Genomic DNA, 144,179 nt, shown 5'->3' on the forward strand with positions numbered 1-144,179 from the left:
CGTATTGTGTGAAGTCGTGTTCATTGTTTCATATAACGTATTGTGTGAAGTCATGTTCATTGTTTCATGTAACGTATTGTGTGAAGGCATGTTCATTGTTTTATATAACGTATTGTGTGAAGTCATGTTCATTGTTTCATATAACGTATTGTGTGAAGTCATGTTCATTGTTTTATATAACGCATTGTGTAAAGTCATGTTCATTGTTTCATATAACGTATTGTGTGAAGTCATGTTCATTGTTTCATATAACGTATTGTGTGAAGTCATGTTCATTGTTTCATATAACGTATTGTGTGAAGTCATGTTCATTGTTTCATATAACGTATTGTGTGAAGTCATGTTCATTGTTTTATATAACGTATTGTGTGAAGTCATGTTCATTGTTTTATATAACGTATTGTGTGAAGTCATGTTCATTGTTTCATATAACGTATTGTGTGAAGTCATGTTCATTGTTTTATATAACGTATTGTGTGAAGTCATGTTCATTGTTTCATATAACGTATTGTGTGAAGTCATGCTCATTGTTTTATATAACGTACTGTGTGAAGTCATGTTCATTGTTTTATATAACGTATTGTGTGAAGTCATGTTCATTGTTTTATATCAACAGATTATTTACGCGAACATTACGCTCATTATGATTGGACCCAAATGTTCTGCTTTATATTATTTCTTTATGCTGTTTTAACTATGTACAAAGCCTATTTCTATTTACTTACATTAAACGTAAAGTCGATTTTATATAAATCAAACTTTACAAGTTGTCTGTCGTATTTTAATCGGTTTCAATGCCGAAAATCGTCCTTCAGTTGGTTGCTAGGTGCGTCTAGTTTGAAGATTATTATTTCCTTATGAGGTTTTCAGGCTATTCTTCCTTCTCACTCAGTGTAATTTAATTTAAATGCATCAAAAATGTCATGAGTTCGTCCATAAAAGGATGCTTGGCTTTCGTCTAAGAATAAAAGTGCGCCAATTTTTTTCAAGGGTTCGCATCTGACCTTTAGTTTTCGAAATCCATTTCTATCGTAATGATAATTTATTTGATGCATGAGAAATGAAACAAGAGTCTAAACAAAAACTCATTACACCGATCGTTTATTCTTGAGAAAAAAAAAAATTATGGCTCATGGTTTTCGTTTTCCAAAGTCAGTTATTTTGGAATCGTAAGTGAAACATACGTTGAGTATTTGTAACAAAGTTTGTTTGTTTGTTATGAATTTCGTGCAAAACTTTATGAGGACTATCTCTGTTAGCCGTTCCTAATTTGGCATCCAAGTCACACCAAACATGCTTGCTCTTTCAGGCGTGGGGGCGTTATAAAATTACAGTCAATCCCACTATTCGTCAATAAAAGAGTAGCCCAATAGTTGGAGGTGGGAGATGATGACTAGCTGCCTTCCTCCTAGTCTTACACTGCAAAATTAGGGGCACCCAGCGCAGATAGCTCAAGTGTAGCTTTGCGCGAAATTAAAGAAAATCAAACAAACCCTATTTTATCAGTGTAAGTCTAGATAGAGGGAAGGCAGCTAACCATCACCACAAAGAGATTTAATCTGTATTATTCCTATATCGTAAGACATACAGGGTGATGTGGTTTTTTTTTCTCACGTCAGTTGCTTTTCTAGAAAGTCCAGCTCTACACATTAATGTTCAAGAAATACAAACATTACTTTGGATTATGTTACAAGGTTATATGATCCAACGTGTTATTTTGTAATATCTTGAGGTTAGTTTCTATATCTTTAAAATTTCTATTACAGAAATAAGAAATATAATGGACAATTATTTAGCCTGACGTTTTACTTTTTTAAAATACTTTTTCGAATGTGTCCTTGCACTCGCGAATAAATTTGTTAGGTATTTTATCATAGGTGGCAGCACCAAGCAGAAAGCATGTGAATAGTGCGTGCGCAAATCTGTCACTTAGAGACGTGCACGTTCTATATACGGCAGTGACGTTTGTGTTCGAGAAACCTCGTGAGATATAAATATTTACTAATTTTTGAGATTAACGATCCGAATTCTCGGTTGGTTGTGATTTTTCGTCCGTTACTTTTCTTACTTACAACACTTTAACACTGATATGCTGTTGTGAAAGCCTTAAGGACACTCATAAAGGTAGACACACATACGTACAAGGCCAAACCTACATTATATGTACAACTCCTCAGCGCGCAGATGCGGGAACGCCACACGAGTGAGTCAACCGAGCTAGAAGTTGCTTGAAGACTTCAACCTTGTAGGCTAGATTAGAACTAGAAGACTAGCTTTCTGCTGTGTATGAGGTAGTGGCGGGCTTAGTACCTTTATCGAGCGAAGTGAAGAGAATTACTTTGTGTTGAAATAAGCTTTACCTTTACGTGCAGACTTGGCGCTAAAACGTTCAGACATGCTTGTTTGAATGAATTGTCGTGGAAGATTACAAATGTGTTTAGAAATACGTGCGTTTGTTTTCGTGCCATTTTTAAGGTAAAATTCGTATACCTCGTGAAAAGCGAAAGTTTCTGACAGGTCTACAGAACGTTCTGTGATTGTGGATGTGCAAACGCAGTTTAAATTAGTTGGTTTCTAGGTAGCTGAAGTGAAATGAATTGTTTACGTCTGACAGAAATGACTTCATATTCGCCGGTAGGCACGATAATATTTTCGCCAACTCTTTGCAGTAGCTTGAAGTTTCTCGAATTAAAGAGAATGCTCACTGATATACGTTTTGTATCTAGTGGAATTCATCTTGTGAAAGCCACATTCCTCGTGACATTGCTGTTTTACTTTAGTAGTGGATGCCACGCTTTGGGTAAGTATGTCACAAAAACTTATTAAGGAAAGTAAAACACACTATAATAATGTGTCAACAATGTATGTTATCTCCAGTCCAGTATTAGGCCTTGTTGTTAATACCAGCTCTCAGCAGACCTGTTGGGATATGGCAGATGTAATAGTGGTTTAGGCGGAAATTTTTACAATAAGACAGTGATATGCACACTATATTAGAGATATTTCTTCTTATTAAAATTTTTTAATTTGCACTTGAAATGCGTCATTACAGGACAACGTCAGGTTAAGGCCAACAAGTGATACATCACGTGATTTAGACCTCATTGTGGCGTCTTGTTTTTCAGAAGTAACGTCGTTTTTTTCTAATTTTTGTTTATTGATTAAAACACAATGAAGCTGAACGCTTTCCTTGTAGGAATATGATAGGAATTTCAACGCTTTAAACACACTTACTAATGTAAGTAATTTAAAACGGTTTCAGAGTTAAATTCAACAAAATAGACACAGAGTAATATAATTTATTAACTTACAGTTTAATTAAATGTTTTGACACACCATTGAAGTCTGTTTAATTAGCCCTCTAGTGGCTCAGCGGTATGTCTGCGGACTTACAACGCTAAAAACCGGGTTTCGATACCCGTGTGGGCATCGCACAGATAGCTTATTGTGCAGCTTTGTGCTTAATTCAAAACAACTGTTTGATTATATTTGTATAACATTATCATTGTATTATAATTTTCTTTGTATTTGTTTATAATTTTATGGAATAACTCAAGTTCACTTATACAAATTTCTGAAAATAGAAAAACAATCAGCATATATATGGCCATTTTTTATAACCTATCAACATAAAGCAGGAAACTTAATAAACGTATTTGGTATATCCGACTAATACTATGTTTTTCTTAATGTATTTAGAATTGGAATTTTTTAAAGTTTTAATACACCCGAGACAACAGGTAAAGACCGCAATTATAGAGAAATATTGGGTAAAAGCAATAGTCATATAGATAGTTACCTCTTTATAGTAATGTAGTTTCTATATTGAAGATTAATTTGTTTTTGTTTTTCGTTCAAATTAAGCGCAAAGCTGCACAATGGGCTAGCTGTGCTCTGCCCACCATTATTAGTTATCAGTAATTATTTTTATTGGCTATTTCCAAGTAATTGCGCATGAAATAATTACCACTTATTTAATTCAGTCGTTATTGAGGTATGAAAGAAATATTATCCTAGTTTATTATGCAAAAAACATAAAATTTAATAAAGTTAACTTGTAACAAAATTCAAAAATAAATGTATGTTTACAGTACTAATATACATGCATATATCTACATTTATATGTTTATGAGGTAACGAATTTCAGTATTACATATATATGTATGAGATATAGACTTAAAAATATTGTAGTAGATATAGTTACAATTTCGTTTTTGTAAAACAAGTTCTTTCTGATGATGTCTTCCAGTAATTGTTGTTCACTCTTCATTTTGATATAGGGTGCCGAATGGCCAGGTGGGTTAAGTCTTGGGGGCATTGTAATGTTACGGTCAATCCCACTATTTGTTGATAAAAGAGTAGCCCAAGAGTTGGCAGTGGGTGGTGATGACTAGCTGCCTTCCCTCCAGTCTTACATTGCTAAATTAGGGACGGCTAGCGCATATAGCCCTCGTGTAGCTTTGCACGAAATTCAGAAACAAACATTTTGATGTGTGTGTGTGTTGTTTTTGTTTTTACTTTCTTGTTAGGAATAAATTATGGTTCTGAGAAAAGTGAATCGAACAGGTAAGACAGCTCACGATTATCTGATGTGTTTGTTCATAAGCTTTAAACAAAACACGTAAATGTGGCCTTGCCCTGGGTTATTTGTATTTCTGTTTAAACCCATTATACTTGTCTGAGAAACTGTTTCAACTTAGGCTTACTTAATCCACTATTTACTAGAGATAGTCTTCGATGGTATAGTGGTAATTCTACTTACAGAACTAAAATCCGGGACTGGATTCCCCAACTGACAGAGAACAGAGAATCCATTTTTTTTTTGGCACGCGCACACATATTACTAGAGATATATCTTAAACGAATGAAATTTCTTAAAGTCGTTAACAAGATATACTTTTCATCATTGTTTTATATTGTATTTCCTTCTTCTGCACTTTGATTAATAACATGTTTGGAGTTCGAGTAGTTGGACTGACACTTATTAATAACGAGGTGATTATATTAAATCAAAAGATAAATCTTTTTACATTAGAAATTTGCTGAAGAATTAATAATGTTTTCTTTTTTTTATCGAAGAAACGACGAAAGTTAATTTTGTTACGTTCTATAATTCTACACTAGGATGCTTTCACGTGTCTCAGATACAATGTGGATATCATAATCTGGTTACGAAGAGAAATGAGTTCTTTGAAAAGTTAAACCTAATTATTGAAGTCATTTTAAGTCACAAATGAACTGTTTTTCTCTCTCTCGCTTTCGTTAGAGATGCAGCCGAAGTGCCCTCATTTGTAGGAAATGTGTATTAATTTATAAAATAAATTTCAACAAATATCTGTATTTTGAAATACGTATGAAAAAAACACTCGTAACGTTTCAGGATTTTTTTTTCCGTCCTGTAACGTAACAATCAAATATAAAATCACAACCAGAACCCAGATGCAAACGAATTGAAACGAGAATGATTAATACTTTATTTCAAAAAACAATTAAAAAACAGCATTTCAAGACAATATCTACTAACTTGAGAGGTTGGAACAGTGCATTTCTCATTGCTCTCAGTTGTAATTCATGAACAAAAGAATGTTAAACGAAACAATAAATTTGTTTATATTAAATAAGTCTTTCACATTTCACGGTATTTGGTTACCTGGTGCGCATATTCTTGTAAAGAATCGGTGCGGAAGGTTTTTGACAAGTTATGTTGGCGTCTGACAAATCTGAGCAAGCGAACAATGAATATCCATGATTTAATGTACTGTTAATGCATATCAGGCCTGGCATGGCCAAGTGCGTAAGGCGTGTGACTCGTAATCCGAGGGTCGCGGGTTCGCGCCCGCGTCGCGCTAAACATGCTCGCCCTCCCAGCCGTGGGGGCGTATAATGTTACGGTCAATCCCACTATTCGTTGATAAAAGATTAGCCCAAGAGTTGACGGTGGGCGGTGATGACTAGCTGCCTTTCCTCTAGTCTTACACTACTAAATTAGGGACGGCTAGCACAGATAGCCCTCGAGTAGCTTTGTGCGAAATTCCAAAACAAACAAACAAACACTAATGCATATGACGTAATGGTGCGCGTGATATCAGGATGCAGTTATTGTTTCGTTAGGTGCAAAACAGCAAAGGTACACAATGGGTAATTTGTACTATGTCAGCCACAGGTATCGAAACTCGGTGTGTAGAAGTATATGTCCCCGGAGTTACCGCTCAGCCACTTTTAGTAGAGTCCAATTTCATAAACATTAGCAGTGTACGTTCACGTCTCTTTTAAAGTTTGTATGAATATATGTTAAGAAGATATTGGGAAATTTCTAGAGGAATACTTTGAGGTCCGTAAGATAGCTAATACCTGCCTGGAAAAATACTTATTATACTTGTGTAGGTTTTGTAGAATTTCTAAGTAATATAGAAAACCGTTCCCTTGGAAAAATAGGAAATCTTTGTTTTCCTGGTTTTAATGCTTGCATACACACACACATGTGGATTCTTTTATTGTATGCGCTTGCATAATTATATTAATAAGGTACAATATTTTATATACCATGTTTTAGTTCTAGTATCATCCGGGTTATTCTAGAGTATTGTGTTTGTGAATGGATCTCAGTTTAATGGTATGTGAGAAAGGATATAAAAAGTAATAGTTTGACAACCAAATAACATATTCTGCGCTCAGTGTTTACTTACCCTTCACACCAAAAATGCTTGCCCTTTCAGCCGTTGCGACATTATAATGTTGCAGTCAATTCTACTATTTGTTGGTGAAAGAGTAGCTCAAGAGTTGGCGGTGGGGGGGGGGTGATGACTAACGGCCTTCCCTCTAGTCTTACATTACTAAATTAAGGACGACTAGTGCAGATAGCCCTCGAGTAGCTTTGCGCGAAATTCAAAAAACAAAAAACAAACAATTCTTTTTTTGTCGTAGTGTACCTACTCATATGGTCTGACGTGGCCAGGTGGTTAAGGCACTGGACTCATAATCCGAAGATCGCGGGTTCGAATCCCCGTTACACCAAACATGCTCGCCCTTTCAGCCGGGGTGACGTTATAATGTTACAGTCAATTCTACTACTCGTTGGTAAAAGAGTAGCCCAAGAGTTGGCGGTGGGTGGTGATGACTAGCTGCCTTCCCTCTGGTCTTACATTAATAACTAAATTAGGGACAGCTAGCACAGATAGTCTTCGTGTAGCTCTGCGCGAAATTAAACAAACAAACAGAGTTCACTGTCGTAAATTACCTTAACTGGCTCACTTACAACAGTCGCTGTGGGGAACTGCTGTGTATTATTTTGATCTGTTTGCATTTAGCGAGATGTTTTTAAAGAATTTCTAGTTTAGAACAACTTTTACATAAAGCTGTCTTTTAGGGACAAACATCATTTTTCAGTATACATTACAATTTGATATTACTGCCGTTACGACTCTAACGATCGATTTGTCGGCCATTTTGCGAATTATTACTTTGCCGAAGACTATTTTCCTTGCCTAAGAGACGGGATATAATAGTAAGAAAGATATTATTACAGATTACCAAACTGTAATATACATTACTAACGTAAATGCGCTACATAATTTTGACTCTTACACAAACACGAATATCTTCGAATATCTCTACTTAGGCCTTCCGATCTTGTAGAATATATTCAACTCACATTCATTCAGAAGAACTCAACGGTTTGTTAAAACTTATCCTTTCTTCGCTTTTGTTTTAATTTGACATTTATAGAACTATTTCGAATATAATCATGTTAGTTTACTTAAAAGTAATTGGGACTCAATAATATTGATTTCTGTATCTTGGCAATGTTTCAATTTAGTCAGAATTGAAGAAAAAAAATATGATAAAAAAAAACCAGACGATTTATCCGCACTACCACAGACTCAGTATAAAAAGAGCCGTAGAAAAGTATTTCAATATAAGGGCTGAAATCCAAAACCCATGGCTACCTAGAGCAGTGGTTCCCAACATCTTTTTATCTGAGGCTCCCTTGATGTGTTTAAAAAGGGTTTCAGCTACCCCCCCCCTTCTCCACAACTTACAATTTTAGTATGATGATTGAAAAACATCTTTTGACACGTTGTATCATTTAAACAATTAAACATAATTTTTTATCTGTTTTATTGTTTACCTGTGATTACAATTAATTCATCAACTCTGATTTTGACCCACTTTTAATGAGTACCCGGAAAACACTTCACGGCACCCAAGGGATATGCGATTCTCACTTTGGGAAGACACTGAACTAGACTACATTTGTTTTAGGAAATAATGTGTGAACTAACTAAGAAAAACTGTTAATCGCTGCATATTTTTATCTAAAATTTCTTTGAGCTTCTAATTTTTTTCTTTCTCAGAAACTTTTGAAGATGTTTGTTTGTTTTTGAATTTCGCGCAAAGCGAGGGCTATCTGCGCTAGCCGTCCCTAATTTAGCAGTGTAAGACCACCCACCGCCAACTCTTGGGCTAATATTTTACCAACGAATAGTGGGATTGACCGTAACATTATAATGCCCTCACGGCTAAAAGGGCGAGCATGTTTAGTGCGACGGGGATTCGAACCCGCGATCCTCGGATTACGGCTCGAACGTATTAATCAACCTTGTCACGCCGGGCCCTTTTGAAAATAAAATATTATTTAAAAAAATCAAAATTACTTGGAACCTCCCAGTGCTTACATCAGTGTGAAGAGCAAAGCGTTTTTAATTATTATACTTGTAAATGTGTATAATGTTATTCTCTGTTGCTCCTTTTGGCTCAGCAGAAATTATTTGCGATACTAAAGCTAAAAGTTGGGTTTCGATACCTACAGCAATCAGAACACGGGTATTCTCTTGTTCAGCTTTCTGCTTAACAGAAGGAAAAAAAGCAAAGAAATTCGCCATATTTGTTTACGGATATTCGCGCGTTGCTACCAAACATTATCTGCGCTAGTTGCTTCTACTATTGGTTTGATAGGTTAGAGGAATGACAATTAGTTAATAGCACACACCGCCAACTCTTGAGCTACTCAACTCTGATTGTATTGTGAGATTTTACTGTTACTTTTATGACGCGCCCAAGTCCCTTCTTCCCAGTGGCATAGCAGTATATTTGCGGGCTTAAAACGCTAAAAACTGGGTTTCGATACCTAGTGGGCAGAGCAGAAATAGCACATTCTATAGCTTAGTGCCTAACCTCGAACAAATGACGCATCGAAGGATCTTAACTATGGAGCACGATTTATTTTTTATTTGCTAAATGGACTCTTCTGTACATAGGCCAGGATGCTAACTAGTAGTCCACGCTTGGAACTGTTCCTTTGTTTTGTAATACAGGCCAGGATGTTAACTAGTAGTCCACTCTTGGAACTGTTCCTTTGTTTTGTAATACAGACCAGGATGTCAACTAGTAGTCCACTCTTGGAACTGTTCCTTAGTTTTGTAATAAAACGATTTCATTAATATTCACAAAATTCGTTGGAATGAAAAAAATATTTAAAAAAGAAATATTATTGTAGCTAGAATATGAAAATGTTTTTAAGATTTCAACACCAATAAACTATAATTTTGTTCTGACAGTTTTAAAACAGTTCGTAGATCGAGGCCCGGCATGACCAGGTGGTTGAAGCACTCGACTCGTAATCCGAGAGTCAGGGGTTCAAATCCCCGTCACACCAAACATGCTCCCCTTTCAACCGTGGGGACGTTATAACGTGACGGTCAATCCCACTATTCGTTGGTAAAAGAGTAACCCAAGAGTTGGCGGTGGGTGGTGATGACTAGCTGCCTTTCCTCTTGATAAATTAGGGACGGCTAGTGCAGATAGCCCTTGAGTAGCTTTGCGAGAAATTCAAAACCAAATAAAATCGTAGATCGAATCGCATGATGGTAGGAAGTGTTATTTGTCAGTGGGTATCTTACTGAGAAAAGACGCTATTCAGCTATGTATAATAAAAAGGAAGTATCATTTAGCGCCATGTTTATTAAAAGGAAATTACGTTGTCTTCTACCACAGGTAGGTTTCTACAACGTTCACATCTTTATCAATTTATCTGTATCAATTTCTGATTATAGTATCTTGTAAAATGCATCGAGTGCCAGAAAGCACGAGAAATCTTCGTAATAAATACTCAAATTTTAATATTTTATTACATGCCTTAGTAAACAAGAAAGAAGTTTCGTTATAAAGAAAGAAAGAAAAAAACTGATTCGAAGCAAGTACCGCTGTTTAACTGCGTACAGCTTAAGACTGTACATATACAGTGAAGATCCAATACGGAACAGATGATTGGATTTGTTTTGAATTTCGCGCAAGGCTACATGAGGGCTATCTACCCTAGTCGTCCCTAATTTAGCAGTGTAAGCCAACTCTTGGGCTACTTACTCTTTTACCAACGAATAGTGGGATTGACCGTACCAGTATAACATTCTCACAGCTAAGAGGGCAAGCATGTTTGATGTATCGGGGTTTCGAACCCAAGACCTTCAGATCACGAGTCGAGTGCCTTAACCACCTGGTCATGCCTGGCTATTTATATAGACGAATAACTTAACTCTACATGACCCAAATGTTTGCAAGTTTTGTCACCGCAACTTAGTTCCCCTATAATATTTCATACAAGTCACGTTTCAAGTGATATAATTTAGGTTTATAGACTTTCATAAGCGCTTTTTTGAATTTTGTTGTGTGTTTTTTTTTTTTTTTTTTAGAGGGGGCGAAGGTTCGCTAACCTTAGTAACACTGGTTCTCATATGCAAGACATAAACAACAAGAAAACATATCCTTGTGGTGCGTCACGCTATACATTCCTAAGATAAGCATGCTAGACATCTTGAATCATTGTAGGTTCGTTAATGATTCGAAAATTACTCTTGTTGCCGGTCTGCCTCTGTTAAGTCAAGCGATTAGACTATCGACTTCCAAACAACGGTGGTTAAGTGATATATCCCATTATTGCCGATCCCATACCACGATGTTAATTAAGTCTTACAAGAGACTGTTCTCATTCTTACTTATTTGTTAAGACTGAGGCATCTTTCACAAGATCTAAACCGGTTGATATAAGAGCACCTGTGTAAACGCAACGTTACAAAATTACTTCGATAAACTCTTGTTAAAACGACCTTGCATAAATCAGGAGTTGGATGGAAGAAAAATGATGTTAGGTTTGGTCTATAAAGATGTAATTAGGGAATCTGATAGACCAAGCACTGATAGGTAATGGCATCTGTGCTTGTTATGTCTGGATAATTTTCTGAAAGATTAAGCTATCATGTTCATGTTATATACTTACGCTTCTGTTTTACATAAAATACGTTTACACGTCATCCATTTTAAAACCAGCTTTTGAATCCTGTGTATTGTATTATACGTGTCAGCGTGATAAATTATAGGCTTTCTTGCAAAAGACGCTCTGGATGTACCTGTGTAATTAGCTCGGACGTTCTTAGCCTAAATCTTTGTTTCAGTTAGTGATGTGTCGGTTGTTACAGAAAACAGACCCGTGCACATGTGCGTAAGGATCTGTAATACCTTGAGCACTGAAATACGAAACGCGGATGAGATCACGCAGCCAACCTCAGGTTTTGCTGGAATATTCTTGCCACCTATAGATTGTGATAATGACGTGATATTACTATGGAAACAGCTAACATTTCAGCGATTGTTATAATGTTGTCATGAGCATTATGACCGAACACTGACAGCAGATAAAAACTTAGGCTTGAGCGCGCACTTTTTTATTGTGTCATTTTTATACACTCATTTGTATGTCTATATAGGCTTATGAACGAACTTTATCGTTTAAGCACAAAAATCAGTTCCCAAATGTACAAAAGACGGTTTAGAAGAGTAACAAGTAGTAATATCTATTTCTTGTGAAAAAAACAAAATAAAATAAACTCATAAACAATTTATTTCTAACCTCTACTACAATTATTGAAGGTTCATTTAGGATCGGCGCCGTTAGGGGTCCAGAGGCGTTAGGCTTAGTGAAATGTCTCCGGAACACCAAACTAAGCCAAAAATTAATCTAATTTCAGATATATTTTAGAGTTGGCCCCGTTATAAGTTTCATTATCTTCCCCGTTTAAGAAAAGCTAGGACTAGAATCATGTAACGTTTATTACATGATTATTTTGAAGGATCAAGTTTAAGTTGTATACACGTCTTTGCCCTATTGGTCGTTACTAGTTTTCCAAATAGATTAAAAACTATAAATTCCAAATTAGGAAGTATTCCTTCCATTTTTATAAACGAAAGTTTCCGTTCTTTAGACGTGACATGTAACGTTAAAAGAATAAGGTCTGTTTTATACGGTCTTGTGAAACTTGCTTTAATAACTCGTATAACTTGTTTTGTCTCAATACTCTTCGCGAACAAAGAAAGAACAATACAATTCTTTAGCGTTATTTAAACCAATTATTTCACTGTTTAACATGAGTAGCGATAGCAGTTCAAAGAATAGGTTAAAACGTAGAAGAAAAAAAAGTGGATTTACAGTTTGTAACCAGTCTTCAAATACCACCTCCTACACACAGTACTATATAATTTATTCCAGATGGTTCTAAAAAACCTCAAACGTAGTTTAGCATCCTTATTACAGTTTTAAAAGGGACGTTTAGAAACGTTAACCCTATTACACGATATTTTGAGAGAGACTTTATAGCAATACATTATAATGGAAGAGCTTCAAACTCTTAGTTCATTCATAACATATTATTAGAGTTCAGACCCCACCCCCGATGGAACACCAGTAAGTGTATGGACTTACAATGCTAAAATACGGAGTTCGATTTTCCCCAATGGACACAACAGATAGCACAATGATGCTTTGCTCTTTAAATGCAAAGTTTAAAATACAACATGATCTGTTTTGAAAATTCAGAGTTCTTGCTTTACCATCAGACTATCTTAAGAATATTTCCTGATTCGTGTCAGATCGATAATGCACATCATGTGGCTATTCAGCGTTAGAAGAACCTTAGGAAACTTTTGTTCATGCAGTAATTAATAATTAGTTCCTTTTATTTACAGCTAGATGCTCAACGTTGTTTTCTTATGGAAGCTGTGAGAATTGTTACAAGACTTCATTTGATTTCAAACGGAACTCTTTAGTTTATTCGAGTTCTTATAATCCTGAGCTAGTGAGCCTAGAAGCACGCATTGTTATCGTTCAGTGACGTGTCCGAATTAATTTACCACGCAAGGCTACTTGTCTAGTCTCTGCCAATTTCTCTATATAGTTTTTTTTTCTTTTTTTGCAGTAAGTTAACTGTATCGAAGTAAGCAAGACTATCGAGTCTTCTTTCTCAGTATTGGATTTATATAGTTGCAGACTCGCACGGTGTAGGGTCAGACGTCTCGATTTAACGCTTCGAGCTATAGACTCTCGAACCCCTTACCGCTTCATAGCGCAGAACTTGTATGTGAAAAACCTCGTTGTTGTCGAATACTGCTAGCATTATCATTAGGTGCAGTAGACTATGTAACTACACCACCATTGATCATTCGAGACAGATGGAGAGTAGGACTCGTGGTTCTGGGGCAACTTTAAGTCCCCTCTGTGCGTTTCATATACTGTTTAACCCAAGAAAGGTAATGTTTTTTTCTGTCTCACTGTCATTTCGTGAACGCACATATGCGTTTTTTTTAAACCATATGGAGGAAAAAAAAGTGTCTTTGCTTTCACCCTTCTGTTCACTGATCCGATTTACGCCCGTTCACATTATTTGCAGCCGTAGTTAATGCCTATAGAAGGTTCAAGAAAGTATATACGTCGTTAGTATATGTTTTGTTCACTTGTTTTAGTTTGGTATTTTCAGTACCTATTTTTTTCCCCACAGAAATCGCCTACTTTTACTTGTTAGTTTGTGGTCAAGAACAAAGCTACACAATGGGTTGTCTGTGCTTTTTATTGAAACCCGATTTCTAGTGTTAAGAGTCCGCAGACGTACAGCTGTGCTCCTGGGAGAGGTTCTCTTACATTCTTTATAAAAGGAAATAAGCATAAGGTTCATATAAAAAAAAAACATGATAGATTTTCCAGAGTTTTTCAGTATGTTATAAGTTTTTGCTCTTTATGTTCACAGATGAACTTAAAATACGAAGATTACTCCAAAAGTGAGTAAAGATTAAACTCTTATGAATTTCAGTAGAATATGGTTACAGATATTTCTTGTCCGTTATGATAATTAGACACAATAATAACAAATGTAAAATAAAGAGAGAAAAACCAAAAGAGAGTTCAGTGGAATCGTCGAGGAAAATCTATTAATTTTTGAACAACTTTGGTCAGCACTTTTTGTAAAATTTTAATAGTACTCAGAATACATAGTGTACCACATGACAACTGCTGAGATGGCTTACTGTGAAAAAATACCTATGTCTATTAGTTGGATGTTTGTAGGTCTGTATGTACGACTTTAGTAAATTATACATTTATGAGTTAAGTTATTATGACTACCTCCAGACACACACACACATATGTTTATACAATATTATCCATTGATATTAGTAGAACAGATTGATGTGTCATGGTATTGCTTCAGCCATATAAATGCAGAAACTTAGTGATGTCATTGCTACTTTGCATAACACAGCATCAAACCGTGATCTATCTCACCTTCATAATACTTGATTCCTGTCTAGCAGGAACACCAATGACTAGTTTGTATAATCGTCTGTTCAAGGATATCTCTCATCAGGGGCTGTCAGCAGTACCAATTGAAAGGGAATGCATCTGCTTCTAGAAAGAACAAAAACTGTTGACGCCAACCTCTGGCGAATGACCGATGGTAAAGATTGTTTGTTTGTTATAACTTTCGCGCAAAACTACACGACGGCTATCTGCGCTAGCCCTCCCTAATATAGCAGTGTAAGACTAGAGGGGAGGCAGCTAGTCATCACCACCCACCGCCAACTCTTGAACTACACTTTTATCACAGAATAGTGCCGTGGGTCCGTCACATAATAACCTCCTCACGCTGAAAGGACAAGCCTTAACCACCTGCCCATACCGGGTCAGTGGTAAGACTGTTAAACAGATTTTTAGAGTGCAAAAATTATTAAGAGTTCAAATTGTGGACAACTGATGATTGTAAACATGACTTGACCTATAAATTCCAGTTTCATTCTATTCAGTATTAAAGTGGTTAACAATATGAAGCACTTTGATATGTTGTTCCAATAATTCAAGCTGTTAGAAGTGACGTAATGGTGTGTGAAACATTACTGTATAGAAGTCGAGTCATTTGATTGCTTCAAAAGAGCACATTATATCCTGAATGATCTTAACTTTGTTGCCAATCGTTCCCAAACCTCATAATGTTGTTTTTCAACCATTTCGGACCAGGGTTCTTCAATACAATAATAGAACACCTCACTGCACTTTAGTTCTTTTGGCTCAGAATTGCCAAATGGTTAGGGCGCTTCACTCGCAATGTGAGGGTCTCGGGTTCGAATCCCCGTGACACCAAACATAGTCGCACTTACAGGCGTTGGAACGTTATACTATTACGGTCAATCCCACTATTCGTTGGTAAAAGAGTAGCCCAAGAGTTGGCGGTTGGTGGTGATGACTAGCTGCCTTACCTTTAGTCTTACAGTGCTAAATTAGGGACGGCTAGCGCAGATAGCCCTCCTGTAGCTTTGCGTGAAATTCAAACAAACAAACAAAAAAATTTGATTTTCGAAATTCGGATAGAAAAGTATGACACCAATTTCAATCGTCTTTCTTGTCAGCACAGTCTCTGAATCGTAATCCAAATGATCCAGTACTATGCTTTATTCAGACTGTCATGGCGGATCCAAATGATCCAGTACTATGCTCTATTCAGACTGTCATGGCGGATCCAAATGATTCAGTACTATGCTCTGTTCAGACTGTCATGGCGGATCCAAATGATTCAGTACTATTCTCTGTTCAGACTGTCATGGCGGATCCAAATGATCCAGTACTATGCTCTATTCAGACTGTCATGGCGGATCCAAATGATCCAGTACTATGCTCTATTTAGACTGTCATGGCGGATCCAAATGATCCAGTACTATGCTCTATTCAGACTGTCATGGCGGATCCAAATGATCCAGTACTATGCTCTATTCAGACTGTCATGGCGGATCCAAATGATTCAGTACTATGCTCTGTTCAGACTGTCATGGCGAATCCAAATGATCCAGTACTATGCTCTATTCAGACTTCATGGCGGATCCAAATGATCCAGTACTATGCTCTATTCAGACTGTCATGGCGGATCCAAATGATTCAGTACTATGCTCTGTTCAGACTGTCATGGCGGATCCAAATGATCCAGTACTATGCTCTATTTAGACTTCATGGCGGATCCAAATGATCCAGTACTATGCTCTATTTAGCCTTCATGGCGGAGATAAATGGTCCAACCCTTCTACTGGGCGAAGATACAAATATTTGTTTATTTTTGTCTCGTTCTTTGATGTAATAAGAAACATCGTATATCGGTTTTATCGATTCATACACGGTTCCGAAAATAAAAAGTTTTGTTACAATTGTAACTCAATTTCGCTATGCTTTGTGTGAGTTATTTGTTCTAGGTTATGATTTGATAGCATATTTTCATATCTTTTTAAAAAAAACGTATCACGAATACAGCCGCACGTGTTGTTCAGTTTTATTGTATAATTTCACTTTACTAAGGATTTCATTTTCAGTATTCCCGCTCTAATTGTGGAAAACATTCGACGTTTTTTTGTCATTTATAAATCACAAATCTGAATGTAATTCGTGATCGTTTCGAAACGTTTTCTTTAGCAAACGTGGCATTATATTTGGTTTTTAATGCAACGCGTCAATGTAATGTGGGTAGATCTACAAATTATACAATACGGCGGTAACAGTTCCCGTTACTACACTAAAACAAAAGTTATGTACGATTTCACTAGAGATCTACAAGTTATACAGGGTGTTTGGAAAGTCACTTTGCAGTTTTGAAAGCAGCGATAACAGCATTTATTCAGTCTATTTCAAGCCAGCAACTGATAGCGGTGTTTAGAAACAAAATAAGTAGGATCCAAGCTTGTAATGATGACAACGGGGGTCACTTTCAACATTGTTTATTATTGTTATTCATATTTACCTCCTGTATTCTATATTGAAACATGTCTGTTAATAAATATATAAGTGCACAGTGGCTTTCCGAATACCCAGTATAATACGGCAATAACTGTCCTCATTCCTACAATAAGACAGAAGTTATGCTAATCTACGATTTCATTAGGCTTAATTAATTGCATGAAAGAATCATGTTTTTTTTGTACTTGCTTCTTTGTTATAATAATAAAATATTGCTTGAAAGCTAGAAAGTTTCAGAATTTAATGTACAACGTATACTCTATACATAAGTATTTGGTGTGTGGTATTTATGCAGCGTATTTCAGTTTTTGTGTTTGTATCTACAGATAATTATAAAGAGCAACGAATTCTGATTATCTGTCATTTATATACTTTTGTAATAAACAAATGCACAACAATAGTTTGTTCGAACTCTTTGGTTGACAATATTTCATTCGTAAACTTGGATTATTCATTCGTTAAGTACATTTCTGGGAAGTTGTGTAATAAAGATGCACATATTTACACAATCCTGTGTGTCTCAAGGAATAGCAGCGTCAAGTGTTATCTTCCAGTGTAACCTGGTTTACACGTACAGACTTCAATACTTATCGCAGTCTCGTAACCTTTAACCTCCGCGATCTCTTCAGACCACAAATCATTTCTACATTATCTGCATTTTTTCCCCAGTAATATTAGTTTATTTCTAAACGCTTTTGTGTTTTACCTTTCTCACTCAACACAGGAAAATATTTTACTCCAGAAAAAAATGTATCTGTGAACATATTGACCTAAGCCTTTGCAAGAAGTATTGTTACATCTGAAGCCAGTTTAATTCGTGATTATAATAATTAGGACTTGTATTTCTCATTGTAGTTGACGCATGCAAATAGTCTCAAACAGCAACTACTAACAGAACTAAAGCTGGCAACGTGTAAGCACATATAAACAGCAATTGTATGTGTTTGTGTTCTTTTATAGCAAAGCTACATCGGGCTATCTGCTGAGCTCACCGAGGGGAATCGAACCCCTGAGTTTAGCGTTGTAAATCCTTAGACGTAGCGCTATACTAGCGGGGACATAAAGCAGCAATCAGAGCGAAAGTTTCTTTGGTTTGTTTGGAATTTCGCGCAAAGCTACACGAGGGCTATCTGCGCTAGCCGTCCCTAATTTAGCAATGTAAGACTAGAGGAAAGGCAGCTAGTCAACACCACCCACCGCCACCTCTTGAGCTACCCTTTTACCAACGATTGACCGTCACATTATAAAGCCCTCCACTGCTGAAAGGGCGAACATGTTTGGTGTAGCAGGAGTTCGAACCCGCGACCCTCAGATTACGAGTCGAAAGCCTTAACCACTTGGCCATGTCGTACTGCGAGAGTGAAAACTGTTTAACTGCTAGAGCACACGTTTAATGTGGTTACACATGCTAATAACTGCTGACTTGTAAATATGCATATATATGTGAACGTTTGAAATATATTTCCCAGTACTGAACGTACAAAAAACTTGCATATATAAGACACCTCAATCAATACTGCTAACATCTGTTTTGCCAGAAACATACACATGTAATATGCCTTAACAGATCACCTGTAATAACTGCCTTGCTAAAAAGGATACACAATCATGTGAAGGTCCTTAATGCTCACCAGCGAAAACAGGTATCAAATAACATGCGTATTGGAATATCCTTGTCCACTCGTTTCTCCTCAACAAAATAACAGACTTCCCTTTAAAATTATAGCTTTTTAACAGCTTATTGATCGTTGAATTTAGTAGAAACGGAAATCTTAGAAAATTGTACTCGAACTTTAATTCGCAGTTGCTCAATATATACAGAACCAGATTAACGCTAAAGCTATTTAGGGGCCTAGCCATACAGAGTCCCGCCCACCACACAAATTATTAAAAAAAAAAAAAAAAAAGGGGGTTGTACAACTAGCAGAATAGAAGCAAGAGTGAATTATTATTATTATCAACATTATTATTTTTATTATTATTCCCAATCATTCCCTAGGTCTAGGTTTCCACTAGACCCAAAATCCGCCTTGCAAAATAGTATGTGAATATTTTATTGAAATGAACAAATGAAAATGTTTAAGTTGTTTCTCTTTATTTTGTTCGCCTACGTTGTGTATTTGTGCGTTTTCGTGTAGCAAAGTCACATCGAGCTGTCTGCTGAGTCCACCAAGGGGAATCGGACCTTTGATTTTAGCGACGTAAATCTGTATACTTTCCAGGGGTCGCTTACGTTGAAGAAGCTATGCATATAAAATAGAATAAAAAATATATTATAGTTTGTTTTTTTATATTACAGTTAAAGAGTCTTGAGTTTTATTTTCCTGGAACTATCGCTCTCCATCGAACGTCATCAATTTCAAGTTTTTTTTTTCCGTATGTAAACCGATTAAAAGCACGTGGAAATAGACGAGTAATTGTTTGGTAATTTAGTGATTTTTCTTTTTTCACAAGGTAGGAAATCGTAAAATTCGAAGAAAATTTGGCGGCAGCTGCAGGTTGACGTTAATTCTACTGAAAAAAAAAACGTGTTCACGTCGTTTGAGACTGAAACGTTGAAGTCAACACGTATTATAATAGTCAATCTAGTTTAGGGCAATGAGTTTATGATAGTAACTTTTGCATTTGACACTAATTGAAGCAATTAGTTTTACAAGTGCGTGTGTTGATACAGAATGGAATGAAGTGTGTTACGTGTAAACATCTACTTTTGGATGGTTTGGCAAATGTTAATAATCACTAAGTTTAAATAAGATGGAGAAGTGTTGTCTGATGGTTTACGCTTTGGACTCGTAGTCGAAAGGTTGGAGATCGTGGCTTGTTCGGGACATGTCATGTTTATTTGTTTATTGTTAAGCACCGAGCTATAAACTGGGCTGTGTTGCGCTCATCGTAGGTTTAGAAACCAGCGTTATAAGCTGTCAAGCTTACCGCTGCAGTTAGATGTTAAGTTATTAATTAGTATAAGTTTACACTCTCGTCTCTAAGACATGCGCCCGGCAACGGTCAATTGCAAGCTCTCTCTTTGTTAACGTGAAGATGGCCCAAGAAGGTCGAAACGTTGTCCTCTACTTTATTTTGGTAAAAGCTTTAATACCCATACCAGCCGTTCCGAGTTACACTTTACCTCTTTGATTTAGTCCTACTATATAATGGGTATCAGTTATTAGCCAGGGCTTAACCCGCGATGGACTGCCATTAAAGTAATGCGTCACCATAGTCATCCGCTTGTGTCACAAGAAACCCGAGTTTAGCATCGGGTTTATACGAGGGACCGAAAAAAATTAATTTAATCAAAAACAATAATTTAAGACGTAAACATGTGAAATGTATCTCACAAATACTAATACTACGTTTTGTATGGAAAGGCATGTTAATGTGAAAACATTTTGCAAAGTTCACTACAAGCAATCTTTTCTTAAAAAAATAGTTCATATCTGTACTATTTTTAGGTATAATTGCACTACTAAGAAATGTACGTATACTAAAATAGCTACAACCATACCTGTACTAGTTTCTTTTCCAATTTACGTACGTAACAGAAATAATAATAATACATTGACTAGCACAAGCTTACTTTGCAAGATTCATGTAATTCAAATATTTTAGTCTTTCCACTACCAGCTACTTTGCCAACTAACATATTACAATTACAAAGCAGGTACCAGTTTATAAGATCTGTATTCTTTCAAAAGGTAGGGATGAGGTGGCATATAAGAAAAATAGTTCATAGGGAGTATTATTACACTGTAATTAATACCAAAACAAAAAACAATGAAAGAGACGTTTTAGCGAAAATCTCCCAAAACATTTGATGTTCAGTTGGATCGTATATACGTGTGACAATAAACCTTTGTGTGGCTTGGCTTGACCGCTTTCCCACGCCACCTAGAAACAACACAAACACTACAAACAATAAGCGTTCTCATGGGGAAATGTAACAGTAATTTTAGTTTACAGTAAAGCAAATCAGTGCTTGTAAAAATATAGACTTATTTTAATCTCATCTAGTGCAGTGATTTAGATTCAGAACGATTAGGTTATCAGTTACAAAGGATGAGTTACATACGTTAGGTATTCAGAAGAAGTCTTCTGGTCTGAAGAAGTTTCAGTGGAAATGTTCATTTTTGAGTATCAAACGAAATCAGCCGTACGTTACTTAAACCCAGCTACAAGTTACAAAATTCCGTATAACGGTTTCACTCTAATTTCAACGGAATCTTCATACCCAAAACTCTGAAGTGGAGAAAGTTTACCTATAGCTCAAGACCGCTCTATTCTTAACGTCTTATAAACTTCTTAAGACTTAAAATTATTCCAAATTTATACGCTTGAGACTCAACTGTTTGTTTGAATAACTGTTATTGCCACGTGGAACATTTACCTCGTGGTACTTCCGTAATATATTCCATGATGTTTTCCCTTTTCCTACTTTACTGAATATCTAAGTAAATTATTGATTAACGATAATACGTCATTAGTTAACAAATATCTATGTTAATTATGGATTCATAAGAGGAATACTTAGTTATTTAAACACAAATCGTATTTCGAAATGGAGATCTAATACTTGAAACTAAATCACGTGACCATGTACTAAGATGTCATGGGTTCTATAAAGGGTTAGTGAATCTGACTTCTTGTGAGTTTAATTTGACCCGTAACTAATAATTTCTCTTTTCTGTATATAAATAATAGTCTACGCATTTTTTTTATTTCTTGTTTACATATCACTTGTTTCGGAAGTCAACAATATATATAACAAGTTATGAGATAATACATTCAGTAATATTAGAAAGACAACTTCCAACAGTCCAAACAAAGTAACATTGTCACAGTAGGTTTAAATAATGTTGAACATGAATAGAAAAATGCTCAAAATTGCTGTTTTATATTTTTGGTACATTCAACTTGTTTGTTTTAGAACAAACCCATTTTGAACTATTCGGGAATCAAAGTTTGGATTTTCGCGTTGAACGTCCGTAAATTTATATATATATATAAAGTTCAAACAAATCTATTTAGAATTGCTGAAGCAATCTGTCATGACAACAATAGTTACTCTTAGCCGAATAATGTGTTTGAGTTTCATAAGTATATAACGCCCCACAACTGAAAGGTGGGGGGGATCGTTTTATGTATCATATTGTGACTCAACCACTGAAGATCTGTCATTGCGTAGTTGAAACGCTCGACTCGCAATCTGAGGGTCGTGGGTTTGAATCCCGTCACCGAACATCCCTTTCAGCAACGAGCGCGTTATGAAAGGATATTTAATTCCATATTATTTGGTAAAAAAAGTGGCTCAAGAGTTGGTGTTGGGTGGGATTTACCAGTTGTCTTCCCTTTAGTCTATCATATCTAAATTAGGGACGGTCAGCGAAGATAGCCCTCGAGTAGCCTCGTGCGAAAACTCATAACAAATAAAATTTCCATCCTAGTGGTTTAATCATTAGGTTCAGCCAGCTTTGCTCTACACGTTTATTTTGTACTTTAGTGTCAACATAGATTTTAATTAAAGTCGCATTTGTTTCCTAAATAAATGGATATTTTTATTTGTTTGTTTTTCTTGTCAGATATAAACCGCCAGAATAAATGATTTCAAGTTTTAGTGCCTTAGAAGTAGGTTTGTGCATACACCAGGAAGAAACAAGCGCGTTCGTATACGTGAAAATAAACACGTGGCCGTTTACGTTATTTAGTAATTTTTAGAACAAAACAATTAATCTCATAAGTTAAAGAAATCTGAGAAAAAAAATGTTCCAGACTGCTGTGTACAGGAATTGCGGAAGTGATAGCCCATCATTAGAGGCTTTCATTTTCCCCTGGCGTTCTGCCCGTTACTGCTTCGTACAAGAAAATAGTTCTTAAACGAAAGAATGAAGTGTTATGTGTGAGGTACTTTTAGGCTTTTTGACAGTCAGAAATACTTCCCGTAATGGAAGATTTGGATACACGAATTTTTAATCATAATTGTAGTTTTATTGTAAACCGTGATCTTGAATATGTTGTGTTCTGATACTGACTTATTTTTCGGCCTAAAGGTGTTTATTGTTTAGAATGCTTTCCAAAGTTAACCTTTTTATGACTAGATTCTTCACTTTGTCAGAAACGTTTAATAAGCTAATATTTCAACCAAACATTAACAACATATTTTATTGTACAAACGTATGTAGACGTCAGAATGTTGTGTTTGAGGAACCGCCTGGATTGTTTGTTGTAGTTAAACACAAAGTGATATAATTTAGCTAAGCTGTCAGACGTTATCACTATGAAAGAAGTCCGAGATCAAAATCGCTGTAATCAAATGTTAAACATTTTTCGATAGAACGTTAGCAAAACTATTATTTCGCTTCTAGCAATATCGTATCATAATGGAGCTTGTAATATATACGTCCAACACTCGGATCTCTGAAACTACCGCGCCAAGCATAACTGGGTAATATTTTTACAACTTGGCAGTGTTTTTGTAGCTGAGCAATAAATAAAACAGTTGAAAGAAATGGATGTTTTTTAAAATAAATGCCAAATCCATTATATTTTTTGTTTTCAACTGTATACTTTAAGAGTCAATATGTATTTTTGTTATCTATATTTTGTACTCATTGCAAAGCTACTAAGGTTATCTAATGCTGTGTTTAATGTTAAATTACTCAACATAGGGAATATATCCAACTCAACAGCACAATGCTCTCACCCTGACGCTAGGGGATTGATTTTTATTCTTATGAAGTACCCAATGATGAAAATGCGGGAAATATGTTGCGGTGTCTCATGGATGTGAATTAGGGTCTTTTTAAGTAAATATAAAATCCGTTATATTACGTTATTTTCAATTATTCACTGTATATTTCAAAGTGGACATTTGTTGCACAAATATCTAGATTGTTTGTTTGTTTTTTTTGGAATTTCGCACAAAGCTACTCGAGGGCTATCTGTGCTAGCCGTCCCTAATTTAGCAGTGTAATACTAGAGGGAAGGCAGCTAGTCATCACCACCCACCGCCAACTCTTGCGCTACTCTTTTACCAACGAATAGTGAGATTGACCGTCACATTATAACGCCCCCACGGCTGGGAGGGCGAGCATGTTTGTCGCGACTCGGGCGCGAACCCGCGACCCTCAGATTACGAAGTGCACGCCTTAACGCGCTAGGCCATGCCGGGCCCTAAATATCTAGATCATTATATTACACGATATTCAGCAACTCTTTTACTATATATAATAAAAGCAATTGTCTGTTTGTCACGCTATATATCTCCTGAACGATTAATCTTCTAAAATGTTGTATCACAAATGCCTTTTTTCAAAAGTACACCATAATAAAATTATTTTGTTTTGTGTGTGTGTGTGATTCTTAAAAATTATATCTATATTAACATTTGCCAGACTTCTTATGTGTTTAGGCCTGGCATGGCCAGGTGGCTTTAGGCGTTTGAATCGTACTCTGAGGGTCGCGGGTTCGAATCACCGTCGCACCAAAAATGCTCGCCCTTTCAGCCTTGGGAGCGTTATAAAGTGAAGGTCAATCCCACTATTCGCTGGTAAAAGAGTAGCCCAAGAGTTGGCGGTGGGTGTGTGATGACTAGCTGCCTTCCCTCTAGTCTTACACTGCTAAATTAGAGACGGCTAGCACAGATAGCCCTTGAGTAGCTTTACGCGAAATTCAAACTAAACGAAATCTTATGTGCTTAACAACGATTAATCTTAAGAGATACTTAATAATAAGAAAAACGAGTATTTATGTGAGGGAATTTCACGAAACAAACAGAAGTTCTTCTATTGACTGATTGAAAGAAATATTTCAAAGACAGAAGCTTGAACGGAAGAAACCCATAAAGGGATGAAAATGTTTGAATAGTATTTGTTGTTGTTCGATTTATATTTATATACCCGTGGTGGGCAGAGCACAGATAGCCCATTGTGTTGCTTTGTGCTTAATTCAAAACAACAACAACAACATCGATTTATATATATATATATATTTTTATATAATGCCGATATCATAAACATACATGATTTTACTGTATCATGTCGAATAAATTGACACTTATAGACATAACAAGTATCAAAAAAGCTCTCACATCCGTAGCATTCTTTTCTGACGTTCAGTATAACGACCAGGAATGGTGGCATCCAACAACAAAAAATCCTCGCGACAGTGAATTTGAGCACTTGGTTGTGATGGATGCTCCTACTGCATCGAAGCTAAAATGTTTTTGCAAACAATCTCATTTGCTAGACAGTCCAAGGGATCATGATGGTTTCGAGTCTCATATTTAGTCACCATTATCTTTTGGAAAAAAAATACCGTTGAGTTGTTTCCACTGGCATCTGCTAGTTATTATATAAGATTCACTCATAATATTCTGTAAGCGACCAAATACTAATTTCATTCAAATAAATTGAAAGGCGCTATTTTTAGCTATGGAATATGTTAAATACAGTTTATGATTTTGACAGATTGGTGTATCTTTTCATAAAAGTGTATTCAAGTGATAACCGAATGAATAGAATATGCAAAGGAAGGAAGCCTCTAGCCATTACTGAAAGAACCGACTGCGGAAATTAGGACATACTGAATGCCTCTTTGTGTTTGACATTGTATGGTGATTGAACGTGACAAGATCATCAGAAAATAGCTCAACTACAGCTCTTCGTGGGATTCTTCAAACGGGAGACAACATTCTTTTCACACACCGCAATGCAAGTTGACAATAGGCTAGTTTTAACTTTGTCTGCAGCTCATTAAACCACAAAACCCGGACTGGGTGTAATGTAAAGAACAATCCATTTGTTCGAAAGTATTAATATGGTAATTTGTCAGGGTAAAGGAACAATTCGTTTACTTTCTTAACCAGAGATCTAAATTTCACATATTTTAATTAATGAAACTTTGTAATTATACAACATGAATAAATGCACAGATAATTATTTTGTGGGTTTAATTGACTCAAAATGCTGTTGGTTTTAACCATAGCAACAAGAACAATAACTATGACCTCCATTAACAACAACAACAAAATAAATATATGAGTTATTGTTTAAAGACAAAACAAATGAAATGTATAATTTTTTTTTTCGGGGGGTGTAATAGTTTATGTAATGTAGGATATTGCAATTGTTTTCGAATTTATTTTCTTAAGGTGGAAATAATCTTCTGGTCCATGGTATTATTACTTTGTAGACTTCCCTATATCAAAACGAAACTAACTTTGAACGTAATTTTACTGATTTTAAGATGTAGGTTTTATTATTACAATGAATTATTATATCAATTTAAGGGGCTCGGCATGGCCAAGCGTGTTAAGGCGTGCGACTCGTAGTCTGATGGTCGCGGGTTCGCATCCCCGTCGCTAATAAGAAAGAGGGCCTGGCATGGTCAGGTGGTTAAGACACTCGACTCGTAATCTGAGGGTTGAGGGTTCAAATCTCCGTTACACAAAACATGCTCGCCCTTTCAGCCATGGGGGCGTTATAATGTGACGGTCAGTCCCACTATTCGTTGGTAAAAGAGCAGCCCAAGAGTTGGCGGTGGGTGATGATGACTAGCTGCCTTTCCTCTAGTTTTACACTGCTAAATTAGGAACGGCTAGCACAGATAGCCCTCGAGTAGCTATGTGCGAAGTTCAAAAACAAACAAACAAACAAACCAATTTAAGAACTTATTCCAGTGACCTGAAGATAAGCTAAACGGCTCATGCGCTAAAATCGAAGTTTCGCTTTTTTTTTTTTTTTTTACGGTATTCTTGTTTCCAGTGATGAGCATTTTACTTCGTGCGTGTTTTTCATGTAATGTATAAATACGCAGTTTGTTTGTTGTTCAGAAGTCCTATAGTTTCTTTCGTTTCAGAGTTTTATAATGTCGAAGTTTTGTTACTTTTTGTATTCTTCAGTCTATGATGTTTATTGTTGATATTGAAAAGAAACCAACTCCGATAATGTTATCGATGCTTATCGAAATAAAGTAGCTCAAAACGTCAGTGTTTTATAATAGAAATGGAAAAATTAGACCAAAATTTGTGAAAGCAACGTATGAAATAGACAACTGTGTTGACCTGAATACGAGGAATCCTTCAATGAATAATTCACCCAAGAAGAAACGGAGGGCAATATACAGAGTTTCTGGGCACTTGCCGAACACAGTGTTCTCAATAATCCATCATCCTTCCAAACATTGACTGCGTCACCCTTGGTGGGAAGAAACCGAAGCACAGTCATTTATTGATTGCTTTTCTTCTAAGCAGTTTCAACATCGGGTAGACAGACACGAGCTAACAAATGGACGTTTTGGGTAAACGAAATAAATATTTAAGGAACATCAAAAAGGTAGTTGAGGTTTAAAACGTTTCCAAAGGGGAATAAATAAACTATTATTTTCAAATGTAATGAACGCAATATAATAACTCCTGTGAATAATGGCTTTTATAAAATATTCACTGTTCTTGGGTCCGCTTCAACCAGCTTCTCTTATTTCTCTCGAGCGTATCTGTAAATGGACTTTTTTAGTTTCTCTGGGGCAAAGAACGTGCCGAGAATACTTGCATATTTCAAAAAGCACATTTAGTTGAGATAAAACGCAAAGACGTATTTAAAGCCACTTTCAATAATAGAATATTATCTAGAAGGCCAAACATATTATTCCCTTTTATGACTTCTAAACAATTTTTATACTGTCTTATAAACTAACGCCTTTTGCTCGATTCTCAAAATCTTAAGAATAGAACAGTACAATTTACGTTCGTCAGCAACACCCAATTTGGGTTCATCCACATTCTTGTGATGTATTTTTTTATCGCAATATACTTTACATTTTTTATGTATGGGTACATCGAGTTCCTCGTGCATTAGAGTCATTCTTTGTTACGTGCAGAATTTCTAAATCGCACCTTATGCAGAGTAAGTAAATTAGGCAATCCAATAAAGTAGCCTTATGTGGATTCAGCGCTCTTCATATATGGCGTTACAGCAATTCTATAGGCAGTTTGTTTGGCTTGATACTGTGGAAAGCTAAACATCAGAAAGTACGTATTTTGGGATCTGAACCATTCAGCTTATGTCCATTAAATCCTTATAACCTACTAATATTCCAGACGAAACTTCAGTGTAATGTTAGCGCGTAATTAGGAACTACAGTAGTCATGAAGTGTCTTCATGACGTGTTTGAGTACTTACAAACATAAACCCCTAATCCTATGGTTGTTGTGACCCATTATGAATATGACAGGAAGGATTAGACGGAGATTACAACTTGGCAGGATTCAAACAGAGATCTTGTTCTTAGTTTATGAGATGGGATTAGGTGTAAACCTTTCGCTGGGTGAGTTACACAGTATGGTGTACTTTCACCATTTAACTACTCTTAGTGTCATGTTTACAGATAAGCAACCAGGTTTATTATTCATGTCACAAAGATACACAGAATTTGTTATTTCACGACTTATCCGAAACTTTAAAAGGGTAAACGTACGGATGTTTGATTTTGTTTCTTTTTTAATTTTGCACAAAACTACACGAGGACCATCTGCGCTAGCCGTCCCTAATTTAGCAGTGTAAGACTAGAGGAAACTCAGCTAGTCATCACCGCTAACTGCCAACTCTTGGGCTACTCTATTACCAACGAATAGCGGGATTGACCATTACTTTTTAACACCTCCACGGCTGAAAGGGCGAGCATGTCTGGTGCGATGGGGATTTGAACCCACGACCCTCAGATCACGAGTCGAGTGCCCTAACCACCTGGCCATGCCGGACCGAGCATTCTACTTCCATTATGTAACAAATGTCAAAATACTTAACAGTTGTTTTGAATTAATTAGAAAGCACAAAGTATAATACGTATTTGTAATACTTATAAATTCATATAATCAAATATGTTAATATGCTAATTATACATATTCTACTAATTGTATAGAATATACTCATTACATAAACATTTCGTTGACAGTACAAAAGCTTTAATGATAGGTGTAAAAACAATTTACTCTAATAAACCGAATGGATGTGATCTAGCCGTTAGCGTTTTATGTTGTAGACCTGAGAGTTCAAGTATAGAGAGGTAGTGCTCCTAAATAAGGCATGAAATTCAAACTTTGGTCACGTAATAAGAGCAATAGTCAACACATTTCCATTATTCGGTTTATAGAGTTGAAAACCCCTTGTTGTCAGCGGCTGCTATGTCTCTGCTCAGGTGCTAAAAGTTGGGAACAACTATATCTGAACCATATAGAACTCTTACTTGGCCGTTTACCTCACTTGTACATGATATAAAGTTCAGGTTGAACATTTTAGTTCTTTAATAAGAATACATCCAGTAAAGAAAATATGTTTTTATGTACCAATCACAGAATTAGGATTTGTTTGTTTGTTTTTTGAGTTTTGCGCAAAGCTACTCAAGGGCTATCTGCGCTAGCCGTCCATAATTTAGCCAAGTGTAAGACTAGAGGGAAGGCAGCTAGTCATCACCACCGACCGCCAACTCTTAGGCTACTCTTTTACCGACGAATAGTGGGATTTTTAACGCCCCCACGGCTGAAAGGGCGAGCATGTTTGGTGCGACCGGGCAGAATTAGATACGGATAGCCCTCGCGTAGCTTTGAACGAAATTAAAAACGAACAAACAAGTAAAATAAACAGGGATTGTCTGAACCTGTTGTCCCCTATTATTACTGTAATAACAAATTACGTATTTCAGATAGTTTAAGACATATAACAGATAAAAAAGTGAAAATATGAAAGCGTTTCATATGTATTGATATGCCTTTTTATTTTCGCACTACTCTGTTAAACAGACGCCTTAAATGTTTGCCTGTGAATCAGTTAAAAATACAATTTTTAACATCTGTTTTTCTTTTTTAACACTATACGCATATTACTTCTTATTCTCTAAGAACATGCAAAATCTGAGCATCCAGGTGGACTGACAAAATTCCGTCTCTCACAAGGAAATAAGTGCAATAACATATAACAATTCTCAGACTATGAAATATTATATATCACGTCGTCTGTTTTTATTCTTTTAATTTTGCAGCCTAGGGAATGTTTTGAGTTCGTTCTAATTCTTTCAGATTGTCTGTGATCCACACAAGTCTTCGTAGACAATGGTGAATGTTCCGACAAAAATCAAGTGGCATGCCTTACTTATTTTACTTATAAGATATCGTAATTCCTCTTTCAAACGAAAGGTTTCAGGTGGCGCACCCTTCGTCGTCGTTAGCGCCCATTAAGCAGCTATTGTGGGTGATAGAAGTCAAAGAGTTATTTTCCCATTGCGCAAGTTGTAGTCAGTTAAGTGCTATCGTGGCTTGTTTTTGTGAATTGCCTCTCTTGTGAATTGCCGTGGTCTTAAATTCTAGGTTCAAACACTTGTTCACGCCAGATAAACAACAAAATAATGTGTCCCTCCCCAAACAAAAGGGATGAACTAAATACGTGAAGAAAAGTAAACAAAATATTGTGTACTCTATATAAGTTAGGTGCTTTTATGGGATATTATTCTTTGATTTTTAAATAGTTTCTGGAAGTTGTATGAAACCTTTGTGAGTGTGCATGTTTCGTTTGTTTTTGAATGAAGTTTCGGTTTATTTTTCAAGCATTTTTGTTTACAAGTCTGAGAAGCTGAGGTGTACGTAGATATTTGCCAAATAATTCTTCCAGCCTCGTACTGTCCGTAAAGTTAATATTTTATATTATATATATATATATATATTTCAAGCGTCAAAGTTTTAAGTTTTCTTTTTTTCCGTGTTGTAATATATCAAAAGCATTTTGTTTTTTGCTGCTTTTACGCTTAGATTAAACCATGTCGATGCCAAGTTAAATATTTTCGTGAATAGAAATAAATTTAAATGTTCTTTTGGTGTTTAAATAACTAAAACTAAAATCAAAATTATTGTTGGCTTCATCAAAAGTTCATTTTTTCACTCTATTGGTTCTCTGTCAAAATTGTGACAGGTCCTCAGTCTGTTCATGTTTTACATGGTTTACACACGCTGTTTGTAATTAAACTTTTTGTATGGGGTTCGGTGTTGTGTATTTGGCAGCTAAATTATGGCTCAAAGATCAAAAGATGGAATGAAAAATAAAATAACATATGGTGATTGAACAGTATGTACGATAAAAAAATTAAATCCTTTAGACCTAACTTATTATTTCTCTATCGGAGATTCACGTGTTTGTCTAACTCCATCTTCGTCCCTCGCTAGTACAACGGTAAGTCTACGGATTTATAACGCTAAACTCAGGGGTTCGATTCCCCTCGGTGGACTCAGCGGATAACTTGCTGTGGCTTTGCTATAAGGAAAAGCACACACAATTCCGCATTTGCAGTAGTGCAATCATGTTTTTTTGAACACATTTTTTGAAGGGAGGACAGAGGTAACCATGTAATTGACATATATGAAGTCACCAAACATAATTTTCGTTAAATTTAGCCACATTCTGCTGTAAGTTGAAAAGAAAAGTATGATATAAATAATATCGTAAAAAAATTAGAATATCAATAAACGCTAGCTCTGAAATTTGACATTACAAATATTTGGGTGTGGCACAATTTGGATTCCGGAACTAACTCTACAGGGAGAAACTCGATTTCACATCATGTTTCTGCTCCTATAACGAATCTTCTTTCTTTTTAAGGTTTAGCTAAGTGATTTATTTGCACAGTGTTTTATGGTTTTGGTCCAGTGCGTACCGGTTACCGATACTCAAAATAATGACATGTATTTTCATCTCCTCTGAACTTAAATTAAAACCCACATCGTAAAGTGATGAAAATACATACCCGTAAGGGTTCGAATTAAAAAAACAAAAACGTCCCCTACAGGTACAACGGTAAGTCTACAGATTTACAACATTAAAATCAGGGGTTCGATTCCCCTCGGTGGATTCAGTAGATAGTTTGATATGGCTTTGCAATAATAAAACACACATACACACACTCGAATAAAAAATAATTAAGGTACAGATGTGTGAAATGTGGAATTTTAAGATCACTTCCTCTATTAATTGTTGTTGTTTTTAATTTCGTGCAAAACTACTCGATGGCTATCTGTGCTAGCCATCCTTAATTTAGCAGTGTAAGACTAGAGGAAAGGTAGCTAGTCATCACCACCCACCGCCTACTCTTGGACTACTCTTTTACCAAATAATAGTGGGATTGACCTTCACGTTATAACGCCCCCATGGCTGAAAGGGCGAGCATATTTGGTGAGACGGTGATTCGAACCCGCGCTCCTCAGATTACGAGTCGAACGCCTTGATCCACCTGGCCATGCTGGTCCGTTCTGTATTAATACAACCCAAGCAAGGTGTATTGTTATGAAACAATGGCTCTGTTATTGACAATTAAAATTACTACCAGTTTCTTTGAATGATCACAGTTATATCCACAGGCAAGATAATGCTAATTCTAAATTAGCTTTATTAATTAATTAATTTAATAAATGTATCAATGTTTCAGTTCAACATAACTGATAACACGGATCCAGGTAGCCATCTGTAATAAAACTACTTGTTAAATGGATGAGTTACCTAATGTAAGACTGTATTTTGCATATCTGAATAAAATGGAATTACGAGTGGCGCCCACTAGCGGTGCAATTTTTTCTGTGATTTTTAAACATCTGATTGTGCAAACCCAGACTTTTTTGTTTTGTCTTTTTACCATCACGTTTTATTTTAGTGGTTACTGCGTTTACAAAACAAAACGCTATTAATAGGAACGCTTAATAAACTTTGTTGTTGTTTTTTTTTACAATTAGGTCTGTATAAATCAGGGGTTCCCAACCTTTTGGCACTCGCGACCCCTTACCTAAACGTTTGAAACCCATGTGACCCCCTACTTTGGGCTTACTATCAGCAGCTTAATTTTTCTTTTATTTTCTGTGAAGGAGAGGGAAAGAAACATCTAAAAAAATATTTAAAAATTCTGTAATTATTTATTAGCAAATTAAATCACATTGGTCCAACCTGAATTCACAAAAAGAATATATATTTCTTAAATTTTAAGAACGTGAGATGCCTGATGTTGCATTTCAGCAGCAAGCTTTGAAATTCGTGGCCGAGCGTTTGTTAGAGCCAGTCTCATGACATCTCCAACATCCAATCTGTTCCTATTATTTGTTTTTATATTGACAAGAGTGGAAAATCCTGCCTCACACAAGTAGGTAGAAGCAAATGAAACAAGGACACGTAAAGCTATCATGCTGACTTTGGAATATATCTGATACATAGCGCACCAGAACTGAGTCACGGATTTCACCTTGAAGAGATCACGAGCTGAAGAGTCGTTCCTTAGATCCAGAAATTCATCTTGGATATCATCTGGGATGCTGGATACATCAAGTTCAGTACAAAATGGGTTCCTTACCAGGGCCTCCTGTTCCTGTGAAAGCTCAGGGAAATAACGCTCGACTTCCTTTTCTAGAGACTGAAGATGTTCGGTAATCTCATCCTTGAGGAACTGATCCAGTTGGATCTGAGACTCATCCGTCACTCCACAAAGTTTTTCAAACATAGCGATGTTTCCAAGATTGGTTTTCCGACGCTAGTTCTGCAGTTTGGAAACAAAGGCTCGAAGACTATCTTGAAAAAGGAGAACATGTGTTTCCCTTCCTTGAAGCTTCAAATTGAACTTGTTCAGCTGGTCAAAAATGTCGGCTAGGTACGCAACCCTTTTATTCCATGCTTCATCTTCGAAGTGAGCTACAAGATCTTTCCTTTCTTGAGTCTCCAGGAATAGCTTTATTTCATCTTTCATTTCAAAGACACGATTAATAACGTTTCCTTTCGACAACCAACGTACTGCTGTGTAGAAGAGAAGGACTTTGTGGTCAGCATTCATGTCTTTTCATAGTTCTTTGAATAGGCGAGTGTTGAGTGCTTGAGTTTTCACATAATTTACAATTTTGATTACAGATTCAAGAACTTCCTGCAGAGAGGCAGGGAGAGTCTTACTGGCGAGAGCATATCGGTGAATCATGCAGTGGATGCCCTTTGCTTGAGATACTAGCTTCTTCACTCTCGACTGGAATCCTGATTTTGATCCCAGCATAGCCGGTGCCCCATCCGTACAAACTCCACACACGTTTTCCCATTGAAGATCTTCGTCTTGAAAAAAAGTTGAAACTTTTTCCATGACATCATCAGCTTTTGTTGTGGTTTCAAGTGCATTGCAGAATAAGAATTCGTCTTTGATGTCACCTGAATTAATGTATCTCACGAAGACAAGCAACTGAGAACATGAACTTACATCTGTTGACTCGTCGAGCTGAAAGGAGAACAAAGGAAAACCCTTGATTTCAGTCAAAACCTGTTCCTTCACATCCATAGACATTTTAGAAATGCGCCTCTGTATAGTATTATTTGACAGGGATACTTGCTGCATCTTTTTTGCACTGGCTTCTCCAAGAATAAGATTTACTGCTCTCATCATGCAGGGTTTAAGAAGTGTTTCTCCAATCGTGTTAGGCTTTTTTTGTTTAGCAATTTCGAATGCAATCTCATATGAAGCTTCCACTACGGCTGCTGAAACGACCCACTTCTATCGATTCTTTGGCTTTTAAGACACCGTTCATGCCGTTTGAGGAAATCCAAACCCTTCTTTGCGTGTTCTGGATGTTTCGTCTCGAGATGACGCTTGAGTTTTGATGGTTTCGTTGACTCTGCACTCAGGACAGCATGGCACAAAACACACTGTGGTTTCTCGATGCCGTCGTTGGCGAGCACAGTGGTGAAACCAATGTTGAGGTAGCATTCCGAGTATCTGCGCCGTTTAGCCATGGACACAACTCACCTCTACTGCTTACTTATCTCCTTGTTAAAATAAAGTAAAAATGTTGAATAATGAACGCTTTGGCAACTGTAGTTCTTACACTGACTACTTGTGGGGGGTGCAGGTAGAGTAATGATGGGGTAAGTATTGGGAGGGAAGTGAGCGTGGCCAGTCGCGCGATTCGTCATCCACCAATCAGCAACGGACATGTGACTCACGTGTCGACAGCGAGCACACACACACTTAATCACAGCTAAACAGACACACAAGTATACGTACATGCGTGTGCACTCACATACTTGCTATTTACTAGTACACACATACATACAGTTGCAGACACATACACATTTACTCACAGGCACGCATACATACACCCATAATATCACCTATGACATTGAACTAACGTAGCACACGTTTTGCTTTGCACCGAAACAAAAAAATGTAAGAGCATGAAAATGTAATTGATGAAATAAAATTAATGTTATCCCAAGCTACTTCTAACAAGGCTACGCGACTCCCCTGCCGAGGCTTTGCGACCCCCCTGCCAAGGCTTCACGATCCCCAAGGGGGGTCGCGACCCACCGGTTGGGAACCCCTGGTATAAATCATGTCATATGTAATGCGATACCTTGTTCTGTATCCACTGATGGCCAAGCGCGTTAAGGCGTGCGACTCGTAATCCGAGGGTCGCGGGTTCGCATCCCAGTCGCGCCAAACATGCTCGTCCTTTCAGCCGTGGGGCGTTATAATGTGACGGTCAATCCCACTATTCCTTGGTAAAAGAGTAGCCCAAGAGTTGGCGGTGGGTGGTGATGACTAGCTGCCTTCCCTCTTGTCTTACACTGCAGAATTAGGGACGGCTAGCACAGATAGCCCTCGAGTAGCTTTGTGCGAAATTCCAAAACAAACAAACTGTATCCACTGTTTGCCTAAACAGGCAAAAACATATTCGCCACTAAAGAATGCATTCCAAACGAGAGAGACCCGGCATGGCCAGGCGGTTAAGTTACTCGACTCTTAATATGAGGGTCGAGGGTTCAAATCCCCATCATACCAATTATGCTCGCCCTTTCAGCCGTGTGGGCGTTATAATTTGACGGTCAATTCTACTATTCGTTGGTAAAAGAGTAGCCCAAGAGTTGGCGGTGGGAGGTGATTAATAACTGCCTTCCTTCTAGACTGATACTGCAAAATTAGGGACGGCCAGTACAGATATCCCTCGTGTGGCTTTGCACGAAATTCGAAAACAAACCAAATGAAAGCGTTTCTCATCCCACTGGTCAACGGTAAATATGAGGGCTTATTACGTTAAAAACTGGGTTTCAATACCTGCAATGGTCAATATCCCAGACATCCTTTGAGTCGCTTTGCGCTTACCAACAAACAAACTAAAATTATTTTTTTATATATAGCTACAAAAACAGAGATTACAAATACACCAAACATAGCAGGTAGAAACATCAAGTGGACTTCTAAGCTCAGCCCTTAGATTCGAAGCTGCATATTTTAAAGTATTTAACACTCCTACGAAAAGACGTTTCTAGTCCTGATTTCTCCAAGCCCGTTCCCCTGGCTGTGGTTTCGCTAGATAGTGGATAGGGACAGTGGGAATCTCGTTAATCCATTCATTAATGGATTTAAATGGCAATTTCATTTAAATACAAAATTATTAGCCTAATATTAATAACCTTTCAAGTTGCTCTGGGGCCTATTAGGCCCCACTTTTCGTAGGAGTGTTAATAAACTAAAGATTCAACAGAAATTATTTAACCTGAAGACAGTAATCGTTCTTAACGATATAAAAACACTTGTAATTTTTCGCCATTTCTTTAGGTGGCATTAAGTGAATACGCTAAAATAAAAGTCATTATATTTAAAAAAAGAAGTAAAGACTTAAAGTTTTCTGGTCCTTACAATAAACGAGCTGACACATGAAGTGTCAAGGTTGCCATGTTGTTGTTTTTGTTTTTTTTCTTCTACTTCAGTCTTCCTGTTGGAAAGTTGACAAATTTAGTTCTTCAAATGTTAGCATGCTAAGCAGTAGATCGAAAGGTTTTAGGCTCCAGCCACGATATATATCTGAGAACGATCTATACTTTCAGTTGTGAGGGTGCTACAACCACAATAGCTAGTCATTAAGATCAACCAGCCATGTTAGCAACGGTGGCTACTAAGATGACGTTCTCCCTGTCGTTAACTGTCCTACACTGGAGAACGGTTACACCTGGGTATATCTGGATTGGATATTCAACCATTGTGTTCCATAAGGTACCGTCCACGTTATAAAGTCCATTTTATAGAAATGGAGCAAAAGTTATAACATCGTTATCTCTTCGCTTTACCTGTTAGTGTCTTTCCAACAGTAACTTCATTTGAACAAAATTAATTGTTTAATGTTCATAAAGTTTATAGTTGTTTCCGTAATTGTTTGTTTGTTCGTTTTTGCATTTCGCGCAAAGCTACACAGGAGCTATCTGCGCTAGCCGTTCCTAATTTAGCAGTATAAGACTAGAGGGAAGGCAGCTAGTCATCACCACCCACCGCCAATTCTTGGGCTACTCTTTTACCAACGAATAGTGGTATTGACCGTCACGTTATAACGCCTCCACGGCTGAAAGGACGAGCATGTTTGGTGTGAGGGGGATTCGAAGCCGCGACCCTCTAAAAAAAAAAAAAGGTACAAGAACCCCTAATTCTAAACACATGATAAAGTCACAATAAACTGCATGAAAAATTTCAACCCATTAAATGTGAATAATTATGTAAAAGCTGAATGTTTACTCTCTTGTGATTAATTTTATCAGTAGGTAGACACACAAGCGCACACAAAATATTTCATGAACACTATTTTTCTTTTTTTACAAAACGAATTTTTAACCCTAAAATATACCAATGATTTAAGGGCAGAAATGAAATTACTGTTAGGAAAGTTTACAATGCGTATTGCTAGTTTTTCGTCCTTATGATTGGTTTGTCAAACATTATTATTCCTAATCTGAGGGTCCCCTGCTAGTACAGCGGTATGTCTCCGGTTTTACAACACTAAAATCAGGGGTTCGATTCCCATCGGTGGGCTGAGCAGATAGCCCGATGTGGCTTTGCTATAAGAAAAACACACAAACAAACCCAATCTGAGGCATCAAATAATTTTGAAGTGTTAACTGTTTTATGACATTTCATTAAATAACACATTTTCGATATCTAAGAAAAAAATGAATAACCGCTACATTTCAGTTATGTTCATTAAATTCAGGCAAATACAATAACTACATGTCTTAATTACGTTAATTTGTTTTCGTGATAACACATCATCTAAGAGGTCCACGATCCACGGTTATTGTCCTGTTGGTTGCTCTTATGACTAGCTGCTTTTCTCTAATGTATCAGTTCTAAAATTAGGGACGGATATGTACAGATAGCACTTATTGTGGCCTCGTGCGAAAATTCTGAAATAAAACAGTGCACCGCTCTTTGTAAATACATGCAGAGTATGTGTCACTGAGATTTAAATGTATGTGTAGGAACTCAACAAACTTATCACAGATTTTCCAACGTATATTTATAAAATCCACGTAGGCTTTTAAGGTCACGTTTAGACAAACGAAAGATGTGTCCATGTCTATTGAAGTTGGTCGAGACGGAACCTGATAGGAATGGGATATCAGCTATCTTTTTTTTTCTTCATAAAAATCAGTCGTTGATTTCAAAGTGTAGCTGGAAATTCATGACCCTTTGGCTTTTGAGCTTTCGTCGACTTTAGAGCGTTGATTATTCTTTTGTTAACTGTACCTTCAGTGCAGTGAATTTTTGGGTCCGAAGGGTCTTTATCGAAACCGTAACTGCCGCTTTGCGAATGACATTCATGGTCAAGATTGGCTGTAGCGAGCGTCATCACTTCCATGGAAATCACTCAAAGCTCGATTTTAGACACTGTTGTTTCGTTTTATTGTCTACATCATTTAACATTCATGTAGCATATATATAAATATTTCTGTCTGGAGTACACTGTGACACATTAGAAAATTAAATGCTGAAAAATGTGTCACGACGGTTAGTTGGAAGTTTATGAAAGACGAATACATTGGTGATAAACATAGCGATTAATTATCAAGTCTGTAATAATAACTTGAAGGCTGTATTAAGATTAAGTTTGAGTATATCTATTTCTTGTGAGAAATCTCTACACCAGATGTTCAAATCCACCAATGCTTCTGATTTAGAATGTGCGTTGAAACCATATTTGATAAGTATGTATAGTGAACACAGTTTCTTACAGTTTAAGTCTAACATTTTTTTCTTTTTACAGTACACTACTTTGCTTACATTTTTGTAACAATCGGAAAATCTACTATTGATATTTTGCTGTTGGCTCATTGGCTTCCGTATAAGCTGGACTTCTTGGCTAACTGATTGCTGTATAAACTGAGCCTGTTGGCTTACCAGCCTGATTGTTATTTGTCTCTATGTCTTTGACTGGCGTGCAAAGGCCGTTTTACTTTTAGGGTCGAAATAGTAAGTTTCAGGGTTAAATTTAAATCTTCGAAATGTTGATGTATCGACTTCATCAAGGGTTGCTTGATGCTGTTTTGTTTAGTCCATTCTAACAAGAGAAAATGTACAGTTTGAAAAACAGTCATTACTCGGTCTAATTGTTTTCCAATAAGTGCATTGAGTAGCGGATTTCTTTACTTCAGTTTTATTAATATTAGTTTTATTTTCATTTTGTATTTTCTTGCAATAAAGAAAGGGTTGCTTTCCTTCACTGTCATCTTTTTTTCAGTAGTATTAATGCTTGCATGGGCGCTCAGTTCGTATTTTGAAGGTCGTGGGTTCGAATCCCCATCCCACCAACCATAATCGCCCATTCAGCCGTGGGGGCGTTATAACGTGACGGTCAATCCCACTGTTCGTTGGTAAAAGAGTAGCCCAAGAGTTGGCGGTGGGTAGTGATTACTAGCTGCCGTCCCTCTAATCTTACAATGCTAAATTATGGACGGCTAGCGCAGATAGCCCTCGTGTAGCTTTGCGCGAAATTTAAAACAAACAAGTTCTGTATTATCTTTTTAGCGAAAATATACACTTAAACTATAAATACGAGAATCAAGCAAGTTCATATGGACGTTTAGATAACTAAACATGGCTTTTACTCTAAAACAAACAAATAAAATCCTTGCAAAGTGTATCGGTGGGTCAGAAGTGAGTATATGAAATTATAACGCCAAAATTAGGAGTTCGAGTCCCCGCGATGGTCATAGCAGATAGCCCAAGGTGGCTTTGCTGTAAACCAATCAACCAAACAGTTCAAGAATTCTCTGAACGAAATAATAAGTAATGTAATAGTTATGGAATGAACAACAGATATGTACGTTGCAACTTACATAACTTGATTTTTCACAAAGATACGGCCCGGCATGGCCAGCTGATTAAGACACTCAACTCGTAATCGAGGGTCGCGGGTTCGAATCCCCGTCACACCAAACATGTTCGCCTATTCAGCCGTGGGGCGTTATAACGTGACGGTCAATCCCACTGTTCTTTGTTAAAAGAGTAGCCCAAGAGTTGGCGGTGGGTGGTGATTACTAGCTGCCTTCCCTCTAGTTTTACACTGCTAAATTAGGGATAGCTAGCGTAGATAGCCCTCGTGCAGCTTTGCGCGAAACCCAAAAACAAACATAAAGATACTCAATCTAATCGTTCCTAATTTTGAAGTGATACTCTAGAGGGAAGACACTGCTCACTGCTAGCTCGTGAGCTATTCTAAACGAGTAATGTGATTTGACCACTTCTCTTATACCGCACGGACGGCCCTAAAGTGCAGAGCGTGATTTATTTTTCCGACAGCAAAGAGACAAAAACCATGGAATCTCTGGTTCGCAGTACGACATTTTAACCACTAGGATATTCTTGGCTCGATATTCTTAGAACCTTTGTATTTTATTTACGGCGCTTTCTTATCTATTTGACAGTAAAATGTTCCTTTATAACAAATATATCAATGAAATTGTAAATAACAACCCTTAAAGAAAGTATACTTGTATAGCAAAATAGTTAGAAGGTTCAGAATCTAAGGTCACAATATTTACAACAAAACAATTCAGTATTTTCCATGGAACTGTAAGAACTACCACAGAATAGCATTTGAAACCTAAGGTCACGATACTTAAAAAAAAGAAACTTTCAATATTTTCCATGGAAGTGTGAGAACTACCACACAAGAGCATCTGGAACCCAAGGTCAGAATATGTAGAAAAAGGACGTTTCAGTATTTTCCATGAAAGTGCGAAAACTACCATGGAAAAATATTTAGAACACTATCGAGCTTCGAAACCACATCAATTTTAACCCACAGCAATTTCTTCATCACAAAACGAAGCAGGTAAAGTACGAAAAAGAACCATATGTCCCAAGAATCAAGCTGGACGCATCTCGTGGTACTGTTAGCAAGATTGTAAACAAATATTTTAATTTCCTTGGCGAAGACTCGAAAGTCAGAAGGGTATATTTTCACAACAATTTCGAAATGAACATTTTGTATTCATGAAGGAAAAAAATGGCCGAAAAAACAAGGAAGTACAGCGAGTGATGTTACTCGATCAATAACTTCCAGGTACTTCAGTGCAGCTCTGTTAGGCGTGTCTGTGTCGTTTGCCTGATTCAACATTGTATTGGGAACCAATGTCCATGCTGCAATGAAGTTTGCCAAGATGAATGATCTGACTTCACAAAATCTTGTTACAATGTCTTCCGCGATATGCGAGGCAATACTGCACAAACACGAACACGACGCTGTTCACAGTTCGTGATGGAAGAAGTAGCGCCGAGTGTGTTATTATAACATTTATTTTTCCGCCTGAAAAGTCGATGGTTTATCTCGGATAATATCTTAAAAGTTTCATTTTCCTTCCTTCGAAAGGGTGTTTCTCGTTACGTCACATAAAACAAAAATGGAGGCACGATTGAAAGTAAAAATGAATTAAAAAACACTGCGAAGGAAAAGAAATCTGAAAGGCACTCGATACATTTGAATGAGGAGAGTTTCCTTTCATTGCACTTCTTAGTGCCCTTTACCGGTATCGATAAAGTGCTGAGCTATTACAGAAAATATACAGTATCAGCAATAGGCTCCGCTAGAGAATGCCAGTCTTCAAAAGATATATCTGTAAATCAATTTCATTTAATAGTTTCCGCATCTCTGTATTTTTTTCTAAGTACGAAATATGTTCGCTTAGACATTGTATAAACATACGCACACATATACGTTGATAAATTCGTCTTAGCTTCATTTTTTTTCGTTATTTTTTCATATAAAGAGCCATTAATTCTCTGCACATCTTATCGTATTTTCAAGTTGTTGTTTTTTAACTACAATGTCATAAGCACACATTGAACATACTAGCAGTCATCACTATTAACGTTATCCTATTATAATGCCGTTAAGAACATGAACAAGGCCTGGCATGGCCTAGCGCGTTAAGGCGTGCGCTTCGCAATCTGAAGGTCGCGGGTTCGCGCCCGAGTCACGCCAAACATGCTCGCCCTCCCAGCCGTGGGGACGTTATAATGTTACGGTCAATCCCACTATTCGTTGGTAAAAGTGTAGCCCAAGAGTTGGCGGTGGGTGGTGATGACTAGCTGCCTTCCCTTTAGTCTTACACTGCTAAATTAGGGACGGCTAGCACAGATAGCCCTCGAGTAGCTTTGTGCGAAATTCCAAACAACAACAAAGAACATGAACTAGTTCGTTATTACGTTTAGCTCCCCCTCTAACTCCACCCCCGTGTGTATCGATACATTTATCATTATGTTTATATTTCTCATTGGAGGAATTAATAAGTTACCAACAGAACGATAGAAGAAGCTGTTAGGACTACTTGAAAAAAAAAGTGAACGGTTGCAGTTGCACTTGGTCTGCGAATTAACAAAATGTTATAGTCAGAGTTGAAGCAGTTTGGATTTTGCTATACGGATTGTATTTTGATTAAATGTATTAAGAAAACGTCAGTAATGTAATTTTACATTTAAAAAAAATTACTCTTTTTTTTGTAAACAAATGTTATATTTTTATACTGTAGTGAAATGAAGTAATAAGTTTGTTTTTGTTGTTTGTTTTGAATTTCGCTCAAACCTAAACGAGGGCTATCTGCGCTAGCCGTCCCTAATTTTGCAGTGTAAGACTAGAGGAAAGGCAGCTAGTCATCACCACTCACCGCCAACTTTTAGACTACTCTTTTTACCACGAATAGTGGGATGGATCGTAACATTATAACACCCCCGTGGCTGAAATGCCGAGCAGGTTTGGTGTGACGATGATTCGAATCCTCGACCCTCAGATTTTGTTTGACGACGTCATATTTTGACCATTTTATTCTTTAAGTCGATTAATCCTGATGTTTCGAGTTTGGGTGCGACACACCAATAGTGTTCTTTTTTAAAGATAATTATAACACATTTGAATAGATTTATAATATAGAAAATAACGTTATTATTCTTTAAAAACAATTTTCAATAAGCTACTAAGATATATAAAAACATTATTTAGCATTAAAATGTCTTTATCACAAATCTGTTTTTAATTACATAAAGAAGCTTTCTCTAGTGGCACAGCGGTATGTCTGCGGTCTCACACTACTAAAAGCCCAGTTTCGATACCCGGAGTGGGCAGAGCACAAATAGTCCATTATGTAACTTTCTGCTTAATTCTAAGCAAATGAAGTAAAGAAATAACCCCAGGGATCGATATTTTTAGCAAAATCAATTTAAAACATTGATTCCTGATGTAACATCTTTATTATAATAAAGAACTGTTAACCTAATTGTTTGATGGCGAGTATATAGTTCTAAGTTTATAATATTTGGTGGTTGTGTGTTCCACTGTTCAGGTCTGATTATTTTGAATGGTGGTTTTCATCCTCAGAAATGTAAATTAAGTTTTCTAATTAGCTTTCTACATGTTCTTATATGATGAAATATCGATTGTTAGTACAAGCTTGTCTTTCGAGAATTCTTATCGAGTCAGCAATGTGTTCTCGAACTTATTACTATTTTAAAAAAAATAAATCGGGAAATAAATGAAATTGTTCAAACTAATAAATATGTTATTATTGTATTCCTTTTTGTTTGGAAGGTTTATTAGTCGTGTTCAAAAGTAAGTGTATTTTTACATGTAGATGTTTCTGTTTACAGAAACAGTTATAATGTAAAATCTATGATAACCTAAAGTAAATTCTGTGAAACTAAAACTTCAGTTGGCGTTGTAAGGCTTAACTTAATAATCCGAACTTTGAAGACACAATATACTTGGTGAGGCTGGCATTGGTTCATTTTTATCAGTATGATACATTAGTGCAACCTAAAATATAACTATATATATAAAGTAGTCCTAAGTTCTGTACTAAATCAAAACGTGTTTACGGTAATAGCATTCCAGAGACACCATGTAGAAACCAAATATAAATTATTAATTTATAAGTGAGAGTAGAAAAGAATTTCTGAACTTTTAGCCCCATACAAAGAGAAGGAATATTTTGCGCATTCACAAATTATTTTAGTTAGTTGTTTATGATATTTGTGTAAATATTGCAACACAAAATAAGTTGAAAATGTATAAGAATCCGAAGAGAACCTCGTAACGAATAATAACTTTGCTTTAAAGAAATGCTAAGTTTATTGTCTCTTCAAAGTTCGAATTATTAAGTTAAGCCTAACAGTCTTCATAACGATTAATGTATGCGTGCAAAATATAATCCAGTGACTTATGCTTTAACGAAACGCTAATTATATTGTGTTAACGAAACGTTACGTATGTTGTGTTAACGAAACGCTAAGTATATTGTGTCTTCAAAGTTTTAGTTTCACAGAATTTATTTTAGGTTATCATAGGTTTTAAATTGCAGCTGTTTCTGTATATACATCTACGTGTATTTTTACATGTAACAAAGAAAAGTATATTGTGTGCGCGTGTAGGTACATACGTGTGTGATTTAACCCTTCTTACGTCACAGAAATAATACTGTATTTTGCAAAGCGACATAAATAGTAAATTGAACAAAGAAGCTCCGTTAGTTGGAATATTTGAAATATTGTGTATATTTTATTTGAAATATTGTGTATATTTTATTTGAAATATTGTGTATATTTTATTTGAAATATTGTGTATATTTTATTTGAAATATTGTGTATATTTTATTTGAAATATTGTGTATATTTTATTTGAAATATTGTGTATATTTTATTTGAAATATTGTGTATATTTTATTTGAAATATATTTTTATTTGAAATGTATATTTTATTTGAAATATTGTGATATTTTATTTGAAATATTTTTATTTGAAATATATATTATTTGAAATATTGTGTATATTTTATTTGAAATATTGTGTATATTTTTTTGATTTGAAATTTGAAATATTGTGTATATTTTATTTGAAATATTGTGTATATTTTATTTGAAATATTGTGTATATTTTATTTGAATATTGTTTTTTATATTGAAATATTGTGTATATTTTATTATGAAATATTGTGCATATCTTTATTTGATTGTGTATATTTTATTTGAAATATTGTGTATATTTTATTTGAAATATTGTGTATATTTTATTTGAAATATTGTGTATATTTTATTTGAAATATTGTGTATATTTTATTTGAAAATATTGTGCATATTTTATTTGAAATATTGTGTATATTTATATATTGAAATATATTGTGTATATTTTATTTGAAATATATTGTGTATATTTTATTTGAAATATTGTGTATATTTTGAAATATTGTGTATATTTTATTTGAAATATTGTGTATATTTTATTTGAAATATTGTGTATATTTTATTTGAAATATTGTGTATATTTTATTTGAAATATTGTGTATATTTTATTTGAAATATTGTGTATATTTTATTTGAAATATTGTGTATATTTTATTTGAAATATTGTGTATATTTTATTTGAAATATTGTGTATATTTTATTTGAAATATTGTGTATATTTTATTTGAAATATTGTGTATATTTTTATTTGAAATATTGTGTATATTTTATTTGAAATATTGTTATATTTTATTTGAAATATTGTGTATATTTTATTTGAAATATTGTGTATATTTTATTTGAAATATTGTGTATATTTTATTTGAAATATTGTGTATATTTTATTTGAAATATTGGCATATTTTATTTGAAAATATTGTGTATATTTTATTTGAAATATTGTGTATATTTTATATTGTGTATATTTTATTTGAAATATGTATATTTTTTATTTGAAATATTGTGTATATTTTATTTGAAATATTGTGTATATTTTTATTTGAAATATTGTGTATATTTTTTATTTGAAATATTGTGTATATTTTATTTGAAAATATTGTGTATATTTTATTTGAAATATTGTGTATATTTTATTTGAAATATTGTGTATATTTTATTTGAAATATTGTGTATATTTTATTTGAAATATTATTGTATTTTATTTGAAATATTTTATTTGAAATATTGTGTATATTTTATTTGAAATATTGTGTATATTTTATTTGAAATATTATTGTGTATATTTTATTTGAAATATTGTGTATATTTTATTTGATAATTTGATTTGTGTATATTTTATATTGAAATATATGTGTATATTTTATTTGAAATATTGTGTATATATTTTATTTGAAATATTGTGTATATTTTATTTGAAATATTGTGTATATTTTATTTGAAATATTGTGTATATTTTATTTGAAATATTGTGTATATTTTATTATTTTATTTGAAATATTGTGTATATTTTATTTGAAATATTGATATTTTATTTGAAATATTGTGTATATTTTATTTGAAATATTGTGTATATTTTATTTGAAATATTGTGTATATTTTATTTGAAATATTGTGTATATTTTTATTTGAAATATTGTGTATATTTTTTATTTGAAATATTGTGTATATTTTATTTGAAATATTGTGTATATTTTATTTGATATTGTTTTATTTGTATTGTGTATATTTTATTTGAAATATTGTGTATATTTTATTTGAAATATTGTGTATATTTTATTTGAAATATTGTTGTATATTTTATTTGAAATATTGTGTATATTTTATTTGAAATATTGTGTATATTTTATTTATTTTATATTTGAAATATTGTGTATATTTTATTTGAAATATTGTGTATATTTTATTTGAAATATTGTGTATATTTTATTTGAAATATTGTGTATATTTTATTTGAAATATTGTGTATATTTTATTTGAAATATTGTGTATATTTTATTTGAAATATTGTGTATATTTTATTTGAAATATTGTGTATATTTTATTTGAAATATTGTGTATATTTATAGCTAATGTAATGACTTGCAACTAATATACTTGACAATAGAATGATTGCTACCTTTAAGAAAATAATACATCTGACTTTCGGTGCATGACGTCATTTCCAGATTTCACTTTGTTATTTCAATCTTTATAGTTTAGGACGTACATATCAAAATACTTTTCCTTTCAGTTTTAGGCTATAAGTACCTCGTAACAATGGTCCCTTCTTGTTTTTTTAAGACCCCTTAGATCCTACCGAGTGGTAATAATAATATTATCTTATTGCTGTACTTGTGACTATCCTGGTCAAAGCTGTTATTTTATGTTTCTTAGAGAAACATGATAAGTATATAGTGGTTAATTTTTAAACACATATAAAGAGTGGGTTTCTTTATAATGATAATATATATACGTGTACTTCATGTGTCGTAACGTATCTTCTAAATACTCTCATTATTAAGTAGTCTATAGGGGAAAACTGGAGTGCAATACTTGTAGTGGGAACCACATGGCGTTTGCTAGTGCGTAGAGTGGTGAGACTATGCAGCATACACTAATAACACGAACATTAGAGACGTGTAGATAACGAAATAGATTGAAAGAGTGATCAGATAAAGAGACAAGAAGAGAGATCTATCATGGAGCTAAAAACACGGGCGGACGGACTAACGCAATATGCTGATAAGATAAAACAGAATAAAACAAGCAGTGAACTGGCTGACTGATGTAAAGATTACAATGTAAGATAAAATATATGATTAGCACTGATGTAACAGATAAACTGCGACATTGACGCTTTAGAATCGTAGTTGCAAAAGCGCCCCCTTTTGTGTTAAATTGTCAGTAATGAACTGATTAGAAATATCTTGAGGAGTCTACACTCTCACTTATTAACAAGTATACATACGTACACAGGCATCTATAAACACACATATATGCGTACATATATGTATAGATACACATCCTGTTACGTGTTACCATTTCCAATAGCTTGAAACTGAGTTAAATTATAATTTCGATTTAGACGTTAATTGAATACCGGTATGTATCCAATTTATGATATTTGCCGATAAAGTTGATACACGTACTTTACTTCGTTAACACAAATATATTTTAATATACGATCGACAATACGATTTAGAACAACGGTTATTACAAATAAACGATTTATATATAAAAGTTACAAACTTACAAACAATATTGAGTCTCCTATCGGGTCTGGAACAGACTATTTTATCGACGGTGTATAATGAGCGGATTAATTTCTGTTTTAGATATAAAAAATTAATTCTAAAACACAAAGAATTGAATAATAAACACTTACTTTATAATAGGTCCTCCACTTGCATTAATATCTTGACAGATCAATCCAACATGGACTGTAGCAGTTTGAGGAGCATTTCCTTCCATATTAGTTCCACCGTCTTAAAAACAATGCTGTAAATTAGGTGACAACGTTTTTGCAACGTTACTTGTCGATCGGTTCTACAAACTTTCAATTACATTAGTTTCAGGACTTTAAACAGGCCATTTAGTGACTATCGTGTCAAGGAATCTCTTTCAGTTTTTCTCTAAATGTATGTTATCCATCAAGACAATATGTTTTTGGATCATTATCTTGGTTAAGTTCAAAGCCAGGGACAATAAAATGTTCGTCAGTGGTTACTGTGTGAAGAAACAGGATGCTGTGACAATACTCTTCTTTATAATATCAATTATATTAATTATCATCATTAAATATCATAAAGGTTCTCACTGTTATATCCGTTTAGTGCTTGGTTGTTGTTGTTAATGTCCGTTGAACTTTATCTCCATTATTGTTGCAATGCTCTGCAAGGTTTAAAGGCTTAACCATAATAACATGTTAGATGTTAGGAATTTCGCTGAGCTTTTGTAAGAACCCTCTTGTAATCCACTTCCAACATTCTTCTCGTTGATTCTGATTCCATACCTAACATGTGTGTATGCATATATTTATTGTCTTTTCGTCTGTAAAGTTTAATAAGAAGCTTAGAAAAAAACAAACTTTACGTTTGTTTGTTTGATTTTGCCCAAAACTACACGAGGGTATCTCACTAGCCGTCCCTAATTTAGCAATATAAGACGAGCGGGAAGGCAGTTACTCATCACCACCCACCGCCAACTCTTGGGCTACTCTTTTAATTAAGAAGAGTAGGATTGACCGTTCCTTTATAACACATCCATGGCTGAAAGGGCGAGCATGTTTGATGTGATGGGAATATGAACCCTCAACCCTCAGATTACGAGTCAAGCGCCCTAACAATCTTGCTATGCTAGGCCTACATCTTTATCTTATACATACACACAAGAATGTTTTATATTTCAACAAACGTCTCACCTTTGCGGTTTACTGAGGATTAATATACACAAGGATCGGCTTGACCAGGTGGTTAAGGCGCTCGACTAGTAATCCGAGTGTCACGGGTTCGAATCCCCGTCACACCAAACATGCTTGCTCTTTCAGCCGTGTGAGCGTTATAATGTGACGATCAATCACATTATTCATTGGTGAAAAGTAGCCCAAGAGTTGGCGGTTGGTGTTGATTACTAGCTGCCTTCTCACTAGTCTTACACTGCTAAATTAGTGTCGGCTAGCGCAGATAGCCCTCTTGTAGCTTTGCACGAATTTCAAAAACATACAAAAACAATATTGTGAGAAAGAGAGAAAGACCTCAAGAGATGCTCCGTTAGTGTTTTACTAACAATAGTTTCCATTTTTGCAGATTATTATAACATACTCTAGGTGGATAGACATTAAGTCTATGAGCTTATAACGATTAAAATCGGGTTTCAATACCCGAGGTAGGCAGAGCACAGAAAATCTTTGTGCTTCATAACAGTTATATCTTATAGTAACATTAAAGCTATAGGTAGCACGTCTATGTTGATATTATAATCATATGTACAAATATATATTAATACCTGCTTCTCTATGTTTACTTCTTGGTCTTACATATAATAGTATTGGGCAGGAATTGGAAATTCAAACACGATTTCCTTGTTCGATTTTGGTCTCGTATGGAAATTGACTGTAAGATTATTCCAGCTGCAAATTTGCATCAGTGCCACCATGCTATCGATTAATTTAAATACAAACGTATACACACATACACGTACACGTTTCTGTTGCCTCCGGATTAAACTGGACCAAACAAACTGCAGAAACAAAAAGTACATCATCAAAGTTCTGCCTTTCTCAAGTCTGAAGAAAATATATCGTGTTTAAGTACCACAAAATCCTGAACGTAACCACGCAATTAGGTAGATATTTCATTGAAAACATACATAAGGACATATTATTATACATATATAGCTTTTGTAAACAGGCAGTAATTACATCTTCGGGGAACTGTGTAACATAACAAGGGAAACGTCTTTAATTAATTGCAATGTTCTGTACGTTAAGAAATTATGTTTATTGAATTAGCGATTCTAAAAAATACAACTAACGAATAACAACAGTTCGTCTTTATTATCATTCCCATTAAACTGTCTAGTGCTTCTTTGTTTTGACAGTGGTCAGTAACAACGGTTTCTTATATATATATATACATACATGTATATACGCTTTTAAAGTGTATAATGCACGTGGTCACATGACTTATACGTACTTCGTAAAGTCCACAATTCCTATGGTCATGCCTCCACATCCTCCAGTGGCACAGCGGGATGTCTGCGGACTTCGACTGCTAGAAACCGGGTTTCGATATCCGTGGTGGGAATAGTACAGATAGCCCATTGTGTTGTTTTGTGCTTAATGACAAAAACAAACAAACAAACACGTGGTCACATGACTCATACGTGATTTCGAAAGCGTATAATGCACGTGATAACATGATTCAGACGTGCTTGAGAAAGTGTTTGATGCACGTGGTCACATGACTCAAACATGATTTCGAAGGTGTATAATGCATTGCAAGACATGAATCAAACACGCTTTCACAAGTGTATCATGTATCTAGTCGTTTGACCAATTTTTAACCATATACCTTACAATTAGTGGCTGTGTCATATATAATACCTGCTTATATGTAACAGTACATAATTAATCTTGCTTCTTATTTCGGCTTTTAAAATTAACTCTAACCAGCTTCAGATTGGCGCCATCTTTAACTCTCTGGAACAACATATATAATAGTAAGTTGAGCGTGAGTTTAGGACAGTCTTGTAATGATTTAAGGAAAAATATTCATAGAGTGAAACGTTGCAATATTTGATGTAATTACAATGGTTATATGATGAGCAACAAAGATTTGGGAAGTTTTCCAGGATGAAACTGACTGTTTTAGTTTATTTGATATGATATTTTACAGACACTCAGATGACACTTATGTGTTTAGTTATAGATGGAAAAGTTGGTTAACAAAAAAGACAAAGCCTATCAAAGTTAAGCATTGGAAATGTGAAACAAATTACGGAAGCCAAATAATTATATCGTGTTGTAAGTTTAACCTGTTCTAGTCTTCAGAGATGAAACCTTCTTTTACTAACAAGATCTAAGGAGAGCGTGTTTTATTAATTTAGACCCAAAGTCACACAATGCGCTGTCTGCGATTTATCTACTGCAGGAACTCGAACTCCGGATTTTAGTGTTGTAATTCCCTAAACTTAGTTGTTAACGTACCGGAAGACTCCCAGAAGAGAGACAAAATAACTTAGTGTAGACAAAATGTCACGACTGACTTCAAAACATGTAAAGTTTCCATAGGGTCTACAAAGTATGAATACAGTGAAAACAACTTATATCACCAACATTAAAACAGTGTTCGCAGAAATCCCACACCCCAAGAAAATGAAAACTACGACTAGAAAATGCTGACTAAAATAAAATATAATATTTTGACTTTTTTTTTAATTTTTACGCAAAGCTTCACGCTACTCGTCTCTAATTCAGCAGTGTTAAGACTGGAGGGAAGGCAGCTAGTCATCACCACCCACCGCCAACTCTTGGATACCCTAAGTATCCAAGTAAGTTATTATAACTGTTAATTCTGCATTTTTATTTTGAAGCTATTATCATGAATAATTTTAAACTGTCTTAAAATGGCTTGTAAATTTTTCCTTTTTGTTTTACATTGGAGTTCCGTTATCTCTATTTCGTTTATTTAGCAGGTAGTCTATGTGGCTGTGCTATATAAAGGAAACAAACAAACAAAAAACACTCATTTATTTTTAAAGTATTATTACTGTGCTGTACCTATATGTTAGAAAAAATATGTATGTATGTGTATATCGAATTGAAAATATGAGTCAGTGCAAGAAACACACGTTTATACAGAAGTTAATTATGTGATAGCAGAGCGATTTTGGAGCTTCGCCAAACGTTACAGTTCATGTCGTTATGTCTGGTTATGGTCTAACGACAGCGCTTTTTGACAATAACTCTGTAATGTGGCATCCTTTTCAAAAGACTTAAAGTCGTAAAGCTGTCATGTCTAGATCACACACTTCTTTTCTGCTGCTTTCCATAATCTATCTAGGTAGGAGGACGACAGTTTGCTTGTTTATTTTTTAATTTCGCGCAAAGCTGCGTTAGCCGCCCCTAATTTAGCAGCTCAAGACTCGAGGAAAGACGACTAGTCATCACCACCCGCAGCCAACACTTGGGTTACTTTTTAACCAACAAATAGTAGGATTGACCGTAACCTTATAACGCCCTGACGGCAGAAGGAGCAAACATGTTTAGTGCAACGGGAAATCGAACCCGCTATTCTCATTTTACGAGTCGATTGCCTTAACCACTCGGCCATGCCGGGCCTTTTTAAAATATCATAATTTAAAAATAATTTTATTATAATTCTCCATGTGTGTGTGTCTGCATGACTGTACGTTTCTGGGACAAACTTTAAGAAGTTTCACAAACACTTTTGTTTGCCACCAAATCAGTTTATTTATTTGTTCATTTGTTGCCCGGCATGGCCAGGTGGGTTAAGGCATTCGACTCGTAATCCGAGGGTCGCGGGTTCGAATCTCCATCGCACTAAACATGCTCGCCCTTTCAGCCGCGGGGGCGTTATTACGTCACCTTCAATCCCACTATTCGTTGGTAATAAAGTAGCCCAAGAGTTCGCGGAGGGTGGTGATGACTAGCCGCCTTCTCTCTAATCTTACCTTGCTAAATTAGGGACGGATAGCGCAGATAGTCCTCGTGTGGCTTTGCGCGAAGTTCAAAACCAAAAAAAACAAACAATTTATTTCTTTGATATCAATGGCAAAGCTTCACAAGTTTTGTAATGCTCATCGCGGGTATTGAAGCCCGGTTTTCAGCGTCATAAGCTACTAGGGGGAGCAATAAGATTAATTAAATTCTTATATGAATGTTGTTACGCTATTTTTGGATAAAAATTATTACCACACGTAATAACTAGTGTTTTGTGAATTAAGCTCATATTTGCATTTCTTATTGCTTGCTTTCCACTTTATTATTGAGTCGTAAATATTTGAATAAACTTTTTCATTACGGAGACAGGTTCGTAAATTGGTGGCCAGGTTTTTGTAATTATTTATGCACGTTTTAGTTGTTACGTTTCTACTGGATCCAAACAGTGACTGTAAAATAAATAGCTCGTTGAGGGCTTGACTAACCATTCGTGCTCCAACATTATGCGATAATTTGTCTGCAGTTTGTGAGGCTTACAAACTGTAAATGATTCGAATGGACAGTCTGTTCTTTCCGCTTACATATTCTCATAACATATACGTGCATCTAAGCGTATATAACAAGCAACGTAATGTAATGAGAAAATATAACAATTTTTGTACAGTTTAATGTTTATTTCATATCCTTCATATTGTTAGCTCTACGTAAAGTTTTTCGATGAAGTTGACGTAGTTTTTTGTTTTTTAATGTATATAAATATATGTTTGTTACCAATGCTATTGTGAAACACAGACGTAAGCGCTTTCCGTTGTTTCATTTATGGTTGTGTTTATATTTTAAATGCAAGTTAGGTATTCGACTTCACTTTTGAACCTTACCACCTAGAGCAAATCACTCAGCCAAACCTGTCTCGTGCAATAAACAAAATGTCGACATCGCGCAGAAATGGAAGGTGACTTCATCGAGAAACTGCTGTGTAACTTTTCAAACGCAGCCACCCCACATAAGAGATATTAACTTCGCAATGACGTACTCGGCCTCGAGTCGAGCTCCTGTTATAAACTAGCTTATGATTCAAAGCGGTAAGTGGAGTAAATAACGTGAACTGGTCGCGGGATTTGACTTTGTTTTTCTTAATTTCGCGCAAAGCTAGGCATCATCACCAACCGCCAACTTTTTCACCAATGAATAGTGGGATTGACTGAAACGTTACAACATACCAACAGCTAAAAGGACGAGCATGTTTGGTATGACAGGGACTCGAACCCGCGACCCTCAGATTACGAGTTGAGCGATATAACCGCCTGGCTATGTTGGGCCCGTAAATTTTCCTCTGCAGAATTATTCCCATACTTGCGAATATCAGATGTTTATCCAATGGTGTATGTGACGACAAACTTACATCAAAATTTTCTGTTTCCGGTGTAAGCTTCAATGGATTTTGCACCAATACTTCTTAATTTATGAACATAGTAAGCAGTGCTTCGCTTGACAATAGTAGACAATTCAATACTACTGCAAAATATATAAAAAAAAAAAATTATGGGTAAAATGTTTACTTACACGATATCCCCCGCTAGTACATCGATAAGTCTACCGATTCATAACCCTAAAATGAAGGGTTCAATTCCCCTCGATATGCTCAACAGATAGCCCGATGTAGATCTGCTATAAGAAAAACACACACAAACTTATAAGATATCCAACGTATTGTTACAATTCGAAGGGTGCAGGATTCATAAATATTTCCCTGCTTCTTTGAAAATTAGAAAATGCCCACGCGGAATGTAAATGCTAAATTTGTGCGGACGAAAACTACGCTAAGTTTTTTTTTAATATTTTGGCATCAAACACTTAAAAATATATCAAAGACATTTTTTTTCTTTCGGAGGTAGAACGCGAGACAAATCTGCATATTGTCATGGCCTTGTCCTTAAACCAAGACTGAAAAATCTAAACCTTTTATTTTAAGACTGTCAGCGGCCTTATAAATCAGCCACTACATAGTTCAATGTATAAATGTCACATTGGAGATGGTTGCAAACCACTTATATTTATAAAATTTGTAAAATGACTCAGATTACTGCGACATCTACTGCACGTTAACCTAAAAAAAAATCACGATATAACCTAAACAAAATTGCGCCATCTGTAGATGTTCCGACCAGAAACTTTAGCCCTACTGTTTTTTTGTTGTTGTAAGTATTAATTATGATACTTGAAACGTACATAAATGTTTAGTGTTCAAACTGAGTGTAATTTTTAACTTCGAGTTACACAATATTATGCTAACTGGAAATTTGTGACGTAACATTTCGAAACATATGAAGCAATTGTTCATAAGTAATTTAAATATTTTAATAACGCTGTATTTCTTAAATAAAAGGAAAACGACCATACCTTTATAGTTTAGACCACAAAAACAATACTATGATTTAACAAGTATAACTTCGTAGTTTAGACCACAAAAATAATACTATGATTTCACAAGCATACCTTCATAGTTTAGACCACGAAAACAATACTATGATTTTACAAGCATACCTTCATAGTTCAGACCACAAAAACAATACTATGATTTTACAAGCATACCTTCATAGTTTAGACCACAAAAACAATACTATGATTTTACAAGTATAACTTCATAGTTTAGACCACAAAACAATACTGTGATTTTACAAGCATATCTTCATAGTTTTGACCACATAAACAATACTGTGATTTTACAAGCATACCTTCATAGTTTATACCACATAAACAATACTGTGATTTTACAAGCATACCTTCATAGTTTAGACCACAAAAACAATACTATGATTTTACATGCATAACTTTATAGTTTGGACTACAAAAACAATACTATGATTTTACATGGATAATATTATAGTTTAGACCACAAAAACAATACTATGATTTTCAAGCATACCTTCATAGTTTAGATCACATAAACAATACTGTGATTTTACAAGCATACCTTCATGGTTTAGACCACAAAAACAATACTATGATTTTCAAGCATACCTTCATAGTTTAGACCACAAAAACAATACTATGATTTTACATGCATAACTTTATAGTTTGGACTACAAAAACAATACTATGATTTTACATGCATAATTTTATAGTTTGGACCACAAAAACAATACAATGATTTTACATGCATAATTTTATAGTTTAGACCACAAAAACAATACTATGATTTTCAAGCATACCTTCATAGTTTAAACCACTAAAACAATACCGTGATTTTACAGTATTTCCTGAAAATAAAATAAAAATACACACGTGATAAGAACGAAAGTTTTTTATGTTACTTTTGTCCAATCGTGTGTGAATTAAATCTGTCGGAAATGCTTTCTCACGTGATTTCAGTTTTGATTTACTAAATTATTGAAAGATCGTTAAGATTTTTACTTATTCGACGAATTAACTTGGTTGTTGTTGTTGCAAGTTATCTTTTTTTCTTGATACTATAAACAGGCATCATATTTATAAACCTTACTCTAGGTAAGATTTGAAGAAACCATTGAGATGACTTATTTCACGCGACAAACTTATTTCCTTTCTGCAGCCTCGAAGTCTGCGAACTTAGACAGCTAGAATCCAGGTTTCAATACCGTGGTGGGCAGAGTACAGATACGTTTGTGCTTTGTATCACAAGACGGCTAGTATGGGTATTAAAGACTCTGATTAAAATAGAGAAATATGTTTCGAACTTAGTAGGTCATCTTCAGAAGATGGCCTAAGATGGTCGAGACGATGTTCTCTGCTTTATCAGTAAAAGTTTTAACAACCATTCCAGCTGTCTTGAGATTTATTTTTACTTGAAGTGGGTTTTCGTCATCACGAGGTTTGTGCTTTATTACAAAAAAACTAAACACAGTTTTTCTTGTACGTTTATTTTCTTCCAAAGGAATACTAAAGTGTTAGAAAGCGACAAAAAATGTTTATTAGAAACAGCTGGATGTTTCTGGCAGTAAACATATTACACATATATAAGTGTGTGGGTGTATGTACTAATCCTAATTTCGTGGTAAATGTTTCACAGATCAGTTAACTGAACCATTTCTGAACTACAATTGAGTTTAACCATTGTAATGTCCTTTTGTTACCATTACCAGACGTTTGTCTTTCTGTAATAAGATGTGGTGAAAGAAATAACCGTCTAATGTTTGTGTTTGGGAACAAAAAATAATTGGGCTCTCCCAAACTTACGAATTACCCTAATCTGTAATCTAACACAGGCATAATACTTGCATAATACTTTGTTCAAACTCTCGGAGGAACATATTATATTAAACCATTGTAACGTTTCCTTTCATATCGTGCCTACGAGATTCTAGACACGTCAGAGCCTAGCAAACCATTTGTTATGACGAAATAAGAGATAATATGATAAACAGCAGTATCTAGTGGGCGTCAGTCTCGTGCTGGTCTCAGTTGTCCATACATTTGTTGCCACAAGACGTCATTAGAGTGTATACAGCAAGATAAAAGGCCTAGAAAGATCACTTTTAATAGATTCTTCCAGTTTCTATAGATGTACTCACAAGATTGAATTCTTTGAACCTTCGAGAGATGACGACGACTGTTTTCATTTACTAATAGTTTCTATGTGAGATGAAAGGTGCTTTACATGTGTCTTTGTGTTTTTCGTATCTTATACATGCGAATTGAGGATACTTAATTTAAAAGCCTTACATTAAGTTTTCAAGATATTTATTTTTAACAGTGTGAAAAGTTACTGCTTGTACAGCAAGCGTTAATAGTCACATTTTAGGACAACTGAAAGCAACATAAAACATGATAATCTGTTTTGACGTATATAATTGGTTTGTTTTGTATTTTGCGCAAAGCTACTCTAGGCCTATCTGCGATAGCCGTCCCTAATTTAGCAAGGTAAGATTAGAGAGAAGGCGGCTAGTCATCACCACCCACCGCCAACTCTTGTGCTACTCTTTTACCAACGAATTGTTGGATTGACCGTCACATTATAAGGATGAGCATGTTTGATGTGACGGGGGTTCGAAACCGCAACCCTCAGATAACGAGTAAAGTGCCTTAACCACCTGGCCGTGTCGGGCCCTGGTGTATATAAACACTAGATAATTAATTTATTGTTCTAAACTGTACAGTATCTAAAGGATAAAATATGACCTTCATCATTAAAGTTATTGTTCGAGGTCAAGGTATGTTCAGGATATAATATGATGCTCGTCACTAAAGTTATTGTTCCAGATGGAGATATTTTCAGGATAGAATATGATCTTCATCACTGAAGTTATTGTTCTAGAACGTTTGAAGGACCATTGGTGTCTCAGTTTTTATACAATATGTTAAGAATATGATCAGGTAACCCCACAGTATTTCTCACAGTTCGAAGTTACCATCAATATGCTAATACAAAAATGACTGAAAACATCTTCCAATTCGAGAAACATTTCAACACGACGCGTATTATGCGTTTTTATCATGATTTTCACGGATAACCTTTCTTCAAGTAGCCCCCTCCCCATCCCAGTGGGACAGCATTGAATCTACGGCTTTACAACTCTAAAATCAGGGTTTCAATTCCCCTCGCTGGACGTAGCAAATAGCCTGATGTGGCTTTGCTATTACAAACATGCATAAATTATTCAAATGTCGACAGTTTAAAAAGGTTAACTTTTGCAAGTCACAGTTTTAATTAAAAAAAAAAAGTAGAAAAAACGTAATCATCGTTCGTGAACGTGCAACTAAAACGTCATAGATCATACCTTTTAAGGTCTGTCTACGTGTGTTAACTCATTTTTATTGTAAGTGTTGAAAGATGTAAACTCAGCAAAAAAATATTAAACCATTACATTAATTAAACATGAAACATTGGTGATTAATTACTGTACCTTCGTTTTCGTGTGTGAATTTTTACACTAGAAATTATAGCCAAACATACATGTAAAACTGTTATCACACGTATACAAAGACTTACACGATGTAATTAATATATAAAATCGCAACGAGGCTTGTGAGAAGTGCAACTCTTCGACATGATGTTGCCAACATTACATAGAAGTGAGGTGTAGGAAATTTATGTGGTTAGAATAATATAAACACGACAGTTGATTTTTCCATATTTTTTTCTAAATGGACAAGTACCTGTTGTTGAATTTGTTTGGTTTGTTTTAAATTCCGAACGAAGCTACACAAGTGCTATCTGCGCTAGCCGTCCATAATTTAGCAGTGTAAGACTAGAGGGAAGGCAGGTAGTCATCATCACCCACCGCCAACTCTTGGGCTACTCTTTTACCAACGAATAGTTGGATTGACCGTCACATTATAACGCACCCACGGCTGAAAGGGCGATTATGTTTGGTGGGATGGGGGATTCGAACCCTCGACCCTCGAATTACGAATCGAGTGCCTTAACCACCTGGCCATGCCGGGACCTTCTCGTTGTAGTTAGTTAAGTATAGAGAACGACGAAGTTTCGACAGTCTTCCAGACCTGATACAGCTGAAACTGGTACTTATTATGTTTTTGTTTTGTTTTTAATTAAGCACAAAGCTACTCAGTGTGGTCTCTGTGCTCTGCCCATCACGGGTATTGAAACCCAGGTTCCAACTTTGTAAGTCTGCAGAGACATCTTGTTAAAGAGATGTGTGATACTCTGATAAAAAACAAGCAAACAAAACCATTGATATTTGCCAATCTGCTATGCTTAAAGAAAATGCTGAGAAAATCGTAGGTACCACTGGCTTTATGGAAATCCAAGAAAATTAGATATTTGCACAGAAATCCAAGAATACTGATATCAAAGAGTCGGAATTTCGTTTAAACTAGCCTTAGTTTGTTGTTTAAGCTGGACGATTTTTGAGTCCTTCTGAAATTTCTTAATGTCACTTGTGTCAGTTTCTTTGGTTAGAATTTCGCAGATTTTTTTATGATAGACGTAAGTGTTACGAGATCTCCTATCCCTCGTTCACTATTTTGTTAAACGGTTAATTAATCTGACGATAAAGGAGTTCGTAGGGCAACTAGTGGGATTTGTGTTTTATGTTAAAAGTAAAAGCGTTAGAATAGAGGGGTAATATTGGAGTTGTGATGTGCTTGCTTTTTATTCGTTTTATTTTAGAATTTAGTGTTTCTACTATGACTGTTATTTATATTGTTCTCTAGAGACAGAAAAGAAGTTTGAATTAAGAAAAAGTTGTTAGTGAAGTACAAACGAATGTTTCTTAGGCTGGATTTCTGTAAGATGTGTCCTTGTTGTTTGTGCTAGACGTTTCCTCCGTGTAATTGTAACTAGTTTATCATGTCAGACAGATTTATAATAATGGAGTGACGTTTTAAAGTAATATTCGTTATTGTAAGAACGATTTGATGGACACGTGGCTCGCACTGATTTATGGTTGTTTTATAAAATATATTCACTGTTGCTTTTCGCTTAGGGCTGAGTGGTAAAGAAAAACCAAAAACAAAAAACACACCAGAAACGTTGACACTGGTCTCGATCGGAGGGAGTGCCTCGTTCTTAAGACACGGTTAACGTTGTCGCCTGTGATTTATAGTTATGTGGAATAGTTTTAGTTTCAACTCGGAAACTGCACAAAAAAGTTCACTGTTCCTTAGTTTTGATTAATTATGATTCTTCAAGGAAGGCTTTTTAAAGAACTTCTGTGTTACAACATCGTCTGCAAATTGAGATTCCACCTTTTTGTGTGTGTGTTTATGTGTGAGTTTGGGGCTTTATGCTATGTTACAAAGTCCGAACTAATATATCATAGGGTAAGACTTACAGCACGATTATAGGTCTAAGAACATTAATAAAATATAGTGCATGAAAATGTCTTATTTCTATTGTACAACTGATTCGATAGCGAAGAAGAAGGTTGAGGCACATTTAGCATTACCAAACATGCTCGCCCTTTCAGCCGTGGGGGCGTTATAAGTGGCGGTCAATCCCACTATTCGTTGGTAAAAGAGTAGCCCAAGAGTTGGCGATGTGTGGCGATGACAACCTACCTTCCCTCTAGTCTTACACTGCTAAAGTAGGAACGGTTAGCGCAGATAGCCCTCATATAGCTTTGCGTGAAATTCTAAACAAATCAAACCGCATTTAGCTTAACCCCTAATCACCATTACGTTACATACTGTCCATAAAGTTTTCTTTGAGTTTAGAAATAGCTTAAGAGTATTTTCCAATCTCCCGTGTTAACGCTTTTTGTGATAAATGACTAGTCTTAGTAGATAGGTTAATCATTAACTGCATCACCTTTACCCAGATCTACACAATATAATTAATGTTTGTTTCCTGTATCGAGAAAATTAGTTAAGGATTATTCGCTGACTTCGAATATTGTTGGTTCACTGACTTAAACAACAACAACAAAAAAGAGTATCGCTTCATTCGAAAGTTTACCACAAGCTTCAGTAACAAAAGACTCCCGGCGGACACAAAAGAAAGCCGATGTGGTTTTGCTCTAAGGAGAATACAAAAACACAGTAAAAAAATGTTGTCTTGAAAATCATCATTTGTGTCACAGAAATATTTGAAGAAGGAAGATAGGTTATCAGAACTACGAGTTAGATCAATAACATCTCTTTGGCCACTACTGCATTATTATAGTTAAGTGGTTCAAGGTCTTTGTTTGGTAAAAATCGGTGCACAGCCAACAGACAGTTGTGGTTACCTGCACCACAGCAACAACACAACTATGTTTTTCTTTATTTTTATGGTTTCGAATTCACGATATTTTCACGAACGGGCTCACGATGAGAGGCATTACAAATCATTATTATTCTGAAAAACTTATAGAAGAATCCATAAGAAAATAAATGTATATGTATCTACTACCTTTTAAGTGAAATGTGCTTTGAAGGTTCAGCTACGACTATAGTAGCATTCGACGTTTGCCTTTAGCTATGGAATAAACTGTTGTTTATTTGTTAGCTGTATTTTGCTGTTACGGTGACGTACGACCGCAAGAAATTCCCAGGTGATTTTGTTTTTCACAACACTTGTAGCAGTTGAAGGTTATTTACGTCAAGAATTTTGTTGCTATGGGTCGACAAGTTGCAATATCTTGACTAAACCTTTTGACTTTTGTCCCTTATCTGGTATAGTTGCTCACGTAGGTTAAGTGGTGAGGTCAAAGACCAGAATTACGTAAAAGAATATTACTTGGTCTCACTAGTTCACAGATGTAAAATGTAATTCTGTTTTCCTCGAGTTTTTTTGTTTACTGTTTGATCAGTTCTCTTGTGAAGGGGGGATATTTAATATGTTAAAATAACATGTTTCTAACTCTTAAGGTTATTTTAATTAAAAACTGATGTTATCGATAAATGATTTTCTCAGAAGGTAAGATTTGACTTTTCTGGAGAAAGGAGTTTATTCAGACCATTCTGGTAAAAAAGAAATGTAGAAATTGTTTATGCTAACAGCTACCAGTAAGATATATCTCTTTTAATTAATTAATTAATTTTTAGCCGCGGTACAATGGTTCATAGAATGGCTCTGAGTGTTTATCAAGTATAAACTTTTAGTTCACTCTCAGCTTCGTCAGCTCTTGACCGATTTGAATTCTAATTACAGTTTTAGATTGATGCATTTTGACCATGCCCAATATCTTGTAGATTACTTTAATCCTGCCTAAAATAATTTTAATACGAGGTTAGGCTGGTAGAGATCCTGATGAGTAATAAATTTGAATCTGGTATACGCGCCCCCTACGTTTGGTATTGTTAGCTATAAAAATATAGCTAATATAAAAGGAAACAAAAGTCTCGTATATTAATTTACTCTGTCACGGCTATTGAAGATTCCCTCTTGTTTTATAATTTCTGATTCAGTCTGGTCCTAGGTAGCTAGCTACCATTTGTGCCTTGAATGAAGGTTTTCGTTCCTCGTTTCAGATCGGTTGCTTATTAATTTAATACTATTTTATTTGCAGAGACCAAGCTTACAGTCATGAACATCAGACAAATTACTTTTGTTATCAGAATTATCAGTGTAATTTTAAATTCAGAACCGGAAATTGTTGCTATCTTAAGACAGCACAATCTGTTTCCTTCTTGTTATCACTTTCCTTGTTGTTGAGGGTTCGAGTACGGTTCTTGATGCACTATTTGATCCATAAATATCCTCTTTTTTTGTTTTGTTTAAGTTAGTTCCTACAAGTGTTTTGTTTAGCTTGTTTCACAAAAGTGTTATGTTTTGTTCCTGTGTATCAGCATGAATTATGTTCTTCCTTTGAAATTTTCCTGTTTAAAAAAGAAATTTATCTTACTTATAAAACCCTTTTTTTCCTAGAAAAAATACATCATAATAAATTGGAGTAAGTTATTGTATAAGACTTATAGAAATGTGAGTTGAAAAGAAAAACTCAGAAAAATATCTCCCTAGTTAAGCAGATAACTCAAATAATTATAAAAAAAAAATTCAAAATCTCAGGATCTGGTCAAAACTAAATTATGAGAGAAAAATAAAAGTAATCCCCACTATCATATTTAAATAAAAATATCTTAAGATTAAGATTTAGGGGAAAAAAGCCAGAGTACTGAAATCAGCGAAGAAACTGAACAAGAGAGAGTCCTCAATGGCCGCGGGTGTAATTAGATCTCCAATCGTTCATCAGTTTGAGTTATAAGTTAAAAGTTTCTAATTGAAAAAAACCCCACAAAAAACAACAACTCAGAGCCATTCTATGAGCCGTAATGCCATGGCTAAAAGTGAGTGTCAGTTTGTTTACACCAGATATGAAAGCCTTGTTGCTGAGAGTTTGCTTGTGTTCTGTGAGTGTCGTTTGTAATGTCATCATTCGGACTGCGTAACTTGAGTATTGGGTAAAATTCAATTATCTTGCTGTATCTTCATATTTTGAGCCTAACCAAGAGTTAGTTGGTCAATGTTGTTGTCGTATGTTGAAGACTTTCTGAGAGAGACTTCTCGTTGGTCCCAACTTGTGATACTATTTTGATAATTGTGTTAAGCTAATGCTGACTGATCGAGACATAAATCCCCTGTTGTGTAGTATTACGAACTGTTTCTATAAGTTCGCTTGTTTTCTGTTGTGTTTTTTGTTGAGTTTTTGTTGTGTTACTTATGTTTTGAGAAGTCATGTCAGTTTGTAAGTATAGGTTGCTGGAGAATGTTTAGGAATTAGATGGTGGTTCATACGCCAGAATTCAAATTAATCTCACGGTTTAAAAAGCTTTTAAGTGCTTTCTGTAGATTTAACCAGATTACCACACAGAGAGTTATCAAATATTCAATGTTTGGTACCACAGTTTTTGTATTGAAATTGCACCTGAAAATGTCACTATGTGGCAACTAATTTTGTAACTTTCTGTTTATCCAAGTCAGCCATCTTGGAGTTCGAAGTAAGTGGAGTTACTAATGTGAGACCAGTAGAGCCACCTGTAGATTTTGTGTTGTGGTTGAGTATTTTTTCAGTTGCTATCTGCCTTTATAAAGAAGTTTTGTTCTCTAAGAACTCAATGATCGCTTTATATATCAACGGATAGTACTACAATATGCTTTTTCGTTTCCTTCGGTTTCTCAGTTGATGACACAGGAAGTTATAAGGTGTATGAACGACAGGATGTCGACAAGGAAGTGTGATGAGTGTGAAGTCAGAGACAGTCTGCAAGTGACGCTGATTAGGGGGATGACGTGATCTCGGGATTTGTGTGTGTTTTTTTTCTTCTAAATTTCGCAGTTACTCGAAGCGACAAGTTGACATTGACAGATTAGAAGGAAGGCAGTTAGTTAGCACCACCTACATACAGCCAATTCTTGGGCTACTCTTATATCAACGAATAATAGGATTGATCACTCAAAAGGCAAGCATGTTCGGTGACGGGGACTCGAACCTCTGATCCACATATTTCGTGTCGAGTTTCCTAATCACTAGGGCGTGTCAGAATTACAAACTTCGGTTTGTTTTTGGTTTTTGACAGCTTTTAGGCTTATCTTCTTATTAATCCAGCCTTCTGAATTTTAATTTCATGTACGCGCCATTTTGATTGACAACTTATAGATTCTCATTGCATACTGCTTTCTACAGTAATGTACTCTTTATGTTACCATCACGAAACATTGAACAACACGTTTGCACAATAGACAGGAGTAAAGGTTACTTTATAAACACAAATACAGATGTCACTTCTACCGCTAGAAATGGCTGAATAATGGCTAGTATCTCTATTCTGTATCGTGTTATCAAATATGTTAGTTATATTGTTTCTCTAACTGTGTCATCTTCTCTCGTAGGTTGTTATTTCACTGGCAGTTAACATAGGCTAGCACACAGGTATATATTAAATTAATTAAAGTTTCTTTATTGTACATGTATGTTTTGAAAATGCATTGTATAACATTAAATATTTGTTGCTATTCCTAAGTTATTGGATGAGCTCGATTTCATAAATTACAATTACGTTAGAATTACATATTTGCAATAATTGTAAATTTTGCATTAAAAAAGAAAGCAGCTTTGTGGCAGTATGGGCCTTTGTTTCGGGCACCTCATAATAAACATTTTACTTCAAGAGAGAAATGTTTACGAAATAATATTCATAAAATATCATAGTATTATATATTATGCGAGTAGTTAGCGTCAAATGACCGGCTTGTTTACATACCATTCAGTATGCCTATGGTGTCTACATATTGCATTGATTGAATGATTGTATATTAAAGTTTATTATAACACTTATTATTAATGTTTTCTGTGTAAGAAGCATAGGTAACCCCAATAATAATTAATAGAATTAACTGTAGTAATGACATTTGTTTTTGTATGTACGTGTGTGTGTAATTTATATATTGTTAGGGATTCGGTAATTAACAACGCCATGAAACCACAAGTACTTTAATGCATAAATAGCAATGTTTTTAAAAATAATAACAAAATACAAGGAAATCTTGGCCCGACATGGCCAGGTATTTAGGGAGTTTGACTCGCAACCTGAGGGTCGCATGTTCGAATCCCTATCACATCCAGTTTTCTTATCCTTTTATACGTTGAAACGTTATAATGTAACGGTCAACCCCATAATTCGTTGGTAAAAGAGTAGACCAAGAATTGGGGGTGATAACTAGCTGCCTTCCCTCTAAATTGGAGCTAACGAGCGCAGATAGCCTTCGTGTAGCTTTACGTGAGATAAGAAGAAAAAAAAACAATACCCAGGAAATATACAAGTAACATTGGTGATATAAATATCGTCTAGGTCACTACTATGTGTGTCGTATTGCAACAGGCCTGATGAGCCTAGGCTTTGGGCGAAAATTCTCTTCGGCACTAGATATAACAGACGAAGTGAGGTTGATATAACATATTCTTCAATGCTTTGTTTCATATGTTTTTATTATTAAATATGACATAAAATATTTACGCTTCATTAAATATGAGTATTTCCAAATTTTGGCTTTTTTTTTTTTCTTTTCTGTTATGCATATTTAGACCCAACAAGACGCAACCCAACCTCATATATTCCTGCTAAATGAACGCGTGCTTATCAAATTGAATTAACTAGTCTCATAAATTAATGAAAACGTGATATCTGAGTCATACAAAGCAGCTCTTAGAATCCTTGATTTCTTAATTGGAACTAGTTTTAGTTTACCAAATTTCTTGATTATGAATGAAAATAGTTGAACGCTGCAGGTGAACGTCAGATTTAAAGTTTAATGTTTTGGATAACTTATAACGACCTCATAATGTAGTAAATGGATGTTCATGAACACTGTTGATTAATAATTAAATGAGATATATATGAATGGTTTGATAATTATTACATGCAAGTATGGTAGTATTACCATTTTTGATTAATCAACAAAATACGATTTTTATGTCCTCAAACCTGAGGTATAAACATATGGTTACAGTTTAGTAGTGATTCGCCACTGGGATCCTGTGAATGTTATATTGGATAAAATAGCTGTGTGGATACGAAAATAATAATTGTTATTGTGGACACGTTTAAATATCCACATTCGTTTTTGTTTGTTCTTCTTCAGATATGGTTGACTATTTATTTGCTCTTCAGTTAGTACTTAGAAGATATTATTTCGTTATGGCCATCATCATTAAGTCATCCCCTAGATTATAAGTTTTGTTCGTGTATTGATTGCTGTTAAATGAAATAAATCATTAGGAACAATCGATAACCGTAATTTTCTAACAAGGAAATATGAAAGTTTACCATACATGGGTTGAGTAAAAGGGTAATCCAAGGTTAGATACACCACACTTAGATTGTTTTCGTGTGAAATTAGTTACTCGGGGCACCGAAAGTCGTTTGTTTTTCTTTGTCAGTGTCTGTGTGTTGTTTATGTAGTGGTCGCTATATTCACTTTATAACTAACAATTTGATCACATGTATATAACTAAACATTTATTATAGTTTGTATTGCTTCATGAGTTAAAGATAGGTGTCTTATATAACTTCCTCATCACTTATAACATGCACATTATGTGGTTTATCCTTATTAACACGTTTGTTTATTAGGAAGGCCAGATAAGGTACGATTTATGTGATATAGATATAGAGGTTTAAAGAGTGTCTAGTCCTTTTCTTTAATAGTTAAAGTTAATATGACTGTTTTAAAATAATACGAAACGTACTCTGCTATTTAAGTAACTTGAGTGTTTTTTACGGATTACAAATAATTCGATATTATTTCGTTCACGTCTGTAATACGCGAATCTTCCCTTTGTGGCTTAATATACCGTGTTTTTATTTTAAAACCTTACTTCTCACTTTACGTGTTTGATGTTCTTCTCCTGGTAAGAGATCACGTTAATTTTTTTTTTTTTTTTACACTGATCCTGAAAGCATAAGAACTGTCTCACAGTTGTATAGTCAAGACGTGCGAAAATGTAAAGTGCCGAAATAAAACCCACAGAACTTGATTTAAAATTCCCAAGCTGGCTCTCTTTCAAACCGAGGGTTTTCGAAAAGTGAGACGAAGTTTCTTCATGAAATCCTATTGGTATGTTATAAGACTTGTCAGTTTCACTCAGTATCCAAGCAAAGAAAGAAAAAGATAGAAATAGCTTCATAGCAAATTCAATACCTCCACCGAATAGTTGTTGAAAAAAACAAAAACATTTTGCTCATAAGAACCTAATGTTAAGGGTCTTTATTGATAATGGGAGTATGTTTTGAATTATACAGAGCAAAACATAGATTTATATATATATATATATATAACCAAAATATAGATGTTTAATAACAGACTATAGAAGAGAAAACTGTCCATTGACAGTTTCTGTCATTATACTTTAAATAATAACTGAAATGTTTGTGGTCATAGCACCTAGACGCAAATATAAAAGTAGTTAGCTCTTATGGAATATCAAATTAGGGTTAGGAGTTGAGTGCTTTGATCTACATTTCAACTCCCATTGCCTTTCTACAACCAGTTGTTGCAAGGCAGCTTCCCAGGATTTATTGACAAATTACAGATGTTAAAATAACTTTGGAGTAGAAATAAACCCCCACATATTTCTACATTTTTATGACTTTTAAAATCTTAAATTGGCCTTAAGTTAACTAGTTTGACATTTGTATGTGCATCACGTGTGATAAATGGATGCTGTGACAACAGTTGAAGAATATTGACCTGAACTATCAACGAACAGCTTTATTCTTCTCTTGGTCTCTTAGTTTTGGTTTATAGGTAATTACTTTTTTTCTCTATACAACAAAGCTACATTGGGCTCTCTGCTGTGTTCACTGTGAGGATTCGATTCCTTATTTTAGCAGTATTCAGACTTCCATAGACTTACCGTTGCCCCACAGGGGAACTTTGGTTCTTACTATAACTATCTTTTGTTTGTGATTAAACACAAAGCTACGAACTGACCGTGCTATACCCATCACGGGTATCGAAATCCGATTTCTAGCGTTGTAACTCCGCAGACATGTCGCTGTGCCACTGGGGGCTACACTAACTGTAATGTTACAACGTGCTGAACTTCACAACCTGTATACTTTGGTGTAATTTATAATATTAGTACTAATTACTTATATATATGTGTAGTATTAATTAGTATTTACATATATATATATATATATATATATATACGTATACATGTAAAAAAAATTGTTTTTAGTGGTTTTAGTCTTGTAAGTGTGTAAAATATATATTATATATATAAAAAAAAGTATTTAGGGTAATTGGATTTTTATTTCACTTTGGAAAGCAATGCACACATACACATATAATCAGTTACAAAGCGATACGAACTTTCCGAATCCTGTTGTATCATTCTGTAAGTATTTTATTCAGAATGGTAAACTCCTTTTATTTTCTTAAGAATGTAAACTAAAGACAACCTGTTGAATTGCTTATTTGTTACATCGTAGGAATTCAGACAAATTATATTATTCAGTGCATATGACTACCATCTTTAAACTCTTGTGATTCTAATAAAAGTTTTATTTAAAGTATCAATATACCATTTACGTAGGCCTGGCATGGCCAAGCGCGTAAGGCGTGCGACTGGTAATCCGAGGGTCGCGGGTTCGCGCTAAACATGCTCGCCCGCCCAGCCGTGGGGGCGTATAATGTTACGGTCAATCACACTATTCGTTGGTAAAAGAGTAGCCCAAGAGTTGGCGATGGGTAGTGATGACTAGCTTTCCTCCCTCTAGTCTTACACTGCTAAATTAGGGACGGCTAGCACACATAGCCCTCGTGTAGCTTTGTGCGAAATTCCACAAAAAAAAAAACAACCATTTACGCTCTCGAAATAACTTAATATCCCCCTGACATAAAATTCGGTAAACTTTCTTACAATGAATATGATGTTTGATTTGTATTCCTACGCTAAACAAACTCGGCATGACCAAGTGGTTAGGGTGCTCGTCTCGTAATCGGACGCTCGTGATTAGCTACCATTTTTCTAGTCTTACACTGCTAAATTAGGGACGGCTAGAACAGATAGCCCTCGCGTAGCTTTGCACGAAATTAAAAAGACAAACAAGAAATCCTGCACTAAACACAATCTTAAAATGTTTGTTTGTTTTTGTATTCCGCGCAAAGCTACTCGAGGACTATCTGTGCTAGCCGTCCCTAATTTAGCAGTGTAAGACTAGAAGGAAGGCAGCTAGTCATCACCACCCACCGCCAACTCTTGGGCTACTCTTTTACCAACGAATAGTGGGAGTGACAGTCACATTATAACGCCCCCACGGCTTGGAGGGCGAGCACGTTTGGCGCGATGGGGATGCGAACTCGCGACCCTCAGATTACGAGTCGCACGCCTTAACACGCTTGGCCATGCCGGGCCCATCTTAAAATAAAACTTGTTATAGCAAGTATAAATACATACATTGTAACCAATTAACATAAAAAATGTGGGACACACCCTTAAGCAACTTAAAGAACCTTACATGAAAAATATATTCAGTATTGAAGCATAAGTAAAGATTATTTATAGAAGACTAGAGAGAAACGTGTAAGAGGTATACATTTCAGGATTTATTGTACATATTGTGATGCTACGGGAAAACTTTACGTTCTCCGGTACTCAATATTTTCTTGGAATGTTTTCTCTTTGTACACATATAATAATAATTTTTAAGCAGCAAATGGTTTAATTACTTAAAACAACTGTTTATAAGGTATATAATGTTGACACATAAAATTAATACAACAGTATTCGGTTGTACGACGATGTGAACAATTAGTAGATAACTGTAGAAAATTAATACAACAGTATTCGGTTGTACGACGATGTGAATAATTAGTAGATAACTAGAAAATTAATACAACAGTATTGGGTTGTACGACGATGTGAACAATTAGTAGATAACTGTAGAAAATTAATACAAGAGTATTGGGTTGTACGACGATGTGAATAATTAGTAGATAACTGTAGAAAATTAATACAAGAGTATTGGGTTGTACGACGATGTGAACAATTAGTAGATAACTGTAGAAAATTAATACAACAGTATTGGGTTGTACGACGATGTGAACAATTAGTAGATAACTGTAGAAAATTAATACAACAGTATTGGGTTGTACGACGATGTGAATAATTAGTAGATAACTGTAGAAAATTAATACAACAGTATTGGGTTGTACGACGATGTGAACAATTAGTAGATAACTGTAGAAAATTAATACAACAGTATTGGGTTGTATATGCTATTCGACGATGTGAATAATTAATAGATAACTGTAGAAAATTAATACAACAGTATTGGGTTGTATATGCTATTCGACGATGTGAATAATTAATAGATAACTGTAGAAAATTAATACAACAGTATTGGGTTGTATATGATATTCGACGATGTGAACAATTAGTAGATAACTGTAGATTCGAATTCCTAATAGAGTAAAACATTTAAACTAGACAAGAATTGTATCAACAGAAATATAAATTTTCCACAGTTTGGCGAAGTGACACCCAGTAGTAGTCCTCAACAATAGGCTATTAAAGCCATTAGTAATTGAGTAAGTTTATAAAAAACCTAAATAATCGTATATATGATATATTTGAATACAAGTTTAAACAAGCACCGCCATTTACACTTATTGCAGTTCTGTAAATAAAAATAAAAATCTAATAATTCATATTTTTTTTAGATGTACTTGAAAATCAAAGTCTTGTTTACTTGTTTTATTTATGCACCATACTGGTATAGTTATCGTAAATATTGTATTTAATATTCGTTATTTTAATTGATTGAAATGCTGATAAAAAAGTATGTGATTCTGGAAATGAGTCATCTCAGCTGAACTTAGAAGGAATTTTTGCGTTTCCTTTTTGTTAATTTTGAAAGCTAGAAATGTAATAGTTTAAAGTCTGTAATAAGCAGTAACGATAACATGCTTTTATACAAACACTGAGGAAATAGTGAAGATTTTGATAATAGAAACTCGTTGGTTTATAGCACGATAAATTATACTTTTGTACAAGGTTTAGTGTAAGTTTGTTTTAATGCAATGTGCTGCAAATTATTTTTCGTTTTTATATTATTGGTCAATGATTATAATTAATTTCACTGAACAACATTTCTTACTTCAAGTGTACCTGAAAAAAAATGCTCCTTTTAAGGAGCATAAAACTTATGATTAATAAAAGTACAACCGTACACGAAACTGTGTAAAAATAATAATAATAATTTTGATATCGTTAGCAGGGCCAACGTGTCAGTTTCCAGCCCATTGGACAGGGAATTGGTTTCAGAAAGGATTCCGAGATCCAATCAGCATCAAAAGCGATAGCATCTCCAGTAAAGGTCTATGTCGAGAAGTGGACGGTGACAAGTTCCTGTTAGAGAGCAAGTATGTAATACGCATGCTCTGTTTAAACAATTTTTATCAATCGAGATAAGCGTCAACGGGACAAATGAGGCGCTTTGCTTTAATGATTAAACGACTATAAATTCAAGAAACGAATCAATGGTTAGGTTTTATTATTCTTACAACTTTTTTCTTCAGAAGCGAACTTCTTAAATTCACATAGAGTATATCGAAAACTCGTATGTTATTATGAGCTTATAACTCTATGTGGAATACAAGTTACCAGTTGCTCTAAGTGGAATACAAGATCTCACTTTGCTTCATGTGAGCTTAAGTAGAAATTCTTTCGTGAAGAAATTACTAAAAAAACCATGAAACAAAATTTTACTCTATCTGTGGATTGTTTAAACTAACATAATTGTTGAGTAAATACAAAATTTTACTCTATCTGTGGATTGTTTAAACTGACATAATTGTTGAGTAAATACAAAATTTTACTCTATCTGTGGATTCTTTAAACTAACATCATTGTAAAATAAATACAAAATTTTACTCTATCTGTGGATTGTTTAAACCAACATAATTGTTAAATAAATACAAAATTTTACTCTATCTGTGGATTGTTTAAACTAACATCATTGTAAAATAAATACAAAATGTTACTCTATCTGTGGATTGTTTAAACTAACATCATTGTAAAATAAATACAAAATTTTACTCTATCTGTGGATTGTTTAAACCAACATAATTGTTAAATAAATACAAAATTTTACTCTATCTGTGGATTGTTTAAACCAACATAATTGTTAAATAAATACAAAATTTTACTCTATCTGTGGATTGTTTAAACTAACATAATTGTTGAATAAATACAAAATTTTACTCTATCTGTGGATTGTTTAAACCAACATAATTGTTAAATAAATACAAAATTTTACTCTATCTGTGGATTGTTTAAACTAACATAATTGTTGAATAAATACAAAATTTTACTCTATCTGTGGATTGTTTAAACTAACATCATTGTAAAATAAATACAAAATGTTACTCTATCTATGGATTGTTTAAACTAACATAATTGTTAAAGAAGTAAAAAATTTTACTCTTTCGATGGATTGTTTAAAACTAAGATGATTGTTATGACACCACATATCATTTATACAGTCTGCTAAATGTTTAAAATCCAAACGTTAACTAATAGTTAAAATTAATTAATTAATGTAATTTGGGCTACTTAGCAGTTTAAAAGTAGTATCTACATTAATTGATGTCCAGTTTATCATTTATGTATATTTTCTTCTAAAAGTGGATCGCATATATCATATAGTACATATAATGGAATATTCTACATGGCGAAAATAATGGATTACATACTGAACGATTTTTCAGTATATTTCAAAATGCATAGACATTTTACCGTTTTATTTTTGTTTGACTTACCAACTTTTGTAATAGCTACGAATTTTTAATTACCGTGACTGCGGCACGAAAGAAATATTTAGAAACATGTTAGAGTAAATATATATGAAACACTGTTTCAAACCTATAATGAATATTTAGACTTTTTTTTATATAAGTAAATATGCATTCATAGATAAATGAAAACATTTAAATATTTGCAACTCTATTTAATCTTATGTGGCTTTTATTTATTTATGTAGTGAGTTAAAACAGATGTGTAATGTTTAGAGACTTCATTAGATGATCAGAGAGTATTCCCAGAAGCAGTTTCCAAGGTAACTCGGTGTAGCGCTCATCGTATTGATCGCATATGCATGTAAATTAAATATGGATAATTTCCACGCAAGTTTAATCTAGTGCTAATCTGGTAGAGTTATAAATCGCATGCTTGTTCCTGTTACATGTTTATATGGTCATAAAACATCCGACTAGTAGGAAGGGTTTTAGTTAAGTTTACAAGACCAGAAATGGTTAATGTTCTTCGGTTTTGTCTTTTCACTGTTTTTGCAATTCAAACATCTTCGCACTATGTTTTAAGTTCAATATTTTCGTTAGCTTCCTTCCAGTTGAATATTTTCTTACACCAAATTTGTTATACGTAATTGTATTTTTGTTTTATTTCGTGTCAGTCTTCCGGGTTCCCCGCTGGTACAGCGGTAAGTCTTAAGGATTTACAACGCTAAAATCAGCGGTTCGATTCCCCTCGGTGGACTCCATAGATAACCCGATGTGGCTTTGTCATAAGAAAACACACGCACGCACGCACGCACGCAACTCAGTCTCCCGATAAGACAGAAGAGATAAGTTTACGGATTTACAATGCAGAAATTCGGGGCTCGATTCCCCGAAGTGGACACAGCAAGAAAGCCACTATCAAAACAAACAACTGTTGTGTTATAGTTACTCATACGTATATAAATAAGATTAAATTTCAAGGCAACCCCTCTTTCGTAACGCATCCATTTTAACCGTGGAAATTCAAAATAATTCTTTTTTTTCTCTCTCTCTCCCATGGAAAGATTGACTCCATTACGAGAATGAGTTCTATCCTCTCGAGAGTCATGTCACAAATAAATTATAGTGGTCTAATGAAAAATTAGATAAGATTCTTTGTCGGATCGCCTCATCGTGAACGTGTCAGCAAGGTGCCGACTTGATACACACTTTTGAAGGGAATGACTATCAACAAAACAGAGTTACCATACCCGTACTTTATTACAATACGATACCACAGCAAAACTACTCAAACTAAGGCCAACATTTCGAAAGAACTATTGTCGTAATCATATTATAGTTAGTTTGTTTTTTTTTTAATTTAGTGTCATCTTCTTATAGAAATAAAAGTGGAGGGACGTACAGAATATTTTACGTAATTTGAACAGATAATTCTTTCCCACAGTGTAGACGATACACCTAAAGAACGTCGTATTACGTTGTTTGTTTTATTACTTTGTGGTATGTTTAATAAAACGGCATAGTAAAATACGGTGAACTGTAATGTGAAAAATACGACAGAAGTGGCCATAATATTTTACATTACAAGAGGGGGAGGTTGGCTTCTGAAGGTAACTTTCACAAATTATTAAAAAACTAAACAAAACCAGTGGCTCAACGGTATGTCTGCGGACTTACAACGCTAAAAACCGGGTTTCGATACCCGTGGTGGGCAGAGCACAGATAGCCCATTGTGTAGCTCTGTTCTTAATTTAAAATTATATTAATCTTAAAATGGATCTTGAAGTTGAAATATAAAAGTAAATATTGTATGTTTTAGTTATATTTTAATTCAGTTTGTTCGCTATGTGAAACATAAATACTCGGTATTAGATTGAACCAGTAATTTTTGTTGAAACCATCTTGAACGTAAAGGGCTACATGCTGATATCGAAGAAGTAATATATTTTTTTTTTATCCCTGCTTATATTTATTTCAAGATGGCTTTCAAACTCGCTCAGAAGAAAAATTTGTAGTTGTAAATAAAACGATCACGGATTATATATACGTATCATAATCGCCATATTAAACATGGAACATTTTAAAATTATTTCCGACTGATCTGGAGATTGTAATTTTGTTTATTTACTTTAGAATTCGTATTAATGACTCAGCTTGTACTTTTCACTAATTTCTCTTGTTTGTGTATAGGGTCCATGCGCTCATTTCCATTTAGACTTATATTACTGATAAAAAAAAAATGAAAGGTGAAAACTTAGCAGTTTATTGTATGATGACTAGGACTACTTTATCTGTCGTTTTCATTGTTAAGTTTGATTTCTTGTACTAGGACTACTTTATCTGTCGTTTTCATTGTTAAGTTTGATTTCTTGTAGTTTTGATACCTGCTTCCGGTGTGTCGTTATTCACGAACGACATGAAAATGTGTTGCAGTATAAGGAAAGTAAGTAAACGAACTCTCGAATACGTGAAATTGATTTTACGATTATTTTTGTTTGTTTATAAGCCAGGCGTGTGATGGAAGAAGTAATTGTAAAAATATTTATCCGCGTGTTTTAAAACCTAGGTACTGTGGACATGGTCGAAATGTATGTTTAGTGATTGCATCTCTTTAATTTTCATTTTCATACTTACCTAGACTAACGTGTTGAAGTTTTATTTTACACCAATCGAATTGAATTATTAATAGTGGAAGTTATTCTTATTTTTTGTGAAACCATCTGCGTATATAATATACCATACTTTAAGTTGTGTAAACCTGTCTACAAAATACTCCCATACTTTAACTTGTGTGAAACTAACCGCGTAGGAAATATTTCCATACTTTAACTTGTGTGAAACTAACCGCGTAGTATATATTTCCATACTTTTATTTGTGTGAAACCAAGTGCGTATAAAATATTTCCATATTTTCTTCACAACTCTAGCGTACTGTTCTTCAACAAACAATCTAGAAGGGAAATGCAGCGAAATCAGTGGTGATGCTCCACTCTATTCCATGTTCAGGTGTAAGTACATATTTTCCCCACTCCACTTGTCTCTTTACGTTCTTTCAGACAAACATTCTATACTGTTTTAGTCAGACAAATCTCTTTTGTACGTCATATTCGTCTATATGTGGATAGCGATTCGAGAAGTTTTTTTTCCAATTTGCCAATAACAACAGTTTAGAAATGTTAGTAAATAAATATGCAGTTTCAATTATTTGTATATGATAAGTAAGTTTTTTTTTAATTATTGAGTCACTGTTACACGTGCTAATTTTCATTCATTGTCGAATTATTTTTTTTATGTAGGTGACGTTACATAAATTTTCAATTAAATCATTATGTATAATTTTCCTTTTTCATATTTATATCACGGGCAGCAAATTACATTTTATGAGAACAAAGTCACGAGTCTCGAGGTATCCATGTAACTGCTTCCTCCGTCATTGATTGTGCCCAATCTGTAGCCATGATTACGCATTGTTGCCTGAAATCGCAATTTTATTGTAATAAACCTCTGAGAAGAACGCTTAGATCACTCTTAGATCACAAATCGTAATTCAAGAAATTAAACAAATGAAATACAAACCGCTGCTGTGATGTAGTGACACATTCTTGGTGTTTAATATAGTGATAGATCCTTGTTGTTTGATGTAGTGATACATCCTTGTTGTTTGATGTAGTGATACATCCTTGGTGTTTGATGTAGTGATACATCCTTGGTGTTTGATGTAGTGATACATCCTTGATGTTTGAGACATACTGTATAGGAATTCCGCCTACCACAACTACTGTCAACACTTTATCCTGGTAGCAACTAGTCTTTTGTTGTTGTTGGGTTTTTTCGCAAAGCTGCAAGAGAACCATTTGCGCTAGCCGTCCCTAATTTAACAGTGTAAGACTAGAGGGGAGGCAGCTAGTCATCCCCACCCACCGCCAACTCTTGAGCTACTCTTTTACCAACGAATAGTGGGATTGACGTTACATTATAATGCCCCCACGGTTGCAAGGGCGAGCATGTTTGGTGTAACGGGGATTCGAACTCGCAACCCTCAAATTACGAGTCAAGCGCCCTAACCACATGACCACGTTGGGCATGTAGCAACTAGTAATCTCACCCTTGCCCTTGCTTTACTGTGAACTGGCCATTTGGGAATTTTGAAATATATAATAATAAAGTCTGACGTAAATCTATCCTTACACTCTTTGTACCGTGAAGGAAAATTCTGGTCACTTTGTGTTGTGATAGGAAATCGCTTAAGCTTCGTCAATATTACAGTACGCTTTTAACTTCGCTCGCGTATAAATGTTCGTACATGATGAAGTAATTCGTGATGACGAGAAACACGCTTGAAGTAAGAACTGTCTTTATTTACCTGAATACAACCTTAGAAGGTCAAGACATTGTTTTGTACTTTATTTTAATAAAAGTTTTAATACCCATACCAGCCGTCTTGAGATACAAATGTTCGTACAACTTTCAACGGTTTATTTTTTTCCATGTCACTGTGTCTGGTAAACATTTCGTGGCCCGTCATGACCAGGTGGTTAAGGCACTCGACTCGCACTCGAAGGGTTGCGGGCTCGAATCCCCATCACACCAAACGTGCTCGCTCGTTCAGCCGTGGGATATTGTAATGTGACATTCGATTCCACTATTCGTTGGTGAAAGAGTAGCCCAAGAGTTGACATTGGATGATGATGACTAGCTGCATTCCCTCTAGTCTTACACTGCTAAATTAGGGACGACTAGCGCAGATAGCTCTCGCGTAGCTTTGCGCGAAATTCTAAAACAAACATTTCGCGTACTCGTACTTTAATCTTATTTACAAGAAATATTTTATTGTTTGTATTTTATTGCAACTTGTTAGCAATTGCTTCCCGAATTTGATTGTACGATAAGGTTCCTAATTGTCCACTTTGCGAACTTTGGCCACGTTAGTCTCATTGGTGGAATATTATTTAAATGGTTGTACACCCTTATATACCAATGTCAAAAAACTCCTCGTGCCGGTGATATTCAACATGTTATAAAACATGTTCTTAAAATTGTTTTGCTCTAAGATTTGCATCTTATTAACATCGAGTTACTTTAACATGCCTTCTTAGAAGGTCCTCTGACAGCATTGCACTTTTGAGTACAGGGAGGTCGAGTTGAATCTTAATGTACAGATGCAAAGCATTGTCTAAGCCGAGCCATTACACTGCTACACAAACATCACTTTTATAAAGCGCCGTATTTTATTTAGTTCGAAATGTTTGCGTGTTTTCCTTTCTTTGCTCAACAATGGGTTAGGCGTGATCAGATGGTTAGCATGCCTTGACTTTCCAAAGTTCAGATGTCCACAGTTCGTGACTAATTACGGTAAAAATTTGCTCGGGTCTCGGATGTGTTGTAGCAATGACGATGAAATCCCATTATTCGGTCAGAGCTGGATGTGTTAACTTTATTATAATCTGCCCGTTTAACATTGCGAAAGGCCATCCGCAGATAACGTTTTGTACCTTGTTCGATGCTCTGAAACACAATATTACAAATCACGCTGACTCTGTCTCTTAATGTCATCGAGTTGGTATTTATTCTATTCAGTTACACGTTTGAGGAGGGGGTTTTGAACATTTATCGATTTGTTTTATCATTACTTATGATTATTTTAACTCAAGTTTGTTTTTTGAATTTCGCATAAAGCAACTCGAGGGGAATCTGTGCTAGCCGTCCCTAATTTAGTAGTATAAGACTAGAGGGAAGGCAGCTAGTCATCACCACCCGCCATCAACGCTTTTACGGCTACTCTTTTACCAACGAATAGTGGGATTGACCGTCACATTATAACGACCCCACGGCTGAAAGAGGGAGCATATTTAGTGTGGCGAGGATTTGAACCTGCGACCTTCGGTTTACGAGTCGAATGCTTCAACCACCTGACCATGCCGGGGCCTGTAGAAGATAAAGAGTTAATATTATTTCCATTGTCGTCAATTGACACCTACAGAGTAACTGAAAGTAGTGCAGTTCCAGCATCGCATTAGTAACTGCTAGACTAGTGTACAGTGGTTTTCAGAGGAATGAATGGAGAAAGAATAAGAGAAAGGGGCGAATAATTGGATAAGATAAATTTCATTTTTTTTGTAAATTATTTGCGTTATCCAATTCTAAACGTTTCATTTGAGGGTCGTTGACCTTCGATAATATTTACACTTTGTTTATTGACATGCTTAATGAAGTAGATAGAACAAGTGTGTTCGTATTAATTATGAAAACGTTGTACGTTTTTGTATTTCTATTGATACGGAAAAATTACATTTCATTGCAATAACACGAAATGTTTGTTAGAATTTCTGTTTCTTACTGATATTAAGAACTACGTTTAATCAGGCGTTGCTCGGAGTCATTGTTCGTGGTGTCTTAAAAGTGATTTATTTCGTCTTAATTGTGGTTTTGTTATTTAACTGTCAGTCATCGCGTTGCTAAAACTTGCAATTCCAAATTCATCATATGACAAGGGGACTGTAAGTGAATTATTTAGACGATAGTTTGATGATTAACATAACTAATATTCATTTTTCTATTCTGTTATTAACTTTCACTCCTTTCAATGCTATTTAATTATCTTATAGAATGTTTGCATAGTTTAACTGAAATTACTTTATCATTAGTGCACTTGTATGGGCTTCAATTAGCGTTTCTTACATATAAAATATCATTTGAGCAATAAAAGTTCGTCTCGAGAAAGATTTATTATGTAACTCATATTATTAAGTGATATGAACCTTTTTTGTACATTAAATGTGGTTCACTTCGTATTTTTACACACAGTACATAAAACTACCATTGGATACGTGTGCTCGGTCCAGTAAGACATCTTCACATGCAAGTTTCTCTTTAGATTACTCTTATCATTAGCCTTTGTTGTTGTTGTTGTTTTCACTAAATGCTATTATTTAGGGGATAAGATAATTTAAACAACCAAGTTCTATGTTGTTTGTCTATTTTTCCTTTTTTAAACACACTTTTTTTCTCCATTTAGCATAAGTAACAATTAAAATGTGAAAACATTTTATTATGATGTTAGGCTTAACGATTCATGGTTTAATTATGACGTTAGGCTTAACGATTCATGGTTTAATTATGACGTTAGGCTTAACGATTCATGGTAAATATATGAATGTCTGCTCATCACCAAATAATTTTCACCTGTTAAACATTTACCACTGGATTTGTTTTACAGTGGATACCACGTCAATTCCTTGTCCTTTTAAAGGTTCCTTCACCTTCAGGTACAGCCGAGGTCACGGCGAATGTAGCAACCCAGTGTCAACTGTTGATTCTTGCACAGACGATTCTCATCTTTTCTTTAAATTCCAAGCATGCGCAGACGTGCGCAATTCAGAGAGTAGAGGTAAGTTGTTGTTTTTTTTATGTCCTTATGACTGGTTGGTTGTCTAGTGTCAACTTCTAGAAAATAACCTGCTTTTAAAAATACTTAATTGTCAGACGCTCTGGGCGCAAGAAACTTCGTACACGGAGCTTCAAAAACAGATTTGTTTTACAGCTAATTTAATTTTGCATATTTTTCTGTAATTTTCAAGTTATTCTGAAAATTGATATTGACACACGTAAAAATATAGATTGGAGTATTATAACGTATTACATCATTTCGTTACGATTTTAAAGACTCGAAGAAAGTTCCATCTTTTGATGTATTTTTGGATAGAGTTCTTCCTGTTGAAACATGAAATAAAAAACACATTCATCAAGAATGATTTCGATACCCTGTGGAAGATTGCAAAAATTACCTCTATATAAGGCTTTATTAATAAAAACATATGACTACAGCAATTAATTTTTTGCTACCTTTTCTTCTCGTGTAGAGGAAAAACTCTCTTGTTTTGGAACATGGAAAGAGGGCTCAACACGTTACTTGATTGCTAAAATGGAACATAAAGATACCATCACAGAGGAAGATAAATTTCGATGTTTTGTGAGTCATATTATTTTGTTACAAACACCTTAATCAGCACTTAATAATGAATTTGATATGAAGTCGAAATTAAATATGGATTTTTAAAAATTAATTTTGTTGTTATTCAATTAAAGAAAATGTATTTTCTAAATTAATTTAATTATGCGTGACGAATTGTAAGGTAGTCATTAATACTTCAGAAATGTTTATTTCATTTACTTTATTAAATTACCTTAATAAATGTTTATGATTGAAAGGTTTACGACAAACTGAAAAATGGTTCAGGCTATCAAATTGCCCAATCAGGAGACGCCACGTGTGATGGACTATTTTCTGCTACGGAGGGATCGCGAACAATGACCCTTATCAAGAGTGGTAAGTTTGTTTAAGCTGAAATTGAAACTAATTGATTTTTATCTTTTTGCATTTTCGATGTTTAGCTCATTACTGTAATAATATTTTTCTAATCTCTACAAATGGCATAATAAATAAGGATTTATATATATATAAAGCATTATCATACAGCTGAAAACGTATGAATGACCTAAGTACCTCCGCTGCTTAAAGTTTTTTTGAGAAAATGTAATTTTCATCTGTGATTAAAGTGTCATTTTTAAAAACTGTATAACAGCTTTAAAGTATTATTTATACGTGGTGGGATACTGCTACTGCTAATTTACTTTCAGATTTGAAACGGCTTAAACCATTTACTTTATAAAGAATTCGGGCCAATAATTTTTTTTCTGAAATACAACATTCAGGAACTCTAATATTAATGTCTACACATCTGAGAGAAACGATAAAATGAATAAAATAAATTCCTGGTTAAGATTGTTTTAAACGCAGATTTCTTATTAACCTTGGTACTGACTTTTGGATTGAAAGAGATAAAAGGTTTACGTTTATTGTATATAAGTCTACGTGGTAATTAGAAATAGTTGAGCCAGTTCTTGTATAAAAAAACTACTGGTCAGATTGTTTTTGAAGCAGCCTCTCTATTTGCCTTAGTAATTACTAATGATCTTTCTTTTAGTTTATGTATCTCTTATATCAAATCAGAAACCTATGATGACCCGTCATGGCCAAGAGCGTTAAGGCGTTCGATTCCTAATCCGAGGGTCGCGGGTTCGAATCCCGGTTGTACCAAACATGCTTGTCCTTTCAGCCATGGAGGCATTATAATGTGATGGTCAATCTTACTATTTGTTGGCAAAAGAGTAGCCCAAAGGTTGGCGGTGGGGGATGATAACTAGCTCCCTTCCCTCTAGTCTTACACTGCTAAATTAGGGACGGCTAGCGCAGATAACCCTCGAGTAGATTTGCGCGAAATTCAAAACAATCAATCAGAAACCGATGTCCAGCTTACTTTCGTGAAATCATCTTGTCGAAAGTCTATCGTATAGCTCTTCTTAGGTGTGCTTTCATTTATGTGAAACACTGTGCTTGTAATTCAAAACTACTGTCACGTCACAGTTATCTATAATTCACTTTCCTTAGCATTAGGAATAAATTATCTGTAAACCACTACAAAAACATCACCCTTAAAAGCGTTATGCGAATTCTAATTTTCATTAACGTTTCCGATCTGTTTCAGTTTATAAAAAAAATAAAATTGGGATTTTAGATTATTGTTATCTTTCAAAGAAGTAAACAGATAAACTGTCTAAAACGTGTTTTTTTATAAGTAGCTGATTGAAAGTATAAGAAGCGACCGATTTTTGCTTGTTTTGATTTTCAGAATTATTAGTGAATATGAAGTTAAGTAAACAGTGAAGTTGGTAACTAACAAACTCCACGTTATTCTAACGATGGTATTAAAAAAATAAAAATATAAGGTTAACTCCAGCTGCATTGGTTGTGGTGTCATATTTCGTTACTGTGTCTATGTTTTTTGCTTGTTTTGAATTTCGCACAAAGCTACTCGAGGGCTATCTGTGCTAGCCGTCCCTAATTTTTGCAGTGTAAGACTAGAGGGAAGGCAACTAGTCATCACCACCCACCGCCAACTCTTGGGCTACTCTTTTACCAACGAATAGTGGGATTGACCGTCACAATATAACGCCCCCACGGCTGAAAGGGCGAGCATGTTTGGCGCGACGGGGATTCAAACCCGCGATTTTCAATATTACAAGTCGAACGCCTTAACGCGCTTGGCCATGCCGGGCCACTTACTGTGTCTAACAAACGTTGACGTTGCATTTCGTATTATTTTCGTCCAGTGTTATTTTTTTATAACATTAAAATTATTCTTTACACAAGTTGATTCTTTTAATTTTTGTTAGGAAAGTGATATCAATGAAACAGTTGACAAGAAAAATGTGCGGTTTGTAACATTTTCAAGTGGCTATAAGTGCTCTTTCATGTCTGATTTTGTACAGAGAGTTTCTCGGGTGCCAAGTGTCGCTTTCCTCAGTGGTTCACCGAATATTCTCACTGGCAGTCCCTAGACGGCTCAAAATTTTACACCACTGATAACAGCTTGAAGTCCTTCCGCTTATCAAATAGTTCCAGGAAAGGTGACAGCATCAGAGTGGCTTGCAACAGGATCCACGAACTGCACGATTCACTCTATGAGATAACAGTTCACGTAACGTCAGGCTGGTAAGTTCAACTTCCTATTTACTTTTCAGTAGATCCTGTCTTATTTGCGCATGACTAAATATAACTAAGGCGTGAGAATCGTAACCTTTGTCTTTTATGTACACGTGTGTCTCTATTGTACTTGTGTTGCAGTTCTAAACAGTATTTCACTGTATATTTCCGTTTGATATGTTAAACTGTGCACATTCATTCACACGGCATTGAATGCGTCTTCTATGGAAATTACGTGATAATCAGCTGGTTCGTATCAACAATACCATTGTTTTAACAACGTTAGCACTTTTTATTTTATTTATATTTTTACATGTTAAACTTGGTATGATTCATCCAAAATCCACTGAGACAGCATGGGCTAATGGTTATATACCAGACTGTGGAGCCCAACATGCGTTGTTCGCGTCCCACTACCACACCCCTTTCCTGTAATAATAATAACAATAAATCCTGCTTTGCAAGTCGTAAGTGCGTTATAAGAGAGACAGTCAATTTCCAGTACTCGGTATGACAAGCATTGGCGGCTGGTGGTATTATGTGGCTGATTATTTTTGCTTAGCGTGTCAATTCAGAATTAGGGATTAGAAGCGAACAAACCCACAATTAACTGACAAATTAAGAACTCTCTGTTTCACCAGCCGATTAGGGTATCTCAAACACCTATAAAATTCCTTCCTTAATAATGAATCAACGGCGCGAGGACAGTGGTTCAAGGAACAGTATAGGAACCAGGTCGAAGGTTTAAAATATTTGCTTAAAAATGGTCACCATTGAATATGAAACCACCAAAATAAATGGGAAAGATAAAATGAACTAAGTCTATGTATTACTCGGCATTGTTGTTTCTAACAACACATTATACATTGGCACTGCTCTTAACACAGTTGTACGAAAAACACTACAAATTAAAAGAAAATGTCTTAAAAAAGGTAGAACAAGGCACTTGAAGAAGAAGAAAACACGTGATGTTTCGTTGCATGATGAAGCAGGCGTCTTCAAACCTCCAGAAACAAACTTACCGAATGCTGTGCGATAAGGAACAAACGTTCTGTTTAACAGTTTATACGTTGTCGACCAGAACGTTTTAGTATTTTTTTGCATGTTACTTTGTTAATGTTTTGATACTTTGTGCGTGTGTATTTTGCTAATGTTTCAGTACTTCGTGCGTGTGTATTTTGCTAATGTTTTGATACTTTGTGCGTGTGTATTTTGCTAATGTTTTGATACTTTGTGCGTGTGTATTTGGCTAATGTTTTGATACTTTTTGCGTGTGTATTTTGCTAATGTTTTGGTACTTTGTGCGTGTGTATTTTGCTAATGTTTTAGTATTTCAACAGCGGAACGTTCAGAATTGTGTTTGTCTTCCTTCCACTTTTCAAATTAGAGCTATTATTGTTTGCCATTATAAAAGTTGTATACCATAAGTGTCAAGATCATAACATCTAGCGTATTTTGAATGTACTATAATATATGATACACTTAAGAACCTCTTATACGACTGGTATTATACCACCTTTTACCGTTCAGTACGCATTGGACCCGGCATGTCCAGGTGGTTAAGGTACTCGACTTGCAGTCTGAGGGTCGTGGGTTCGAATCCCCGTCATACCAAACGTGCTCGCCCTTTCAACTGTGCGATCGCTACAATGTGACGGTCAATCCCACTATACGTTGGTAAAAGAGTAGCCCAAGAGTTGTCAATGGGTGGTAATGACTAGCTAGCTGTCTTCCCTCTAGCCTTACACTGTTAAATTAGGGACGGCTAGCGCAGATAGCCCTTGTGTAGCTTTGTGCTTAATTAAAAAACAACAACAACAATTTATAAGTAATAAAAACTGTTGTTTGTGATAATATATAAATATCCATCGCTAAAGTATTTTTGCATGATTAACAATCGAAATAAAATTTCTTTTATCAATACTGGAAAAAATGTAGATTAAAATTAACCAATGCGAAACACAGCGGATTAGTATTGAAAATAGGGTAAACATTAGCAGGAAAATTGTTGTTTTTTTTATTTTGCGCAAAGTTACACGAGGGCTATCTGCGCTAGCCGTCCCTAATTTAGCAGTGTAAGACTAGAGGGAGGAAAGCTAGTCATCACTACCCATCGCCAACTCTTGGGCTACTCTTTTACCAATAAATAGTGGGAGTAACCGTCACATTATAACGATCCCACGGCTGAAAAGGCGAGCATGTTTGGTGCGACCGGGATTCGAACATGCAACCCTCGGATTACGAGTCGAATACCTTAACACGCTTGTCCATGCCGTAGAAACGTTTGTTCTAAGCAATTTTATTTCTTTTCCGTCTGTCTGTCTGTACTGGAATCTGAAATCGTAGATAGTTAAGCCCTTGGCATATTAGTGACCTAAAACAGTCGCTCAGTTGACGATTCTACTAGTTACGGCTTTTCTTCTGTAGCTTAAATAAATTTGAAAAAATGGTTAATATTTAATATTTTTCTACGGTATACTATTCATAGTATTTTTTTATCTGAGGTTTAAACATGGCCAGGTGGGTCAAGGCACTCGCTCGTAATCCTAGGGTCGCTGGTTCGAATTCCCGTCACACCAAAACATGATCGCCCTTACAGCCGTTGGGGGCGTTATAATGTAACGCTCAATCCCACTATTCGTTGGTAAAAGAGTAGCCCAAGAGTTGGTGGTGGGTGGTGATGACTAACTGCCTTTCTCTAGTTTTACACTGCTAAATTACAGACTGCTAGCGCAGATAGCCCTCGAGTAGCTTCGCGCTAAATTCAAACCAAACAAATAAAAAACAATACAATGCTAAAATTGGGTTTCGATACCCGTGGTGGGCAGAGTGCCGATAACCTTTTCCTTATTTCATCTTCTCCCAAGTCTGTCCATTTTTTTTCCTATTTAATTAATCTATTCACATTTGTTCTTTCTTATTTTATAATTTGTGGTAATAAAAAAAGACAGTAAGTAATTGATAATTATACCTAGGGGACCGTAGAGGCTGTTCATGGTGGTAACAGTTAATATCCAGTCGCCTCGAGCTTACTGTAAATATACTTACGTTGTTTTATGTTTATTATTCGAAGCTCTACGAAACGTATTTGTTATTAACAGTTTCAGCATATACCGTCTGTAAAATTATGCTTTCTAGCGTAATAATAGGAATCGCATAATCTCGCTTCAGGCGTTTTGCGATTTCGTATTTGACAGTAAGATAATTGCTTACTTTAACACAACATGAAGTTATTTTCCTAATTTAGACATTTTCTTGGAACTCAAAACTGGTTTCTTCTACGTTTTCTAGTAAAGCTTTTTACGTTCCAGCTAACACAGACCTGAACTTGAAGCTAGTAAAAGTTGTTTTGCTTTTAATAACAGATTTTTCCGTAATTCATCCATGTAGATTTTCGAAACTAATATTCATTTTATCTATCACTTAGTAATTTTTTCTCTTTTTTTTTTTTTTTTTGCAAATTGGGAAGAGAAAAATTCTTACTCAAATGAAATCATTATTTCATTTAGCACAGGGAATATTTATTGTTATTATTATGTGTGTGTCTCGTGAGTGTTAGAACTGCCAATCAGATTAACGTCACCACGGATTTAGGGAAATCTGTCAACATTTTAAGTATAACTGGTTTATGTGTGTGTTTTTTATTGCAAATCTACATCGGGCTGTGTACTATGTCCACCGAGGAGAATCGAACCCCCTGATTTTAGCGCTGTAAAATCCGTAGAATTACCGCTATACCCGCTGGGAACGTTAATCCTAAAAGGTGTCACCCAATTCTAAGAAAATGATTCACTTACGTCAGTGCACATATATTTTTTGTGAAAAATCTGTACGCGATAGAGAAAAACTGATATTACTTTCGGATTCAGCGTATAGTAATTACCTTTGGACTTGTAAACATTTCAAGACAATAAGAAACCATCGCCGGTCTGTATAACTACAAGAAAACTTTTCTTCTTCAGAGCTATTACATGAAATATACTTGTGACGTCACTTGTTATATGATAACATTATGTAGTTTTACATTTTTGTTTTTTTTTACCGGTTACTAAACTTGACAAGATGGTTTGTTTGTTTGTTTTGAATTTCGCGCAAAGCTACTTCAGGGCTATCTGCGCTAGTCGTCCCTTGTTTCGCAGTGTACGACTAGAGGGAAGGCAGCTAGTCATCGCCACCCACCGCCAACGCTTGGGCTACTCTTTTATCAATAAACAGTGGGATTGACCGTCACTTATAACGCCCCCACGGCTAAAAGGGCGAGCATGTTTGGCGCGACTGGGATGCGAACCCGCGACCCTCAGATTACGAGTCGCACGCCTTAACACGCTTGGCCATGCCGGGCTCAAGTTGACAAAAATAAATAACCGAACACCATTTGGTTACGTCACTCGTTTTATTTATAAAATATTTAAGGAATCCCACATTTGTTGCAACTGGGATTGATTGCAATATTCGTGGAAATTTGTGTTGGCAGTATTTTTGTTTGACTGTTTATTATGAATTCGCTGTAATAATTAAACATTGGATCCACAATTAATTTTGTACATACACAGTTTTGAAAAGTTTGTATACAAAGTCCGGTGGATTTGGGTGGACTTCACCGCTAATTTTAGGGTTAATGAAAACGTGAAGCAAAGTGATCAATTGAAGAAAACAAATGTGAATATTAACTGTAGACAGACGTTTTATGTAACCATACAAATATATATAAATATAATATGATTTAAGTTCATACCCAAGGCATGTTTTCACTCTAATGAGAATTACTGTCTTATTGCGATTATATCTTGAACTGCACGTGACATGTCTGGCCACTTTATATGGGACTCACCTAATATTATATCATCTTCACTGCGATTATATCTTGAACTACACATAACATAGACTCTACAAGATGCCTGATTATACCTTGATCAATTGTATCCACTCTTCGACAACCACGTTCTGGAACTGTTTCTAAAATATTATATGAAGATAACAGTGGCATTCAGTTTTATCCCTAAAATCGTCCATTAGAATGAAATTCAGTGACTGCATTGAGCAGGACGTAAGTCGTTTCTTCTCCTCGTCTCTGTAAGTGACGGTTGATTACCCCGTGTTCTTCAGGAACAAATGTATTTACTTTTGATTACTACCATTCATAGACTGTGGGAACTGTTGTATTTTAACAGCTTGTGAAAGGAAAAGCTCTTTCATAATCAGCCTGTTGTAGTTGGCACCTAACATCATGCTTTATGATAGTTTGTGTATAATATCATTAACCATGATATTACTGTTACTTATTGTCAAGTATATTAACCATGATATTACTGTTTTTTAGTTATTGCTTTGGACATTAACTATAATATTACTGGTTTTAGTTATTGTCATGTAAATTAACCATAATATTACTGTTACTTGTTGTCATGCAGACTAACCATGATATTACTGTTACTTATTGTCATGCAGATTAACCATGTTATTACTGTTACTTATTGTCATGCAGATTAACCATGATATTACTGTTACTTATTGTCATGTAAATTAACCATGATATTACTGTTACTTATTGTCATGCAGATTAACCATGATATTACTGTTCTTACTTATTGTCATGCAGATTAACCATGATATAACTGTTACTTATTGTCATGCAGATTAACCATGATATTACTGTTCTTACTTATTGTCATGCAGATTAACCATGATATTACTGTTACTTATTGTCATGCAGATTAACCATGATATTACTGTTTTTTAGTTATTGCTTTGGACATTAACTATAATATTACTGGTTTTAGTTATTGTCATGTAAATTAACCATGATATTACTGTTACTTGTTGTCATGCAGACTAACCATGATATTACTGTTACTTATTGTCATGCAGATTAACCATGATGTTACTGTTACTTATTGTCATGCAGATTAACCATGTTATTACTGTTACTTATTGTCATGCAGATTAACCATGATATTACTGTTACTTATTGTCATGTAAATTAACCATGATATTACTGTTACTTATTGTCATGCAGATTAACCATGATATTACTGTTCTTACTTATTGTCATGCAGATTAACATGATATTACTGTTACTTATTGTCATGCAGATTAACCATGATATTGCTGTTACTTATTGTTATGCAGATTAACCATGATATTACTGTTACTTATTGTCATGCAGATTAACCATGACATTACTGTTACTTATTGTTATGCAGATTAACCATGATATTACTGTTACTTATTGTCATGCAGATTAACCATGGTATTACTGTTCTTACTTATTGTCATGCAGATTAACCATGACATTACTGTTACTTATTGTCATGCAGATTAACCATAATATTACTGTTACTTATTGTCATGCAGATTAACCATGACATTACTGTTACTTATTGTTATGCAGATTAACCATGATATTACTGTTACTTATTGTCATGCAGATTAACCATGATATTACTGTTCTTACTTATTGTCATGCAGATTAACCATGACATTACTGTTACTTATTGTCATGCAGATTAACCATGATATTACTGTTACTTATTGTCATGCAGATTAACCATGATATTACTGTTACTTATTGTCATGCAGATTAACCATGACATTACTGTTACTTATTGTCATGCAGATTAACCATGATATAACTGTTACTTATTGTCATGCAGATTAACCATGATATTACTGTTACTTATTGTTATGCAGATTAACCATGATATTACTGTTCTCACTTATTGTCATGCAGATTAACCATGATATAACTGTTACTTATTGTCATGCAGATTAACCATGATATTACTGTTCTTACTTATTGTCATGCAGATTAACCATGACATTACTGTTACTTATTGTCATGCAGATTAACCATGATATTACTGTTACTTATTGTCATGCAGATTAACCATGATATAACTGTTACTTATTGTCATGCAGATTAACCATGATATTACTGTTACTTATTGTTATGCAGATTAACCATGATATTACTGTTCTCACTTATTGTCATGCAGATTAACCATGATATAACTGTTACTTATTGTCATGCAGATTAACCATGATATTACTGTTCTTACTTATTGTCATGCAGATTAACCATGATATAACTGTTACTTATTGTCATGCAGATTAACCATGATATTACTGTTCTTACTTATTGTCATGCAGATTAACCATGATATTACTGTTACTTATTGTCATGCAGATTAACCATGATATTACTGTTCTTAGTTATTGTCATGCAGATTAACCATGATATTACTGTTACTTATTGTCATGCAGATTAACCATGATATTACTGTTACTTATGCAGATTAACCATGATATTACTGTTACTTATTGTCATGCAGATTAACCATGATATTACTGTTACTTATGCAGATTAACCATGATATAACTGTTACTTATTGTCATGCAGATTATCCATGATATTACTGTTCTCACTTATTGTCATGCAGATTAACCATGATATTACTGTTCTTACTTATTGTCATTCAGATTAACCATGATATTACTACATCTTTGCAGTTTTTTGCTAGAAACGATCACTTAGCATAAGTTAATCTGTTTAACATATACAAATATATGAGTGTATGTATGTATATCCTAAATACTTGGTTTTACTTGTTCAGCATAAGTCTTTTCTTGCACTAAAAGTAACATAGTATCAAGATCATTTTGTACAGATAGGTTTGAATTGACCTCTTCCATAAGTTTTTTTTTCTTCTTCTCATATTTGATTTCAGTATGTTTGGAAACAGAGGGTACAAATGTATGCGGATTCATAGACGAACATCGCATGTTGTTGAAATCCAGATGGGTAAGAATATATCTTCAGTGTTTTTGTCAAGGCTTCTGACTATCATTACGTGTTCTCTTTTCAGTATTATGAGGTCACTGGTTTTATCTAAGTCAAAACCAGGTATTAACAGCAATATCATTTACATTCCACTATAGTATTAGATTATCACAGTTATTGTCACTGAAGTATTTTTACCTGTTGATCAAAAAATAACGTTAACTGTGGCTCTACTAAAGTAAGTCAAAGGAAGTAAATAGGAACATGTGAAATATTTTGTGTAAATAAAGCTCTCTGTCAGTTTCTGTGTGATGTGAAAGTCGATATCATATAAAATATTAAATGTGTCTGATTTTACAATAAATTTCATGTTACGAATTGCTTAAACTTAATTAATTATTATGTATAAAAATGAATACAAGAAATGTGAGGCGTTATGGAAATTAAATGCCGAGAAACCGAAAGAAGTTATGAGAGTTTAGAAATATTATATTTATTTTTAAAAGTTCACGTTTCAGCCAATAGGGGGAACAATACGTAATTTGAAAGAAATGGAAGAATAAATGATCTTCGTACCTCCACTTCTTTATTACAGTTTTATTTCTAATATACTTTTTATTGTCTAACAGTTGTTATACCAGTAAGTTTGCGTTGAAGCATAATATTTTCAAATTGCATTTATCTTAACTACAAAACCATTAATATCTTAAGTTCTGTCACATGTATACTTTAAGGACGTGTAGGTTAATTACTATGTAATGAATTTTCTGAGTTTAGAGGAAAGCTTACTCAAAATTATATACAATTATACACTCTGTAGTAATGTAGTATTTGTCATTAATTAACTTATATGAAGTATAATTGTGGCATTGTAAGGCTTTCACATCATACTCGAATTATTATATAAAATAGCTAATTTTGAGTTTTAAAAGTTTTATTTTGTTTTAGTTTCAGATATATTCATTCTTTCACGTAGTTTTCATGCTGGTTTGAGTTTGTACATTTTTTCGTCGTTGAACGAGAAGTGTTATGGTTGAAAATACAATGAAAAAATTCACAAAGTGTTTTGGCAGATCTGATACTACAGAGAAAACAAAGCAACCAGTTAAAAACATGAACCACGTTCTTCTGCGTTTACTTGGCGGCGTCGTGAATGATTGTAGTCGAACCCAGTGAAGCCATGTTAACCTGAGGAAACGTTGTTCATGTTTGTGAATGTTTTACTAGTAAGTAGAATATATTATTATAATGTTTTCAGAAATGAGGTTTTTTACCTTTCAAACGAATAAAATGTTTGACGTAGAATAGGCTCCATATAGCTTCTACGAGCTAAAGAGTTAAGCTGCCTAACACTCACTAAAGATCCTTCCAACAATTCAAATTACCATGGATCTCAGCAGTTAATGAAAATTCTTTCAACAGTTCAGGTTACCATAGGTCCCCGTAGTTAATGAAAATCCTTCTAACAATTCAAGTTACCATGGATCTCAGCAGTTAATGAAAATCCTTCAGACAATTCAGGGTACCATGGATCCCAGTAGTTAATGAAAATCCTTCCAACAATTCAAATTACCATGAATCTCAGTAATAAAAGGACTGGTAGAATAGTCAAATCGAAAAAGAGTGTGATTTGTTTTTACCCCGAAACAGGAAAAAAAAACAAAAACACACACGTTTATGATTTTTACATTGTTCATTAATTGTGTTTTTCATACATTGTAATCGTTAATTGTGCATTGTTTATTAATGATTTAATTGTTTCTCAATTTGCATTGTTAGCGATTCCATAAATTTTTAATAACATTGTTACATAGAGCCTCCAAGTGGTACAGCGGTACGTATGTGGAGTTACAACGCTAAAAATCGGGTTTCCATACCCGCGGAGGATGAAGCACAGACAGCTTTGTGCTTAACTTCAAACAACAACAACTTTATATAGATTAAAAATGTTAAACAGGGAAGAACGTTTTGAAAATCATCTGTGTAGGTTGTTAAAATAGAAATATATTGAAGCTAGGTTGTTAACATTTGTTATTCGTCCCAGCTCGCTTGAGGATACTGGCTTTCATTTATTACGTTTTCTCATTTGATACAAAACTTGACCAAACAGATTGAAACATGGTGATCAACATTCACAGCTTCCTGTATCGTCTACTTCAATTCGAAGCTTTTTTTTTCCCAACCTTCACTTTTTTTATTTTATTTTGTAAATTGTGAAACATTCATAATTACGAGCTTTCTGTTACCTTCCGAAATTCTTTGGGGCACATCGTCCTGTTATATTCCACATTTTTTGGGACGCAACTTCCTGTTACGTTCCAAAGAATTTTGGGCGGCGTGGCTTCCTCTTACCTTTCAAAACCCTTTATGTTATCGTTCAAAATTCCTTTGGAGCTGGCCTGTCATGTCCAGGTGGTTAAGGCACTCGACTCGTAATCCGAGAGTCGCGGGTTCGAGTCCCCGTCACACCGAACGTGCTCGCCCTTTCAGCCGTGAGGGCGTTATAACGTGACAGACAATCCCACTATTCGTTGGTAAAAGAGTAGCCCAAGAGTTGGCGGTGGGTGGTAATTACTAGCTGCCTTTCCTCTAGTCTTACATTGCTAAATTAGGGACGGCTAACGCAGATAGCCCTCGCGTAGCTTTGCGCGAAATTCAAAAACAAATTCTTTGGAGCGCAGCTTTCTGTTATTTTTCAAGAATGTTAAGAAAGCTATTAATGTTTAGTGTCACGTGTTCCACGTTCTACCGTTCACGAAAGTTTTCTGGTCAGTCATTAAATAACTAAACTTAATTCTTCCTGCTCCTATACTTACTAATAATATTAAAATAATAATAATAGAGAAAGCTGGTTTATGGTTTGACAAATTCACGTTCATGTCTTCCGGTGCAACAGAAGCCCATGACGTATGAACGTATAAAAGACACAAAGAGAAGATTATCCGAAACTTGACACGAAAGCACTTACTGTTAACTTTTATAAGGAGAAATAATATTGTTGGAACAGACTTTCAGGAAGTGAATATTGTATTATATTTTATTGATTTTTACTTTCAAGGCGGTTTGATCTTATAATAAGGTTTCAGAACCGATATATCACTACATTTTAAATTTATTATATCGCAGATTTCTTTTTTATAAGAAAAATCTCTGACTATTAGGCCTAACGTATTCCATGATTCATCTCACTGTCTGCTACGGACAGCAGTTTCGCCCGTTCCATTCTCGTCAGCACGACTTGTGTCTGCAAACCAGTGAAGACAGTTAGGCCTCTCATAATGGTTATGTTTATATAACATCTGTGGAGTTTTTATACTTCGCCATGGTGAGCTGTAAGGGACACAACTGCCACATAAGTATTACTGCATTCAGTTATAGTTTTAGGCTTAGTGTCAATACTATCGTTACACGTTCGTTCGTGATAATAGTATCCTGATTTCTCTACACTGCAGTAAACAATAGGTTTAAACACTACTCAGACAATGTTGTTTTCGCTAGTTACATCTCTCTTTCAATTATAATTTTATAATCGTTTAAAATTTACTCAGTTTGTCAAATGCTGGTAGGTCTAACTAGAATATGTAACTCACAGATCTCGAAAATGAAAGCTACTTTAAGCGTACGAACAGAAAGAAAAGCATGACTATTTCACACTAAGCTTAGGCTGCAAAAATACAAAAAAGTTGTTGAATATTGTTCTTTTACGCCTTAGTTATTTAAAATGCTTATAGGTACGCCAGATGCGTAGCTAGAGGGTAGGGTTTTGAATGGCTATTCTTATATTCAATAAAAAAACTTTAAAAGGTCTACCATCCTCTGATTTTTTTAATAAGCACTTGAATATCATAGAAATAACTGCTTGGTGTAGAAGGAAAAGTCCACATATATTTATTTTCTGGAAAAAAAAAGACGCTACACACACACATACACACACTGTGTGTATTGTTGGCTACGCCCCCAAGTACGCTACGTTGAACGATTTAACCTATAGCTGGTATGCGTTGTGAAAAGGTATGTTTGTGTTAACATAAAACATCATTTTCCACGTGCGGAAACAAACTGAAACTCGTTTCTCGACTACGAACTGGCCTTGGACGTGAGTAACAAACATGATTTTATACTGGAGAGAGATTTACAGGCAAGGCAAAACACATATATATGGTAACTAAGCACACCTAATTCGCTGGGTGGCGCTCACTCGTAGGTAGAATTAGGTCTTATAGGAACTGGGATAGTAATATTTTTTTACATTCCATGAATTGGTTGAGTTTTTATACATGTATAAAACGTGTAGGGCGTTCGAAATAATCATAAATATTAAGATTGGTTTAGTGAAATTCATCCATTAAAGAGAAGTGTGATCTGTCATAGCTTCTGATCCACTTTAGATAAGGGTTCCACTTTTTTACAGGAATATTTAAGCATTCTTTGGCTACATATATCGGGAAAATAGCGTATGGCAATTATCATACAATCTCGTGTTCGCTTATAGGCATTTTCATTCACATACCTTTTTGAAGGGAAAGCTCTATTTTAATATTATTTATTATATATAATATATTTATTTACGTAGTCTATTATTTTAAGTTGTTGGTATTCTGTTATTATGCACAAAGCTACACAAAGGGCTATCTGTGCTTTGTATGAGTCCGCAGACATACCACGGAGGGGGGACACTATTTTAAGTTAATAAAAACTCAGCTTTCCCTTCTTCCAATGGCTCAATGGTACGTATGACAGATCGTTAGGCCTGCCACGACTTGGTGGTTAAGCTATTCGACTCGCAATTTCTGGGTCGCAGGTTCGAATCCCATCATCGAACATTCTCGTAGGTACGGCTAGTGCATCTAGCACTTGAATAGCTTAATTGGAAATTTAAAACGTAGAAACAAATAAATTAATATAGAAATATTAAAGCTGATTAGTGAGCAGTTACTTCCCATAATAGCAGATGAAATACAATATTTTGACCGTCGAAAATAGTAACTTTCAATCACGCGTGTTTTCTCAGTCTGGTTACATATAGTTTTGTGCTGGCACTCAGTGCAGTTAAGAAGACCTGGAAGTATTGATTACGTTATTGTAGACCAGTTCATACTTCAATCATACAAAGCGGTATCGCCAAGCTCGAGAGGAATGGGCTCTGTTACATAAAACCAAATCTTTAAGCAAAATCAATAACAGCCCTTCATGGAGGCAGAAATCTTCTTTATTTGTTAAACCTTTCAAAATTATATCCAGAAGAGAGGCTTATTTAAAAAGTCTTTATATTCAAAACCTAAACCACTACAACGTATGTTTTTTTTGTGTCATTGTTTAATTGAGAGATGGTTAACACGAAAGACATGTTTTAGAGATGTAGTGTCATTGTTTAATTGAGAGATGGTTGACACCATATTAAACAATTACACCAACTAAACAATGACACTATATGCCTGAAACATGTCTTTCGTGTCATTATTTAGTTGATAGATGGTTGACACTATATTAAACAATTACACTATATCCCTAAAATATATGTCTTTCGTGTTAGCCATCTCTCAAATTAAACAATGACACTGTATCTCTAAAACATGTCTTTCGTGTTAACCATCTCTCAATTAAACAATGACACTGTATCCCTAAAACATGTCTTTTGTGTAAACCATCTCTCAATTAAACAATGACACTGTATTTCTAAAACATGTTTTTCGTGTCATTATATAGTTGACAGATAATTAACACCATAAACTTTTAATGTTTGGTACCTTGTTCTTCTCTTTTGTCGGCCTACTTGAAATCTGAAAACGCGTGTTTATAAATGAAATGAAACTTAAAAAAGTGCTGTTGTTGTTTGAAAAGATTAATGTGTGAAATAGAACAATTGTTAAAAGAGTTCTCAAGTTTTTAAGTTACACGTTTGTCAAGGTAATAAACGTATTGCCCATCACGGGGTAAGAAAAATAATTTTTCGCTTAAGCGAGGTGTAAAAAGGAATTATAAAACCAATTATGTGACTGATTTTTATCATTTTTTTCTTCGGTACAGCTGAAAAAAAATCATATTTCTCTGTGTACTCGAATGTCTGAAGCCTTTCTAAGCATTCCACTCTTACGATATAACATGTACATTTTCATTGTCAGGGTTACTTTAGAGAAAACAAAATTGGTAAACATTGTTTCTCTTAAACTGAAGAAAAAGCAATTTTTTCTTGATTTTCACAATAAGTATCAAGACATAATTCTTAGTTATTGTATGTACAAAAACGTCTTTATACATTGTTGTTTGTTTGTTTTTTATTTTGCGCAAAGCTACTCGAGGGCTATCTGCATTAGCCGTTCCTAATTTACCAGTGTAAGACTAGAGGGAAGGCAGCTAGTTATCACCACCCACCGCCAAGTCTTGGGCTACTCTTTTACCAACAATTAGTGGGATTGATTAAACGTTATAACGCCCCGACGGCTAAAAGGGCGAGCATGTTTGATGCGACGGGGATTCGAACTGCAACCCTTGGATTACAAGTCGAACGCCTTAACCCACCTGCCCATATACATTATTACATATTATAGCATATTATATGTTATTATTCGCATTCCTTTTCTCATATACAGAATTGTTGAACTGATTTTTGTATATTATTGCACCTTAAGGAGTGTTAGTTTTTGAATATGATAAAGAGGCATATTGAACTTGATTTAATATGGAGTTTTTAGGTATGTCTGCATACTGGCATAGTCGTCCCTAATTTTAAGTTTATTGAACCAGAGATTTGTTTGTTCGGTGAATGAATATTTTTAAATGGAAAATTATATATAGTAGGCTGTCTATCACGGGTATTTAAAGCCAAACTAAATGAACATCGTAGGCTTACATATTTACAACTGAACCACGAGGCTAGACTACAGGTAAACACCCAACAGCACCTACTGTCAACTGTTAGTTTACAGGTATACACCCAACGGCACCCACTGTTAACTGTTAGTTTACAGGTAAACACCCAACGGCACCCACTGTCAATTGTTAGACTACAGGTGAACACCCAACAGCACCCACTGTCAACTGTTAGACTACAGGTAAACACCCAACAGCACCCACTGTCAACTGTTAGACTACAGGTAAACACCCAACGGCACCCACTGTCAACTGTTAGACTACAGGTGAACACCCAACAGCACCCACTGTCAACTGTTAGACTACAGGTGAACACCCAACAGCACCCATTGTCAACTGTTAGACTACAGGTAAACAGCCAAAAGCACCCACTGCTAACTGTTAGTTTACAGGTAAACACCCAACAGCACTCACTGCCAACCGTTAGGCTTCTCTTGGTTTCTTTTGACTTGCACAAAGCTACTCGATGGCTGTCAGCGCTAGCAATCTCTAATTTATCATCTACTGACGAGATGATAGGTAGCTAGCTAGTCAACACCACCAACCGCCAACTCTTGAACTGTTCTTTTATCAATGGATTGTGTGATTGACCATCCCATTATCACGCTTTTATGGCTGAATGGTCGAACATGTTTGGTGACGTAGATCTGAACTCGCGTCTTATAAATTGGTAGGGCCCGGCATGGCTAGGTGGGTTAAGGCGTTCGACTTGTAGTCTAATGGTCGTGGGTTCGAATCCCATGCTCGCCCTTACGGCCGTGGCGGCGTTATAATGTTGTGGTCAGTCCCACTATTCGTTGGTGAAAGAGTAGCCCAAGAGTTGGCGGTGGGTGGTGATGACTAGCTTCCTGCCTTCCCTTTAGTCTTACACTGCTAAATTAGGGATGACTAGCGCAATAGTTTTTGAGTAGCTTTGCGCGAAATTCAAAACAAACAAACAAATAGATTGATAGTGGAATTTCCTAGTGAGCAGATCATGCCAAAACACCCACATATTTATCAAGATAAATTGTCGTTTTTCTTTTTCTGGTGTAATGTTGTCAAAAAGTTTTAGGAGTGCTAATAACACGTGTTAGGCTAAACATCTATTTAAACAAGTAAGGTCAGGTTTGACTGAATATTTTCAAGTTAACTGTGTTAAAATCTGTAATGGAGTGCTTAAAATCGTGGTTATTCATAAGCACAAACAGAGCTTCAAAATAGGCTGTCAGTACTCTGTCCGTCACAGGGAAACGAAACCCGGATTCTAGCGTTGTAAGTCGGAAAGCATATCCTCTGACTCACTGGAAACAATTAATTATGAAGAATGTGGTATTTCCAGGTAAACGTGATTTCAGTCACCTTCGTTGGACATCATGGCTGTTTCGTGCTTTCAAACCTCAGTGTGTTATACCCCAACAAACTGATTCAGTCATTTTACAATGATGTTGTAGGTGGTTTCAGTGTAGTTTTTTGTTACCTTACAGAATAATTGTTTCACCTTGAGAGAAGTAGCGTAATAAAATGTTGAAATGCAGCTTTGATTCTTTGTTTTTTGAAATACGTCACTTAGGGATTCCCCATATACAGGCACATATGAGAAATCTCGCAAACATATTTGAAGTTTTATTGTTGTGCACTTTGAAATGTCTCTAACAAAAACAGTTTAGAATCGCTTCCCACTGTTTTCCTTCACGTATTATTCGTTTGGATTTGTGACGTCCATTAATCCATTTATTCTTGTATTTTAAAGAAGTTACTTCTGCAGTGGTTGTCAAATTTATTATGCGGGCTATTTTGGGTAGAGCATACAATGTTGTTATTTTTAGTTCATTTTTATACACACTATATCTGTATTTATGTCTTACAAGTTATTCGATGTGTTTAAGTGTTTTCGTTGTTCTAGGTAATCACGGATTTTTTTCTGACACACAAGAGGATACTAGTCTTATTCACGTACATAAACGAGTCGGTGGTGGATGAAAATTAGGTTTCACGACTGTCAAAAATTCAATATACTAAAGCAGTAATTCTGTAACAGACTTGCGTATTTTGAATTCTTAGTGACTATTATTGAATGCTACATTTTCCGAATTTATGATGTGTTACGATTATGAACATATCTATTTGTTTGGAATTTACCAAATGTAACTGAGAGGATTTACACACAAGAAAAAAACATCGTTTGATCAACCCAAACAGTACATTCACAGTGACATCTAAACGCATTACAAACATCAAATGGACGTAATTTTTAGTAAAGAACAACACACTTAATACGTTGTGTTAAGGCGAATTTGGAGCATCACTTGGTCAAGTCATGCCCTGTCTGCAACATAGTTTCCATTTGCAAAAGGTTTCGTCGTAAGGTGATTACGTCATGTTCAAAGCGCACTCTACCTTCTTACATGCTTTTCACAATCCATCTAGTGTACGAAGACGACGGCTTTCCAGCGCCAGTTTTATCAGTTCAATCCCATAGAAATATATAAGCATTTTGTCCAGCTACTTAATTGTTGTGTCTTTGTACAGAGTAACGTGACTACCCGTATCGTTCTCCAGCTGCTCGAGGTAATCAACGGGTGAATGGAAATTACGATTCAAAGTCTTATCTTTACGAACCTACTCCATGTTAAATTCGTTTGTTACTGTTCCCTGGAAAACATGCACGGTTTTACGACTGATTTTTGCGTCAGTGTATTCTCACCTGTTACAAGACGCAGCACTTTCCTTCTCACGAGTACCACTTGTTACGACTCTTCTTTTTCTCATTGTCATTGTTCTCTTAAGTTATCCATATTCGTTTATATATTAATACCATTAAGTACAATGGACGTCCCCGTTAGGGAAGCTCTAATTCCTCAATCTGAGGATTTTTTTTTTCTGATTGGTTTGTTTTTGGAACTTCTCGCACGAGGGCTATCTGCGCTAGCAGGTCCTTAGTTTAGCAGTGAAAACGTAAATGGAAGGCAGCTAATCATCACCACAACCATCAACTCTTAAACTAATCTTTTACCAACGAATAGTGGGATTGACCGTCATTTTATAATGCCCCCACCGCTGTGAAGATGAGCATGATTGATGTGGCTGGGATTCGAACCCGCTACCCTCGGATTATGAGTCGAGTACCTAACCACCTGACCATGCCAGGCCTGTATTTGTATGATATTATAAATGAATATTTTCCTCGGAAAGGCTGTTGCAAGCCATTCTCAAAATGTATTAATGTTCGATGACATCACACGATGTAGGTGGTTGGTATGTGAATTGTTAGTTTGGGTTTTTTATTTTTACATAACGTACCTAACCTTTTGTGTTTCAATATTTAACATTTTGTTTTTCTAAACAAGCCTTTGATACTAATTTAGATAGATATATAGCATTTACATAATTATCATAAATTATCAGGAATGTGTTACCTTTAAGAGCACTTATTATCAATCAGATTATAGTTGGGGCACTTGGCTCGCAATTTGTGGGTCGCGGATTCGAATTCCTGTCCCACCAAACATGCTCGTCCTTTCAGTCAATCCCACTAGTCGTTGGAAAAAGAGTAGCCCAAGAGTTGGCGGTAGGTGTGATGACTAGATACCTTCCATCTACTCTTTCACTGCTAAATTAGGGATGACTACTGCAGATAGATTGTTTGTTTGTTTGTTTGTTTTGAATTTCGCACAAAGCTACTCGAGGGCTATCTGTGCTAGCCGTCCCTAATTTAGCAGTGTAAGACTAGAGGGAAGGCAGCTAGTCATCACCACCCACCGCCAACTCTTGGGCTACTGTTTTACCAACGAAAAGTGGGATTGACCGTAACATTATAACGTCCCCACTGCTGAAAGGGCGAACATGTTTAGCGCGACGGGGATGCGAACCCGCGACCCTCAGATTACGATTCGTACGCCTTAACACGCTTGGCCATGCCGGGCCTGAAGAAGGAAATATTTGAAATTTTTGAAGTCGTGCAGATTTCTTTTGTCAAACTTTTTTTCATCAGGAAGTTACGTATTATGGTTTCCAGAACGTTAAACGATTAGCTGTTTTCGATTTTTATTTTTCTTCTATTTAAATGTTTCGAAAGTCCCTTTCACTTACATTTATTTTAAACCTTGTTTGTTTTTTTTTCGCGTATGTGAACTGGACGTGTTAGTTTATGTTGAAAATTGAACTATAGTTCGAAATTTATTGCATTCATTCTGAAATAATTAATTAACGTCGTGGTCATTTGAACCTTGTTATATACAGTTTCCATGCACTCCACGTGGAGTCTTTCAAAGAACAGTTGCTTCTTAAAGTCAGTTGTCAAGTTAACGAGTTGTTTTATGCCTCAGTCAGAACGTCTCTTGACGTCTATTAACTGGTTTTTATGTCTATTTATGTTATACAAAGGCATATATATATATATGCTATATCAAATGTGGAGGCAGGACGTCTAGCGAGGGTAGACATTGAGGGTGCTCCTTCACAGCAAATTAATTTCCACTATAATACTGCTTTTACAATCTTAGAATAAATTCGGGGTTGGATATCCATAATTTACTGTACAAAGTGAATGGCAGTAGGTGTAAGTGTATTGTAGGTTAAGCACCCAACTCTTAACCTCTAACTTATCTTCTGCAACAGTTAATTCATTATTCATCTGCGCTAAGTTTCTTCTTGAATTATGTCTAGTAGATGGAACATTCCAAACGCTTTTAGGCATTACTACAACAGGCATTTGCCTTTAAAAAAATATACCTTTTGACAAATGGTATGATTTTTAATTTTCATTTATATATGCAGTTAGTAATGCCTGAAGTTTTAATTGGATTGATAGGTTGAAATATCTTATGACTAATGGCTGTACTTTTTATTGTATATTACATATTTCGGTTTCGGTTTTATATGGATACAATAAATGAGTTTATTTGTGTTAAAAGGTGAATATCTCGTAATGTATTAGTACGCGGTATTTTTACACTATTTTACGAGTTAAAGTCAGACCACAGCTACCATATCGGTGTAAAATAAAATTAAATAATAATGGTAATTTCATAATGAACGTGAGTTTCAACTTTCAGGTATTTTCAGAACATTTCGTGACTAAAAACTGAAAAAAATGAATGCTACGAAATAATGTTTTGTCAAATAGCCTTATTCAAATTTATGGTGTTAAGGCCCCCACCTTCAGTGGCTCGATGGTATGTCTGCAGAGTTTCGATACTCATGGTTCTTGGTATAACACTTGTAGCCCATTGTGCAGCTTTGTGCTAGAAAGAAACAAAATCACTATTCATATTCATAAATGGATTTATTCGAGCTGTTTATACATCTAGATGTCTGTAGTAATACGTTGTTCAATTTGTTGTTTAAACTCCTGTTTACTATAGCAAACAGTGACTCTTGTAAAGTGTAAGAGAAATTACGGTCGTTTGAAACCAGATAAACCTGTTAGTTTTTATATTTAATTATTAATACTTCCGAACTGTTAATGAAATTACTTTTTAAAGGGAGTATTTTACAGAGTACTATAATAGTTGATTTAAATGACAAGGAATTCGTTTATACCCTGGAAAGTATTGTACTTTAGTAAAATGTAACTCAAAGTATACATAACTTAAAGAAACATGTACTAAAATCTGTCGTGATAAATGTCACTGTAAGGTAAAAAATAGAAATGAAAGCTTGGAACGTCAGTTATCTGAGATAAAACACTCAACTGTCAACTCGGCTAACCAAAAAAAAACTAAGAAATTGTGGATAATTCTTAGGTCAATGACACCACAAATCGTCTTGGTGATGTAGTTGTCTATCAAACCCAAAAAGTGGCTGGATATATTTGATACTAACATGTCGTTAAATGTCATTGTAGAGCTGTATGAAGTTGAACGTTTTAAAAACAAAATTTGAATATGATATGTTCATAGTGAGGTGGGAAATATCCAAGTCACGTGTAGCTATTTAACCAATTGTATTTAAGCCACTGTATTTAACCCGCTGTATTTAACTCATTGTATTTCCTGAACGTTTTTTTTATTTCAGCTATTCCCAGTAAGTTAAAAGTTCTGTTTATATTTTTACCATAAACTTTTTTATAAGTTTTATTTGGTCTATTTGAGGCAATGTAAACTCATATATTAGGACAAAGCATCAAATTAAAAAGGTCTGAATGCTTAGCCTTTTAAGTTAAGCCTTTTGAGCATCACATGAAAGATCTTCTGAAGTCCTTTACGTTGTCATTAATATATTTGGACAGAATAAATTCAAAGTTGTTTCAAGAAATATGTATTTTAACATTAAATAATGATTGGAAGTCACAGCTTAGCTTGAATGACGAAAATAACCCCCTATGTGGTGCTAATAATATAGCACTGGTGTTTGTTTTCTGCTTTTTTTATTTGTTTGTAGAAAAACTATACAGAGATTTACATATTTACAGAGAACACAAATCTAGATTTATATGCTGACAGTTGTAATACAAACCTTGATTTCGTTTGTCTTATTCTCTAGAAACGATACTAATATTACAGACTTCCAAAACCAGCTTTATTTAAAAACTTTGTATAATCAACAGAAAATCAGTGTGCCACTTACTGTAACACATATATTAATATTGCTAATGTTGATGATACCTAATAAAATCACACATTCGTCAAAGAGCTAAAACCTAAAACCAATTTCCTTATATTGTGCTTCTTGGTACCTTCTACCATTTTTTTTTATTACAGACATTTTTTTTCATTACATAGAAACTTTTAAACGCCCTAAACAAATTTTTGTTGTTTCTCAGGAAAGCAAGTTTCCCACACTGGAGAAGCATGTTCTGAAGATTGGTTTGATTCGTCAGAAGAGAAGTACCTAACGCTAACAAGTACTTGTGATTTTTCTCCAGATTGTTTTGCCAATAAAAAGGAAAAAAAAAAAAACAAGGTTTTAAAGATTACACGCTTACCATTAAGAGCCACTTAAGTTTGGTCCAGATTGTGTGTGTCACATTAAAGAAAACTCAAATCTCCTGAATTAACTACCAAAATCATTGATTTGCCCCTAATTAAATAGAGATCGGTTTTCTTCTGTTACAAATGTACTGATTTCATTTATGATCTTTATGCTCAGTTCTCGGTAACAGTTCTTGCTCTGTCATCTTATATTGATTCTTGTTTACAGTGGCTTAAATGGTAGATTAATGCCTGCTTTCTTTCGTGATAACTTTAGCCAAGTCTCCTAAGACGGGTGGCTGTCCTCTAATGGGAGTTTACAAGATGAAAGAGTCGAAGCCACAGTTTGCTAAGTTAGTGGCCAGCGATTCAGATGACCACTCGTGCACTGAGTGGTCAGTTCTCTCGGTAGCATGCACCAAGAACGATCGTTTGGAGTTCCAGATGGAATGTTCGTCTGAGAAAAAAATTAAAAGTAAGTTTTATTCCACAGTCTAAAAAGTCCAAAAGTCCAACCGTTCATGTAGAATCATCAAGATGAAGTTTGCATAACAGAGAGTATTACATGTAATCATGGTAAAAAAGAATGCTGCACAGGATGTAACATAATAGAGAGTATTTCATGTATTAGATGTTCTTAATTTTGATTTTTAGATGCTTTAATATTTATGAACAGTAGAAAAAAATGAACTTTAGGTTTTGAAAGATTGCTCAGTGATTCTCTTTTCCTTATTCTAGAAATTGTAATTTTCATTCCATTTTTAAATTATACAACCGAGTTTTCATAACGTAAGTTTCTTGAAGTGTTTTTTTATAATAACCTGCTTGCCATTTCGAGGAAACCAGTATATCTGAATAAAAATTGTTTTAAAAATTTATTTTCTCTGTCTTTTTTCCCAGGTTTCCAATGTCATGGGAGTTGGAAAGAAAACGGGACACATTATCTCATTGCAAGCGTTCCAGAAACCAGGAAAAGATATTGCATGGTCCGTATATGATTTTTTTTAAAAAAAAGTCTAGTATTTTGTGGAATTAATTTAGTAAAAATATTTTCAAGAATACGAAAACAAATATCAATTGTGTCAAGCTGGTCGAACTTTCCGTTCATTAATGTGTTTGTTTTATAAAAGAAGATTGACTAGCATTATTAAAGCGATATGAGATACGTATTTTTCATATGACCACTTTGTATCGGTACTATAGAGTACTTTACCCATTTCTTTTACAGCGGCCAGGCATGGCTAGGTGATTAGGGCGTTCGACTCGAAACCTGAGAGTCGGGGGTTCGAATTCCCGTCACCACAAACATGCTCGCCCTTTCAGTCGTGGGAGCGTTATAAGTATCGGCCAATCATACTATTCGTTGGTAAAAGAGTAGCCCAAGAGTTGGCGGTGGGTGATGATGACTAGCTGCCTTCCCTCTAGTCTTACGCTGTTAAATTAGGGATGGCTAGCGCAGGTAGCCCTCGTGTAGCTTTGCGCAAAATTCAAAAACAAACAATCTTTTTGTAGCATATGTTTTACATGTGTTTTTACAGCCTATACTTTAACGTTTTCTTAGTATTCGTGGACCGAAGGCTGGTCCTCCACTTTGAAATGAGTACTGCAAAATTATCTTTCAAAATAGTTAAAGATAGTTTGATGGCAACGTTTAGGTTTAGCGTTCTCAAGTCTGCTGTTTAAACACTTAATTATATGCCTATGCATTAGAGCTCTATAAAGTGGTGTCGTTACACTGACAGTTAAAGACTGACACCAAAGGGCCGAAACTCTACGCAACTGAGAAATCATTAAGCCTAGCATGTGTTTACTCGTATGTAACGATATCACATTACAAACGAGGGCTATATGTTTTAAATTTAGATGTTAGATGTCGCTTTTAGCTGATTATAAAAAAAAAAAAAAAACAGTTCTGTATTTACAAAGTTTTTGTCTAATATTTCCCTATTTGTTTCCTGAGTCGTGTAAATAGATATTATGTTCTATTTAATTAATTCACTGCACTTGCTCTAAACATATTAAGTATTCCAGTTCATTTTATCCCACTTTTCCCATAGGTTGTAAGTCTATTAGTTTATCTTACTGTTAAATTAACGGTGGCCCTTTAACAACCACGCTTCTGAGACTTGTATAATATAATATCGTGTTTTGCAATAAATACTTGGAATGAGTTTAATATAACTGCATGGCGTACAATTTACAGAAAGATGGAATATTCATCTAAACAATTAAAAACTATATACGTACAGTATATTTCGTATATGTTATAAAACAGTAAAATTACTTCTTTACAACTTTAAATAATTATTTGCATAAATTTCAAGTGCATTTACTGAATGTCACCACTAGCATACAATACGACGTACCACTGCAGGATTCTAAGGTTCCCCAATGATTCACAGAGGTCTCAGCGTTCCAGTTAAGCGTTTCCATTATCTTAGTTACTTCTGTAGCTACCCAAATTAACCAATTATTTAATTCATTTGTCTGTTATAACTTCACGAACTTAATTGAATTCAACTCATTTTTTGTTCCTATGTTTATATTTTAATTATTTTCACATTTTTTTCTTCCTGTCATTTGTTGCCATTTTCCGAAATTAATTCAATTAAACCTTTTTAGTTCTCAGGTTTGAATTTTTCTTCCCACGTTTGTGTTGAAAAAGAGTATTTTGCAGAAACCCTCTATATGTTGTTCATTCAGTAAGTGAGAATTCGTAAATAAAATATGATACTTTCTACAAATCTTCAGGAAACAGGTCATATTTAAAAAATAATAATACCCAGATGCACACCCTGAGGATCCACTTAGTACGCTTTCAAAGGTTCAGGTCTCTAGACTTTTTCTTCTTGGAACCATCGTGGTTAAACACACACACACACACATGGAGAGAAGCTCTTTTATTTTTTTTATTATAGATTAAACATGCCAAGACTAGAAGATGAGGTAATTAGTGTGATATGCTTATGTGGTACGAAAATATTTATGTTATAAACTTTAAATCTTCATCGTCATGGGTTATCGTTTAACTCGGGTAAACTTTGTTGTTATTAATGAGAAAGAAAGCTAAAATCAACACTTTAGGTTTTCGTCGTTATGCGTCACTATTTAACTCACATCAACATGAAAAAAGGCCCGGCATGGCCAGGTGGGTTAAGGCGTTCGACTCGAAGTCTGAGGGTCGCGGGTTCGAATACGGGTCGCACCAAACATGCTCGCCCTTTCAGCCGTGGGGGCGTTATAATGTGACGGTCACTACTACTATTCGTTGATAAAAGAGTAGCCCAAGAGTTGGCGGTGGGTGATGATGACTAGCTGTCTTCCCTCTAGCCTTATACTGCTAAATTAGGGACGGCTAGTGCAGATAGCCCTCGTGTAGCTTTGCGCGAAATTCAAAACAAACAAACAAACAAACCTTACAAGGATACCTGTAGCTGTGTTTTTTCTCTCTCTTTACATTTTTAAGTTAAAATTACAGATAGTACGAATACTCTTTCACTTCTTTTCGATATTACATCATTGGTAAGGAAGGTAATACCTCCTTTTATATATGAAAGCCATCATTACCCTTACAATACTGTAATACTTTCACAGGCGTTGACAAAACGTAGTAGGTCAACACGTATGTCTTTCACAAAAGTAATTTGTTCTTCACTATATAAATAGGGAAATCACTAGGACAATAAATACAGTAAAACACTATATATGTATATTTGACTTTAGATGGGTCCGTTTTTCTTTTTGAAGTATCATTCTAACAAAGTGTGGGACCGAACTCCAAAAATTGGCGAATCATTGAAATCTAATAGGTTTATTTAATCGTGATCGAAATCATGGATATTATTTTGTTTTCACAATCACTTGACTTTGTCCATTACTGAATTAGTGTTTCCAACAGTAATCCAGCCTAAATGATAGGTTATAGTACTGAAGGAAAAACACCTGGTCAGTGAGTTGTCGAAGACAAAACGAAATTCCAAAACTGGATTTTACACGCTTGTTATTTCAAATTTGCATGTGACTAATTAGAAAGAACGTGGATAGCACATCAACATTCTAACGCTATTTTTAGTACAAATAATTAGATCTGTTATTATTTTAATACTGATTAAAATATCAAAGAATCTGGACAGTTAAACATAAATTCATTTCTCTCAAGATTATAAAATGTTCTAACACTTCGGTTTGTTCAAATACACGCCGTTAGAAGTCCCTCTGTAGGACAACGTTAAGTTTACTTACAGTGCTAAAATTTGGGACTCGATTCCTCGTGTTGAACACAACAGATAGCAAAACGTGGCTTTGCTCTAAAACAAGTTGTTGTTTTGAATTAGGCACAAAGCTACACAATGGGCTATCTGTGTTCTGCCCACCACGGGTATCGAAACCCGGTTTTTATGCGTTGTAAGTCCGCAGACATACAGCTGAGCCACTGGGGGACCCTGAAACAAGCAACTCAAAACAGTCGCCATAAATATGCGATTTCATTTTCTGCAGTATTTGTTATACCTTCAAATTGAGGTATATAAGATATAACAATTCAGTTGTCTATTCTGTAGACATTAATGAAAGATAATAAGTCGTTACGTTTTGCCATTTTAATCAATATGTATTTCGTTATTTCTTGGAATGTTAAGTGCAGCAGTCACTACTAGTCATAATTAATTGTTTTGTTACCGTCGATCAACGTTCATTCAGCTCGTAGGTTTAAATTAAAAGCTAGTCAAGTTGCAGTCACCTCACTGTTTACTTAAGTTTGTTGTGGTTATCTGTAGGCTTTCACGGAAGAAGACAAAGTACTGTACTTGTCCAGCAGTCCGCAAGCTTGTGTACGGACCGTGAACCTTGAAAACAATGGTCAAGTTGTGTTTAGCATCACGGATAAAGGTAGGATCTTTTACCTTTCTCAACTTAATAGGTGTTTCTTACCACTTATACCTAATTTTCCAAGTTCAGACATTGACTATATTCGTCCGCTTATAAAAGTAAGTCAAAGGCTATACGGTCATGGTAATGTTGACAAGAATGAGACACATTTAGATTTTTTATTTGGTGGAGGTATTAGTTTTGTTTTTACTTTTTTATCAGCTGTACAGACTAGAAAAAAAATTGAGTATTCTTGCTGAAACGTGAAAAGATAAAACCTGAATGATTTAGTTAACGTTCATAGACGAGCGACAACCAATTAGGTACGTCCAAGAATACTTAGCTATTAATGAAAACTAAATCTTAAATGTTATTCTTTAGTACTTACGGTTAAACTATAAATGTGATAAAATTATGCTAAAAACGTTCCAGTTTTCAAGTTCAATGAAAATTGTGTCTGTTACAGAAGTAAATGTATGTTGCCACCAAATATTTTAATTGAGAAACACTGTGTGTGTTTTTGAATTTCGCACAAAGCTACTCGAGGGCTATCTGTGCTAGCCGTCCCTAATTTAGCAGTGTAAGACAAGAGGGAAGGCAGCTAGTCATCACCACCCGCCGCCAACTCTTGGGCTACTCTTTTACCAACGAATAGTGGAATTGACCGTTACATTGTAACGCCCCCACGGCTGAAAGGGCGAGCATGTTTGGCGCGACCGGGATGCGAATCCGCGACCCTCAGATTACGAGTCGCACGCCTTAACACGCTTGGCCAAGCCGGGCCGAATTGAGAAACAAGAAAGATAGACAGTTGGAATAGTAGTTGGTTATTTGGTTAGTATTACTGTGCAAAAGAATATGTTACTAGTCAGTTTCCAAAGTGCGGATATTTGTATAGTTTACAATGCTATATACGAGAGGAAACAGAATTGTTGAAATACATTTTCCCTGAAACGTCTTTCAGTACTTGTTACGGGCTGATACTATAACACTGTCTGCATCGATAACACGTTTTTAGAAGTCGTCAACTTGCTTTTTGACCTCCCGGCCGCAAATACCAAAACTGGTTTCATTTTACGTAGTATGTTAGGCATTTATATACACAAGTATTTACTGGAACTTTATTGAAATACTTCCCTTGGAATAAATATCGATTTCAGCGAATCATGAAACGTTTTCTTAGTAACTTTATAAACAATTGTCAGATTTCTCTGTATATATATATATATATATAAATGTCAAATTGCTCTGTATAAACAATTGTTAGATTGCTCTTTATGAATAACTGTCAGGTTGCTATGTTTAAACAATTGTCCGATTGCTCTGTATAAATAACTGTCAGATTACTCTATATAAACAATTGTGATGTTACTCAGTATAAACAATTGTTAAATTGCTCTATATAAACAATTGCGAGGTTACTCAGTATAAACAATTGTCAAATTGCGCTGTATAAATAACTGTCAAATTGCTCTATATAAACAATTGTTAGATTGCTCTGTATAAACAATTGTTAGATTGCTCAGTATAAACAATTGTTAGATTGCTCTGTATAAACAATTGTGAGGTTACTCAGTATAAACAATTGTGAGGTTACTCAGTATAAACAATTGCCAGATTACTCGTACCTTCTGAAGATTAGTAAATAATGACAATAGAACAGAAATATGACATAAACCTTTTAATATGACGCAATTCTAATTATTATTATTATTTTAAATTTGTAACCTTCAGCGAGAAAACATCATATGGTTGCAATAATAACAATAATTATACAAAATAAAATCTGGATTTCCATTGCTACTTATTTGTTAGATAGAACAAGTAGTGTAAGCTGGAATTTTCCAGTTTTACTCCTTTAGATTATGATTATAAACGTACTGTTGTTTTAATCACAACGTACTGTTGTTTTAATCAAAACGTACTGTTGTTTTAATCACAACGTACTGATGTTTTAATCACAACGTACTGTTGTTTTAATCAAAACGTACTGTTGTTTTAATCAAAACGTACTGTTGTTTTAATCACAACGTACTGTTGTTTTAATCAAAACGTACTGTTGTTTTAATCAAAACGTACTGTTGTTTTAATCAAAACGTACTGTTGTTTTAATCAAAACGTACTGATGTTTTAATCAAAACGTACTGTTTTTTATTTTTTTCTGATAGAGTAAAAGCTAATCCTTGAAGTGACAAGGAACCGTTTTCAAAATATTTGGTAGTTACTAATAAAGATCGTGACAGAACTGTTGTAGCAAATAGTAATGTTAGGTTGCATATCCCCAAGTTTCTACCTTTTCACAAATGATATAATCAAGATACGTAAATATATATATATACATAAACATAGACAGTAACTGGTAGATTCTGGACTCTTCGACATATTTCTAACTAACCGATTCACTAACAATCTGAAGCACAGAGACCTCTAGGAATCGAAAAAACAACAACAAAATTTCCAGGCATTAATTACTACAACTTCACCTTCGGAAAGCCTGGAGAACCATCAAGCTAATATCATTAGATAGTATCTGTGACTCCATATTCAAATGTCTAAAGTTCACATTCTGTTCTGGAAAATACGGAAGTCGATACACTTTACAGCTGTTTTTATTACAAGTCGGACGTCCTTTGGAAGACCATAGAAGACTGACTGTATTCATATAAGGATAAGACGTAAAATACATAACTTAAAAGAAAGCTGTAGAGAAAACGTTACTAGTATTTTTATTTACTTTCTCGTGTATACAGAATTTGATAAATCAACCATCTAAGCTTTATAATAACCAGCTATATCACCCCAACCAACTAAACATTGTAAGGACGCTCTTTCATTCGCAAATAAGTGAATGTCCACAGATAGTACAAAATTATCACCTGTAAGATCTTATATTTTGTGACAGATTTTGTTGTTTTTTAATCAAAGTAACTAAGTGACTCTTGTATTTTCGTAGCATTACTTAGTCAGTTCCTTTCCTTACTATCATATATAACTTTTTCTCCCAACCTCACACTTATTCTAAAGAATATTTGTGTTACTAGTAAAATTATGTTTTTAATTTTAAAATTCATTTTTAGTTATTGTTAACAAGTGTAAAGCAGACAAACAACAAATTACTTATTGTTTTAGATTCATACGTATATTACTTTAATTGTCAATACATTCATACGATTGAAAAAATGACGTTTTTTGTCTTACGTAGGTAAACCCTTGTGACGATAGCAAACGTAAAAAAAAAATTGAACTTAAAAAGTTTTTGTTTTAAAATGAAGTTTACATTTTACAGAAATCCTCGATCTCTAATATATCCATGTTATATGTACTGCTTACACTAGCTTCAAGCACTTCCAAACAGTGTATAATATCTCTGGGAGCCAATAATATTTAACAGCAGTGATTTGTTAAAATGTATTAAAGTCATTTCACTTAAAGTTTCGAAACTGTATTCAAACTTATTTTTCCTTAAAATTAAAGTGTTTATATGTTAATCGTAGTTATATTTGATACTAGCTTAGATATCATGTTCATTGAGTTTCTAATATAGCGTAATTTTTATATATCGATCCAGTTAAATGTAATAATACGTAAAGTACCTTGGTGTATCATTAATAATGGTCGAGTTGTCTTTGAATTAATGCAATGAAAAACATGACAACTTTTATTTTTTTGCTCTTAGTTACAATTCTAATTTAGTAAATTAAAGTCAGAAAATATAATAGAGAAAATAGAGCGAATATGTGTACATACAATATGAAAAAAAATTACGTATTTAGATATAGAAATTTAGCTATAAATTATTTTAGCAAGGCTTAAACGAAACCACTGCTAAACAAACCACGAAGTTTCTTCAGTGCTATAACTTGAAGAAATCGAAATGATTTTCCTACGTAATTATTTAATTTGATTTCAAGAATTAAAATGGACATTTGGTTTTGATAGGTAATCGTTTTAATAATGTAACTTATTCACTGTTTATTCTTCAGAAGTGTTTCAAGCCCAATGAAACAAAATTTATAGAGTCATGTTAATTTCAATTTTTGTTATTTCTGCATTTAGGGAAAAGTATCCAGCCAGTTGGGTTGTTTTAGTTCTTGTTTTCATCTTTTTTAGGAACAAGATTATATTAAATAATAAATAATTATAATAGTTTTAAATTTATTATATAAACTCATTCGTTTATTTTTTAACTAAAAAATACGTACAAACCGAATAATGTTGCTAATTGATTTTCAGGCTTAAAAGTCGGTTTACTAAGTCATGATACGTTAATAACAAGTGAATGTATAAAGTCCGGTTCTATTTCATAACTTTCAGTCATTTTATTATGAAATTGTATAATACCTTTTTCTTGAATAATTCTTTAACCACCATTATATACATTAAGATAACGTTTTCATGTTTTCAGTTAAGGCATATTTCACAGCAGTTCACAGGATGTGACGTGGTAGTTTAACCACAAGCGTCTCCTCATAATAGATAGTTTTAGTTTACCTACGTCATTATCCTGAACACGAATTAGTCTCTAAGTATAAATTCTTCAGTTGAAGTTGTTTTGGTGTCCTTAAAATAACATATTTTACTATTATCGTTGTAGGTGGATGCAGTCAGACAAATGACGCAGAGGGAATAGATACATCGTTTAGTCACGTGCTCCTCGTTCTAGTTTTTGCTCACTTCCTCAATCTAATGCTGATGGACAACACAAGGCCTTCTCGGTGATGAAAACAAATAGTCCAATCATGTCGACCATGTCAACATTCTGTGGATGTAAGGCTGTGATCATAGAAACATTAGGCTGTGCAATTCCCAAAGTGTTTTGACCACAGACCAGCAAAATAAAAACATAACAACACACACAGAAATATTAACACATTAATTCATTGATCAAACTGTACGTTACTTTAAAAATCTTTGCCAAATCTTTATAAAAAAAAGTTGAAAATATGAAAATATTTGAAATATGCTAAAATTAAGTAACAAATACGCTATGAAACTATACTACAGTAATTGGTTAGAGATTTAAGCGTCCACCATTTTTAGAACCAGATACATATAGTGATAACATCTCATGCTACAATTGTTAACACTCCTACGAAAAAAATATTTACATCCACTAAAGTGATTTTGGGGCCTATCAGGCCCCACATATTTTTCCAATAGAAACACAGTGATTTAGCAACATTCATTACAAACAACTTTAGAATGGCTCTGACAAACATTTTTTTTACAATTTGAGCAAACAATTTTCGACTGTCTATCTTTAGATCTGCCGCACAAATGGCATCGTCCTCTTTTTGTCCTCTTTGCAGGCGGTTCACATGAGGTTGTTTTGTCATTATCTTTGCAGTAAATTTCTTTGATTTCAAGCACCGATTGCCGTATAAATTCTCTTCTGGCTCTTGATTTATGTTGACGAAGAAATTCTGGATGTTTTGTCGAGTATAGAACAAAAGCATTGTACGCAGCACGATCTAGAATGTTATAGAATATGCAGACTGACCAGCGCTTTGATCGCCTCTTTGTTGTATAATATCTCACCAGTTGATCGAGAGTGTCGACACCTGCCTTCGTTGCATTGTAAAGATTGACGATTTCGGGCTTTCCATTCTCTTCTACTTCACCAGACTGATGCTGAGAACTCAGTAGTAGCACATATTTTCCTGGTTTGTCTGAGTGCCTGAGAAGAGTGATGTCGTCATGGTAGAAAAACTTTGGTGATAACTTTCTAGATTTTGCATTTATTTCAGGAGGCAGGAAGGTTCTTGATTTCCGTATGGTTCCAACAAGTCCTGTTCTTTTTGTTCGTAGGTACTTGGCAAGTGTCATTGTTGTGAAGAAATTATCTGTCGTTATTGTCCTTCCTTTTCCAAGAAATGGCTGACTCAGTTCTCTGACTATTCGTTCTCCTTGATTTGTTTCTGTCGTATTTACAACCTTTCCAGTATAACTTTGAGCGTTGAGGAGGTAACTTGTGTTTGCATCTGTTAGGCACCAAATCTTTATTCCGTATTTGCCTGGCTTTGTCGGAATGTATGTTCTGAAGCCAACTCTTCCTTTGAAGTTACATAGTTGTTCGTCCACTGTCAGGTATTCGCTTGGGTTGTAACTGTTTTTGCAATTTTCAATGAAGGGTACTGCGCGATTTGTTCATCATTTTCGGCTTCAGAAGGATCATCATCACAACTTTCAGAGTAGTCTTCGACATTATCGTGTTCACTTTCATCGTCGGATGGTTTTGTCAGTAAATGTACAGCTTCATCAAGAGATATCATTTTTGACACGGTTTGAATATTTCAGCTCCTATATATATAGGATTTGTGGATTCTTCTAGAATATTCTAGAAGCTTCTAGAATATTCTAGATTATTCTAAATACTTCTGTAAAGTTTCTAGAATGTTCTAGAACAGGCGTGGGCAAACTAGGCAATAATCAGGACCGTCTAAAATTATTGTTGGAGTAGAGTTATTATCCTAAATATCCATCTTTTGAAAATAAGTTGTAAAATTAATATATTTTTACTATAATTTGCTTTTTTCGGTTGCCCAGGCCTGTTCTAGAATTATTCAGGAAATAAATAAAGTCATTTTTATGTTTTTTGATCTGGGGCCTAATATGCCCCAAAATACCCTTAGTGGATGTTTAAAAAAAATTTTTAAATATTATTTCGCAAATGTCTGAAAAGTCAAAATATTATTGCTCCTTAAAATATAAAGGGATAGGGTCAGTTAATGGCAATTTCATTTAAATACAAAATTATTAGCCTAATATTAATAACCTTTCAAGTTGCTCTGGGGCCTGTTAGACCCCGATTTTCGTAGGAGTGTTAAACAGTCTGGTAAGGTATTCTAGAATATGATAACAAATATATTTAAGTAAAACAACTATTATGAAAGATTTAGCATAAATTATCGGAAAATAATTAAAAAAAAACTTATAGATTCAGAAACTAAAGGATTTTCGAATAGTTGACTATTTTATTTTATTCCAAACTTAGAAAGGGTAATGTTTGCTCCTAAAAGTTCATTAGCCAATTATTCGAAAACGTTTGAGTTCATGGATCGTTTCAGTTATACGTATAAGTAGAAATATTTCGTTGTACGTTGTTATTTGCGAATTATTTGCTTTTATACGCTAATGGATGGACATTTTTCTTTCACAAATCACGAGAAATATCTGTATATGTAAATAATTTATATGAAAGAAACAACCAACAAAGACTAACCAACTAAAGCCAAGCTGTCGACGTTGTAGTGAGGGGCTACTGTTATTGATGTGGTTCTAAAATAGTAGCTCAAATCCAAAACATTGATCCATACATATATAACCGTGTTTTCAGTTCAGTTTAGCTATATTTTAGTAAATATCGGAATGGTTCGTATTCAAAACATTGTTTCATCTGTAACCTTCGTTTTTTTTATTTATCTAGTTATAGTAAATTCAGGGACGGTTGTAAGGCCTCATTGTTTGGGGGGGGGTGAGGAAACAAGTTGGTATTTTAAGGCCCTTAGGTAACGTAATATTTTAAACATAGCATACCATTGGTCAGTTGTGGCACATCTCAGCAGACATAAGTGGGAATGTATTTCCACTGTATAACAATGGATAACTTAACTTGTACGTGTTATTATGATTTAGACTAGAATTTGTGAGCCTCTTAATGACTGCTAGGAGACAATTGTCCCCATTTTCTTCTCTCCCCAACCCCCCACAAGCGCCATCTACATTAGTAATATAAGCAATTTTCTTTCCCTTGGCAATTGAAAAACCTTTTTTTTTTTTCGTACATTTTCACTGAGTAAAAATTGATTTATGAAAGAACAGATTCCTTCCCTTGGCATGGAGAGTGTCATAACACAAGTGATAAAGCTATAAAAGTGATTTCCTATTTTATATTAGTTTTAATTCAAATGTTACGTAAAACAAAACATTGTTCTGGGTAGATGGATTTCGTATGTATACAAAGTATTATCGAGTTTTAGTCATTTAAGTTATCTAAGGAGAGCGTAAGTAGTTTTAAAGTAACGCGTAAGTTGCGCACTTATTTAAACGTGTTAAACGTGGCAGTGTAACTGCTTGCCGTGTAAGGCTTTTTCTGTTCGTTGATATGATCAACAAGAGATATTTCCTTTAAAATTACATTACTGTTTTCAGAGAAGGTTTTACTGAGAGTTTTAAATATTTGTTGAACATGATAGCTGAACGACAAGTTTTCCGTATCTGGGAGCGTAATGGAAGTTCAGTTTAAAACACAATACGACAATAATTACAACTGGATGAAGTTGTACGTTATATATAAGTGATAACCCATTCCATTAATTACGGTTCACTCTAATATGCATTCATTGTATCCTAGTATACCAAAACCAGAATCGTATTACTGAAGGATCATATTAACCAAATTAATGTAAAAAAAAAAACAACAACCCTATTGTGCATTTAAGAAATGGTTATAAGAGTTAATATTTCAAACATTCTTACCCTCAGGGGTTGCATAATTGAGTCTTGTTGTCGCTCACGTAACTTCATTGCTGTTAAGAGTAAAATTATATATTCATTTCAACACATAATTATATTGTTCGTTTTCTTTGCTGATTAAAATTAAAACCGTCTGTTAAACGTTTGCCAGAAAAACTAAATATGTAAAATACATAATTCATATTTCTGGTTTGTTTGTTTGTTTGTTCTTTCTAACGTGCCTTGGGATACGCTCTCATTATTTTGTGGCTTCAAGTGTAGCTTGGATTTAACTGATTTAGCGTAATGTATAATGTATTATTATGCAAAGGAATTTTCTTGTTTGTATGTGAAGGGTAAATAAAACGTGTTTTCTTAGGGAGGAAAATTTGTCATTTAATTTATTAAGTGATATATTTGCTGTATACATTCCACCCCACCCACCGACCCACACTCGCACGAAGAAGCCCAGATATAAAAATACAGAAGCGTTCAACACAATTATATTTAAAAAGTATGGAAATACGGAGTGGAACTTTCTTTTTTCTTCTATGTTTAATATTGTTTTCAATCATATCAGTGTTTCAGCCCTTAGACACGCCTTCAATAAATACAGACGTATTGTACTGTTCGTTACTAAAACACTATTTTTCCGCTATGAAAGACACCGCAGGTGATTTGCTCATTTCTTAGAGATACATTACCAGTAAGGATACTTAAGTTTTACTGACGTTTAGTAATAATAATTGATTTATGTGGTATTTTATAATATTAACAGTGACTGCGAAAACGTTTTACAAAATGAAAAGGTTATTTTAATAACCCTTGTGTAGGGCAATAAGCATCGATGGTTAAGTTGCTTTTATTAATGACTGTCCAAACTGTCTGTCTGTTGGAAACGAAGTCATTGTTACAAACACTAAAAAGAATGTGTGTGAAAAAGTAGACAATCACATATGCATATGGTTGATTGATTATTGTTACGTACATTGATTTAAGTATGAACTTAACCTTTTGAATAAGCCATTGATAGATATATATCACGATAACAACATTCACGGGTGTCTCAATTTTCAAACGAATGTCTTAACAATTTATTGGACACTTATTTAATATACTGTTTGAAACGGTGTGTTTAAAATTTGCGCAGATATTAGCACTCGAAGAAACAAATGAGCTAATATTAAATTAGACCCTATACAACAGCAAACGAGATAGAGAACAAAGATAAAACTGTAACAACAATATTGTTCTAAAAAGAACAAAAATAAAACTAACAGCGATATTGTTCTAATGAGTGCAAAGATAAAACTGTAACAACAATATTGTTCTAAAAATAAAAATAAAACTAACAGCGATATTGTTCTAATGAGTGCAAAGATAAAACTGTAACTGATATTGTTCTAAAGAACAAAAATAAAACTAACAGCGATATTGTTCTAATGAGAACAAAGATAAAACTGTAACTGATATTGTTCTAATGAGAACAAAGATAAAATTGTAACAGGATATTGTTGTAATGAGAACAAAGATAAAACTGTAAGAGCGATATTGTTCTAATGACTACAAAGATAAACCTGTAACAGCGATATTGTTCTAATGACTACAAAGATAAACCTGTAACAGCGATGTTGTTGTAATGAGAACAATGATAAAACTGTAACAGCGATATTGTTCTAATGAAAACAAAAATAAAACTATAACAGCGATATTGTTCTAATAAGAACAAAGAAAAAACTGTAACAGCTATATTGTTGTAATGAGAATAAAGATGAAACTGTAACAGCGATATTGTTGCAATGAGAACAAAGATGAAACTGTAACAACGATATTGTTTTAATGGGTTGTTTAAGTCTTTGACTTTTACAACTCCACCTTGATGTGAGTGTTATACAATATAGTTAACCTAATCTTTTGGATTTGTAACAACAATTCTTCAGTTGGTGTTGTTCAAGATGCAGCTATGTTAGGAAAAGATTAAGTGGATTACATGTAATAACCATAATCTTACACAGAGACTCATATGAGACCTACATCTTCTAAAATACGTAACTAGACAAGAATTTGATGACTTCTTTATTGATTTCAAGAGAAAGTCGCTAAGAAAAATTCTTAATAAAATTCAATTATTTTACATACTGTTACCAGATTAACAAGATCTGATTAATGTTTTTTTAATTATTCAAAATTACTCTGATTTAAGTCTTGTTTTCTTTCACGTGCAATCTGTCTCTTAAATTGTGTTCTGTAACTCGGTTCTCTGAGAATAAAAATAAACTGTAATTCTTCAAAAAGAGCACGTACTTAAATAAAATTCCATCTTTATGAAATGTTGCTAGTAGTTTAATAATAATTAAACACAAATTTATTTAAAAGATAAAAAATGAGTCAGATAAATGGCAAAAATGATAACAAATAGAAGAACAATTTGTTAACGATTATTTTAATTATACTGAAGTTTTTTTTAATTGGACAACTATTGTATTTTTCGTGCATTTCAGTTGGCGAACCTACGCATATATTGGTTCTAACTTTTGGATAAATGAAACACTAAGAAAGATTTAGTCACATTATAACTGTTTTAAATCCTGTGTATGGGTGAACAGTCTAACTGAAGACTTTCAATCCGATAGGGAACAAAGTTCATCGCATGCCATGGGCTACTCTTTTTATCAACGAATAGTAGGATTGACTGGACCATTATAACGCCCCCACGTTTGAAAGGGCGAGCATGTTTGGTGGGACGAGGATTCGAACTCGCGACCCTGAAATTACGAGTCGAGTGCTTTAATTACCTGGCCGTGCCGGGCCCGTCCATGAAGTACCACTCTTGGTGAAACAAGTTGAAGGTTAACCCTATTTATTATTATTTCGTTTCTACTTAAGCACAAAGCTACGCCATAGGGCGTATGAGGTCTGTTAACTACAGGTATCGAAACCGAAGTTGTAGTGTTGTAAGTTCGTAGACATGTCACTGAAGGAGATCATTACAATCATATAATCAAAACTCAAACCAAAGTGAAATACGAAAACATTTTTGCCACCAACAATTAAATTCGTGAGGGGAAATTTTCGGTCTATTATTTAGTTTGGTTGTAACAAATGTCAGAAACATTACAGGACTCAGGTTGAACTGTATGACCGTCTTCTTAAACTTTCCTTTATTACAACTTTAAATGCTGTATTTGTTGTGTTAGGCTTTATTTTTAATTGTCATTGCGACTACTAATTTTCACATTCGTGTTATTTTCCAGAAAAATTAATAATTATAAGGCACTTTAGACCAAAGTTCATTGACCAAGGTGATGACCATAGTTATTTTCAGAAAACTTTAAAAATCGATACAAAAACTCATTTAGCAACAATTTTTTGTTTCGAACCTGAAGTTATTTATTTGATCTTCGTAGTTTGATTAGTTCAAGTGTTGAGAAGGTAATAAATATAATCAAATTACAAAGATAAAGTAATCGCTGTCAGGTCACTAATTTATTGTCATTAACGTTTATGAAACTCAAAAATATTTCGTTAAGATAAAGCTCTCTTAAGGCGTGCGACTCGTAATCTGACGGTCGCGGTTTCGCATCCCTGTCACGTCAAACATGCTCGCCCCTTTTAGCCGTGGGGGCGTTATAATGTGACGGTCAATCCTACTATTCGTTGGTAAAAGAGTAGCCCGCGAAACCTGTGCTGAAGTTTTTTAGAGTTTGAAGTACCATGAAGGTAACTGTACATAGTTTTTTTTTAATCGGACAACTATTGTAGTTTCCGTGCATGTTAGACTGTTAGGCTTGTTTAACAGCGGTGATGACTAGCTTTCTTCCCTCTAGTCTTACACTGCTAAATTAGGGACAGCTAAAATTAAAGCAATCTTAATCGAGTAACGTCTAACCCTAAATTGTTGGGTGGCTAAGACATTCGACTCGTAATCTGAGGGTCACGGGTTCGAATCCCCGTCACACCAAATATGCTCGCCCTATCAGCCTTGGGGGCGTTATAAAGTAACTATCAATCCCACTATTCGTTGGTGAAAGAGTAGCCCAAGAGTTGGCGGTGAGTGGTGATGACTAGCTGCCTACCCTCTAGTCTTACACTGCAAAATTATGGACGGCTGGCACAGATAGCCCTTGTGTAGCTTTGCACGAAATTCAAAACAAACTAAACCTAACTCTAAATAACACCAGTTAGATCTAATTCGATTACATCTTTCGGTTGAAATTGACTTATCAACAAATCGCTTTGAAAGTTTCGTTTATTCTAACTATCGCTTATAATGTCTGACGCAAACCTCTGAAGTAATTGAACATATTAAAATGTTGCCTCTTAACAACAATGTGTCTCACCTTCACGGTGATATTGGAGATTAATTCCCGCGATATATGAACTGAAAGACATTGAATTAACCATCCTAAACGTAATGTGTGCGTGTATTACACGATAATATACTTTGTTGTTTAGAAGACACTGAAAACACATTATTTGTTGACACTGAAATCATATTATTTGCCATGAACGAAGGCGATACTTTGTTGTTGTTGCTTACTCAGAGCAAAGCTGCAAAGCGGACTGACTGTCTGCACTCTGTCCACCACATGGAAGCATGTCCTTGATTGTAGTGTTATAAAGTTTGTAGACTTACCGCTGCCTCACCTGGCAATAAGAATATTTTGTTCTTTTTATTTACTTTCTATGATATAATATATTCCTTTTTACTCTCTCTCGCTGGTACAGTGGTAAGTTTACGGATTTAGTATGCCACAATCAGGGCGTTCGGTTCCCTTCGGTGGACTCACCAGATAGTCCGATGTGTCTTTGTTATAAGAAAAACAAACTTTTCTTTCCTTTTTTAAGAAGTATATAGTGTCCCTGTGTTACAAACCTGTAAACGTGATTTCGAACTTATCGCTGTTGGATGGTTAAAGTAATTTGTTTGCTTTCGTTTTTAACACAAAGCTACACAATGGGAGATCTACGCTCTGGCCACAGCGGGAAATCGATCTTTGATTTCAGCATTGTAAGTCTGTACACGTGCGACTGACCCTCTGGGGAACCAGGTAAAAGAGAGGTTATATGATTTGTTATTTTAACATATATATATATACACACACAGCGGGAAATCGATCTTTGATTTCAGCATTGTAAGTCTGTACACGTGCAACGGACCCTCTGGGGAACCAGGTGAAAGAGAGTTTATATGATTTGTTATTTTAACATATATATATATACATTTTGCTATTTTCCCCGTGCCTGCAACTGGAATAGTGACGTATAGGTTAGGACTGCTTGTTCTTTAAGTGTTCTTTTTATCCCAAATTTAGTACATTTATCTTTCTTGAGACTAACAAGAAATATGAAATATCAGATAGTACTGAGCTATACTGCAGATAAAGTAATACGGAACGGTTTTTTAAAGACTTTATCTGTCACTTTTAAAGGAAAGAATAAATAAAAAAAACCTTATTTCAATATGAAGTAGGCCCACTGATTTTTTTTGGGAAATTCAATCTATTTCATTAACGAGGAAACTTCTGTTGTAGCTGCGTGTTCCTCTTGTTACATGATTGTGTGATATAAAGTGACGGAAAATCCCACTATTTGTCTGTATAAGATTAGCCCAAGAGTTGGCGGTGGCTGGTAATACCTAACTGCCTTCCTTCTAGTCTTACACTGCTAAATTAGGGATGGCTAGCGCAGATAGCTCTTGTAGAGCTCTGTACGAAATTCAAAAAAACAAACAGACATAATTGTTAACATTTACACGCCTTCTTATAATCATGGCGAATTATTGAGAAAATATGAAATATTTTACATAGAAGTGTAATTGTCAAAACCATGAGAAAATTACAGATGGTACGTTAATTATGGGTGACAGTCGGAAAGGAAACAGTTCCGCTAATATGGATATATCTTGCAACGTTAATGATATGTTTTACGAGGTTGGTGTTACCATGAAAACAAATCCTAGAAGGGTCTCGCAGTGGTACAATAGCAGTTTGCTTGAGCCCATACTGCTAGAAATCTAATTTCGATGCCAGTGATGGAGAGAGTTGCATGGTCCTTTGTGTATTGCGCTTAACAACAACAAGAAAATGGATTCTACTGATGATGTTACGATTAATAATAGTTTCAAGAAACATAATAACTTTGATGAAGATGAAGACGCCTATAATAAGATTTGTTATGTAAAGTAAGCTTCTGAAGATAATGGGTCTCACAATAAGATTTGTAATGCAAAATAAAAACCTGAAGACAATGCGTCTCACAATAAGATTTGTAATGCAAAGTAAACTTCTGAAAACAATGGGTCTTACAATAAGATGTGTAATGCACAGTAAACTTCTGAAGACAATAGGTCTTACAAAAGAAGCCCGACATGACCAGCTGGTTAAGGCGCTTGACTCGTAATCTGAGGGTCGCGGGTTCGAATCTCGGTCGTACCAGACATGCTCTTCCTTTCAGCCGTAGGGGTGTTATAATGTGACGGTCAATCCCACTATTCGTTGGTAAAAGAGTAGCTCAAGAGTTGGCGGTGGGTGGTGATGACTAGCTACCTTCTCTCTAGTCTTACGCTGCAAAATTAGGGAAGGCTAGCACAAATAGCCCTCGTGTAGCTTTGCGCGAAATTCAAGAACAAACAAACAAACTTACAAAACAAAATCGGTATTTGATATTTACAGGTCCTTGCAGATGATATTCTAACCGAACGAAAAACAAAAACTGACGAACTTGCATCTAAGGAAAGTACACTGGGTTGAGTTGATTTCTTTCATTACGTATTGAAAAAACAGCAACTTAGAAGAGTATATTTAAAAATTCTATCGAGAACTTAGACGTGATCTCATTCACAAATCAGTCATAAAAACCAAACTAAATTTAATGGATAAAGATTAATTTGATACGCTAGAAGTTGTTTAACCAAATGTGGAAAAGAGAAAACATTTGATGAATCGTTTAGTGGAGAAAAAACATCATTAACGATCATGCGTCATTAGATAATAAAGAAACGGAAATAAATAGTTGATAGAAATTCTTAAAAATTGTTAGATTAAATGTGTGTATGCCATTAACAACTGGTAAAAAATATAAAACAAAAATATCGTGTGTAATGATCTATATACCTTAGACGTAATCTTGTAATAATTAAGCCTGAAATATCGTAAACATCAGTTGTATGGTCACATTGGTTTTGCTCTGTTCTTTTGTGATCCTAATTGTGTATCAAAATCTATCGGGTCAGAGAGGACATTTCGGCTAGTGTGTGTGTTCTTCTTATAGCAAAGCCATATCGTGCTATCTGCTGAGTCCACCGAGGGGAATCGAACCCCTGATTTTAGCGTTGTAAATCCGTAGAATTACCGCTATACCAGCTGGGGACGTTAAGCCTAAAAGGTGTGACCCTATTCTATGAAAATGATTCACTTATATCAGTGCACATATGTGTTTTGTGAAAAATCTGTACGTGATAGAGAAAAAACCCTGATTTCAGCGTTGTAAATCCGTAGACATACCACTGTACCAGCGGGGGATATATCCGTTAAACGTATATATGACATACCACTGTACTAGCGGGGGATATTTCCGTCAAACGTATATATTTGAAAGTTATTTCACAGTACTTATTTACCAGGGAAAGTGACTCTAATGCAACTAGAGATGAGAAAATACTGTACAACCCCATAATATTCTTTTTATAAAAACTTTTCAAAAAATCTTGTTTTTCAGCACAGTGCTACAAAACGGGCTATCTGTGCTGATCCCACCACGGCACTGAAACCTGATTTATAGCGTTATAAGCCTTCAGATTCACTGCTGAGTCACTAGGGTGGGGGGAATGTTAAAAGTACCTCAGATAATCCCTTGTTTTTGTAGTTCTCTTGATAATGATACTGTAATAACAATAAAGCAAGAATAATGTGATAAAAAACACGTAGGTCCAAGAAGTCTTGATAAATCTGAAATAGAAACTCTTATAACCCGAGTGCTTTTGGAAGGTGAAGAAGAAATGTCCACCTTTCGAAAGCACTCGGGTTATAAGGGTTTCTATTTCCGTTTTGATCAAGCTAGCTAACACTTGCCCAAGGTTATTATAGTTCCATGAATAGTAACGTTGAGACATATCTGGACTTGATCCAGTACCCATGTAAATGGTAAGTTATTAACTCATGGTACTGACTGGTTAATTACGTCGCAGTAATAATAAATATACACAAATTGTCTGGACGTACTTCATTAGAGTAATACTGATTACTATAAAATATAGATATCAGTAATATCGGTTATTAAGACGATTTAATGTGATCTATCGCCAGAGGTAATGAATAATAATGATTAATAATCAGTTCTTCCAGTATTGCAGAATATAATTATGAATATGAAATAATTATGGGCTCCTCCAGTACGGCTGTATCCACTGAAAGCCACCATCTTGAAATCAAGAATGTGTGATGTCACTTGCCATTTGTCCTATTACCATAAAATTCAAGGTCGAATGAACCAAATCGAATATAACAGCACAAAATGTGACATTAAACGTTCTTTATGTGACGTTATTTTAGAGTATACTGACTGACAGGCAACACATTACTCTGAAGTGCTGCGAATGGAAAAAAAAAGCAGGTGATCTCTCCAGGCTATCATCGACTCACTTTTGGGGGAAATAAATACAGGTGACGTTTTTATTGATGATATATCTGAAAGATTTACTTTTGTTAGCGTAACACAACTTTATTGTAACACGGTTTTGAAAATTTTGTTATTGTTGTGTTTCATAAGAGTACCTTTCGTTTTGAAACACAACCACTAACCACATAGAAGGTAGCCAGCAGTACCAGCCAATAGAAAAGCTTTGTTCGGCTCTTTGAACCGAATAGTGGAATTGATTGTCACTGTTATAACGCGCCCACAACTGAAAGTGGGGAACGTGGTCAGCGATAATACGTCTTGAACCCTGTCCTCTTCCTCTGTTTCTCAGCTCGATACGCATTTTCCAAAAATCAAATGAAATGCAAAACTACAAGTGGGATTCTCATTGTTGTAGGCTATATTAAATTATAATAAATCTTCCCGGAGGTGGACTCAGCAGAAAGCCCGATGTGGCTTTGCTATAAGAAAACACACATACACACTCAATAAATCTGTAGATATTGAGAAAAGTACTGAAATGAAAGCATATTGAGTGTAGATTTTATACGTATATCTTATAAGGGAAAAAATGTGTTGTAATTTAAGATTATGGGACACATCGCCTATTTGAGTTTTCAAGTATTTCAGTTGGTACGTTCATTAATCAATTGAAAAGCAATTAATTAGTTTGGTTTGAATTTCACGCAAAGCACGAGGGCTATCTGCGCTGGCCGTCCCTAATTTAACAGTGTAAGACTAGAAGGAAGGCAGCTAGTCATCACCACCACCATCAACTTTTTTCACCAATGAGTAGTGGGATTGACCGACACACTATAATGCCCCCACAGCTGAAAGGGCGATCATGTTTTGGTGTGACGGGAATTCGAACCAGCGACCCTAGGATTACGAGCGAGTGCCTTAACCACGTGGCCATGTCGGACCGTTAAAAGATAAAAAGTAACCATAATGTTTTATTAAGTATTTAAAGGTGATGGTTCATGTCATATCAAGAATTCAATTAGAAGAACATAAGGTAACTTTAAAATACTGTAAGTAAACCAGTACGAAATTCGTAAAAATATGAAATATTTAACTCTTTTTGTTCTAATAATCACACTTACAGATAAGTTAATCAGTTAAAATGAACATCAGAACTTTGTTTTAACCCATACAATCAGTTACTGAGATTCTTGCTAACTTTGCTATAATTCGAGTTGTGAGACTTAACTAGTCGTGTTTCTAACATTATTCTTACGCCTAGTAAGGTTAAATTAGTTTAGATAATTTATTTGAATAAATTACGAGTCGAGCGCCTTAACCACCTGGCCATGCCGGGCCCTAAAAAGTAATGGCTTTAACAATCTTAACTGTTAACATGATAATTTCAATGAGAGCCATAAGTAAATTATTTATTCTTGCACCCAGATCGGCCCAATTTGTAGTTTTGCGTTAGGAAAACAACAAAAACAATGCTCTTTATTTTAGATAAGTAATACAATTAATTTTTTTTAGCCAACGCGAAAGCTTTTAAATAAGCAACCAATGTGATAAGTTTTCAAAACAAAATACGTTCGATCAGTAACACTGAGTTAATAAAGACCCAAATAATTTACTTGAATGAGTTTTCTCATTCAGCTGATGAAGTTCTGATAATATTTGAAACTGCTTCACAGCTTAACCTGAGGCCACGAATAACTGCGTTAGATGATCTAAGAAAACGTGCCAAATGCGTATAGCTGGTATATGGTTATATGGCCTTCACTCAATCTAATTGCTAAGACGATGGATAAAATTGCCTGATTTGTGTTGATTTTAGGATGGGATACCTTGTAGTCGTAGCTTGATCAATGTGTAAGTTCTATGTAGCTTGATCAGTGTGTAAGTTCTATGTAGCTTGATCAGTGTGTAAGTTCTATGTAGCTTGATCAGTGTGTAAGTTCTATGTAGCTTGATCAGTGTGTAAGTTCTATGTAGCTTGATCAGTGTGTAAGTTCTATGTACTATGATCTATGTGTAAGTTCTATGTAGCTTGATCAGTGTGTAAGTTCTATGTAGCTTGATCAGTGTGTAAGTTCTATGTAGCTTGATCAGTGTGTAAGTTCTATGTAGCTTGATCAGTGTGTAAGTTCTATGTAGCTTGATCAGTGTGTAAGTTCTATGTAGCTTGATCAATGTGTATGTTCTATGTAGCTTGATCAGTGTGTAAGTTCTATGTAGCTTGATCAGTGTGTAAGTTCTATGTAGCTTGATCAATGTGTAAGTTCTATGTAGCTTGATCAGTGTGTAAGTTCTATGTAGCTTGATCAATGTGTAAGTTCTATGTAGCTTGATCAGTGTGTAAGTTCTATGTAGCTTGATCAGTGTGTAAGTTCTATGTAGCTTGATCAATGTGTAAGTTCTATGTAGCTTGATCAGTGTGTAAGTTCTATGTAGCTTGATCAGTGTGTAAGTTCTATGTACTATGATCTATGTGTAAGTTTTATTGGTAGTAAGAAAGCACTTTGTCAACGAAATATTTTAAAATAACGACACTTTTAAACTTTAACTTCTTCAATTCGAATTTACAATAAACAAATAAAACGGTTGTGGTTATATGTTGAGTTTTTCTGTGGAATCGACCATAGGAGGGTAACCATCGTTAGCGAACTATTGTGTTTTGTTATTTAGTTTTGCTTTAGTTAATTATTATTTATTATTATGTATCATTTTTACACCAAGAGGGGATTGCGCTTTTAATGTAAAGAAATCGATATCAAAAGTGCTAATTTCTGCTCGAAACTACACCAACAGAGCAAATAAACGCAACCCCAACCTACTATCAACTCCCTAGTATGTAGGCCTAATGACATGAAGTAAGTAAATTAATTCACGTTAACTATTGCATCCTAAAAAAATAACTCGAAACGATTTTGTATGTTTACAAGTCGTTAAGAATAATATTAATATTTTAGTTCAAAGCATTTTGATATAATATTATTTGTTGTTAGGCGCAAAGCAACAAGATAGGCTATGTGTGGTTTGCTCACGATAAGTATCGAACACCAATTGCTTGTATCGTAAGCCCCCAGACTTACAGCTGAATCAGTATGGGGTTGTTATTTGTGAAAAAGCACAAAGCTAAACAAAGGTCCATTTGTGATCTGCCCACCACTGGTATCGAAACCCGATTTCTAGAGGTATAAGTCCGCAGACTGGGGGTCCCACTAGGAAGGAGGCATTTAATATGTGATATATATTTTCAAGCCAGTGAAGTTAGATGCATTGATTAACGGGACTCTAACGCGGTTGTTCCATTTTATTGTCTTCTCACAAGCTACTATCTTATAATTTAACGAGTAGGCATACCACTTCGCTATTTGACATATCTGTTTGACACTGTAGCAAAAGGTCAAACGAACGCAAGCCTAATTTATAATTTAGTATCAGATTGCGCAGTCAAAATAAATTAATCCAGGTTAACTGTTATACTCCCAAAATAACTTGAAAATAATTAGAATAATTGCAAAAAATTAAGAAAAATAATTATTGGATCTGGAGAAAAATAAAAGAATATTTATTTGGTGAGCCTAATTTTACCTTGTCTTCCCTTTTTATCGCCTTCTCCATATAAAATTTAAAAGATAATTTAATGCCTATAAAGTGTTCGAGGCTACAAAAAACGCTTGGTTTAATGTTCAGATATACACATGAACCAGCTAGCAGCTGTTATATGAAATTAATATTTGGTATCATTATCAACTACTTGAGTACAAAAGGAAAACCTCATTGTGGTCTATAATACAATTTTAAATTCAAATTTGTTAACTTTATTTAATCATAAATAACGTCTAATATCAGGCAGTACAATAGCATTGCTTGAAATTAGAAGTGTATCAAACCCTCCTGTAACTACATAAATAACTACTTTTATAGCCTTTAATTATTTAATTTTGCGAATTACTTGTTATTCAAATTAATTATCACAGCCTTGTAATCTCATACATGAATCATGTTTTCTATATTCTTTAGTTTTTATTTCGTATGTAATGAGTTTTCCAAATTGTCGTAGTCAATTACATATGTAATTTACGAAAAGCTCGAAGATGACTGTTTGCGTGTTTGTCCGTTTTGTGAATTTCGCAAAAACTACATGAGGGCTATTTGCACTAGCAGTCCCTAATTGAGCAGTGTAAGACTAGAGAGAAGGCAGATAGTCATCACCACCCACCGCCAACCCTCGGACTACTCTTTTACCAACAAATAGTGGGATTTATCGAAACATTATGACGCCCTCACGGCTTAAAGGGCGAGCATGTTTGCTGTAACAGGGATTCGAACCCGCGACCATCAGAATACGAGTCGAGTACCCTAACCACCTGGCCATGCCGGGTCACCGAAACAAAAGAAAAATGTGCTTTAATTCTAAACGACGAGATAAATTTATATCATAAAATAAGTTTTATCAAACCTACATTGTTGACATACACGTGTCTGCGCGATTTGTTCGTTTATCTGTCTCGCAAGATGGCTGTTCATTCGAAATAATTTTAAAGCCATTGAGTATGTTCCTATTTTTCATCTCCAAAAATATTCATTGTTATTTTTTATTTGAAAGAATACCGTCATTAGTTTACTGCAAATGAAGTCTACATGAAGCGCTTCTATGTACTTTTGTTATTTAAAAAAACTTCTAATGAACTAATTAAGAACGGTGTACTCGAATATTGTTAAAATTATGTTCTACCATGTTGATTATAATTAAAAAAAAACAGATCATGTTACACCGGTTTTTAACCACTTCCAACATATTATTTTTTCCATTATTCCAATAAATTTCATTGGTGCTGTTACCGGTGATTCATGCGTTGTTTAATAAACTTAAATAAGAAGTAATCACGTACAAAGAACTATGGTTTCAAAAGTGCTTCCTAACCCCACAATTTTCCGTCTAATTGGCATAACTACAACACATACATTTAAGGAAGGGGAGGGGGTTATGGAATCTTAATGTGTACCCTCTCACTAATAGACGTACGTTAGTCAGATGTGAACGACAACAACAATGACAAAAAAGTCTAACGTTCTGCATATTTCATTAATTGCGAACGAGCCACGTGCTCTTGCATATCGTGATATTTCGCTGTTGTAACGACTCGTCATTGATTATTGTTGTGACAACGTGCATTGTTGAATAGCTTTGATTACTATAATTTATATTGAACGCTCTTTTTATGTGGTTGAAAGAGCTCGAAAAAATTATCCACATTGCTTGAATACGTGTCTTTTGTGTTACAGGTTAAACGTCAACAAAAATAGCTAGTAAAGAATGGAGCGTATGTAGAGAGGCGTTTGATTTCAAGACATAGGTGAAGACGGCGCTCTTGTTGTGGATTCAGGTCGTTCCAATACATGTAGTTTTTTTTTTATAGTATGTATAGAAACGATTGAGAAGCAGAGATCAGTGCCTACCGCCGTATCTTTTAGACGTTGTCGTTGTAAAAGTCCTCTTTGTCTCACTAAAAATGGCATAAGGCGAGCCGTTGTCTTAGCGAGTGATGGGAAGTTGCACGTGCTGCGTTGATAGCGATCTCTGAGAAGATAAGGTATCTCTAGGAAATTCTTTGAGCACGAGAGCCAAGGCTTTTTAAAGTATTTCTCCAGCTAGGAATAGTAAAGGTAGATAATCCCTATATGTCACTCGGAATAAATACAGAAGATAGAGATAAGATTTCTGTAAGGTCTTCAATGATGATTTAGGTACAAATAAAGATTCAACAGTACGAGAAGGAATTTTTATAGAAGTCATTTTCATTTCGAAATGTTTTTATTTTTCCTCCGAATTTTCTTTCTCAATTTTCTTTTATTTATGTTTATATGTTTATGAGTTTTTGTCTTTCACTTTCTGGTGTTTTTGTTTAATTGTTAGAGCGTGGCTCGGGAACAAAGAAAGCGATTGTAAGTAAACGCACGAGAGATTTATATACGATAACACCATCTACATATTGAGGTTTCTTTATGCAAATATCAGAGGCATAATTAGATGATGAAAACATACTTTTGATCTACGATTTATAGTTATCGCACGTGCCTGTATGACAGTCATTGTTCTAACTGTTTTATTTTTCTGCACACTTCAAGCTGCTTTACGAGATAGCTTCACATGCAACGAGCATGCTGTAACAGTACAATTTAACGAACCAATATAATTAACTAATTCCGTTGAGGTTAAAAAAATAATTATTTTTTAAAGTAATTTATTACCAGTGACCACGGCAATTTATTGATTCGTATAAAACTTCACTACACTCTTTAATTTTCTACAGTAATAATAAAATGATCAACAAAAACTAACAGTGGGTGTAATTACTGTTACAAAATGGAGGTAAATGTGGTGTATTAATACTGTTCACCTTCTTAACACGGTAGAAAATGTTAAGTAATGATTTTAAGCACAGAATGGCTTTCATAGATTAAGATATTAGAGCACACAAGTTCTCCCAATTTCCACATTGTAACTTGTGTGCATTTTGTTTTTCATTATTAACACAAGTACAAATGTAAAACCCATATTGGGCATTACATTTACGTTCGTATATCTGCACCACAGCCAAGGCATAGTTGATAAAAAGGAGGATAGAGTTGATATTACACGGCTGTAATCACAGTCTAGACATAGTAGAAGCCTCATAGACCCCAATCAATAAAACGCTTTACGCTCCCTGAAGTGTTATTGACGTAGCAATGGGTCCGGAGAAGTGCTGTTTCTCTATTCAGCTATTCTCAACCAAGAATCTTTTTGAAACCGGGGAAATGAAGCTTCGGTTACATAACATAATTTATTATTCCCTATAATTGGAAATGTGCGAAACCCTGGGTATATATAAAATGTTAATAATAAATTGCCTGACCTTAATCTATTACGATTATAAACCTGTTGAGACTTTATTTTATTTTTTTACTAATGTTTATTGTAAATAATTGGAAACTGACATGATTTTGAAAGTGTTTTTTTAAAGGCACAAAATTTGTTTTGCTTCATTTCTCAACTAATTTGGTGAAACTTTTATTCAGAATGGAAAAAAAAATTTCCCCATTTTAAATTTAAAACAATAGTTGTATCCGCTATTTCAAATATTTGTCGTTTTTTGTGGTATCTACTAATTTATATTTTTGACTTCCTTTGTTGTATTCATTATTTCACATTTCTGTCGTTCTTTGTTGTATCTACTATTTTATATTTCTGTCGTCCTTTGTTGTATCCACTATTTTGTATTTCTGTCGTCCTTTGTTGTATCCACTATTTCACATTTCTGTCGTACTTTAATCGACTATTTTATTATTCTGTCGTCCTTTGATGTATCCAATATATTACATTTCTGTCGTCCTCTGTTGTATTTACTTAATTATATTACTGTCGTTCTTTGTTCTATTCACTGTTCTATATTTTTGTCGTCCTGTGCTTTTACAATAAGAAAAATGTTGATATGTTCCAGTATAAAATTTTCATCTCAAATTTTTTTGCTGATAAGAAAAATGTTTGAATGTTCCGCTGTTGTATTAATATTTCTCTTGACGTTCGTTTTAAAGGAGTGTGGAGTTTGATTTATTCTACTATTTTACAAGATTCCTTTGATATATTCACAATTTTATTCAAATGTTTCTGTTTACTGAAACAATACAATAAACTGTTGTATTAAGATCTATACCCAAAGTATCAAAAACAAACCAAAACATTTACACGTCAACAATTTATCGTTTTACACTTTGAAACGATTTAAGAAAACAAAAACGAAACTGTTAAATATTACTATTATTACAAAGATTTTGTTTCAATATCTTTCCTACGTCATATCACACTATGTATGTCCCTTCACGAGGGACAACAAATATTTTATGAAATACTTTTTTCGCCCATTACAGATTTAAAAAACAACAAACAATCCTCTCCATCTTCACTATTCCGTTTCCGAAATTTGGCAAAAAGCCAAGTACTGTCTGGGAAGGTAATACCTAATCTGTGATATAGAAAACGTTCACATGTATATCACAAGCTTCTGTTTCTAGAGTATTCTAGAGTAATACAATGCTAAATTCATTGTCATCCATCCTTCACCTTCTTCACGTCGTAAACGTTAGTAAGTGTGTATGTAATTTACACGGGATTTGACTACTGAGTCTGTTCATTACCGAATTCCCCGGATGTTAATAATAACCTTAACGTTATAAACACGGTTAACTATATAAAACGCGCTGTTTAAAGATATAAGTGATTTACGTGTCTAAAGGACTGGGCATAAATGCATTTTATTTTAGCGTAAAAATCGTAAAACAAATAAACAAAACTGACTGCCATAGTGTTAATTACTTGTATCTCGTGATTGTCAGTGGTGAGTTATTTGTACTTATTGTGGAAGAGACTCTTAGGAATGTGTCAAGCTTTCTTCTTAAGATGTATATTAGACCATTGCGAGTTAGAACCTACACAGCAAGTTGATAAATGGATATGTTACAAATTTTTTAAATGCTTAAGATGTGCGTCTTAAAACTGACATACAAAAGGTTCCACTATGATGTAATTTCTGAATATCTTGTAGTTAAAAGTCGATTAAACAACTATTGCAGAACAAGCTTTATCTCGCGAAATCAACAGTAAATGACAACTTTTGTTTAATGGTTAGACTATTTTTCGATTCAGTTATTATATTTTTTGTATATAAAATCACGTAATAATTATTCAGATGAGCCAGTATTAGGCACCGGCATGGCCAGGTGGTTAAGACACTTGACTCGTAATCTGAGGGTCGCGGGTTCGAATCCCTGTCATACCAAACATGCTACCCCTTTCAGCCGTGAGAGCGTTATAATGTGTTGACCAATTCCACTGTTCGTTGGTAAAAGAATAGCCCAAAAGTTGGCGGTGGGTGATGATGACTTGGTGCCTTCCCTCTAGTCTTACACTGCTAAATTAGGGATAGCAAGCGCAGATAGCCCTCGTGTAGTTTCGCGCGAAATTCAAAACGAACAAACAATGAGCCAAACATGGCATACGATGTGTTCTACAGAAGTTACAAAAACTAGCTTATTTTATTTGCACAAATTACTTAAAAATTCGGTAGTTTAATACTCACGTGATCTGTTATTAATATTTTCTGTTGCATAAAAAAATTATTTTACCAGCTTCGTCTGAACTTTTATTTCTTTTCTCTTCTCACCACTGTGAGAATTAGTTAAATTAAAAAGCGAAAATGGATTTTTTGAGCTAAAGGCTGAAGTTTTTGAAAACGTGATGCAGTTCTGTGATAGGTTATTTTAATGTGAGAGGATGGGTTAGTAATGTGGTGGTTGAGTGATGGAATGAACATGAAATATGACAACTCAAGACGTCCCTGAAAGCCACCTGTGTGTGTGGTACTTCCTTTGCTTTTTAAATTCTTAAATAGCTATTTTGGATAAATTAAAAATTATGTTTTACTTGCATAAAGTAACTGTAATAAAACACAATTATTTTTCCATTTCACCAATGATAGCTTTAAACCCCTCTACCTTTTTATTGAAGTGAATAATATGTTCAATTGACTTTAAACTCGGAAATACTGTCAAATATCTTTTTTTTTGTACTTACAAACAAGGCACATATTACTTTTAGTGTTTTAGATGGTTTTTAAACAATCGATCTACCCATGACAATTTCAATATCGTATAGTCCCCAGACGAGACAGCGGTAAGTTTACAGACTTACAATGCTAAAACCCGTTATTCGATTATTCGCAGTGGACACAGCAGAAAGTCCAATACAGCTTTGCTCTACAAACAATCAATCAACGGTTCATAATACGAATTTATCTTTCACATCTAGCTTGAACTCAGGAGATTTCTTTTCCCTTGTTTTCCGTCTGTTTCAGACTTCTCAACTTTTCTCTCTACTCAGAAATCCGTAAAGCTTTGCTTTGCCAGTTTTGTTTTGTTTTTAATACGACCGATCCCTGTAGATCCCACTTCCTGAGAGGTTTAGGGCAAAAGGACACCGTACGATCGCTAACGTCACGCAGTGCCACTGACTAAACAGAGGCTATTGTGAGGAAAAGGCCGTATTATTCTGTCGTTCAGTGTTTATTGTCATGTGTCAATTAACAGTTGCTGATATATACGTGAGAAATACATTAGAGAACGTTCTTTTTTGTCAGAGTATTTGCAAATACATATGAAATTAAAGCTACTCCAACAACGTTTGCAGCGACGCACCCTGGCTGTTGTGGCTTATCTAATAAGTAACTTTTCCATTGGTTCTCCTTTTTTATAGTATGAAATATTAATATTTGCTTCCGCTCCTAAGTTATTTCATTCTCCTCTGCAGAACGATGGCGCATGCATATTTTGAACTCCTTTGGAATATTATATCTTTTGAATCTCTAGCTTGGAATATTACTAGTTTCGCCCAGATGTTTGTTTTATGGACAATTATTGAAAGATTAATCACACCGAGTTGCATTTCCTCTCTATCGTTACCGGCTAGTTTATTATGCTATATGCGTTTGTAAATATTTACTCTTACACAAATAGATACACACACAAACACATACACACATATATATATATATCATAATTGCTCTCTAGTAGTTCACCAATAGGCCTGAGGGCTTATAACACTAAAAGTCTCTTTTTGATACCTGTGCTGGGAAAAATACATACCGTATAGCTTTCGGCTTAATAACAGTTTTTTTTGTTTTGTTTTTTGGAATTTCGCACAAAGCTACTCGAGGGCTATCTGTGCTAGCCGTCCCTAATTTAGCAGTGTAAGACTAGAGGGAAGGCAGCTAGTCATCACCACCCACCGCCAACTCTTGGGCTACTCTTTTACCAACGAAAAGTGGGATTGACCGTCACATTATAACGCCCCCCACAGCTGGGAGGGCGAGCATGTTTGGCGCGACTCGGGCGCGAACTCGCGACCCTCAGATTACGAAGCGCACGCCTTAACGCGCTAGGCCATGCCAGGCCCTTAATAACAGAATAATTACATAACTGTTTCTAAGTAATAAACAGCGAACTAAGTAATTAAATATAGCAGAAATGACTATTTCTGTGCGTGTATGTATGTGTAAATATACTATATACATCGATACAAAAACATATTTCTAGTTTCCAGAGTAAATAAAATTTAACCTGCCCCATCCAGCCCCACGGTATTCAAACAAATGTTTTATCAGTTATTCTGTACATATCATTTGTATTTTTACTTAACCCACATGAAATGCACTCCTCCCCAACACACACAAGGAATCATAACTGCATTGTAATTGGAATCAGAGTTTTCCAAGACTGGCCAGATCAAAGCTGTGCATTAACACGTTCACTATGAAGTTAATATAATTATAATTTTCGTCCTCAAAGCTGAATAATGGAATAACAATTTAAATCGCATAATAGCAACTCTGAATTAAAAAACCATGTGTCATCTGTAATTAAAAAGAGTAACCTCCAATATTTTTAAAATATAAACCTTCTTATTTGAACCTAATACCTTATGGCCCGGCATGGCCAAGCGCGTTAAGGCGTGCGACTCCTAATCCGAGGGTCGCGGGTTCGCATCCCCGTCGCGCCAAACATGCTCGCCCTTTCAGCCGTGGGAGCGTTATAATGTGATGGTCAATCCCACTATTCGTTGGTAAAAGAGTAGCCTAAGAGTTGGCAGTGGGTGGTGATGACTAGCTGCCTTCCCTCTAGTCTTACACTGCTAAATTAGGGATGACTAGTGCAGATAGCTCTTGAGCTGCTTTGCCCGAAATTCAGAACAAACCATTATTTTAAATGCTGCGGAAATTCAAGTAACAAACAAATACAAAAACAAACAAAACAATCTAATACCTTCAACCTTCTCAAAGTATCTGGTCTTCTTGTGCCTGTATACGATTATAAAACTTGAAAGAAAAAAAACATATACAATAAATCAAGATTTAGGCCTAGTAGATTGTGTCTGTAATATATATTTTTTAGCGTTAGTAAACTGAAAATATACAGCCACCAATAATTAGATAGACTTCCACTTCATAACGAATACAATTTAAGAAATAAACAAACATGAAACAAAGAATGCAAATTAACATTTGTATGTGGTTAATCTACAAACATCACATTAATAAATCCTAAAATCTAGGCTTGCGGGATTATAGCCTATTTCTAGTGGAAATCTTTGATTAGATAGTCCTTAGAAATTCGTTGTTTGTAAAGTTTTTTGTAGGAAACGATCGAGGATGGGCCACAGATGTTCAATAGGGCTCACATCCAACGACTGCCTTGGTCATGGTAGAACAGTAATACGCTGCTATTCAATACGTCGTTCTGTAACACTGGCTAAATAAGCAAGGGTCTCATCTTTTACGAAAGCACTGCTTTTTCTGTTCAATTACGTAACCAAGAATAGTTTTGCTCAGAATTGTAATGTATAGAGTTGCGCAGTAACTTGTCCTCTGCATACCACCAGCTGTGGTCGTCCTGTTGTCCACACATGTCGTAATAGGAATATCACCGTATTTTGTTGTGGCTTGTATACACGATTTAAGAAAAGCTTTTTGGATAGATAATCGCCACAACCAATTGCGTCCATCGTCCGAGCATTGTGTAAATCTATACTCGAGTCCCAAAAGACAGGTTAGTTCGAAAGCATCTGTGGTGCACATTGTTTTCGAACTACGTTGTTACATGGCGCCATTGTTGAGTATATTGTTAAGATATATATTGTACGCTTACAATTGTTTTGCAAAACTAAACTATCTGATAATAATTTAGATGAACACCAAGAAAATTGGCATTAAAATGTTGGTTGGCGCGAAGTGAAAATCTAGGATGCTCGTAAATATATATTTATATTTTTTTCGACTCACAAAAGGAAATTGCTGTTTATATAGAGATTAGGTATATTTGGTACTGGAACAAAAAAACAACAGAGAGTAGTTTTTAGGTATCATGAGTATAATATTTTAATGAACGGGATAGGTAAAATAGGCACGGTTCAGGCGAGGTTAAGTGAGTGAAAATACGAGAAGAAAAATTGCAATAACAACGAAGAGTCCAGCGAAGTGGACTTGTAGGGAGGGACCTATATATCTAAATCTGCAAATGCAGCAGCCGTTTAAAGTGAGTCATTTTTCACACGTCTCTTCACAGCACAAAAAGACCAAGAATTCGCTGAATTGTTTATGGACGTCTGTTTGAGTTTTTTTGACAGCGCTAAAATTACACTACCATTCTATTCTCTGTGGACAGCGATTCGCAAGGGACCTGTCGATTTCTGTTTGATATAGCCCGCCCTCTTTCGTCCAACTTTGCAACCTCTTTTCATTGGTATTTTGTGACCGTCATTGACTTATACCTGCAGTTAGACGCAGGTTATGACGTCATAAAGATGGAAGATTTCTATTGTCGGGGATATTTAGTTAGTAACTTCTAGACTATGTATTTATTAGCTTTCCTATGTTGAATATTTTGTTACGTCCAAGTTTACAGTTACAATTAACCAGATTTTTGTTTCTCGTATTTCATCACTAACATTCAAAATAACCAAAATAGAAACCGTGATATAAACAAAGGCACCCGACTCGTAATCCGAGGGTCTCGGGTTCGAATCCCAGTCACACCAAACATGCTAACCCTCTCATCCATGGGAGCATATTAATGTGTCGTTATTATTCGTTAATAAACAAAGTAGTCCAAGAGTTGGTGGTGGATGGTGATGACAAGTTTGTTTGTTTGTTTGTTTTTTAATTTCGCACAAAGCTACTCGAGGACTATCTGTGCTAGCCGTCCCTAATTTAGCAGTGTAAGACTAGAGGGAAGGCAGCTTGTCATCACCGCCCACCGCCAACTCTTGGGCTACTCTTTTACCAACGAATAGTGGGATTGACCGTAACATTATAACGCCCCCACGGCTGAATGGACGAGCATGATTTGCGCGACGGCCATGCGAACCCGCGACCCTCGGATTACGAGTCGCACGCCTTAACACGCTTGGCCAGGTGATGACAAGCTGCCTTCCCTCTAGTCTTATACTGCTAAATTAGGGACAGCTAGCGCAGTAGCCTTCGTTTTCAAAAACAAACAAACAAACCTAAAAAATATTCGTAAGTTTATACGTACACGTTCCTATCCTATCCAACTTCTTATCAAGTAACAAATTGATTCATTCATTCAACGTATCTGTACTTAGCACCATTTGATATTATGAACAGTGAACGATCACATAATATGCATTAGGAACCTTGTCGTGTCTCCACTGATACCACCCATACTCTTACTGTCGTTCCCAATGTGTTTTTATCTTGGAAAAACACACACGCTCACACATCAGTGTTTCTTATCTTTCTAATGACGAATTTGTGCCACTAAACGTCGCATAAACGAATGTATTTATTTCTTTGTTTCAATACTGGGAACTGCCCTATAACATTGAATTTATAACAGAAAATATAAACGAACTTCAAGGTTTGGAACAAAATAACGCAACTTTAAAAAATTAATGAAACAGAACTATATTGAAAGCAGTTACACGTGCTAGAGGGTTTTCAAGTGTCAACATTCTGGTTGTCAAACCAGCGTATTTCTACAGGGCTACGAGGACAGTTAACTAACCGTTATTTATACTGTTTAATAATACCCGTATTGGAAGCTTTAAAATAACAACACTGTGTTATGAGCTTAATAAACAACAACATCGAAGTTGATCTGGTTAAATCGATATAAAAAAAGACAACAACGTCTAACAATAAAAGGCGAAGGTATGACAAGGCTATATAAAATTACTGGTTTTTTATATACCAACTTATTTTTCGTATAATGATAGCATTTTACTATCACCGGTGAAAATTTTGAAAATAAAAAATAATTAGGTTGTAAGTTACTTATATTGTTCAAGTCAGACTGTAGCATTTGGTGAGTCATTTAGATATGTTTCAACTCCATAAAACCATAAGACACTCCAGAGGTGGTTGATAATAGATTTCTGTATAAACCAATAAACGTGATGATAGGTACGATATTTCATTTGATAGAAATTAAAACCAAACCCAAATCAGCAAACCAAAACATACTAGCATTTGTAAGTTTATTTGTCTGCACCTGAGCCCAAAACTAAACAATCTGTGCTGTGACCACAGTGGGTATCAAAACTCAGTTTCTTGCGTTATAAGTCCTTAGATGTTCCTTTGTGCCATTAGAGGTGTACCATTTGTAAGAAATAACGTTTTAATACTATAGAATAAAAAATATATATAGATTGAGATATACGTATCCTAGCTATGGCAATATAAAAAGTTTTAAAGCTACAAAGAGTACCTGAGGAACTTGAAATTAATACATATATACCTATTATATACCTAGCTCAATCTAAGAGAGGGTGATTTACCAAAACAGAAATATCTTTTAAATATGAAGTAAGTGAGATTTTGTAACATTAATTTTCTTGTTTTTATATATATTTTTACCATTAAAACTTTCTGTATTACAATAACTTTATCTAGGTAACGCATATATCAATCCATACTCGATAAAAAAAAATGTATTTTACTTATTTGCTTCTTTCTTATTAGTTGCCTCCCCCAGTGGCTCAGCGGTATAACACCTGAAACCAGGTTTCGAAAGCCGGTTTACAACGTTTGACAGAACACAGACAGCTCACTGTGTAGCTCTGTGCTTAATCAAAACATCTTATTAGCTATGTGTTTGTGCGCCAACAATACCAAGCGTAGGGCACGTGCGTAACCGATTTGATTTTATTACTCATTAAATTTTCTATCAACTGACCCTAAAATGGTGCGAAAGAGATATCATTGTGACCCTAAACGGAATAGTTCTGGTAGTGAATTGTTGCGATAAGATTCGTCATTTTTCTTGTGCACTTGTTTGGAAAAATCACTTACTTATTTACTTAGACAAAAATTTGTTGAAATATTAAGTTTTTGATTCATGCCATAAACATGTATAGAATGATTTAGGCGGTTTTATAGACATAATAGGTTTTAGTTTTGTTCAGCCAATGTTGTGAAATAGTTATTATTAATATCCAGACATTTTAAAGATGGTCTTAAACGGGTAATTTTTATGGCTGTCATTTGTTTCATGACGATTCCTACTATTAAGTACTACCGTATTAATGATAATGGAAACACCGTACGTCTAAAGAACCCATGTAATGTTAGTAATTTTTAACCTTTAACCATATTTGA

The 144,179-nt window shown here is 34.8% G+C and overlaps 1 protein-coding gene and 1 long non-coding RNA gene across 4 annotated transcripts; one reads left to right on the plus strand and one right to left on the minus strand.

Annotated features, from left to right (window-relative positions):
• Positions 1 to 1,931: 1,931 nt before the first annotated feature.
• On the plus strand, positions 1,932 to 119,752 carry LOC143229674 (uncharacterized). 3 transcript variants are annotated; one of them, XM_076462359.1, is made up of 14 exons: positions 1,932 to 2,800; positions 72,437 to 72,584; positions 76,334 to 76,401; positions 76,886 to 76,966; positions 81,175 to 81,345; positions 81,818 to 81,927; positions 82,167 to 82,284; positions 84,288 to 84,510; positions 92,229 to 92,302; positions 105,897 to 105,977; positions 106,322 to 106,519; positions 106,945 to 107,030; positions 110,820 to 110,931; positions 115,505 to 119,752. In XM_076462359.1, exons 1-14 carry the CDS (start codon positions 2,593 to 2,595, stop codon positions 115,627 to 115,629), a joined length of 1,803 nt encoding a protein of 600 aa, XP_076318474.1. In that variant the 5' UTR covers positions 1,932 to 2,592; the 3' UTR covers positions 115,630 to 119,752. The 3 variants fall into 3 exon arrangements, with proteins under 3 accessions (XP_076318474.1, XP_076318472.1, XP_076318482.1); XM_076462357.1 differs by having other exon boundaries at positions 2,111 to 2,800; positions 72,440 to 72,584; XM_076462367.1 differs by lacking the exon at positions 1,932 to 2,800 and adding an exon at positions 57,786 to 57,920 and having other exon boundaries at positions 72,440 to 72,584.
• Positions 9,246 to 49,221, minus strand: LOC143229684 (uncharacterized). The gene is made up of 2 exons (XR_013015999.1): positions 48,497 to 49,221; positions 9,246 to 9,410 (listed from the first exon to the last, which is right to left on the minus strand). It is a non-coding gene; the product is annotated as an uncharacterized LOC143229684 (long non-coding RNA).
• Positions 119,753 to 144,179: the final 24,427 nt, after the last annotated feature.

Source organism: Tachypleus tridentatus, chromosome 1 (genome assembly GCF_004210375.1).
Source record: "Tachypleus tridentatus isolate NWPU-2018 chromosome 1, ASM421037v1, whole genome shotgun sequence".
Taxonomy (NCBI): domain Eukaryota; kingdom Metazoa; phylum Arthropoda; class Merostomata; order Xiphosura; family Limulidae; genus Tachypleus; species Tachypleus tridentatus.

Excerpts from the sequence above, each read along its gene's own strand:
- LOC143229674 (XM_076462359.1), top strand. The coding sequence starts at position 2,593 with ATGAATTGTTTACGTCTGACAGAAATGACTTCATATTCGCCGGTAGGC. Across the intron at positions 76,967-81,174 it reads ACTCTATTCCATGTTCAGGT|TGGATACCACGTCAATTCCT; the intron begins GTAAGTACATAT and ends TTTGTTTTACAG. Across the intron at positions 81,928-82,166 it reads AAGATAAATTTCGATGTTTT|GTTTACGACAAACTGAAAAA; the intron begins GTGAGTCATATT and ends TATGATTGAAAG.